Source organism: Pteronotus mesoamericanus, unplaced genomic scaffold, assembly GCF_021234165.1.
Source record: "Pteronotus mesoamericanus isolate MK-2021 breed Mesoamerican mustached bat unplaced genomic scaffold, CSHL_Meso_final contig_25, whole genome shotgun sequence".
NCBI classification, from domain to species: Eukaryota; Metazoa; Chordata; class Mammalia; order Chiroptera; family Mormoopidae; genus Pteronotus; species Pteronotus mesoamericanus.
This window is the reverse complement of record NW_026555105.1, coordinates 13,961,469-14,105,647: the sequence shown is the minus strand read 5'-3', so window position 1 is coordinate 14,105,647 and position 144,179 is coordinate 13,961,469.

The window sequence follows — 144,179 nt, the reverse complement described above, 5'->3', positions numbered from 1 at the left end:
ATTGTATGCTTTCGGCTATAAGAAATTTGTAGAAAATGCAAATCAATAAGAAAGAAAATAGATGAGTGTTTTCCTGGGGCTGAAGTTTGGAGTGAGGTCTGACTACAAATGGACACAATTGGGGATGTTCTGAAGGATGGAAATGTCCTAAAAATTGAATTGGGTGATGGGTGTGCAACTGTATCAATTTATTAAAAATCATTGAACAAAGCACTTAAATTGGCTGGTTTTCATGGTACGTAAATTATACCTCATTTTTTGTTGTTTGAGAAAACAGTGACTAAATGAGACCAAGAACCCCCATCAGGACCTGGTTAAAATAGCCAAAAATATCATTCTTCTTCAGAAATAATACTACAATAATGTTATTCATTTCCATTAAGCAATATATATTTGATCTCTATTCAACATGTGGTCAGCTGATCATTTTCTTTTCTTTCCTTCTGCATACTCTAGTTGTGCTTTTGACTTAATTGTACTCTATTAATTAGGTGTTTGCTGTTTTCTTGGGACCATGTCTTCAATTAGCCATGATCAGTTTGAATTTTATTCTTAACTCTTAGATAGTATTAAGACCAACATATTCTAAAGGTCTTATAGTTTATGTCAGTGACACAAAAGAAATACATTCTTGGCTCCATTTTACAAATTCATGACTAAAGGGATAGACTAGGGAAGACCAAAGATTGATTTGTAGAGATGCCAATTGCTCTATTCCTCTACCTGATAATGAGTCTCTACCCAGGAAGAATCAGCTAGTGTTAAATTTCATAATGACAAACAGAAATGTGCAGTATCGTTATCACTAAGCCAACACCATTAAAGGCCAGTGTTTATTGACACTTCAGGTGACTGGATGATGCCTCTCCAAGCCAAGCTAATGAGAAGAACCTCTCCATTACCTCTTATCGAGATTAACAGCATCCACAGCTACCCAATGAAGGTGGAAATTACTGGGCAAGCGCTGACATTAGCCAGATGCTGGCCTTAGTCATAATGCGTGCACTCACGAACAGATCTGTAGACTCAGAAATCCAGCTGATTGAGGTTTTTGTTTTAGCCCGTTGTTTGCAAAAAGCCTAAGCCCTTAAACATTTTGCTGTTCTCCACAGTCTAGTGCAGAAGTGATTGTTTTCATGTATATCTCTCCTGTCACTTTTCTTAGATACAAAAGAGATCAGAGCATATATTTAAAAGTCTTTTTGATTCTTGTGTTTCTTAGAATCCCACAGCAGTTGTTTTTTGCTGATGGGATTTGTTTACTGAGCTCCAATCATTCAAAGTCATTTCTACATACTACTAGCAACCATTGATTAATTACTTTTTTTCTTGAAATCAACTCAAATTTAAAAGGTTCTACCTCTGCCACACACACACACACAAAAAAAAGAAGAATAAAATTTTACTATTTGCGACATCATGGATGGACCTAGAGGGTATTATGCTAAGTGAAATAAGTCAATCGGAGAATGACAAATACCATATGATTTCACTTACATGTGGAATCAACCTAAAGAACAATCTAAATGAACAAATAAAACAGAAAAAGATTCATAGATACAGAGAACAGACTGATGTTTGCTAGAGGAGAGTAGGGTTGAGGGACTGGGTGAAAACGGTGAAGGAACTGAGAAGTACAGATTGGTAGTTATAAAATAGTTATGAGGATGTTCAGCAAAGGAAATATAGTCAATAATACTGTAATAACTATGTATGGTGCCAGTTGACTACTGGAAATATCAGGGGGAACATTGTGTAAAGTATGTGATTGCCTCACCAATATGCCATACACTTGAAACTAATACAAATAATATTGGATGCAAACTGTAATTGCAAAATTAAAAAAATAAAAATAAAGAAATAAAAGTTTCCATTTGTTCATAAAGAAAATATCATCTCACTACTGTTAATGAACGTTAAGATTACAAAACACATTAATGTAAACATGTAACTATTAGTTGCTATTTGTCTACCCAATATGTTTTATAACCTTTTGTATTAACAGAAATCTTCTATATTAACAAAAGTTTGTTTGTTTTTTAAAAAGTAGCAATGTGCCCAGACAGAAAACTACATTTCCCAACATCCTTAGCAGTTAGGTTGGCCACTTTGGTTCTGGCTCACAAGATTAAGACGAAGTTGTTCAAAGGGGATTCTCAGACAACCCTTTAAAAGTGGGTAAAACAGCTGATATGTTATGCTTCTGCCTGTCCTCTTTTTCACTCCCTGAGGGAAAATGGGCACAGCGTTAGAGATGCCTTGGCCATCTTGAATCATGAGGTTGAAAGCTACACTCAAATGATAACTAAGCAGAAACCTAGACAGAGTAGGGACTCCAGTTATTGTGCAAGAAAGAATGAACTCCCAACTTACTTAAACAACTTTTAAATCAGGTTTGCTCTTATTAGAAGCCAATGCAGTCCTGAGATATTTATCGCTGTTCTACTGAAATTGGTATGGACATAATACTTTGATAAACACTGTGCTAATTCAATGCAGTGTGTGTAAATTGTCTTTCCTGAGGACAAAGATCATTTTTATTTATCACTACCTCCCGTCAGCCAGAGCTAAGCTTGTAATGGCCCAAAGTGGCATTTCTCCCATCTGAATATGTATTATGTGTGGGCACTTTTACATTCTCTCTGTCACTGAAAGAGATTTAAATGGTTATGAGATGAATTCAAATTTGTTGAAATATAAATACTTACAAAATTAAAGGGGCAGCCCATAGTCAGCCTTGTAGCCTAAGGCTGCTTTTCTGCATGGGAATGTCGACATACAGGCGCCTTGGTTGTTCTAGGTTACAGCCACTGCTTCTCTCTGAGCTTTAAGGTAGGCCATGTCTTTAGTTACTTAACCTTTTAATTACTTTTGGAATAGGGATTTTAGAATCAATAAGCCAAAGAGTAATAATCTATATAGTCAAAGGTTCTGAGCAATCTATCTTTATCTTATTTTTTTTAATTCCAGGCAATGACTAGCAGAGAATGTAATGTTTTTGCTCAATGATAGGCAATAGAAATTCTTTGAAAAATACTACAAATAAGGATAATAGTAACAACAGCTACCATTTACTGAACTTGCTCTATATACTAAGTGTATATTCTTACTTAATCTTTAAGAAACCCCATGAGGTAGTTATTGTTATTATTGTTATTCATTATTATTATCTTTATTTTACATTTGAGGAAATTAAGTCTTAGAGAAATCAAATCCTTTGCCCAAGATCACATAGTGAGTAGCAGAAATGAGAAATAAAATTCTTTCCTGTGTAAACCTGAAACCAGAGCTTTTAACTTTTGCTATCCTTGATAGATCTAAGTGTAAAAATACCCTGACATCACTGTATGTTGGCTAATTTCTATTAATTATTTATGCTGAAAAATTATTATATTGATGAATATGTTTATTCATTTCTCATATTAATTTGAGAAAAGCCTTAATAAACCCTTGATAACATGAACCAATTAACTTACTGACCCCAGGTAAGTTATTTATTTGTATTTATTTAGTTTCATTAACACATATGGCCTTAACTATGTGTCAGGCACTGTCCTAAGGATTCTACAAGTATTACCCATTTAATTCAAATTTCAACTCAATGAACATACTCCATTTTATACAAGAGGAAACTGAGGTATTTCTAAAAGTTCAGCTCATGATCCATGTGGATTTAACTGATAAGTAAGCAACCACTTCTCAAAGACAGACCTGTGACCAAATGGTTTCTTCCCAGTTACTGGAAAACACACCCTTCTTGACAAAGGCCAGGGTCTCTTTGTGACAGTCAGGTAAACATCTCTATATTCAACCCCAACTATCAGCTCTCATTAGAAACAAGGCACAATAACAAAAGTCAGGTGGTCTAAACTGTGTTGACCATGACCTGAACTAGAACCTGGTCCTTGATCAGCTTTGGGAATTCAAGTGCCAGTGATTCAAGCACACATTCTTAGGAATATCAACAGCTCCTATGTGTTAAGAAGTTACACATTATTGCTGGCAGAGGAGAGGTAAAAATTACTTTCTTAGGGTCTTCCCAGTCTCTGTACACACTGGGATGGTAAACTTATCTACCATCCCTATGAACTCACTGGGTGGTAGGATGCTGTCTTACAGGGCAAACACATTTTTTAGTTATTATTAACATCTGCTTGGGTCCTCATATCTCTAACTACTGATGAGTTTCACTAGCAGGGCTGGCATTTTCCACTTGTATAAATTCGCTCTGTCCAGGTTACTTCAGGAATATGTTATTGTGACAGGTGGTGTTGGTTCTCTACCTTAGTTCCCGTTTACTAGACTCATGTCCTTATCTTTTATCTACTGGGCTGCTAGTGACTCACACTAACATCCTTTTCTGGAGAATATTTCTCTGTTGATGGGAACTGCTTTATTTTGCCAGTGCGGTGCCCGGGAACTTATACTCCTTTCTCTGCTTTCCTGGGAAGTTATACGTCCTTTCCCATTGCCAATAAATAACTAAGTATGGTACACAACAGTCTAGCCACCTATGTCTGGGGGTGGTCTGACTTAGTTTTTCACTGCTTTACAAGTTCCTCTTGTAAGCAGTCCCTCAACAAATCGCTTATACAAGGTTCTGAATCTATCAAGGCAAAAGGGCTGAACCAAACTTCTTAGGATTCTTGTCTTTAAGGACTGAGAGTTGTTACCCACCCCCATTTTTGGCTTACATGCACTCACCTAAAACGGCAGTCTTTTGACTGCCTCCTGATTGAACATCTTAATTGTTTTTCTTTTCCCTCATATCTCTTTCAAACAATAGAAACTGTTTTCATTAATCATAACTAGCTAACCCTGCTACTCTTGCAGAAGAAGGAAGGACAGAACTAAAAATCCCAGAAGAGAAAATATTCAGCATTCCCTGGAGAACTAGTGACCAGCAGAGATGGCATTTAATTCAACCAGGAGCTCCAGGAACTAATCCACAATATTTCACAGCAGGGGCCAACTTTATTTATTTAGGAAATAAAAAGATTTTAACTAGAAGTTACTAGCTATGTTTAAGAAGGAAGCTCAGATTGAAAGAAAATTGATTTCAGTGATGGATAATACATTCTCCCAGATATCCCCGAACATGATACTCATAATTCCTAAAGAACCCAGAAATACATGGGACAAAAGGAAGTGACATAAGTGCTCTCATTTAAAAACTGACCAAAAGGCTTCCTGTTTCTAACCATCCTGCAATCTAAAGATTGGGAACATTTACGTAAGCTTTTCTAACTCAAATGTTTTGCTGTTGCTTGGACATGAAATTTGTTTCCTATTATCTGTCAGCTTCACTCTACACTTCAGTTCATGAAAGAAACAGAGTGATCATTAGCAGTTAGTCTGTTTTAAGTGGAAACAGAAGATGAAATAAAAGGACGCTCTGGAAGGCATTTGCCACATATGTCTAAATGAAAGTAAGTTCCATCCTTGAAAAATCAAGGAAAGCATTTAGATGCTGATGTTCCCAGACTACTTTTTAATATAATGGAATATGATTTGCTCACGTGATTTTGAAATTTAGATAGTAAAAACTATGGGAAAGTCTGTCTCCTTTAGAAATTGTCAAAATAAAAAGCAAATTATATTACAAATTAATTCTAATCATTTTCAACACATATTTACCAAAGGTTCATGTAGGGCCAAAAAAAGATTAAAAAAAAAAATCAAAAGCCTTTGCAAGTGTGCCTCAGTTAGTTGGAGCATCATCCTGTACACCACAATGTGAGGGGTTCGATTCCTGGTCAGGGCACATACCTAGGTTGTGGGTACAATCCCCTGTGGAGGCACATAAGGGAGGCAATCAATTGATGTTTCTCTCTCTCTCTCTTTCTCTTTATCCCTTCCTATTTCTCTAAAATCAGTAAACTTTTTTAAAAAATTTTTAAAGCATCAAAAATGATAAACAGATACAAAGAGTAGCAAGCATGATGATACTTTTGGCTGGAGAATGGAAAGGCACCACAGAGGAAGCAGTAGACGATGCAGGCCATTCAGAATAGGTAGCATTTAAGGAGGTATAAATAGATGTTAAAAGAAAGCTGTCAGTGACAAGAAATAGCAGGGCCATATGTTCATAGGAAGGAAAGAGTAGATAATGTTCAAGGAAGAGAAAAAAGTTGTATCTGACACTTAGGATACTGGAGGGAAGTGTGGAGAGATCATCCTGAGAGGTATGTTGGAGCTATAGAAAGACAATTATGGGATTTAGTGGTTCAGTGAATGTCAGTATGTGTGGGTGTGTGTATGTTGGATTAGAATAAAGAGACACCCTCCCCCACCCCCGCCAGCTATCATCCTGTTCTCCGTCTATAAGTCTGTCTTTATTTTGCTTGTTAGTTCAGTTTGTTCATTGGATTCCATTATGAGTGAAGGGGAGGTGAGGGTTAGAGGGTGGAGAAATTGAGCTAAAAGGAAAAAAGACTCATGGACATGGACAACAGTGTGGTGATTGTTGGGGGACCAGGGTATAAGGGGACTAAATAGTAATGGAAAAAACACAATTGAAAAAAAAAAAAGAATAAAGAGGCCTTAAAGGTAGAACACCAGGCAGAGCGATATGGCAATGATCTCTGAACCAAGGAGGTGTGAGCACACAGGAGACAGCAGAAGTCAAGGGAAACAAGAACTGGAATGGAGAAGAAAAGATCAGCACTGCCAACCACTACAGAGAGAATGAGAAAAGGGATGGTCAAAGCAAAGTGACTGGAGTTGGCAAATAGGAAATCCTTTGGTCAGCCAAAGCTAGTACTTACTCTATATTATCAGAGTTTAAGTTCCTCCAAAAGCCAACCTCAACAGCAGGAAGTGAGTAGTAGTAGTTTGTTTGGGAGATGAGCTCAGAAAGCTCAAGGCAGAGAATGGGGACAGTGAAGCAAGGATGGGAAGAAAGTCAATAAAAGATACACCCGTGAGGCTCAATGGATTGACCACCGGCCTGCAAACCAAAAGGTCACTGGTTCAATTCCCAGTCAGGGCACATGCCTGGGTTGTGAGCCAGGTCCCCAGTAGGGGGCATGTGAAAGGCAACCACACATTCATGTTTCTGTCCCTCTCTCCCTCACTTCTCCTCTGTCTAACAATAAATAAAATCTTAAAAAAAAAGAAAGATATACCAGTGAAAAAGTGATACCTCTGGAAGGATCTGTAGAATGTATCTAGAATTGTTCCAGGGAAGGAGGTATTTACTCACTGACTCCAGCCCCTCGTAGGCTGGGTGTCGAACAACCTACAAGGAACATTAAATCCTTCCTGCTTGCTAACAACTGCCCTGTCTGGGTAGAGCAAACTCTGATGGTTTCTCTCAGGTAGAGAAGCAGAGAAATGTAAGCACTTAAATTATACAAGAAATCACTCACTGAAGCCTCAGGCAAACCTAGAAGTAGGAGAAAGGAATGGAACTACAAGAGCTAGGTACTTGTAAGTGACTTCCATCTTCAAGGTCACCTCATAGTCTAAGATGGCTACTGGAATTTGGCTATCATATCTATATTGTGGGCAAGAAAAAACACAAAAAGGAGCCACTTTTATGAATCCACTTCATCTAACCATCCTTATAAGTATCACATAACATCTCGTTCACCAAAACTTAGTCATGTGGCCAAATCTTGGTAAAAGGCAGTCTGGGAAATATAATATTTTAGCTGGGAACATTATTGTTCCACATAAAAATATGGTTTTGTTATTAAGGAGAGAAGGGTGAATAGATATTGGGAAGCAGCCAACAGTCCTTGCCATGCCATATAAAAAGTACATTTAAGTCAGAGTTTTAATTTCCTTCCTTTCTATTTATCAGTCCTGGGTCCCACCCACTAGATTTCTAGTTCCTTGAAGATGGGAACAGGGTGAGGTTTACTGTGTTATTATTCACTGTGACTCACACATTGAGGTTTATTTTTCCCTCAGCACAGTCTAGCCTACTTGATCCCTTTTGGCTTTTTAAGTAAGGAAATCAATATCATTACACCAATTAAAGGGAAGAGTGAAGATGTCCAATAGCCAGTCATAATGAAAAGTCAGGAATTCCCAAACCTCAATTTTGGGCTTCATCAAAGCAGCAGGTGGCCCTAGAGATGGAAATTGTGGGTTATTTGACATATTTAATTCTTCAAAATAGCAGACAAATGCACCACACAGAACCCTTTTAGAATAGAATTTCTTCTTTACTTCCCATCATACACTCCTTCACACACAGACCTACACCACTATCCTCTGGCCTTTAGTTGGGTCTGAAGGTATTTTAAAAAACATTTTCCCCTGACACTGGACACAACTCTCCAGTAGCAATGGACTTGGATTCTGTAGGCCAAGATTTGTGACTCCATTTTCTTGGTTACCAGCAAGCAAGCATTGACAAGCCATTTACCATCCCCAAGCTTTAGTCCATTCATTTTATTTTTTTTCCTTTTATTGAATTTATTGAGGTGACACTGGTTAACAAAATTATACAGACTTGAGGTGCACAATTCATTTTAAAAATAAGCATAATCATACCACAGAGGTTATGGAAGAGAAGAGATATTTGAAAAGCTCCTGCATAACTCTTAGCATAGTAGACAATCAGAATATGAGCTTTAATCTGAATCTCTTGTGCCCAAGACTACAGAGGACTCTGACTTGATTTTGGCTCCTTTGGCATTGGGGAATCACAGCTGCTACTCAGCACACCTGCGAGGAAACTCCCACGACTCCTGTGGGTCTGCCTCCCAGGCTCTCAGACATCTGGCCCTGACTTTCGCCAGAAGGCAAAGGAGGCCTCCAAATGACAGACCCCAGAGGGAGCATTTCTGAATGGTTCTTCCAAGCACAACGAATCAATTTCTTCTCGTTGAATATTCTGAGAATTAACAGAGAGCACATGCATATTTTAGAGTTGCTTCTTAATACAATTAGAGTTCATTAAGCCAGCAATTACAGTAATAGAAAGATTGGCAACCACTGTAAATCAAGTTTAAAAGAATTGATGGCTTGAATAGCTAAAAATTTATTTGTCCATCTCTAGTGGTAGACACGATGGGCTTGAGACCCTCCCTGGGGGTGAGGGAGACTGGGCATTACAGTGGGGTAAATTGACAAACCATAGGCACCATTTTTAGGCCCTGACAAGTAAGTCAGTCTTTACTCCCTATGGCTATTAACTGTACCAAACAAGAGATCTGGACACTGTTTTTAAGAAACCACTGTGAAAAAGGAGATGTGTATAGAGCGCTACAGTAGAAAGACGACTGTGTGGACGAGGAGATCTAATGTATAGGTAAGCCCCATACCATCTGAGCTCCCAAATATATTTTCACTAAACCTTTTATAAACCATTGAAGCCAATTACTCCCAACTATGTCTCCTTTTAATTAAAATCCTTGCCTGATTCATTTGCTCTTCAATATTTATGTCCAGATATCTAAATTCAAATGGTATCTGGCTAGAAGACCTCAGTATACATTTGGTTCTTAGTAGATAGTCATAAAGAAAATTATTTTAAAAAGGCAACAAAGACTAAAAAATAATGAAGATTAAAAAATAAAATGAAAAAGTAGTGTCAGAAAAATGAAAGATTAAGCAACATTTGTAAGGCAGGTATGTCTAGGTGAAAGAGGAAGGGAGGGAGGGAAGAAGGGAAGAAGAAAGAGAGAGAAAAAGAAAGAAAGAAATAGAGAGGGAAGGAGGGAGGTGGAGGGAGGGAGAGAGAAAAGGAAAGAAAGAGGGGAGAGAGAGAGGAAGAGGAGGGAGAGAGGATAGGAAGTCAGTAGGTCCCTTCACTGAATCAGTGCCTACAGGTGAAAATAGAGTCATAACTGACAAAGTGTTGAAATATAAGCAGAAAAAAGAATAATTTGTACAGTCATTGAGGCAGAAAAATACATTCATACTTCACTGAGCACTTCACTGTTCACCATACTTCACGGTTGCAACATTGGTCTTTCTGTCACCCCCTTAAATAGTTCTTCCATAATATGATCAGGGTGAGCTTTTGACATGTGAATTTGACCATGCAGCTCCCTTGCTTAGAATTCTTTGCTGGTTCTCTCTGTCCACCCAGTTGAGTCCCAGATTCCTGAGCAAGACATGGACTATACTTCTCTCTCCTGTCTCGCCTCCTGCAACTCTTAACCATTCACTGTCTGAAGAACCCCTCAAGAAACATGCTGTCCCATCCACCACAGATGCCCATCCTACCTTTCTATGCCCACCTAACTCTTACTTTTCATTCATAACTTCTTTGATTCTTTTGTATGCTCCAGACAGCCTTCCCCTTCTCAAGTAAGGATAAATCTCTGTATCCTGTGCTAACATATAACCAGAGCACACTTCTGTTGTGATGCTTCTTGTCTAAACTGACTTTTTCCATGCTCTTCCTTTGTTCTCCCACCAGGTTATGAGTGAACTCAGAGTTGCATCTGTTCTAGTATTTAACATGGTAACGAGTCCAGATGCCGTGCTGTGTAGGTGTGACATGGTGCTTGAAACGTGGAAAGTAACTGGACCATATATAAAGCACAGAAAGAGAACTCAGGGAGTGAGGCAGATAAAGTGTGGACTTTAATGTTATACCTGGTATTGTGAGGGCCACTTGTCTTTCCTGAGTCCCCAGAAATTTAGGAACTTCTTGGTGAGTACTTTCCACTGAGTCCCTTAATCTCTAAAGTTCCAGACCATTTAGAAGGAAAGGAATCAAGAACAAGGCCTTTTGTTTTCATCTTGATTGTATTGTTTTATCACCATTATAGATCAGAGAGACCAGTAAGGGATCACAACAAGTGGAAAGGCCTTGAGGCTAGAATGTGCCTGGAGGTCTCAGAAGGCCAGTGTGTCTGGAACAGAGAAGGCTAGGTAGGAGAAAAGTAGAAGATGCAGTCAGAATGCTAATAGGCAGCCAAACATGGGGCCTGGTGGCCAGTAAGAGCTTTGACATTTATTTTGGATGAGAAACAAAGCCTTTGAAAGGTTTTGATCAATGAAGTGAAGAGATATGATTTACAATTTTTCAAGATCGCTCTGGTGGTGTTGGGTGAGTAGGGACAAGGTTGTAGATAGATCAATTAGAAAATTTCTGCAGTTATCCAAGTAAGAGATACTGGCAGATCAAATTGGGAGCAACAAAAAGAAGGCAAGTGGTTGTATTATCAATATACAATACTTTAAATGTAGAGCTAATAGAATTTGCTGATGGATTGCATGTGACTGGTACTTAAAGGTAGACAAGCCATGAAAACAAGGAGTGACCGAGGAAAGAAGTAAAGAGCAGAGATGATGGAAGTGATGGAAATTCTGTGTCATTCTAAAAGCTGTGCAAAAAAAAAGAAAAAAAAAAAGGCACAGAGGCCTTGTCATTTCACAGGCTATGAAACTGACAAAACCAAAGACCCAAAGAGATGGCTGAAGCAGGGGAGACCTGTTTATGCATCACAACCCCTAATTCCCAATGCTTTGCCAAAGGACCCACACCAACGGTGAAACCTAAGGTGTCCAATGGATCAGGAAGTAAGGAGTCACCCTGAGGAGACATTTGAGATGGGGGTATGGCTGACCAACTGCAGTGTCTTAAGAATGTCTAGTACCTTGAGCTTTAAACAAGAAACAAAATTGCTATTTCCAAGATTTAGATTATATTGGTGAAAGGATTCTAATCAACTGGCCCATACTCCCCATTGGTACAGGAATGTGAACCTGGCAGCTACAGCTGATACGAGCTTAAGAAAACAGCAGCTAAGTCAGGGCCAGGACCCCAGGACCCCATGACCCCTTGTTCATCTCTGGCTTTCCAGCCTATGCTACTCTTCCCTAGTCCCGACATCGCTCATCAACACCACGTTTAAATAGCTGAATTCAAGCTCCAGACCACTTTGGTCTCCCTTGTGCCAAGGGAAGACAGTCCGCCTTCTACTCAGTCCCCCTCCAGCTCCAGCCTGAAGCTACAAGGCAATTGCACAGAGAATGATACCGGTTTCCTCTCCTTCAGACACAAGCCCAGTGAAGTGAATGCAGAGAACTAATTCCACTCTTTATATCACTCCACATGTTTGACCCCCTCATCTTTTTTTTTTTTTGTCTCAGGTGGGAACCTCCAGTTTCTGGTCATAGCCCTTTAGAACTTCACTCCCTGGGAAATTTTAGGTAAGTTCAAGCATGAGGGGGAAATTTAGTTTGGTATAAATGTAGCCATCATTTTTTGGGGGCGGGTAGGATGGGTAATTTAATATTCCCAGTTGTCTGATCGGCCGTTGAACCGACTGTGTTGTAACAAGAGCTCCTTCAAATCTATTGGCCAGGACACTGTGCACAAAAAAAGGGCTACATACTAAGCCTGACAAGTCAGGGGAGGCCTGCATGGTGGACCACACAAACTCAGAGACCTAAAGTAACTGAGAACCATATAGGATGGTCTGACATTAAAATCCCCTAACTAAAAGAGAGTCAAGTGGGTAGTCGTGCCCTGGGGCGGTATTTCTCTTGACAAAAGTCTGTCTTTACCTTAACTGAGCCTGTCTATTGTCTTATTGCAAATACGATGCTTTGGAATGTCAGAGTAGTCCCCTTTGCCCAGACCCTTCAGGACACAATCTTCACCAGAGCAGAGACCACAGAACCCCTCATTGTTATCTTGTTCTCCTGCGTCCTATCTCTATGTGCTGTAAATATTCATTCTTAACTATCCTACATCCACCGAAGTAAAAGGACGATGGATCTGCCCATTTACCCAATCTCAGAGAGGTCCCCACTTTGTTTTCTCCTGTCTTCCTAATCTATTACCAATGGATTTCATGTAACCGCCTTATGTCTTCCCCTTTGATTCTAATGTATAAAATAAGGTGCGAAACTGCCATTCTCTGTAGCATTTTTTCAATCCATTGAGATTTTGCTTCCCAGCAATTGTTGTCAGTTTGGCTGAAATAAATTCATAAAAATTCTCTTCAGGTTTGGGTGTTTCTTGTATTGACAAAATCAGAAAAAAAAATATATACATATACCATATATATGTATATTTGTTATGATGTATATATTCATGTACATAGTTTAACTAGTCATATAATTACTCTTTCCATCAAATGAGATGATCTAATCATATTTTAAATTATGAAATATGAGACTAATATAAAATTAGGTTTGTTATAGCAAGATATAACTAAAAGACAATAGGTTTCTAGATATTTTTATTGTTTTTCATAGCACTCTTACTTTTCTTTTGATGTTTTTTGACAGTGACTTTATTCAAGCTGTGTACTAATTTTATCATCCCTAGAAAATTTTATTTTGTTCTCACAACAACCCTGGGGCTTGGTAATAATATGATATACATTTTCTAGATGAGGAGACTGATGGTTGGTCAGAATTATACGTGTTAGGGTTGAAATTAAATCTTTATCTCCTTAAGACTGGATCCTGACTCTTACAGAGATCACTGTATATTATTATCTTACAGTAAGTGTATTTAAAGCATTGGTTTGGGCCTGAGCATAAATACAGCCCAATTATTTCTGCTCTTACTTTCAAACTAAATGTATTTAAATCCAGAGCTCTTCCCAAAGGAACAGTTCAGAGTCCAAATCTTCGATCAACTGTCTTGGAATGTGTTTCGAAAGGCAAAGAATCTGAAAACCCTGTTCTTTTCAAATATAGGAAGTGGTTCTGCTAGGTTCTTCTTTTACAGAACTTTGTGTCCCAGCAACCAGAACTCTTTGATTGCAACATGCAACAGACCGAGTGTCATCGGTCTTTCTAAGAGAAGACAATGAGGAATAGGTTATTCATTTTACTGAAGAATAGAAAATGTCCAAACATGGTTGTCTCACTATGAAAACTACTTGACAAATAGATAAGTGATATATTGATAATGAACCAGATTTCTGCTACAGTAGATTGGTTTTGCAATGAAGTGTTGGTCTAGATAAGTTTAGTTAACTTTTTCCCTGACCCATTTACCCAAAGTTGGGATTTGGGGATCGCGTCCTGGTGGAGATGCTTGTCTTAAAGATGGGTCACACACTCAGAGGCTCTGCCACCCTGCCATGCGTTAGCAGGGTGGTGAGGACTTCTTAAATCCTTCTGTTGCAGCCTTGCAGAGGGAAAGGCTTGTTCCTGAAATCCATGGTAAGAGAACTCAAAGGCCAACAACAAACCACAGACCACTGTTATTGCCACCCCCCTCATCACTGAGCTTACCAGAAAGACATTTTAGCTTAGACATGGGCACTGTGCCAACACCCATTTATTCACTTGGCAAACAGTTTGAAGCCTATTTTATCAAGTGCTAATCCTTTATATATTTTGGTTTTCCTGGGGCTCTTTCTGGGGAAACTGCCTGATTACTATATCTATAATCATCGTACTGTGACCTCTAATTCACTCCTCAACCGCTTTTTATCATTGCAATGAAAAATAAGCTTTGTGATTTACAGTTGCTTACACTGACATCTCATTGCTCTTCGGTAAATACCACCTCAACCTCGAGCTGGAAAGACAAGAACCTTAAATAAAAGGACAACATTTCCCATCCTTCAGAGTAGTTAGGTATAACCATGTGACTAATTTCTGGCCAAAGAGAGGTCAGCAGTGGTTTTCTGTTTTTTAGAATGCCTGGGGAGGCTGTAAAAAGCAAACAGACACCACTATAAGAGCTGCGTTGTTTCCTTCCTTCCATACCCCTTCTTCTGGTCTTTAGCAAATATGATTTCAAGATATCTAACAATCATCTTAGACAACAAGGTAACAAGAAGCCTAACTATAATAACAGTGCAGAAAGGTAGGATTCTGTATCCCAGATATTTAGATCTAGAATAGGCCCAGCTGTTGTAAAGTGAAAAAAGAAACAATACTTGTTACTTGGATCTGAGGTAAGGTAAGGAGTTTGAGTGAAAAAAAGTTATAAGAAAATGTTTTCGGTTTATAGAAAACATTCTGTATCATAATTATGGTCATTGTTATTGGGGTACATATATTTGGTAAAATTCATTTAACTGTATACTTAAGATAGGTGTATTTTATTTCATATAATTTGTACCCGAATATATCTTGTTAACAAGAAGCCTCATAGGAAATATTGTACTTAATTTTACAATAGTAGAACTTTTCTTCTTTAGAGCAAGAAAACAATGGCCTCAGTCGTTACTCTTTACTGTAATACTGGAGAATCTTTCAGTGGTAATAATAAATTGTAAATGATATTTAAGGCTCTAAAGAAAGATGTAAAATAATATTGTTCACAGGTTCAATTTTTTTGGTAAAATCAGGGTTTTGTTTAAAAATCATTTTCAGTATGTTTACAATACTAATTAAGACAAATGATAGTATATAAGATTGCAAAGATATTCAGTATCAGAATATAGATTGTTATTTTGTGCATAAAGAGAAGATAGTTCAGAAATCATATGAACATTTTGACATCTCGTGCGAAAAAGGTCAACTGATAAAGTGTAGTACCTACTTCTAGAAAAATATAAAAACAAAAAATATCAAACAAAACATATTTTAATAAAATAAAAATATATAAAAACCCTTAACTTGACCACATATCATTTGAAAGTCAGTAACATTCATCATATAATTTTAAATTTATCACCCATTGCTATTAAATTAAGTAAATTGTTATGCAGCAGTTATTTTGTGATCCTGAACATTCAATGAAATATAAAAAAATTAAAAACATAAATTTTTGTAGTGAAGGCATGACTCTAATTCTTTTGGGAAATAACTAAATTTTCTTAGACAAAGCCAAGGAAATTAACCTCAGAGCTCTTAAAACTAAAAATTCTGGTTTTAGATATCTAAACATTAACCAATGTGAAATATCAATTAGAAAAGAAATCCCATTTACAAGGAATCAACAATGCATACGGTGATATACAGAGAGAACAAATAAACAAGAAAATATTTGAAAATAATAGAAATGAAAAATACTCAAGATTAAAGAAAATAATTTAACTGTTCATGATTATATTCTCAATGTCATATACTCTGTGTTCAATGAATATCTGATGAGTGCATAAGTGTAAAAACAAATCAATATATGACAAAGGGACATTGAAAGTTTGTTGATAGTATATTAAGATTTTGGTAAACTACTTGGAAAAAATGTTTTTTAGTTAGGCATAACCAGATGAAAATAATGTTTATCTCTATTTTTGATATTTATAATATGTTTTTGATACTAAAAAGTTAATTATACTAATGAAAATACAGACTTTTGTAGTCATTTTTTATTAATGAATTAAATAGAATTCTGACATAACAAAAAAATCCTAAAAAATAATTAAAATACTTGATGTCATTTTCTTTTTTATTATTTTAATAAAAAAGCCTAATAGTGTTTCAACATGAAGTATGATCTTGGCTCTTGGTTTAGGAAAACCTTATTTTAGATTTTAATTATATTTTGGTTACAATTTTAGTAGTAGTATTTTCGTTATTGTTCATTACTAAATAATGAATTTTTTTCTTTTCATCATATGCCTTTTGACATCTCCTAATAGGATCTTTTTTATTCTATTTTTAGAAACCAAAGTGTAATTGTTTTTGTTTCCTGTTAGTGTTTAAAGCAGAATTATATCAGCTTCAATAAATTGATCGAAAAGCCCATCTTGTGAGGTTGAAATAATTTATATAATTTTAAAATTATCTGTTTATTTCAGGTTTAAAATCCTCTGTAAGAAAAAAGCAGCAGTGATTGTACTGAAATCAAATGCAACTGAATTAAGGCAACAAAAACATTAAAAAGAGAAAATATCAATTATTGTATAAAAATAACAAATATAACTGACAATGATGATGTAATAGTTACAAAATTTTATGTGCCAAATAATATAATATCAAACTATAAAACAAAACCTATAAGCAATCAAACGAGAAAGGAAATAAAATTATTCTAACAACTCTAAAATAAGAAATATCACATAGATGAAAATAATTTCACATATGAGAATATTTCTAACATTATTATTTATAACAGTGATAAGTTTAAAAGGCACAAAAGATGAGTCCTAAAATAATTATGATAAAATAACAATATAGGATACTATGCAATCTTTAAAAATCATGTTCTAAATAACATTTAGAGATATGAAAATATTGTCATATTTTTATTAGAGTCTGTGAGAGAGATTTTAAAGCTACAGAAAACTGTAGCTTTATTTATAGAAAACTATGAATAAAATGAACAGTATGAAACCACCCAGAAATGATAAAATATAACTGTTTCTCACATAGGTCTTAGTTTTACATGACTGGGTTAACTGCATATCTCTCTCTCTCTCTCTCTCTCTCTCTCTCTGTCTCTCTCTCTCTCTCCCACTCAACCCCATTTCCTTCTCCCTCTCCATTCTGACAAATAATCACTATTAAACATTTAGTGTATATGTTTCTAATACATATTATATATCAAATGTAACTCTAATACTGCATAGCGTTTCTTTGTTGTTTTTAATTCCCATTAAGGATAATATACTATATTATAATAGGATCAACTATTAATTTTTTTGTTTTTTAAAATCAAATGTCTGAGATACAGTCACATTGAAATATGATAGTTCTGACTGTAGCTCTAGATTTAAATATAGATGATATGCATTTTAATATCTTGTGCTTTGCCTTACACTGCACTAAATTACAGCCTTTTACTTTTATTCTTTTCTATTTAAAGTCACTCTTGCACATACCTGCTTGTGCTAGTGTTCCAGAACTTTCTAAGATGTGTATACTTAGCAACAAAACTGCAAGGCTCTAAGGTATATCTATTTTCAGTTTTATACGTACTGCCAAGTTGTTTTCCAAAATGGTTGTGCCAACTCACACAGCAGGGTATGAAAGGTCCCTTTCCTCGCAGTATGGTTAAATCTGGATTCGTCGCACTTTCTGAATTTTTTCTCATTCAGATGGGAGTAAAATGTATTCAGTGTTGTACTGTTTTTCATCTTACTCATTTTTAATAAATTTGTACATTTTCTAATATACTTTTGGCCCTAAAGCTCCCAATTTAACACACTACCCCTGTGAATTACAGGATATCACTCCTTTCTATTTTTTTAAAACAGTTCAAATATATTTTAGAAGTTCTTGGTATATGCTGGATAATAATTATTTTTCTTGTATGTGCTAGGAAAATATTTTCTCCCACATAATGGGGCTTCCTTTTGCTTTACTTTGTTTATAGTTTATTTTTCAGTTCATAAGTTTTCCATTTGGATACTGTCAAATGTCTCTATTTTTTCTTTTGTGGTTTATACTTTCCCTTTCATAGCTAAGAGGTTCTTCCTTACCTTGATATCTAAAGGCCTTCCCATCTAAAAGATTGAATCATTTTTTTTGTTTTTCACGTTTTAATTACTGTGAAAAAATATTTTTATTGACTATATATTATATATGGAGAACAATGAGCACAACCCAATGTACTGAATATATCATTATTTTTCCAATTTTGTAATATCACCTTACTCATATCAAAATTTGGATATGATCAATTCGCTTACTATAATTTTATAATGTTTGACAGGCAATAAAACCAGTTTCCTCTCTATTTTTTTCCTTATTTTACTATTTTTAAATTCAGAATTGCCTTCATTTTATGAATGTTATTTCATATAAACTTTAGAATTAGCATGTCATATTTTATAAAGAAAATTCTTGCTATGACTTGAGTTGGCATTGCACTGAACTCAGGGATAATTTAGGGGGCAACTTATATCTGGCATGATTTCTTTTTTAAATTATCCCTTGATCTTAGAAAGATCATTTTCAAAGATAGAATTCTTCCTACATGTATAATTAATTTATCGTGATTAAGAATACAATTTCAAGTTTTCCTTTTCTTACTGGTTATCGCTGCTATGTAAGAATTCTATTGATGTTAGAAACATGTGTTTTATGTCCAGGTACCTTTCTGGACTACCTTAACAATTGTAAGAAAATATACATACTCCTGGGTTTCCTATGTAGACAATTGTGTTATGCAAATAGTGGCAATTTAAAAAAATCTTTCTTTATGATTCTCTTTCTTTTGTTTTTCTTTAACATGAGCTAGGAATCATATTAACATGTTGAGCAGAACTGGTATGGTAGTCATTTATGTCTTTTTGCTGGCTTAATGGAAATGCTATAAATGTGTAGTATTACATGTGCTGAAATCTGAAGGTCAGCATACCTTACTAGGTTAAGAAAATTTTTATTTCTATTTTGTTAAACTACCCAAAATCATAAATGAAAGTTGATGGGTTTTTTTTCTTACTTTATTTCATTGATTCAAATAAATTCATTTCTGTTTTCCCTTTTATTTGACTCAAAACTTTGGAATATCCTTTAATGTTGACCCATCTTCACTTATCTTATATGTCTGAGATGTCCAAATCTGAGACAAATTTTACTTCTTTATATTTTTAAGTTATACTTAAAATTGTAAATAAAGTTTTGAATTTTGACCTGCTAAGACTTACATTGAGTTTTGCATGAATGTTTTTAAATCTCAATGACCTATATTCTTGCTTTGTTGAAACTTCTTTGCCTGCATCTGGTTGACGCTTTACTAATCCCTCAAAAACATTTGAGAACCTTTTCCTATTTTTTCATTTTCAGAAACAGTTTGTAAAAGAGAGGGTCTATATTTTTCTTTAATTGTAGAATATTCTTGGATCTATCAGCTTCAAAATTTCATACTACAGCTTTTATATTTTATTATTTATTTAATGTCATAATGTTAATCTTTCAATGATCTTTTTCTTCCTGATTAAATTTTAGAAATATATTTTTCTGTATTTTTATTTTATCTGTTTTCTTATTTAATGACATAAAGCTATTCTCTTATTTTTTAGCGTCTCTTGCTGCTATTTATTCCTCTCCCTGCCTTTTTTTTTTTCTGTTGCAAGTGATTTTTTTATATTTTATTATTTTGAATTTCCACAACTTTCTAATTCTCTTCTTTAATTATTTTTTTGTTTTTTTAATTTTTTTTAATTTATTTACTTTTAAAATACATTTGTCTCTGCCTCCCTCCCACCTCTTTCCCTTGCCCCCTCCCACCTTCCCTCCCTCAGCTCTTCCCCTTTGGTTTTGTCCATGAGTCCTTGCCCTATGTTCCTTGACTTTCCCCTTCCCTTCCCTTTCCCTGCCCCCCCTTCCCTCTTGTCTCTGTTGATTTCTTTCCCTGCCTTTTAATTTATTCCTCTCCCTTCCTTTTAATAGTTAATTGATCATTTTCTCTTATTTTTTCTGGTCCCCTTTGTTTGTTTTTCATGTGTCTTTTTTGTGAAACTGTAGTTTTATTGATTGTATGCAATACATATGTATATGTTAAATTTTTATTTATTTCTATTTTTCTATTTATTATTTCTTTCCTTCAGCTTTATTTTCTATTTACTTTTTAAAATTAAATTGTTGGTATTTTTAGTTAAATTCTTAATTCATTAAATCTGAAAGTTCTGATTTCTAAAGAATTCCACTGAAGATCTCTATTTCCCTTTCAATGTCAGTTTAACTGCATTCCACTGCATTTGATATACAATAATCTCACTTTTATTAATTCTTAAATTTTTCTCTAATGATGGCATTTGCTTTCTTTTCTTTTTACTTGTGATGCTTACCAGGCTCTGCAAAGTTAATGATGTTTTAATCTTTCAATTCTTTCAAAGCCCCTCATCAATTGATTCATGTCTATTCACTTAGCCTCTGAGTCCCCCAATGGCAGGATTTATCTTCTTTCAATGCCCTGCCTCAGGCCCCAGCATAGTCCCGGGCACACCCATTAAAACAAATGAAATACATGTCAATGCCTCAGATCTGTTCATAGATTGACTCATTCATAAATTCCCTCATTTATATAATAGATATTCCTTGAAGTTCTATAAAGGAGATAATGGGGAATGATCTAGGCACTTAGGTTTGTTGCACTCTGAATAGTGTTGGCATCGAGCCCTCTGGGACATGAGCTCATGTTTAATGGGGGAATCTAGATATAGGCCACTGCACAGATGACATTTTTTCTATAATTACTTTTCCTTAATTTCATTTTGTTATGTTGACTACGTGTTGGCAGAATCAGAGTTCATAGTATAAATTAATGGGGCAACACTCTGTTGGGGAGTTTGCAGAGAGGGACAGCGGGTCCTTTTAGCCTTGCCCTGTATTTGGATGTACGCAGACGTCTGTTTGACTTCAATCAGGGTCAACTTTTTGCTCTGCTGTCACTAGAATGATCTAGGGTGCTTTTCAAAACCCTGGTATGTGAGCACACACCCAGATTAAAAGAAGCAAAAATAGCAAGTCAGATGTGGTCCTGGGCATCAATATTTCCTCAAAGATTTCCAAGTGATTCTATAGTATACTCAGGGCTATAACAATGGAGACATATTTATTGTTTAAGTTATAGCTTAATGTATCTCTCTATTCCTATTGTCTACTCTATTGTCAGGTTTTATTTACCATTTCTCATGTGGTTTCTGAAGAATTCAAATGGGCTGGAATATGACAGTTGACTTCACAGAATATGCGGGCATAGGTAAAATGGTTTTCATTTTGTGTTAAAGTAAGCATGCCTGTTATAAAAGTACCTGTCTTTACACACGCCTGAGAGAAAGAGCTGGTCAATCCAGGTTCTTCTCCATATTTGAGAATAAAAAAGCAGTGCTGAAACTAGAAAGCCTCTATAGCAGATAGACAGGCGAAATCATTATGGTGGTTGCTTCATGAAGGTTCCAGAGACCTCAGAAACCGGAAGTAGCTCTTCAGTGCCTCCCCTCAGTACCTGGAATCCTGTAGCTATAGCCCAACAGTGAGGATCAGTATAAGAAATATAAGTTTTCATATCTCTGCTAATATTAGCACTTTAGAGCCTTGGTGGTTCATTCATGAGTACCCTGATGTGGGACCCAAGTGTGAGGCAAGCGCAGAGCTATCCTGTCTTTGTTACTTGGCCGTTGGACCTTAATAAATAAGCCTCTATTATGCAGAACATAAAATGAAATGGGCTAATAACATCTTGCCATACTAGTTCAGCTACAGCTACTGTTATCAATTGAAATAAGCTGCAGATTGTCCAAATTCTACAAAAGTATAACTGACCAGTATAGAAGTAGCAGCTAGTACACTCTGCCCGCCAGGGCCCCCCCGCCCCCCATACATCACTGCATGGATATTTTCTCTCTGTGGTGATCAGTCAACCTGTGGTATGAAGAGCCATCTTCTATCAACGAAGTCACTATCTGCTGTGTATCCTTTCTGCTATATCCTTAAATGACCTTAGTCTCTCCTCACAATAGACATTTCCAAGACCCAAAACCCTGTCACAGAGAGGGTGCATTTTATTGAGGTAATTAATACATTTTTGAAGAATCAAATCAGTGTTAACAAAGGCAAAGCTTCATCTGGAAAGAATCATTTGGAAGGTATTGGATTTCTTCCAAAAGATAAATCCTGTCTCCCTCCTGAATCGTATTTTGGGGGATCAAATAAGGTCAATTAAAAGTGGTATAATTCTATGTAAATAATTTGCTCTAGTATGATTTCAAGCCTTCAGTTGAACATTCTGTACTTTCTCTGAAAGAAAAATAACATTTTCCTATATAGATGTGGCAATTTGAGGAAATTCTCCCATGTAGTTAATGTAAACATATTTTATGTCATTGTTGAGTCTAGGACACTGGATTCCCCAAATTATCCCTCTTGTAGAAATTTATTTGTTAAGTAAACTGCAGTCCACACCACTTCCTTAGCCTTGCCCAAAGAAGCACATTGCCTGAATAATCAAGAGACTTACAAACTTGAAAGGAAGATTAAAGTTCATCTGACTGAATCAACCACCAACAGAAGCCACGCTTTCTGCTAGAATTTGTTTCACTTTAACTCTGTTTTTTGGCATTATTTCTGCATCCGGAGTTTTTATATTCTGTTTTTTTTTTTTTTTTCCCTCCAAATTGCAAGCAGACTTTGATCTTATATCAATGAATGTATTCCTAAGGGTAAGCAAAAACATGCCAGAAAGTACAGAAAAATATTACCAAAAATGGGTATCATTAGCACACAAAAGGGGAATTTTCACATCTGTAACTATTGTAACCCAGGGTTCTCAAATTTCATAGATTCAAGAGCTTTAATTTTATCCATTGTCAACCAAGGTTTATTTGCCTAGAAAGTTTTGAGGTTAGATTTTTAACCTTCTGCAACCATTCCATCTGCAATGAGTGGTAGTGATAGTAATTGTGGTGGGCTTAGGGAAATGGAGACTGTTGGACTTAGAGACGTGAGTTCTGAGGATGGGAAGCTTGATTGATATCTAGTTGGGGACTTCCAGTCCTGCTACAAAACGTAACTTCAGTTGACCAAGACTGTTTTAGTTCATCCTGAATAAAAGACCAGTCAGCCCTCCTTCTATGGAATGTCTGAGGGGTCTTATCCAAAGGCTAAGACAATTATCTATATGCCCAACAAAATTTTAAAAACTCCTTTCTCAGTTTATTTTGAGGCCTGTGTCTTGAACTTTGGATTTTAATAACAAGAGATAAACATACAACTCTGACAAAAATATTTCTTTCTAAAAGAAATTGCAAAAGATTTATATTCCTTATTTCACTGGTTATTAAAACTTCTATTTGTTTTGTTCTTTGAGTATAGAGTTATTTGAACTAAGAATAATGCATTAACTTAAAGGAGGCCAATTATCAATTTTTAAAACAGACCCAGTCTATAATTCACTAACTTTGATGATTGATACCTCCCCCCAAAACCTGCCTTAAAAATAACTGAGTCAAAAGGCTGGCATTATTATTAAAGGAAGGAGTATAATGTGTTTTTAGTAATTATGATTTCCTTAAAAAGACTATGCTTTTTAAAAAAATATGTATTTTTTTAGGATAGTAGATGAAAAACTATACACTCGATTTTCATCTCATTATTGTCAAAAGTTAGTATGTATGTGTGTGTGGGCATGTGTTCACCCTCAGTAACTATGGAAACAAACAAAATAAGTCCTAAAGTGGGGAAATCTTTGTTTTCCCAGCAGGGAAGGGAGAAGGAACTCACCCTAAATAAGGAAGTCACAAATGAAACAGTAAAAATGTTTTGAAGAAGACCAAAATTGAGTCAGAAAACTAAGTAACTGGAACATTATAAAGCATGTATAATCATAAATATAAATCATATAATTATAAAAACATATACAATCATGCCTATAATTTTCTAGGCTTTCCAAAAACCTTTTTCCTTCTTTGTTTTGTTTTTTCAGAAGCTTAGAACCCAATTTACAGCCCATTTATTATGATTGACAAGTCTGTATGATATATGGACCCCAGTGAGACTTCTAATTCCTAACCTATACATTCTATTTGTCTCAATTTATTGAGTTGATTATTGCATATCAACATGTCTTTCTAACTAACACTGACACAAATTCATTAAGGAAAAATGAAGATTATAAGTAAACAACTAACACATCATGTACCTTCATCAGTCTATCTAAATATAATGTGTAGGACTTTAATTACCCATAGATGAACATGCCTTCTCTGCACATATACTGCATATGCTGATAATATTACCTCACTCTTTCTTTCTAGTCTCAAGGAGGGTTACCGCATACTATTTTGATCTCGGGAAGGTATTTTATCTCCGAGGAAATGAATAACCCTTGGCTCCCCTGGAGGCCTACAACAAACTGAGACAGGCAGGGTCTCAGGGTGGCCTCCTCAGAATAGACACTGAGTGAAAAGTGTGAATGTAAGGAGTTCACCATGTAAGTCTATTGACCATGTTAGGGCCCAGGCCATAGGGGACCTCTGGGCGGTGGCTACCTTATACCTGAGAGAAGTCCTACCAGAAGACCAGCAAAGCTGCGCCCTTTTTCCACCAACACTCATCTCTTATTCATTGAGGGCTCTTACAAAGGGTGTTGACTCCCCAACACTTGCAGCCTGCCCTGTGTGGAAATAAGCCTACTTGCAAGTTCTCTTGATTTGCAGGCATGCGCAGGAGGAAGTCTTTGGTAGGAATAACGAAAGGCCAGGGAATTTGAGTGAGGCACCATCCATGACTGCTCTAGAGAGCAAGACAGAGAACTGGAGACAATGTATCTTCAAGAGAGCCCTTCCCATGGTCACCTTTTGTGTAATTCAGTAAGCAATGTTCATTTAGCTTTGGAGAACTGGCAGGAGAGCTGCGGTGCAAAGTGAGGACCACTGGAATCTTGTCTTAGACGTCAGTGCAAGGACGTCTTTCAGACACACCTTAGACCTGCCACTGTGGTATATTCCTGCTGCCTCTATGTAATCGTGTGACTTCTGGAGAGCCAGTTACTATCAACAGTCATGCCACCTATGGGACAAGGAGGAGCTTTAGGAATGCGCCCTCCCTGCAGTTCCTTCTTTCGGTACGCGCTACCAGACACAGGCAGCCCGATTCCACCTGGTTCTCATGCATTGTATGGAACACTTTGCATCTTTGCCCCAACTCTCTCTTGAGATGAACTTAGGGCTAACTTTTCTTAAGGCATTCTGTCCTGATGCTTTTATATTTCCAACAGTCAGCTTCTGTCAAACTTGTGGGAAATAAAGGATTTTACAGATGCTCAGAAAAGATCAGAGGCACAAACCTAGTTAAAAATTCCAAAATCAATGTTTAAAAAAAGGGATGAAAAACCCCAGGAAACCCCCGGGTTGTCTAAGAAGTCCTCAGTTCAAAGGTAATAATTCAGGGATGAATCTGAGGATCTGAGTGTCAATAGGATCTTGGTTTGATAGGGAAAGAACGATCTTTATTAGAGTGCCGTGGGACTATTTGACTTTATGACCGCTGTACAAGGTGAAACTATAAACTAGAGCTTTGGGGCCAACGGAAGAGTGTGCAGAGGAAAATCATTCATCCTGCTTCCCTCCGATGCCCACTCCTTAATCTTCTGGAGGATACAAAGCAAACTAGAGAATAAAGATGTCAGCAGTTTAACCAAAGGTTTTATTTTAATACACAACCGAACTGGTAGGGTCTAAAATGACCAGTTGAACAAGACCATTTTATATCTGTACATCTTGAGGCTATTTGCATGTGGTCCTCGGGGTTCTGTAGAAACAGTAAGGCTGGGGTACAGTTTTTATGAAATCGTCTGGGACCTGGGTTGTAAGTCTCACTCTTTTAAGCAAATGTACTTCTAAGAAAATATCTTCACCTATAGAATAAAGGTGTTTGTCTGCCTGATTTCATCTTGGGCCAGGTGGGGCATTCAGACCGTTACAGGATATTCGTGTTGGACGTACATATTCCGGGAATCTGATGAAACAGCTCTGAGTCTCAGGACCTTGCCTATTGACCACGTTAGTCCAGCTTGTAGAATGGGCCGCAGACTGTTTTTCAACCAAATTCTATTCGCCTATAGGTCTGGAACCCTGCCATGAACATCAGGCCCCCTGTCTTTGCCTTGTAGCTCTTTCTCTATGACCTAGGTTCTCCCCAACCTCCCAACCTCTGCCTAAACAGGAAACTTACCTAGACATCAACAGCAATATCTGGCTGACGCGGAGTTTTTCTGATATCAGATCATTCCTGTAAGCAATTCCCAGCACACCAGAGTCCTCCCTCTCACAGTCTACCCTAGGTGTTGAAATCTGTACACACCATGCCCTCACTCTCCAACTTGCCTGTATGGGACTGACCAGCTGCCCATTTGGAAAAACCCCTGCAAACCAGTGGCTTAGAATTCTTGATTGCCCATGTTGGCAACGATTCAGCATATCTGATGCTTCAGTACAACTTTTTTATACCAGAGCTTGCTGTGACGGGGAGAGCGAGCCCTATGATAGGCCCAGGTTAAGGATAGCCAATGCCTGGTATTAACACTTGTGACACTGCTCCTTGCTTCCAAACAAGGCTTTAGCAGATTTTTCTAATCAATTAGTGTGCACTTGTACATCTAGGCCAGACAGAGCCACAGGGTTCTCCTTACCTTATCCTTTTATACAGCGAGTACCAATAGATCGCAATTCAATGAAACCCGCATTCTGTCCCTGGTGGTAGCCTTACGCTAAAGCAAGCACTCATGTGGAGGGATAAAGTCCCTGGAGACATGAGAGAGGGAGAAAAAGTTAGCTGGACCACATGGAGGGCTCCTGAGGATGGAGACTGTTATTGTCGTGATGGTCCAAGGGCACTCGAAGTCTTGGTGTTGGCTACATTCAACTTGTTACTAATCCTCAGCAGACCAAGGTCAGAGAAAGTGGTGTGATACGTTGATCCAAATCGGAGAAGTCTCAGGATAGCAATATAAGGGGCCACAAGTGGATATGTGGGGAGGCAACTCATCCCTTCCTACCGAGTGTGGGATAACCACACTGGCAGGGATGCCTCTCCTTGCTACTCTTGTCGTGATGGCAAGCACAGCTTATGAAGAGCTCCATTCTCTTCAGAGAAGGCCTTTACTATCAGAAGTGACTCTCCTTCATTATGGAAAGGAGAAATGTTCTGGTGCTTAACCAAAAAACTGGATGGGTCTTACTGTCATTTGCAAGTTCACCAGATTTGCAATTTTGTAAATATAATGTCTACCTAATTACCCCAAGATCTTCTGCTCCTAGCTCTTTATAGCTGGGGTCACTAATGCCGCAACACCAGTAGACTGTATTCTTCAGATCGTGAGCCAATGTTGATCAATCAGGGCAGTCAGAAGCAATCACAATTGCAACATGTGCCTGGGTTTAGAACAAAGGCAATGTCTTACTTGGAAAAGAGAGACATTTACACTCCTCTCTCTATATTCATAACTTTACCCTTGGGATTGAGGAACACCCACCTTAATTCTGCCCCTTTCTCTACCCTTAATTATCACTCCTTCAGCCCAATAGGGAGAAGACACTTTGCCCTGAATGTTCAGAGCCTAAGATAGCATTTGGGCCATGTTTTCCAATAGATGGTAATACAGCACCTATAAGATCTGAAGGCAGGAAAAATCTTCAGCTTCGTGCTGCTACATGGTGAATGGACCTGAAGGCCCCACCTCATCATGCCCAGCCCTCTGCTCCACCTGGGGCTGCATAACGCTGACACCAACATGGATGCTTGGCCATTTAAGGCTTGCAAGGGGGAAGCAGGAGGCCCCATTTATGCCTCCTGACCTAAAGAAAGTTTGTAGATTCATCTTTTAACAAAGAAACTCTGTGTTTTAAGAGAAAGGAAGTTTCAGACATTTGCCTAGTTTTAAATAAACTGCAACTTTGTTCCTGTTTTGCTTTTGATCCTTGTCTGAGTATAGGCCCAATTGATGGGCTCCTTGCTCTACTCCTCATTGACTTGAGTGGCTGTTACCAGGATGGCAAGTTGTGGCTGAGGTTATTGAACCACTTCCAGCACTTTCTGCCTCACCCAGATGTAATTCTCAAAGAAAGAGTCTATCAGTCTCAATGTTTGCCAAGAACGATATATATATATATAGAGAGAGAGAGAGAGAGAGAGAGAGATAAAGAGAGAGAGAAAGGAAAGAAAGAAACCATCATATGTCATAGTAAATTTGTTTGATCAATGTAAAAGAATATGATTGATGAAAGACATATGCTATGAATACAGGAGAGGGAAGTATTGTTATAAGTGCCAAATATCTGTCATTTCATGCCTGGAATACAAGCTTCCATGGATTCAGCAGCAATATGGCCAGAACCAGATGTGTCCTGAAAGAATGTTCATTCCCTTTATTACTTAGAATATAGGGTGGTCATATGCCACTTTTTACTTACTGCAGATGGGTTTACATTTGTAATCCTCAGATGACAGCACCCTCTTTCATTCTCAAACATGTCCCAGTTTGGACAGCATATAATATCATCACCGTATGCAGTTAGCTCTACCACTTCATAAGTCTAAGTCCCAAAGTCTTGGTTTGGATGGTAAGACTCCCTAACGTAGGCTAACCCTGTTTATTCTTCTATGTCTCAAAAAAAGTAGCCCAAACCTGTCAAAAGCTGACAAAACTTTTCAAATATATTGATGTTAAACTTGGTATATACATATACAGAATAAAACTTCTACATTTTTTTCACAGTATAGGTCAATATTGTATAGCCTTGCAAGATTCTGAAATGTAAGAGTATTATGATTTTGGCACATGATATAGAATGAGAACACAAATAGCAGCTTCTCCAGATGTGTGTGTGACTCAGGACGTAACACTGAACTCCGAGGTTGTATATGGTAATGTCAAAATATCTGCAGAAACTTATGAAAGCAACATCCAACTCAGTGTGCACATGCACACACCCAAATATATGTTGCTTTAGCTAAACTATTAGGTCTAACATTTATACCCAATTTAACATTTATAATAAAACCAGTGCACATAGAATCTATTTCTGAAACAAGTTCAGCAATGTCTTCTCCGAAACTCCATTCTGAGGTCCGAGAATAAATGCCCTTTCATGTTGCAGCTGAAGCCCCAGCTAATTCTGCAAATGGTCCTGGAAAATTGCCTTCAGAACCAACACTCTCAGGGGAAGGTTTACTGGTAGATGGAGCAGGGATACAGGAGGAGGTTTTGAGACCTAGAATGAAGCAGAGGAGGAGGTGAAAGGGTAACTTGGAACAGGTGGTTTTAATTTTTCTTTGCCCAGTAGTCTTGTTCATTATTAACAGCAACAGTTTCCACTCGTGTAGAGAACAATTTTGTATTAGTGCATTCTAACTTGCAAAATTCATTGAGTCCAGGGTCTAAATCTCAGGCATTACTCTGTGGGGAAGTTATTCCCTTTAAGGAACAAAGATATTTTCTAAATTTTATTTTGGAAACTCTGACTCAACACATATCTGAGGACATATTACATAACACCTTCCACTTTTTGTGTTTTTTACCGTGCTCTCAAGAGCTCACCAAATCAAAATATATAAAGAGAAAGTAGGTACCATGATTAAGTTCAACAATTAACAAGTTGCTCTGATGTGAGGAAGATCTTATTCAACTGATGTAATCAGGAAATAACTGAAGAAGGAAAATTCATTTATTATTGACCCAAATAGATGGGCAGATTTTAGTGGGAAGGAAGAGGTGCTGCATTCTTGGAGAAATTCTCCTAGCATAAAACACAGATGTAGGGACTTTAAGAGGCCTGTACTGAGAGAATAAGGTTACTTTGCTGGGTTGAAATTATTGGGGAATATTTCTAAAGTACCAGAAAATGAGGACATGTTCAATGAATTTTAAGTCAATTATTTTTAACATAATTTGTCTGAAAGTCATATAAAATATTTTCTAATCACAATATAGCAATGATAGACAATCATGAGAATTTAAACAACTTGGCATTAAAATACTTTAAATATATCTCTCAAGAAAAAGAAGGCAAACATTGGAAAATGATGAAAGTGAGGGTGATACCAGTTCAAAGTTATGATCTGTACCCACAGCTGTTCTATCAGGCAGGGTCACATTTATATGTAGTTTTATTGAACAATGAAGGATATTTTTAAAAGACCTAAATATTAGTATTTAAAAACAACAAGCAATCTTAAAGAAAAGAAAGGCATATATAAAAGTGTAAAATAGAGAATTAAATTTTTAAAGCAACCTATATATATAACTATATATATATATATATATATATATATATATATATATCTCCATCCCTACCTAAGAAACTGAAAGAGAAAAAAACATTACTTTCATATACTGTAGTTGACAGTATGTGAAATTCTTAGAATGTTTCTCTCTTTAAAAGAATACATTGCTGAAGAAAGTGGGCAAAAAGCTTGCTCTATTTCAAAAGTATCATTATAATATAACTCCATTTGGAGTATTTTTTAGTTTTTATATCATTTTTTACTATTATTCTATTATAGTTGTCTCAATTTTTCCCCTTTGCTCTCCTCCACCCATCTCATCCCCACTCCCACAGTCAATTCCCACACCATCGTCCATGTCCATGGGTCATTCATACATGTTCTTTGTTTAGTCCCTTCCCCTTCTTTCCACCATTGTCCCCCTCCTCCATTCCCTTTGGTCACTTTCAGTCTGCTCCATGCTTCCGTCCCTGTGGATTTATTTTGTGTCTCGGTTTATTTTGTTCATTAGATTCCACTTATGGGTGAGATCATATGGTATGTGTCTTTCCCCGACTGGCTTGTTTCCCTTAGCATAACACTCTCCAGTTCCATCCATACTGTCAGAAAACATAGAAGTTCCTTCTTTCTTTCTGCTGTGTAGTATTCCATTGAGTAAATGTACCAGTTTTTTGATCCACTCATTTACTTATGGGCACTTAATATTTTTGCTGATATATCTCCTAGGACAAGGGAAATAAAGGAAGAAAATAAACAAATGGGACTACATCAAACTAAAAAGAAACCATGGCTAAAGAAACCATCAACAAAATGAAAAGGGAGCCCATTGTATGAGAGAATATATTTGCCAATGATACACAGATAAGGGTTTGATCTGAAAAATATAAGAAGAACTCATATGACTCAACACCAAGAAGACAAACAATCCAATCAAAAAATAGCAAAAGATCCGAATAGACACTTCTCCAAGGAGGCCATACAGATGGCCCACAGTCATATGAAAGGAGGCTCAACATCACTAACAATAAGAGAGATGCAAGTTAAAACCACATTGTGATATCACCTCACACCTGTCAGAATAATAAATCAATAAACAACAAGTGCTGATGACAATGTGGAGAAAAGGGAGCCCTAGTGCACTGTTGGTAGGAATGCAAATTGGTGCAGCCACTGTGAAAACACTATGAAATTTCCCTAAAAAAATAAAAATGGAACTGCTTTTTTACCCAGTGATTCCACTGCTGGGAATATACACTAAGAATCCTAGTCACCAATTCAAAAGAACCTATGCACCCCAATGTTCACAGAGGCTCTATTTACAATAGCGAAATGCAGGAAACAGCCTAAGTGCCCATCAGTAAGTGTGTTTTTAAAGGAACTTATTAATTTCAAATTACTAGTGCTAACTCAATTATATTTTAAAGACTGAATAGTCTCATAACCATTAAAGAATAAAGAAATCAATTTTAATATATGAATCAATTATTTACTTAATTAACATTAAAAGGAATAAAATGATTGTAAGATGAAACTATGGCCCACAAAGAAGAGTCTTGTATCTGGTGAGTAACAAATACAATTGTACATGTTGCATTTGATGTGTACATACCATTCATAAAGAAGAAATGTAATTGAAAAAAATCACAGTACAACCATAAAGATAAGAAACCTAGGACAAAATCTAATAAAAGATACACAAGAACTTCATTACAAATACTTATGAACTTTTTTTTAAGATACTGGAGAAGACTACGATGACTGAAGAGAGAGAATGAGTTGGTAACTAAAAAGGCTCAATAGTAGAAAAGCATCACTTCTAGTTCATCTATAGGTTGAAAAAATGTTTTAAATGTGGTTTTTATAAAGTAATTTGGCATTAAATATAAGGAGACAATCATATTTTGGAAATTATACTTGCACATCTATTACTATTATCTAGAATAATAATAAATAAACATGATATATGTACATGTCAGTCCATCATAACATTACTTACAATAACAAATATCAGAAAACAACTAATATATATATTAGGATATATATATATTAAGACCTTGTGTTCCAATTTAATCATGCTGTTGAATATGTAATGACTTGGAAAATAACGCAGATATGATTCAAATGGGAAAGCTAAATAAAACAAAAATATACACAATCCCAATTTTGTAAAAATCAAGAGTATGTATATGCATAGAAAACATTTGAGGAAAATTATTAAAGCATGTTAAGAATTTACCTCTAAGGACTACAATTAGTGTAGAGAAAAGTTTAGCTTCTATGTTTTCTAAATATGTTTATACAGATAATATTTATTTTTTAAAAATTCCTCACACATACCCTGGCCACTCTGGGTCAGATGAGTGGAGCATCATCACTTACACAGGAAGGCTGGGGGTTCATTTCCTGGTCAGGGCACATGCCTAGGTTGCAGGTTTGACCTACAGTCAGGGTGTGTATGGGAGGCAACCAATCAATGTTTCTTTCTCACATCTGTTTTTCTCTCTCTTTTTCTCTCAAATCAATAAGTATATTTAAAAAAATAAAATAGATTCTTCATACACAAAAAGGTATTAGTTTTATTTATACTACTGTAAAAATAAAAGACTTTTTTAGGAGGTCAACTTGCTTCAGTTTATATATGAATCATAATTTGAACTCATGTTTGTCTGAACACTACTCAGTATTTTTTCCACTATAAGCCAGTAATGTTTCTGCCCACCCACAGTCATTCTGTTTGCTTCTTGCCTTTGTCAGCTACTATGCTAATACAGATCAAACTCAAAGACACTGTGCAGGATAGAATAACTGCAGAGTTTATTGGGGGCCCTTCAGGATAAAAGTGTCTATCTTAGAGATACCTAGTGGAGGATAGGGCATTACAGAATACAGGCAGAAGGCAGGGTTCTATCTTTACCCAAGTCATTTTCCAATCAGCTTGCCTAGGATTCACACCTGCCAACCCCACCCCACCCCCAAGTACCTATTAGCCTGGCCTGAACTAGCTACCACATAACACTTAGGATTCTAAAATAAGAAGTTGAAAGGGTGAGAAGAGATATGAAAGATTATTAATATCTTCTATCTAGTTGAGGATTTCTTTTTGAACAAAACCAGCCATGAGGTATTCTCAAAAGTTACTGAACAGCCCTAGTTGCCAAATGCTGTATTTTCCATCCTTAAATATGCCTTAAATCTACACCTGGCTGTTGCTAGGTCATCGTTATCCCTCCTCACATATTCAGAGCTTGGGAAATGCACATGACACCTGGCTTTTCCCTCTTCTGAGCAAAGCAGACCGAATTCCTCTGCAAGATCCTTGTAGAATACAGGGTCCCACATTAACACTGGGCAGAATATTTTAATTTGGACTTTGAAGAGAGCAAAGTTCTCTTCACTCTGTCCTTCAGACTCTTGCATTCTGAGAAAAGCTTGGGAAGGAAAGGACCGTCGCTTTTGGGAAGCACTTTCCACCCAAGTGTGCCCTCTGGTTTAGATACCAGTGCAGATAGTGAACTTTGCATAAGCTTATGGGCTGTTCATTTGTGTGTTCATTCCTGAGGATAGACAGAAGTAGACAGGGAAAATCATTCTACCTGAGGAAAAAAATGTAAGTACTGGAAATTTTATTTAGAACATGACCTTGGGCCAATCACCATCTTCCTGTGTCCAAATGCGTTGGCTAACTAAACCAAATATTTTAAGATTAGCGAGTCCTACATGGCTATCAACTCAAATAGTATCGCTATATTCCAGCCTCTCTTCCTCCCCCTCTGCCACCTCAGCTTGCCTCGCAGTGGGTGTAATACTAACAACAAGATGGTTGTCACCATCCTCCCACTCACATTCATCCTTTCAGCTACCCCAAGAGAGAAGAATTCTCTTTTATCGTCCCTTCCGACAGAAGTTCCAGAAATTAATCTCATTAATAATAAAGAAATTTATGCCCCGTCTACAAAAGTATATGAAGAAGCTAGATAGGAAGAGAGGTGTTGTTGCCTTACGTATGCTATGGGAGGATATCCCTGAGATCCATAATACCTGGTTATCTAGAACATTCTGATATTGGACAGTAACAGCCTGGGGCTTCCGAATTCTCTATGCAGGGCTTCAGCTTTCTCATCTGTGAATTAAAGGGGTTAAATTATGTCATGCAACGGCCCAACCTCCATGTGTCTGTGACTCTGATTCTTTCAGAAGTCTTTATTTCTGGTGGTTTTGTGTTTCTGGGTAATGAGTACTCCCACAGCCCAGACCCTAAAAGCTGAAGCTCAAAGGCTGGAGCTTGTCCTCAGTTACCTTGGAAACCTGCAAGAAAAGCCAAAACTATATTGTATTTATTTTTTTTTATTTTTATTTTCAGTTGGATAAACTCTTAACCTTTAAGAGTAGGGTATTGATTTTCCTGGCCTGGCTGCTGAACTCTAGTAACACAAGACTCCCGGTCCCTGGGGAACTGCCATGCGTAGCATGTCTAAAATGTGGCTTGGAGCTGCAGAAATCCAAGCGGGGTCTTCCATTTTCAGCACAGACCAGGAAATTTCTAATGTTCTCCTGTATTCCTCTGCTCAGTACCAACCCCTCTCCCTACTCCCCACCAAAGACCATGCAAATGACACATAAATTGCCTGGGTCTGGTTGCCAACATTCTAAACACTTCAGAGGAAATGTGACCACTCTGGTGCCCAGCTTTGCTTTGAAAGGTCATGGGCAAATGCGAGCTATAAATGTCCTGGCATTAAAACTGGCCTGCTACCCCTGCCCAGAATACCCAGGACTCAGGCAGCTTCACTAAATCTGCGTTGGTTTAGTTTTCCTGGCTTTACAATGTTAGCCTTGGGCTGTAAGAGGGTATGGGAAGGGACGGTTAGAGGTTATATGTAGGGTAATCATATACTGTGCTGTCTGGGACAGCCATGGTTTTGTGTTCATGTTTCCTGATGCAGTTATAAACAGAACCAAACTTTATTCTCAAAAGTGTTCTGGGTTGAAAGTTAAATTATATGGTCACCCTAGACATAAAGGGCTTGCCCAATGTGGCACAGCTAATCAACTTCCAGTTGAAAATTGAGATCGCCCAATTTTACTACAGAGCTGTTTTTCCCCTGAGCCATGGGCCCCTCTCATGATAAAGCACTTCCCCATCCTTCAGACCACATCTTAGAGGCCTAAAGGCCCCATCTTCTCTCTACAAATGCTTTGGGTGTAGGGGAAGGGCTTTCCCAAGGTTGTAGTATTAGCACCTGAGAACCATTAGTTCTGCTGAAATGCAAATATACAAATTTTAGCATGTGCTAACAATTTCCCTACTGTGATTTTTATCTTTCACCAGGAAATGTGAATCCTGATTGACAAAGGAAGGTAACCTGAGGCTTTTGTTGAATGCAAGGGGCAAAAACAGATCTTGACTTTAGGATCTAACTTTTGGCAAAATGCAATCCTGCACGCATTCACATGTGCACACACATTCACATACCCCCCCCCACTTGTTTTATCTCAGCAGCTGTGTACATAGGAGTTGCCAGAGAGAAATAATTCATTAATCACCCTTAAGAAAATTAGCCAATAACTCAAACTCATTAGCTAGATCTGGATTAAGTCAAGAGGGCAATTCCTTGGATCTGGAGAAGGATTTGTAGAGGCAAAGTTAAAGCATGGTATTAAGGAAGCAAATTGACAGATTGGAGACTCTAAATTAATCCAACTAAGTTGCTACTTAGGGCTCTCTTCAGAGATACCACTGCCTACCAAGTAGGCCAAAGTACCAGCTATGACTCTCTTTTGTGTTCTGACACCAACTCCAACACGAGGAGTTGAAGGTCCCCTCTACCAACAAGCAATTCTCTAGAAACCAGTTGGGTGTCCTACAAGTTGACTCAATTCTGACATTCTTTACCAGGAGACGGCATCAGATTCCACAGGTTAAGGGTTCAGTCCTACAAGACTGCTCCCCCACCTTCAGATACCGGTCACAAGCCTGTGTGTCTGACTATAACTGGCTATAAATCAGAGGCTCCCAAGACTCCCTCCTCAAGTATGATCAATTTGCTAGAGTGGTCCACAGAACTCAGAGAAACATTGCACTTCCTGTATCCTTGGTTTATTATAAAAGAATACAACTGAGGAACTGCCAGACAGAACAGATGCATAGGGCAAAGGCAGGGTTAGGAGATGAAATTCCATGCCCTATCTGGATGTGCCATTCTCCCTGAACCTCCATGTGTTCACCAACCCAGAAGCTGTCGAAACCCTGTCTTTCTGGTTTTCATGCACGCCTCTTACTCAGTCATAGATAATTAAATCATTGGTCATTGGCAATTGATTCAACCCCCACTCTATAAGGGCTTTCCAAACATCACCTCGTTAAGGTAACAAAGGAAAACTTCATTGCTCTTGTCACAGGAAATTTAAGGGATTTTAGGATCTCTGTGCCAGGAATAGGTTGATGACCAAATATATACTTTTTATTATAAATCATAATATCAGAATCTCAGAGATATTTGGTTTGCAGGCACTGTCAAATTTCTAGCCCTGTCATGCCTTCTGTCCTGAGGGGTTTGAGGAAGAGTGGAGAGCTGAAATGATTTCCAAACCATCCCCAGCTAGGAAAGAAGGAAGGAAATCAAGTTAAGGAAAGGGGATTTGAGTTTCTAATGCATACCATTTATTCCTGTTAAATAGATAACTGAGTTAAAGGAGACAAGCAGCAACCCAAGATCCCAAGTGCTTAGTATCAGAACCAGAAGAGTGCACCCCATTCGGTGACAGCCCAGTCTCACCAATAGATCCTTCCTAGACTTTGTGGCAGGTCCAACCTTCTAGTGCCTAGGGGTGTCCTAATGTGGTAAAGAAGTGGAATAAAATGATACTGAATTTATTATCATCTCTTCTCTGTATTAATGGTATGCCTTTGGGCAAATCATTTCAGCATTGAGCCTCAGTTTCTCCATTTGTCAAATAGATACAAATTACTCCTTCCTCATAAAGTCATTGTCAAGTTTGAATGAAATTATAATGACAACGAACACTCCCAGTGCTTACTATGTGCCAGGCATTGTCATGTGAGTTTAACATGTAGTAATATGTGATCTTCATGATGTATCTTTAAAGTAGCTACCAATTTATCAAGGAGGAAAGTAGAACATAGGGATGTGAAGCTATTTAGTAACTGAGAGGAGATTCAAGCCTAGACCAACTGATTTTAGAGTCTATATTTTTCTCTTCTGCCTTTTCTTTGTGGCATACTGGCATTCAGAAGGAATTTAATAAATGCTGCTTCATTCACTGATTTTTTTTCATTCAATAAGAGAACTACAGGACAGAAAATATGCAGTCTTGGGCACTTAATATCTACCCCCAGTTTGAGCTCAAGATAAAGCAACTTTTTCCCTGGGCCATCATCCCTTCTTATCACCTGTGTTAGCAGGTAAGGCTGTCAATCTTCCTCTTGGAAATCAAGCATGGAGTTTAGCAAAGTTTCAGTGAACCAAAGAAAATACAAACTCATCAGATCTCATAGAGTCCTTTTGATGTATGTCTCAGGCACTAACAGACAGAGTCATGTGATAAGGCCTATCACAGGCTTGCAAATAATAGGGGCTCAAATCATATTTGTTTAAATGAAATAGAATTTACATGATCAACTCTAAGGGGATGTTGGTTCTGGGATTATCTCCTAGATGCTCTCAGATTAGGGGATGGAAAAATATTTACTCTGAAGGGGGTTCCTGCTGCTATGACCCCATTTCCAAACATCGCTGTGAAACTTTTGTAAATAGGTCCAGCACTTAACAAGTAACGACCTGAAATGACTGAAAGAGACATGAACTCTTTTTTTGAGGGGATGAGGTGAGGGAAGGATGTCTCTTTTATCTGGTTTTCAAAATACTGCATGAGATCATTCTTAGCCCTTCTTAGTGGACACATAAGTCTGCAAGCTCAGCCAATATCCCAGCCAGACAAATCCACTTGCAAACTGAGGCCAGCCGTCCTGAATTCAAGCATAGCCCATCGTGAGTATTTCTGCTGCATGGAGATAGATGTACTATATACATTATCTCATGAGAGCCTCACAATGATCCTGTCATTCAGGCTGTGCCATTATTTCCATTTTGCTGAGGAAAAATTGAATTGCATGAGAATTGAATGAATTGTTTAGGGGACACAGCGCAAGTTGTGCAGCTGGGCTGTGAGGGTAAATGAAACCCCCAGCATGTCTTTTTGTCTTTAAATGAGGTATATCCTTAAGTCAAGCATTGTCATTTCTATGCACTTGTATTTAAATGTGAAAGTCTTTTCTATAAGAAACAAATCAGAGATTATTCATTTATCACATTGCATTTCATCTTCCATGACATATTGGATTCAGAACTTCAACATAATAGGTTCTTTTTCTGCGCTGGGAAGGGAAATGGGAATGGAAAAGGGATAAAGAGAAGTAAAGAAACACAGAGTCATCGCTGAATTTCTAATTTTGTCTGAGCAGGACCTACTAAAGCAAGTACCCATTGTCAAGAAATCAGACTGACGCAGAGTATACTGTTACTGAGGTGAAGGAGGGGATTCCAAGGATTTAGGTATGTGTTTACCAGGTACAGTAACTACTAGCCACGCAGGTGTGGGCTTATAGTGTTGTTGTTATACATACCACAAGTACAGAATACACATTTATTTAAAGTGCGAATAGAACATTTACCAAAATGAGACAGTTGCTAAGCCATGGAGAAATTCTCAATAAATTTCAAAATATTGAAGTCACATCAAGTGTTAAAGAAATTAAGCTAGAAATCACTTAAAGAAGATAAAACATAAAAATATCCAAAATGTTTAGAAAGGGTTTTTTTTTTAAAAAAGTCAGGCAAAATTTACACTCAATACATTTTCCCCATTTTAGCATACATTTTGAGACTCTTGACAAATGCATACAAGCATGGAAAGGCCACCATAATCAAAACATAGAATAGTTTCATCACTCAAAGTCCCCCCACCAAGTGCTCTTTTGTAGATACCTCCCCCCGCAACCCTATCCTGTAGTACCCACTTACCTGATTTCTGTCCCTATGGTTTTGTGCTTCCAATCTGGCTTCACTGAGTCAGGCGTAATGCATTTGAGGTTCATCAACAGGGTTTAGTGTATCACTAGAATGTTCCTTTTAATAATCGAATAATATGTTAGTGCACAAATGGACCACAGCATGTTTATCCGTTCACTAATTGAAGGACATTTCCTGTATTTATTTCCAGTATTTGGCAATTATGAATAAAGTTGATATAAACATTTACATGTAGAATTGCTGGGACTTATGGTAAGTGTATGTTTAGCTTAATAGGAAGATGCCAAATATTCCAGTGTTGATGTGCAAATTTGCATTCCCACAGCAATGTATGAGAATTCCTTTTGCTCCACATCCTCACCTACCCAGGCAATTATTAGTTTTTTTAAGCATTTCCAAAAACTATGTGGTTGTGTTTCATTGTGGTTTTAAGTTTTATTTAACTAATTATTAATCTTTTATGTCATTTATTGGTTGCTATTATATCTTCCTTGGTGGAGTGTTTGTTAAAATGTTTTGCCTGTTTTTAAATTGGGTAGTTGTTCTTATTACAGAGTTTTGTGAGTCCTTTATATGGTCTGAATATCCTTTATTAAATATGTATTTTCCAATGTTTTCTCCCAGACTGTGGCTTGTAATCTCATTTTGATAACCAAACTGAGCAAAAGCTTTTAATTTTGATGAAGTCCACTCTATAAATTTTTAAACTTTTTATATTTTGTGATATCTGTGTCCTACCTAAGACATCATTGCCTACAACAAGGTTGCAAAGAATTTCTTTGCAATCTTAGAAAATCATACTCTAAATTTCTCTTCTCCATTGTTTATGCAATTATCAGCATGCATCTTCTACAAATGGTATAAAATACACCACTAACCTTTTTCTTCTGTCAGTCGTCTTTTGTGTGGGTGTAAATCCAAGTTTATTATTAAAACATTTCTTCTCCCTGAAGAACTTTTTAGCATTTCATTCGATGCAGTTTTTCTGATATTACAGGGGTTGGCAAAAATAGATTTACAGTTGTGATAAAAATAATACAAAAATTAATAAATAATCATCCAAGAATAAACTCTGTGTTTCATGCACTTACAACTATAAACCTATTTTGCCCACCTCTGTAGATTCTCTTGATTTTTGTTTATCTGAACAAGTCTTTATTGTTCCTTCATTACTGAACTGAGGTTGGGAGGGTGATGGGCTGGGTGTAGTAGTCTGGGTTGACTGTGTTTTTGCTTGTTTTTGTTTTGTTTTGTTTCAGCTCTTTATGGGTGTCACTTCATTTTCTTTCTGCTTGTATAGTTTCTGATTTTAAGTTGGCTTTAGTTCTTATATCTGTTTTCTGTATATAACAGATCCTGTTTTTAGTGTCTTTCTTTTTTTTTTTTTTTAATTAATTTATTTACTTTTTAAATACATTTGTCTCTGCCTTCCCCCCCTCTTTCCCTTGCCCCCTCCCACCTTCCCTCCCTCAGCTCTTCCCCTTTGGTTTTGTCCATGAGTCCTTGCTATATGTTCCTTGACTTTCCCCTTCCCTTCCCTTTCCCTGCCCCCCCTTCCCTCTTGTCTCTGTTGATTTCTTTCAAGATTTTCTCATGTTTGAATTTCAAAATGATGAATATGATGGTTTAAGGGTGTATATGCATGAGTGTACACATTGCACATGTGTTTCCTTACTTATCCTTCTTGGTGTTCTCTGAGCACCTTAAATTTCTGGATAAGGGTCTTTTCCTTATGTGATTCCAGTTACATCAATTACGTACATGTTTCACAGTAAGATACTGTTCCACAGTTTTGGGATAATTTATTCCTCTTTGGTTCTTGTTTCTCTTTGTGCTTTTATTTAGATAAATTGTTCAACAGCTGTTTATTATGTCCACATTCATTTATATCCAATTCTATGTTTATAATTTCTATTGACTATCTTCCAGCTCAGTGAAGCTTTTCTCGGCTGTGTCAAGTGTACCAATAAACTCATTAAAGACATTCTTCATTTCTGCTCCCATGTTTTTGATTTCTGGCATGAAAGTGTCCTTCACTCTTGCTCAAATTTCTCACCTATTCAAATATGGTGTCCATTTTTTGCACTAGAGACATTTTACTGTATTAATAATATTTATTTTATATTTCTAATTGTTCAAAATACCTGGGTGATATCTGAATCTGGTTCACTTGAGTGTCCATTGAATTAACTCTGTAAGTTAAGTATCATAAGAATTTCATAGATGCAGAAATCAAGTTAAAGGAAACTAGATGAATAGTTCAAAGTCACACAGCTGAGAACTGATACAATGAAGTCAAACAGATTTTAGGTTTTATCCTCTGTCCACTATGACATGATGCTCCATAATATGGGCACAGTAAGTGACTGCCAAACAAATGAGATGATTAAATTACCGGTGATCTCGAGCATACAAATTCTTCCCAAAGTCTTCCAAGAGAGGTATCTCAGATGATGTCAATTTTGGGACAAGCTCAGAGGAAGCCAATAGGGTCATATGCCTAAGTTCTGATGGTACTGAACTATTATATTTAGTAGGTGTCACCTTGACCAAGTAAAAAGCAGACTTGCTCATCTGGAGCAATCAGAGAACAGAACATTTGACATCAGTCATGTAGATTTGTATCTTACCCTGACTCTCCACTGGGAAAATGCCCTTTGTTTTTTTCACTGAATAATCTTTTATCGCTTACATAATAAGCCCTGTGATTTGTCTCTTTACTTACTAAAACAAACAAAACTTGCAGCCCTGTTCTATCCCACAGCCAGGGACCCACTGGCTCCAAGCCAGCATTGTGGCTCTGCAAGTCCAGGCAGTAGCATGAACTGGGATGGGAGTGTGGGGTTTGCCCAGCTCCAAGGGCACAGCTGTCCAGAATCCTCATGGACCAAACAACTTAGAGAAGGTCAATGTTCTTGCAAATACCTTCTTCTCATCCAGCCAGTGGACAGTACAACACACAAAAAGCCTCTCACATCAGGTCCGCAGGGCCTGGGGCACCCATTGAATCAGACCCATTAACTGCCAGGCAGGTAGAATAGGGAAGAACAGTCCGTTAGCCTCCGAGGTGTCTGCGGTATACACGAATTGCCCTAAGCAGGGCAAGTCTGCCTCTCCACAATAGCCACTGGGGCCACGCTCCGTGGCCTGAGTTCCAGCAAGAAACAGTCACAGGCCTCAGACTCTGCTTCTTCTATTCCGAAGACAATTCAAAAGAGGTTTCTGATATCAGAGGTCTCAAAGAAATCAATAAAGAAGTTTTCCAGTCTTTGACCTAATAAATATTATTCCTGAGGAAATAATTCAAAAGAAGAATATGCAAAGATGGTATTTATAACGATCTAAGTTTATAGCATTAGGGACATGGCATACCTATTTAATGGACTGTCATGTACCTATTAATATAAATCTGCACCATATTTAAAGTTCTATAAAAAAAGAAACTAGGAGTAAAAGTATCAAAGTTTTTAATATATGAGAATTTTTCAGAGAAATAAAGGTCACAAGCATTCATATTGACAGGATATATTAAGAGTCCAGTGTAGTAGGAAAGAAATGACTAAACCTAAGGTACATTACTGTAAAATTTTAAGCATTAAGAATAGAGAGGTAATCCAAAAACTTCCCAAGGTGTAGAATAGTCACCTACAAAGTAATAAGAATTAAACTGACCTCAAACTCTTCATCAGCAATATTGGGTGCTTCGTGCTATTTTAAGTTCTATGATAATGTTTTATAGAAGGAAATTTTACTATAGAGGTTTATCTAGAAATATAATGTATAAATAAATATTATATATGATATTTAATATGTGATATAATACATAATGCGTATGATATAATACATAGAAATACAGAGAGTCCAGCACAAATAACACCCCTTCCTTATTACAAAATCATAAGCATGTAATTCTGTAACATAAAAATATGACATTCAAGCACCTCATATAACATTTTAGGTGAAATGTTCAAATTAAAACTATAAATTATTACACCCATATTATTACCCTACAAATCACACTCAAACAGGCTTACTTCTGCCAGACCCTGTATATGCATAGATACTGTGTCTGTGGGTATATAGAGAGACAGGTTTAAAAATATAAAAATAAAAAACAAGAGATTATTAAATAAATGATATAAAATGTAATATATAGTGGTTCATCGTATTGTTTCATATGATGAGGAGTAAAACTTCCAATATAAGAGTACCTAAGATCTACAAAAACTCAAAAAGTCTTGCAAATTCTGTAACACAAGGCCTAATAATCTAACAATTATTGGGAAAGATTCCCCTCCAATAGATTTGTATCTCCAGCCAAATTATATATGATTATACACAAGGACCTAATGAAGAGATTTTTACATGTGACAAAAAAAATTAAGTTAATTTTAAGCTGCTGTTGGGATTTGAGTGGTGAAAATTAATTATACCTTTCACCTCTCCCCAAGTTAGTATCCAATTAAGAAATAGACACAAGAAGCTGAACGATATATTTAAAAATTGTCTTGATTTCTGATAGTACTGAACTGGATTTATGTATAGCCAATTGGGTCCCTTAATAAACTCTAGATGGATCTGAAACCTAGAGGGGAGGATCAATTACCTGAGGGGTCTGGTGGGCTGACAGTCTTATTAGAATCATAGCTTTGTCTCCTTAGGATGCAGAGAGGGTCTCCATATACACTTTCAAAGTTGCGCCTGGTCCCAGACCCAGGTGTGCTTATCTGTCCAGAATGCCAGCAGTCAGTATGGGGCAATTTGAAAGAGAAATCTCAGAAGGAGCTGAGCCACAGGTATTGGTAAATTCTCTTTCTACATAGTTCACCACAAAGTCAGACCTTTCCTGGAAACAAGGGCGTGTGTGGGAGAGAGAGAGGACAGTAGTATTTCTCCCATTCATATTCCTTCTCTCCTGGTGCAGTGATGCTCCAAATGTGGTCCTGGAACTCAGAGCATCAGCATTGCCAAAGATCATGGCAAAAATGCAAATTCTCAGGCCCCAGCCCAGACATAACAAATCAGAAACTCTGAGGGTTCAACCCAGCAATATGTGTTTCCAGAAGCCCTCTTGTTTGGTGCTGATAACAATTATGTGTGAGAACCACTGTGCTGAAGCTTGTAATGGAAGTTCAGTGTGTGTGTGTGTGTGTGTGTGTGTGTGTACTTACATCTATAAATGGAGGGTAACCGAATCTACCCTGTTGATTTTTCTAAGGATTAGAAATAACACTGAGCATAAGACCTGGCAGCTACTAGGCCCTTCATAAGTAGTAGTTTCTATTTATAGTTATTACTGTTATTTAGTCACTTATTTAATAAATATTTATTAAGCACTTACACTGTACCAGATTCTAGTAAAGCCTCTAAAAATGAAGTGCTGAAGGAAAACAGACACAGTTATTTTCCTTAGAAGCTGCTGGTCCTGTAGAAGAGATGAATATTAATAAAATAACCACAAATAAACACAAAATATATCTATAATAAGTGCTATAAATGGCAAGAATACAAATTTATTAATGTGGGTGACAGAGTGTTTGGTTTAATCTCGGAGGAGGGAGTCAGGTAGCATAGATTTCCTGAGAAGCTGTCATTTGAACTCATGTCTGAAGGAAAAATAGAAGTTGAATAAGCACAGGGAAAACAAATAAAAAAGTCCCCAAACAGCGACAACACTTTGTGCAAAATTCCTGTGGCATATAGGAACATCAAGGAACCAGAAATGATCAACAGTTACTGATGCAGAAAGCAAAAGAGAGTGTAGTTCAAAATTAATTTGGAGAGGCATATCCCCAAGGAACGGCGGGATAATGTCATTCCCCAGAGATCCTCTGGATGTGATTCAGCAAAGAGCCAGGTGAATACCAGGTCACCTCCCTTGGTCACCTCCACCAGCCACACCTGGTGGGCTGCAGCATCTGACTCCCCAACCTGGACGAGGGAGCACAGAGCTGATGGCACAGAGCACATGCTCACTACTTGTGCAGAATAAACCAGAATGAAGGGAGGAGGGACTGGGGAGGATCAGAGTATCCAGGATGCCCCCAGAAACCAGGAAGAGGAAAGTCCTAGAGAAAGGAACGAGGCAGAGAGGCAGGAACATACTGCTCTCTTGGGAAAGGAGCAAGTTCTGTCCTCTCTGCCCTCGGTAAAGGCAACGAGTTGTCCAAACTTTCTTGAGTGGCCTTCCCCGACACTAGCAGGCACACAGCAGTGGGGGCCCACCTGTTCAAGTCCTAAGCTCTGACTTCCAAATGTTCCTGTCTGGGGCCCATTGCCTCAGTACCATGCCTCACTATGGGAAGAGCTGAGCGATGGCTTAAGAAGCCACTTCTCACAGTCAGGAGGAACAAGAGAGGCCCTCTTAACTCAAGGGAGAGAGAGAGGCAATTAACATTCACCCTTTATGACATATCAGATGCTGAGCAGCCTTAAAATTTCTTTAGTGTTAAATGGGGAATAACTATAAAATGGGGGGAAAGATTAATTTGGAGAGAAAGGTAAGGGACAAAAATACAAAAAATATGCTTTTCTCTGCTGCTGTTGTTAGTAGCGATGTGTGTTTGCGTTTATTTGAGAAATATATTGCATTCCAAATTTCTGTTCCTGCTTTGAGAAATTTTTGTTCCTGCTTTGGAGAGATTACTCTCCAGCCACATACACCATGAAGATACACTGAGGGCCATGAGACAGCCCTTGTCACACCCCGAGGGCATTCTGACTGTGACATGGTGGGAAGCTTAACCTATTTGTGGAGCGTAGGAGTGTCCCCAGTGTGGTGGAGTCTATAGTTATGAGGTCATGTACCTTTCTCATTTCCTGTCTCCTGTAAAATTCCATAGCGCACTTGCAGGTTGAATTAGCAAAGCTCTTTGCTACACATTCTTTAGCTGTGGCCATGTCCTGAAAAACTCTTGTATCTGGAAAAGGGACAGATTAAACCCTTAGTGTTTTCCATAGAAGTTCTGAAGATATTTATGTATTTGGCCCCTGGTCCTTCTGGCATCTGCCATGACTGGTACTGTCTGGCATATTTTTTCCTTCGATCATTTTTATTGCCAGTGTCCATGATTGCTGGAAGACTTTCCAGGATCCTGCATGCATATGGCTTTTGACGGAAAAATGTCTCCCTTGGCACGTCCTCGTAGGAACCACATATATCAAAACCCAGCTCCCAGACCACCCTTCCAGCCAAACATTCATAAATGTCCAGGAGGGAAAGAAGTTATGCAGGAAGACTATATCTCTTAATAAAATCTTGAAAGAGTTTCCATTTCATTTCTCATAAATCCTCTGTAAGTGAGTGTCGTACAATACTTTCTTAAGAGGCAAATTGCCTCCAAATCTTTTCCTGGATCGAGGCTACAAGGCCATTTGTACCTGTCCAACACATCATAATCCATCTTTGGCTTGACAGTAGGAGACACGATTTTTTATTTCATTTATTATATTATTATTCAAGCTCATTTTTAATAAATAGGCTTTCGCTGAACACAGCTTCTTTTTAATATGAAAGTCTAATAAAGTTTAGCATAAATGTCACAACTTCTTCCTATAGCAGAACTTGCTTCAGAAGTCTCTGTACTATATCTTTGCCCTCTAGAAAGTGGTAGAAATTTGAGGGAGCTGGCATTGTGGATCAGTGTGTAAACTCTGCAATTAAACAGACCAGGACAGATTCAAATACCTCTATGTGACCGAGAGCTAATAACTCTTCTTCTCTAGGCATGCTTTTTTATTGAATTTTTTGGGTGACATTGGTCAATAAAATTATATAAGTTTCAGGTGTACAATTCTATAATACATCATCTGTATATTGTATCATGTGTTCACCACGCAAAGTCAAGTCTCCTTTTATCACTATTTATACCCCCTTTACCCTCTTCTACCTGACCCACTCCCCTTCCCCTCTGGTAATCACCGTATTGTTGTCTGTGTCTATAAGGTTGTTTTTTCATTTGTTTGGTTTTTTGCTTAACCCCTTAACCTTTTTTACTCAGCCCCTAAATTCCCCTCCTTCTGACAGCTGCCAGTCTGTTCTCTGTATCTCTGAGTCTTTTATTTTATTAACTATTGTATGTTGTTCATTAGAAACACTTTTGTTTTCTCATCTATAGAATGGGGATAATGAGAAATCACTGTATTTATTTTAAAAATAAGAATTTATTTTAAAAAATGACCTAAAAGCTTAATGCAGTGCCGGTACATCATATATATGCATTAAGTAATATTTTATTATTTCCTTATACCATCAAATGTAATAACAGCCTCAAGTCCTTCTATCTAATTCTAGTAATAGTTGCTATTTTTTGAGCACCTACTATATGCTATGAACTGCCACATACTTGATGTAAATTATCTCATTAGAGATTTTCAATGCTCTGTAAGCGAGGTGTTATTATCATTACCATATCACAGATGAGGAAACTGAGAGGCAGAGACATGAGTCGACCCTTACAGAGGTCACATGGCTAGTAAGCAGTGGAATTAATGCCTGTCTCTATCCTGATGCTCTATTGGCCCCCTCAAGGGCATGCAGCATATCTCAGACATCGGAGTGAAGGCTTGGTCACTAGAGGGTCATTTCATGACCCACTGAAACATTGGGAAGTGCCTAGAATTTTGACTCTGTCCAGTCTGCACTGAACTGAGAGGTGCCAGAGAGGTGCACAGCCTTGTTCAATGGTTGTAAATGTTCTGACTGCTGATTTCTTTATTTGTAAATGGAGTGAGGAATGCTAACAGGCTCTCAGGGACCTCTCGGGGAGGCTATACTGTGCTGTGGTTTGAGCACGCAAGCCCTGGAATCTGACTGCCTAACACTCACCCAGGACCACACTTCACTAGCTATATGACCTTGGGGAAATTACTGGATCTTTCCTAGCCTCAGTTACTTCAGCAGTGCCCTTACTCTTATCAATACTAGAGAACTAATGGCATTGTTGTAATAACTTCAGCAGAATAAGTAGGACTCAAATGGAGGTCAAGCACATAGTTCTGCCTATTTTGCTAATGTGAGAAATTCCTCATTATACCACAGTTACATGTTGTCTGTTTCAGGGAATTTAATTTAAATGGCCGTGGTATGTTGTTAGATACAGTGGTCCTAAATGACAATTATGAAGCCACCCAAAGCTCCTGCATCATGCACGGCAGCCTCAGTGACAAAGTAGGAGGGCTAGGGGGTGGTGATGCAGAAGAACTGGCTTTTGGGTCCAAGGGTTCCAGCACAGCCCCCAAGGGAAGCCATTACACTTCCTTGGAGAAACAAGAGCCTTGTATTTATTCTCTACTCAAGCAGGGTCTGCAAACTTTTTCTGTAAAGAGCCAGATAGTATTTATAATTAAGGGTTGTGGACCAAGAAGTAATGTCTTCAACTCTTCCAACAACTGGAACACCAAATGGCCACCACACAGCCTAACACAAACAGGCAGCAGGCGGATTTGGTCTGTGGGTATAGTTTGACAACGCTGTCCTAGGGTGTAGTGGTGGAGAGCATGTGTTCTGGAGCCAAACCACATGGGGTTGTGTTTACATTTGTCACTTTGTAGCCAGGTGACCTTGGGGAAATTATTTAAACTCCCTTTGCCTTGGTTTCCTTCTGTGTATAAAGGGAATAAAGATTCCATGGGATGCTGGGGGTTAAATGAGTGAACATGTGTCAGGCACTTAGAGCAGTGGGTTCCATGCAGTAAATGATATTTGTCTTTATTGTTACTATTACCCTCCAGTTTTTCTCATTTCTCTCAGTTTTGCAAAACACATCCACCATCAGGGTTTCTCTCTCTGTCTTTTCATTTTTTTCCTGTGTCCGAACCACCTGGGACAAAGTTGAACCACCTGTTACAAATGCAGATTCCTGGACCTTTTCGTAGACTTGCAGAATTGTGTCTTCTGGAGGTGGGTCCTGGGAATAAGCACTCAATGTACTTACTTCGCTGATGGTCACTCCGCACATAAAGTTTAGGGTCCACTGCCCTCAGAGTTCCCCACTTCCTCCTTCTGATCAAGGTTCTAAGTTGGAAAACAAATAGAAAGAGGGCGGTCCGTCACTGAGTTAACATGAACTCCAATCCACCAGCAGCCTTGCTCAAGGCTCAGACCCCAGTGGCTGAATACGCACTTCTCAATTTCCTCCGAGACGAGGAGGGCAAGTAGTAACTGATGACTGGGAAAACCAAGTGCTGTCCCTGTCCAGACTGTGCGGTTGAACCCAGGGGAGCTAATTCCATGCAGAAAATGAACTCAGTTGAACCTTGTGGATTTGGAACTCAGCGTGGAAAGGCTGACCTTATAGTGTCCCAGGCCTCCTTCCAGAGCAGTGGGTTTGGGAGACACACAAGCACCTCTGGGCTTCCTGAACTTCCATGATGAAAACCAAGTACCCAGCATCCAGCTGCTCCGGGGGCAAAATCTCTCAGGGTTACTTTTCCTGAGGGCAACAATTTTTTTTTTAATTTTTTTATATTTATTTATTTTTAGAGAGAGTGGAAGGGAGGAAGAGAGGGAGAAAAATATCAATGTGCAAGAAAACATCAATGGGCTGCCTCTCATAGGCCCCAGTCCACAACCCAGGCATGTGCCCTGACTGGAAATTGAACTGGCAACCCTTTGGTTCACAGGCCAATGCTCAATCCACTGAGCCACACCTGCCGGGGCTGGTTTTTTAATTTATGCAATAAAAGTAAACATGTGGGAGTATATGACTAGTGTTTTAAGGTAAAAACTTTATTTTATTTTATTTTTTAATTTTATAAAAAGGGGAAAGGAGGGAAAAGAGAGGAAGAATAACATCGATGTGAGAAACATCAATCGGTTGCTTCTCATACACAACCTGACCGGGAATCAAGCCAGTCATCCTTTGCTTTGCAGGATGGCGCCCAACAACTGAGCCACACTGGCCAGGGCTTAAGGTAAAAACTTTAAATAGTACCAATTTGTATATGATAAAATATAAAAGCACTCTTCCACACTCAATCCCTCTCACCAAAAATAACCATAATTATTATTTTCTTCTGTGTCCTTCCAGAAATGTCTTAAGCACATACAGAGAAACTTGCTGGATGTGTTTGCTAGAAACACATTTTGTTTGCACTAATAGTATCATACAATATTTACTCTAGGCAACTAACTCTTTTGAGTTAAGTTATATCCTGGGCCAAAGTCCACTTTTAATTCCAAAAATCCATTTCTGACACTTCTATCCTTTCTAATACACTCACCTCTTTCTTCCTTCCATTCTGTAATGTCATACTCTGTATTACTTAGAAATTAGACTAATGGATATGCTATCATCATCCAAATAAGGACAAATGCCTACAGATAGAGAGATATTTCTTAAAATGCAACGCATGCATAGACATAACTCTGTAAATCAATCTGATGTTTCCCTGGGCTCTATCAGCAAACTCACCCATAGTGCTACCCACACCTTCTTTCCCTGTTGCTCTGGGGACAGCTTCCAGAATAATTGATGTGACTATCAAACCAAAAGGTGAGAATGTGCTAGGTTAAAGATATACCAGGCCCTGGCTGGCCGGTATGGCTCAGTGAATTGAGCACTGGCCTGTGGTCCAAAAGGTCACTGGTTTGATTCCCAGACAGGGTACATTCCTGGGAGGCAGGCTAAGTCCCCAGTTGGTGGACATGCGAGTAGCAACTGATCAAGGTATCTCCCGCACTTCAATGTTTCTGTCCCTCTCTCCCTCCCTTCCCATCTCTCTAAAATAAATAAAATCTTCAAAAAAAACATATACCCAAGCACTCGGTCTCCTAGAGGTCTCCCAACTCACCTCTGGCAACTCATAATGATGTTTGAAAAGCTTTTAGGTAGCAAAATATCGATTTGCTCAGAAAGCTGGCTCCCTCCTACAAGTCACTGTTCATTTTCGAAGTCAGAAAGGTAAACATCTCCAGTGGATAATATGAGGACTTCCAGAGGACTGAAGACAAGCAAGCAAGTAGTATCTGAAATTATAAGAAAAGAGAAAATGCAGATTTTCTCAACGATAGACCAGAAGCCCTAATAGACTGTATCAGAAGGATTTGTCAGTGAGCAGGTGAAATGGAGCCTTGTGACCACTTAGTACAAGAGGAACCAGCATGCAGTCACCAAGACAGTGCCATCCTCAGTACCCCAATAGCCACATTTGCTGTTTGAGTGCAGCTACCAGACTCGCAGACCAGGAAAATGTCATAAATATAGGGGATCAGAAAATCAGCAGAGGGTTTTACAAAATCATCCATGCCTGTAGATGGTATTTCATTTAGCTTTGTGTTCAGATGTCTGACTGGCCATAGGTCATCAGTGGTGCACCTCCAGATTTGCTGTGATACTTAAGGGATCTTGTGGATGACATACCCTCAGGGAGGAGACTACTGAGAATTCTACTCCTAGAAGAAGGCAACCGTCTTTAGGCAGGCTGAGACAGTGGGCTACTTAGTACAAGATACATGCTTTGGAGCTGATAGGAACAAGCAAAAATAAACCATGGCCATTGTCAATGATGGAAAGACACAAATAAATGGCAAAGGGAAAAGGACAGAAGGGGAGAGAGCCCTTCTCTGCCTGCCTGGCCTTGGGGCAGAGGCCATTCCCCTTAGGGCCTTTGATCTCCCAGCATCATTAGTTTGTGTGAACTTTATAGAGAAGAAAGGAAAACCTCCAGATGCTGTAGAGGAAACATCTTATATACTCTTTAGGAAGAAACCTGTTCAACAAAAGGGAACAAATAGAGTTCTGATCAATTTTCAAAAGTCCTTCACAAAGAACAGAAGAACAAGTGGGACTTCAGTACGACCTGAAAGCTTGACCTCTTGCCTCTCCAAAAATAATGATCTCTGAGTGAATGAGCAAGTGAGTGAGAGTCATTCATTCAATCTACTCTTATGAGATACTGTCTACCCCAGACCTAGCACAGTGACTTGTGCTGGGCAGACAGAAATGAACATGACACCCCTTGTCTTTAAGGATCTTGTAGCCAACAGTATGTTTCCCAAGGAATGATACACAGATTACCTAAATCAGAATCATCTAAATTCTTGTGTTAAAAATGCACATTTTTGAAACCCACCCTACACTTGCTAAATGTACATTTTAGCAAGTCCCTGGGTCATGGTGTTGAACAGAAAGCTTAACAACCACTGCTCTGGAGGAGAGGTGTAAGAATCTGGCTCTAAGTAGGGGAGCAAATATGTATGTGTGGTGGTGGCAGTGAAGATATGTGTGTACATGGTAAGACCACAAGGACATGCTGTGAGAATCTATGCATGAGCACATGTGAATGCATGTGGCACAGGGATGGGTGCCTGGGAGAAAGCATATTTATTCATTGTGCTCAATTACCTAATCAGAAGAGAACAAAGGACCAGACTCTGAGTTTCTGAAACTAAAAACAGCTCATGCTCCATCCAGACCAAGCTTAAGGATTTGAGGTATGAAGCGTCCTGCCTTCCCCAAGTAGTCCATGATCCATGGGGTAGAAAATAAGTGAACAATTTTATACTGTCAATGTGATGTAGCAACAGCACCTTTCCAAGGCCAGGGATCTGGACTTGTATTCAGGCTGTAATGCTCACTCCCTGCATCACCTTGCTGGAGAATCATGATTGCAGAGCCTTGATGTTCCTCTCCGAAGAATGAGGTAGCAGCACCAATCCTGCAGAGTATTGTAATTCTGGCATTGTGACGTGTGGTGCAGCCCTAATGATAAGGTGCTCAAGACTTAAAAAAGCACCAGGTAGCATGGCTTGAGGAGTGAGATTCAGCAGATGGAAGGAATGCCCTCTAATCAGCACTGCTCTGGGGGTGTTGGCCATAAACTTGGGAATTCCCAGTGAAAGTGGCTGCATCTGTCCTCCTTCCTCTGATGAAAGCCTGACCTTTTCCTGTCCCTTGCAGCAAGAGCCAGCCATCAATTTATGGACTCGCTGAAGAGATGCCATGCTCCCCGTTAGCAGAGTGAGCAATGGAGATGTCTGCCTGATCCACCAGCAAAACTTTGACTTTGGGCATCTGTCATCTCCCAATGTCAGGATCCCATAATTCTGAGACCCTAGATTTCTCCAGTCTCCCAGTGTCGTATTGATTGCCAGCCTCATGATGACATGCCCGGGGTATTGCTCTTGTCCATTTGTACCACTAAGAATAGCTCTGAGGTGTCGATCAGAGGTTGCCAGCAGAAGGTCATGCACACAAACATGGGTTGACATCCAACCTTCTCCCCAGTGAATGCACCACACCAGGCTGGAGGGTATGTGGTCCTCACCACAGGACCTTTCCCAAATGCACCCCTGAACAGGATGGGGGCAGCACTCAGCTCGACTTACCATGTTCCAACGGCTTCCTACCTACCAGGCTGCCATATGTTCAAGATCATTCTACTGCCAGATGTATGTCAAAGTTTTCCTTTTTAAAATGTAATTTTCCCCAGAATTTATTGGCATCCTACAATGCTGCTTCTTGGCTGCAGAAGCAGCTTTTCTGCCATTTGAGCCCAAAATAGAAACCACACACAACCTTGACGGTAATCATGACCAAGGAGAGAGAACGCATGTCTATTTATAAGGCACCTGAAGGTGAGATCTTCTTTTGTGCTACTACTGCTCTGAAGATGAGGTCAACAAAGCTGGGACTATCAGCCTTATTGACTGTGTAACTTCATTTAAAAATTGATACAATCACGGATAAGTACCAAAATATTAGATATCGTGGATAAACTTTGTTGCTTTCAGTTTTGAAAAAGTTGAGATGTTCATAAGTTAAAGTTTTGTTTAGAAGTCCTATATTTTGTTCTTTGCCTTATCCCTCATTTCCTGCCCTTCATGTCATATGCAGGGTGAGATCTTAGCATCTCATGACTTCATGTGGCTGTAGTACTCAGACGTGTTCAGATGGGTGAGTATGCTGCTTAAAGAGATGGTAAAACTCTCAAGAATTTTATTCAACAAAAGCACCAACATATGTTTTTGACATCCAAGACATACTTCTTGGAATGGAAATCACATTCATGTTTAAAACTTCTTACTCATTTTCATTTGAAGAGTTTGGACAAATAATCGATATTTTTGTTTTCCTTTTCAAATCCTGGAAGTTGGGATGGCAGCCTTCCTAGAGCCAAAAGATAATAACACTCAGCTCAGCTCTGAGAACAAGAGTGTCCATGTATCATCCCGGGATACTGACCTTCACCTCCACATCACTGCTCCCCAAAGCCACTCTCTCCTTTGCCTGCAGTTACCCATCTAAGGCCACTGCATTTCTCGGTTGCTCCTTTGTTACATGGTTCATATGTTCGAGTGGTTTTATATGGAAAACATTCTATTTAAATCTGCAAATTAAAAACAAATAGATACTGCTAGGGAAAATTCACTACTTGGGGATTTATCAATGCCACACTCAAGTGTATTTAAGGTGGAACATACACACAGTAACATTTTGGGACTTAAGATAAGGTCTACCCCATTCCCACTTAGGCTGTCTCTGCTGAGGATTTTGCTGGGGACTCATTTGGGGGCCTTAGGGCAGAGTCAGGCTGCCAGCTGGTGTTGAAATGAAGTTTTCCCTCTGGAGTAATCAATTATTGTTTCCCAAGACGAGCTGTGGAATGCAGCCAGCACAGTGGGATGAAGAACCTTGGAGCTGGAACTCTTCCCCAGATGCACAGGTCATCCCATGCACGTGTGGTGGCCATAAACCAGAGGCAGGGAGAAGAAAGGGTGACTATTGAAAGCAGGTCTGATGTAAAGGAGAGTTGTAAAACAGATAACAGTGATATTGCTGTAAGTTGTGATTTCTTTAACATCAGCTGGGTGATCATAGACAGATTTCCAGGGACCAGGAGAAGGAATGGATCTTAGATATAACCTGTTCCAGTTCCCTAATTAATAGGCAATAGCTTTGATGGAGAAGCTGTTATGTATAAAGCACTGCACCACTGTAAAAAAAGGAAAAAATAACAACCCGAACTTTTCCCCTCTTTCCTCAAGGAAAGACCTTTCCAGGTCTTGAGTAACATTTTAAGAAAATATAGCATATTAACAAATAATAATAAAACAAGATAATATATAAAGATGATAATCATTTTTTTCTTTTTTTTTTCCTTTGAGCACTTATACATGTGTCAAGCACCTTATGCACATGATTCCCATTAACTACCTTTTTTTAAAACTGCAATTACTTTTTAAAATATTATAAAAAAATAGGTAGGTGCTATTATGATTCCCACTTTACAGATGAAGAAACTGAGGTTCAGGGCAGTGCTGGCACTAATGGAGTGACAAGAACTTGCCTTGGGTGTGACATTAAAGGAGAACCCTCCCCCCCAAAAAAATAACAAAAACAGAACAAAAAAGTACCGCAGTAATCAAGATTTGAAAAAAACCAGAGGTAAAAAATTCACAATGAACAAAATATCAAATTTTTAAATCAAGACCGATGAGTATGGCTGAATTTTCCCTTTGCCCAACTCGGGCTCCAGCCTGGTGTGGTTCTGGCTCAGAGCATTGGTTAGAAGACTTTCCAGAACTCATGAGGCAGTAAATAAGGCATATGGCCTAAGAGATTTGATTTTCCAGCATGAACTTTCAACCACTGCTCTCCAAGTGGGAAGGTCAAGGGTCTAGTCTTGCTGATATGAGTCCTAGGCAGGAGCTATCAGGGGAAACCTCTTTAGCCCAGATCTACAAGTGAGTTAAGATAGAGCAGATGTGCATTGTCAAGAGTAAAGTGGCAGCAGGCCAAGTCCCATCCACTAGAGAGGGAGATCCAGCTGGGCTTGGGGAAACTGATTGTGAAATACTGAGATTGAAGGGCCTTCGTCAGGAGCCGGAGAATATCAGCTGAGCATGCAAATGGAAGGCAGGACTGGATACATCCCTGAGTTAGGAAATGGTGTTTACGAACTCCAAGAAAACTGATGTGTCCACGAGCAAGCAGACCCATGATGGAGTCACCAAGCATCTTGAACCACAGACCTGTGGCTCAAGATCACTCCAGGTTGGCAATCTAAAAAACCAGGACTTGTAACTTAACAACCATCCCATGCTTTCCTGTCTCCAAAGAAAGGGTGATGGCCTTATTCACTTACACAATTCTACCCACACACCTGCCCTCCCAAATATTTGACCCCTGGAATGGGGCAGGGTAGGCTGATAGCTCCTTGGGGACAGGGTGGACCCTGGCTTATGGACACAGAAAGATTCCTTTCTGCTGAACCTCTGGAAGCCTGATAAGAGCATTACACAAATTCATCCTACCCTACATTGCCTTTGGCTTTGCACAGCCTTAATCACTCGTAGGTGTTCAGTCAATTGGGCTTGTCTTCGGAGTGGCAAATGTTAGTGCTCAGAATGAAAGGACAGACCCAGAAAGGGCTTCAGTTGGGGAGCAAGGATAGGAGATGGATTTCCAATTGAGGAAATATGGAATTTCACTTACAAACTCACGGAATGCAAAAGCTGTTGGAATTCCATGCCAGAGGGCACCCCCGGGAGCCCTTCCCAACTGTCCTCACATTACTGCCTGTTACGGTAATATCCAGATTAATGCAAGAGACGTTTCCCCAGATACTCAAGTAATCTACAAAACATGTTATTCTGATTTCAGGGGGGATTCACCTAACAGGCCCGGAGACGTGGGGCTCTAATCTTCTGCTTTTCTCACCAGTCCCCTGACCTTCACAAAATAAGTGACTTCAATGGGGAATACGCCCTTTTATTTTGTATCACCAGACTTCACAGCCCTCAAAACTACACAAAGCACTGGGGCCTCTCTCCCTCTGGGCCTACCTCCCACACGAAACACTTAGGCATGGAGCCAGCCAACGTGGCTTGGCTAGTGGCACCTTGAAATGGAAGTAAATCCCTAATCTTCTGATTTATTGTTTCCTTTTCTTCAAAGAGAGGGGAAGGCAGCAATGCTTGAAGTATTTAGGCAGTTAGTCACTGTACAAATCCATCTCTTGTCTCACCCCCAATTCAGGGGAATAATATTTTTTTCCCTGGGTTACATAAGGCATGATAGAAAGCATTTCAGAACCCTCTCTGCCTGAGGACCGATTTCTTGCCGTAAATCTCTAGAAAATCTTTCACAGTTTCTAAAATGAGTGCCCAGGCTTTGGCAATAGTTTTCGCAGTGTGAGCGAGCTCGAGTTCACTCATGTGTTAACCTTGCCATCGCTTCCTCTCTTTTCATCATCTCTCTGTCTTCAGTTCCAACGCAGTTTCATTCAAATCACAGGTGCGGCCGTCTGTGTTTGTGTAAGTAGAGCTATGGTTAAGACCTGGGGATTTTTGATAATAAAGCTCAATGCTAAGGCAAAAATTTAAAAAATGTCATGGGAATGAGATGAAATTGAACGTGAACTAGACAATTTTACAATTAGCTGAAGGACTGAGATCATTACCAACTAGAATTTCCTAAACGCACGTAGTCCTGGTAGATTACAAGGCAGCTGTAATGACATTAACCCCTTATAGTTTTTCTCCATATCTGTGTTGGTGTATCAGTAGATGCTGTCACTAAATGAAGCAGAGATGCACACAGGAACCAAAGATCAGTTGGCACATCTGTAGCTTAGCCCTGCTTATGGTTGTATAATATAGGGGGTGATCATTTGATAAAGCTAAGGTGGTTTTTGTTTGGGAGGTAAATTCCTGATAGCTCCTGGCTTTCATCCGATGTTCTGGGCACAAGGACCATGATCCATCTTTTCTAAATTGTCCCTTAAACAATTCTTTACTCATATGCCTAATTTTAAATTCATCTATTTCCCATCAATTCACCTCTTGACTTATCTTTGTCCTCTGGATCTCAAAACCCAAGGCCACAATTCGTAGCTGGAAGATCACAGATAAAGCCGTTTTCAACCCCCCATCTCTTATTATGACTGACTTTCAATTGCCATTTTGGCTGTCTGCTTCTGAACTTTTCTCAGATCTTCTTCTTGCTTCTGGGAATGCCAGTTCTTGTCACAAAAGATCCAGTTGCCCTTAATCTATGGCTGTTCAATTTATAAGTGTCCATGTGTATTAATAAACAATATAAAGTTTAGCAGAATCACTATACACACGCACACATACACTGACTCTTAATCATAAACAGAACATATCTGGACAATGATTGACTGAGACATATTTGCCTTTGTAAATCCGGAGGGGTAGTTCCCATGTTTGTGAGTTAATGTCTTCTAATCCTGGCAGTGAAGCACTCTAATACCTAATTCTAGGCATATGGTTCATTTTTGCCTCTAAGTCTGGGACTCATCAAATTCCAAAGCTATTGAGACCCTGGGTTACCATTTGTACTTTATTAAAGTTCAAGTTCATCTTGAACATCTCTTTTCTGCTCTGACTTTGAAATAAGCCACCTAAGAGATTGTGGTGGCCTACCACCTGGCCTCTAACCCTGATGGACATTTTAGGATTCCAGAAACACTGCTGTCCTTCCATCCTCCCTCCCTCCCTCACTCCCTCCATTTCTACTTCCCTTCTTCTCCCTCCCTGTTTTCCTTACTCTATGTGTGTGTGGTAACATGCTATGTTTATTGAATAAAAAGAAGAAAGGAAGGGATGGAGGGAGGGAGAAAGAAGAAGGAAGGAAGAAAGGAAGGAAGGAAGAAGGAAAGGAGGAAGGGAGGAAGGAAGGGAGAAAAGAATTTATCAAAGCAAAATAATAGTTCCCTCTGATCTCACATTTATGAGGAATCAGTATGGACCTAGGAACCTTGTACTAACAGTGAAACATGCTCAAAATTTCACTAACAGAAAATGAAATTTTCCCAGGAGCTGAGAATTATAGAAAGATGACTTAGCATTTATTACTCAATGGAGAGAGTTCTGAAGTGGGGGCAGATTTCAACTGAACTGAGTGAAAGAAAGCTCTCTTTCCGCTTAGGCTCTTTGTGAAGCCATAGGATGGTATTTCTTTTTTTAAAAAAATTTTATTGTATTTCTTTTCCATTCCCGTTTAGTTCCCTTATACCCTCTTTTCCACCACTTGTCCCAATGGAAGCCAATCCTCTTCCCAGCAGTTTTAAGCCCAGTGGTTTTTGTAGGAAAATGAAAGAGAAGAGTCAGGGATGGATGGGTGTGCTGACTAATCTATATAACCAGTGTCCCTGGAGGGGCGGAGGTTGAAACCATTTATTTATAATTAGAGACGCAATGGGCTGTGTGACTTGAAATTTCATGATTCAACGTTCTTAGTGAAAATGCTCAATAATAATTGAGAAAACAATCAAAAGCTTGAGCAAGAAATATTTGAATTTATATCAGATATCGTCTCCTCAAGCAAGACCAGCACAGCTCCTCTGGTAAGTTACCACTTTGAAGACTAAAATGTAATTTGCAAATTCTCCCCTCAAGGCACCCTGAGGGTTGGTACTGTTTAGGGCAAGAAGCTCCCAGGCCAGGATGGGCCAGACAGAAGCAGGTCTGACTTCTCTGGACTTTCAGCCAGGATTGACCTGTGAAGAATGTGCCCCTTGAAATTCCAGAGTCTGGAAACAAATATAACTGATGTTATCTGTAGCAACAAGAATTAGAGACCAACTCAATGTTTACCATTGGAAAGCCTCTTTAGACCTTGGGTCCAGAATTTTAATTGAAAACAAGAAACATGAAAGCATGCTTACAATATGATGTTAAATGGGGGAGGGATGAAACAGAATGTGAACCTCCTGATTTCAAATATAGATGCAAGGGGAGAGGACTAGGGTGGAATTAGCAAATATGTACATAATTAATTTACATTTAAGCCATTTAAGACATCACAGGGAAACGTTTTTGCCCAGTATCATTTAATGATGCTGTTTTGTTGATTTTACATTTTTCAAGTGGATCGAAGAACCATCCATTGTATAGAATTGAGTTATCATCAGTAGATTGGTTTTGAGAGAGCTGGGTGTAATCTTCAGCCAATTCTCATTTTTAAAAAATCTGTTATGAAGAATAAGTTAACAATGTACAGCAATTAGCATAGTGCCTGGCACACTGTGGACCACCTTGTCATTTCGTCGTCATTATCATTAGTACTCCTCTCAAGTAGAGTTCAAGGTGACCGTATCCTTTCAAATTCTCTACCTGATTAGGCTTCCCCAGTGGTGGTCAGTTTTGATGTCAGGTAATCTCCCCATTTCATTATTAAAATTCCACTCTGGTTTTCAAAAGCCTACCTGAGTGAATTTTGACAAAACTGGTCAGTGTCACCTACAGAATGACATTGCAAATTTATTAGAAATAAGAGAAATATGCTAAGAGAGTCTGCATTTCATGAGATACCCACCTTTGCCAGCACTATATATGTTAAAAATATCTAACAGACTTTTCTGTGTTTGCTGACATCTGAGATGTCTGTTATTCTGAACATGAGAGTTCATCAGAGTTTAGGGTCCATCAGATCTCCCAGCCCTCATTTGACATCTCTTACAAGGGATTTTGCTCTGACAGGAAAGTCCTCGGTGGGAGGTCCAAATTCCCTGGTACATATCTTCCCTACACCCCAGGGCCTTTCACTCTAAAGACCAGCTAGTCAATCAAATTAAATATTTTGTTCTCTCTGAGCTTCTCTACAGGCCAAGCATTTCACCAAAGACTACTGAGAGCCAGGAGTCAGGGCACAGTCTATTGTTAGAACGGAGTTTCCTGTTGCTGGGACAGCCTCAGAGGACACCAGGTCCATTCAAAAAGCACAGTACCCGGCCATTCCCAAGCCTTCCTGTGATTAAGGTACATTGCACTTGGAACGCTAAAAAAAGCATTGTCAGCCCCCTGACTCTGGTACTCTATAGTGGAATCTGCTGCGTGAACTTCAAAATAGAAGCATCACCCACCTTTCATTAAGTCAGCGTGCCTTTATGGATCATTACCATGTTTTACTGACACCGAGACATAACTGTCGTGTTGGTTTGTTTCACATTTAAACACCTCTGAATCCAGGTGTTCAGGGAAGTCAGGCAGTCAATGAACATACTTATTATTGCCTGTGAATAACCATCAACATATTTTTTTTTTACCGTCAACATTTTCATGAATGTCAGTGGCTTGGAGGAAAATCCCAAGGACAAGAGTTGAGCTTTTTTTTAAGAAACATTTTTTTTTTCACCAATACGCTTGAAAGCCCAGAAGGCAATAATGTGTGGGGGGAAAACAAAAGGCCCAAGCAACGGAGATTCTGAGTGAGTCGGAGAGTGATTCATGGGACTCAGACTCAAGTGTAAAACACTTTAAGAAGACCAGAACCAACTTACTGTGCAATTATTCCCCTTTCCATATGGGCACAGGCATGGTATATGGCAAAGATCTATATCTAAATAAGTCTAAATGCATATTTAAAATAAATAATAATTATGTCTTTAAAGTAAGAATAGCCTAGTTTAAAAATAAGAAAATCTCTTTCTAGAATAAAGTGTATTTTATCATATTCTTATGGAAAATAATGTGTGTTCAAGTTTAAGGGCTACACAAGTCAATGGTATGAAAAAAACAATGTGTACATTACACTTGGCTAATTATCCAGAAGACATTAGATTAACCAATACAGTGGTCTTCCTGTAAGTATTCTTACACCTGAACAGGCAGGGCTGACGAGGATCCATGGTTGGATGAATCTTCTACCTGATTGAACAACAACCTCCTCCGAAAAGAATTTTGGAGCAACACAATTTGAATAGGCCACTAACAAAAACGCACTCAAAATACACTGACACAAAAAGAAAAATAAAGAAATAAGAAAAAAAATCACATATATTGCACATGTGATAGAAATTGTGCTAGGCATTGTGTATGCATTAGCTCATTCAATCCTAACAAGAAATCTGTGAGGCAGATATCCATATCCACAAATTACAGATGAAAAAAGTTGACCAGAAGAGTTTTCTACTTGCTCCAAATTACACAACTGGTAAAGTACAAATATGGGGTTTGAACTCCAAATACTATGTTCTTTATTATATATTCTTAATACAAAGTATTGAATTATCCCGTAATCAATCTACGCCACGAATCATCCCACACACAAACACACAAACTAAATTGCTAAACCCACAAACTAAGAGCAAGTAATGAAATGTTTATATAAGTCAAAAGAAATATTGAGTCAAGTAATCACATATTTCATCAGAGAATGCATTAAAACATAAAATGATTGATGATGATGTAAAAGAAAGTGATCAGCAGACCTTGGGATCTTGACATTGTGTGATACATGAGCCAAACTTGTTATGGAAAGTCCTGAAATTGTTTAACCTGTGTGAGGGAAGGGTGGGAGGTCATGCTTTTCAGGTTGGTGACAAATTTTTCTATTTAAGAGGAAAAAAAAACCACTTCCCTATATGTTGTACTCCCCTCTCCAACACTAGCTCAAGATTCATGGGGTGGGAAACACTTTTAAAGTGTTCACTTAATGTCAATGAAGAATGCATTCTTATTATAAGGTTTCAGAACTTAAAATAGGCTTTATATAGAATTGCCTACCTTTTAAATACCTGGTACAGTCACTGTGTCATGAGAAGCTGATCTCAACCACAATTTTGGCCTCAATAAGAAATAGAAAAAGTGAACAGAGAAAAAACTCGATAGGTAATATTATTTTTAAAAACTATTAAAAACACTCGGCCATGAGAAGCTTCAGTGAGGAAAATTTAAACTAATAAAAATAAAATTATTAATACACAGTGCAGATGAGAATGCGTCGTGAAGCTTGAGTGTGCATATTTTATGTGAAGGAATATAAACCAAATTCTTCATAAATGTTGTTAGAATTGAAACCTAGGCTTTCTAGTCCCATGTCATCTCCATTGCAACATACTGCCTCTCTACAGCATCAGAAAACCTTTGTTTGCAAAGTACATAGCCAATACTCGGCTGTGTTAAGTACAAAGAGTATAACAAACTCAGGCTTGGTTCAGACTCGTGTGAACCAAGAGGGAATGTCAAGTACATGAGAGAGGAAAAGCAACAGGTTTCTAGGTAGATGCACTTAATTGAAGCTGCCTGGGAAACATCTCTATAGACTAGAGAGACTCCTGGCACCGGGATATCATTCTATGGCTTCAGATGTAAACAAACCGGTGCAGATGCTCTAGGGAGGTTGTCAAGAACCAGGCAGAGGATCGGGGTTTGGCTAAGAGGGCTTGGCCACAAGAAGCTCAGAAGGGAAACGGAATGCTGACCAGAGAACTTATTTGGAAGTCCAATTTCAGGGTTTGGCAAAAAAAAAAAACAAAACGAATATTGTAGAAAAGAGCTCAGATAAGCCCACATGTTGGCTTCCAGGCCAGCAGCAGAGTGACTCACTCTCAACCTCTACGTGCCTTTGCAAAGATAAGCACCCTGTTGATCTGAGGTTATAGTAAGGGCTTCAGTTGTTCCAAGTAAGAAACATGTTGTTGGACTACTCTGGATTAAATTATCTCAGACCTTATCTCTTTACTTTATGTACTCCTCTGCTCTGTTCTCAGCTGACCTCTGATGTATTGGTAAAGACAATACAAGCCTCCGCCACATGCTTTGGTGAAGAAAATGCTAACTTCCATTGCCTTTGAATTCCTACCACTGATACACTAGTATCTGGAGTTTCATCTTTTCTTTGGGTTATTGCTAATTTCCAAAGATCTTCTTATCTACCTCTTATCTATCTATTATTTTGCCTTTCTTTCTTCCTATTAAACTTATCTCTGCTTGCAATCATGTCTGAGAGAATGACCCCTGTAGCCAACATATGATTTTCACATGAGAAATAATTTATCACACGAGAAGAAATGGATAGCTAGGTTTTCAAAATAGAAAAGGAGAAAGTTTGAAAACCCGGAATCTAGGGTGAAAGAAAGGAAAGAGAGAGCAACAGTTGTATTATTGGGGTTCTATGGAGGAGTTGCAGGAATAGTGAAAAAATAGCACTGTCCCTGTCCTTTTTGGGATAGCCAGGCACTGTGCCAACTGCTTTATATGTGGCATTTTGTGGACAACTCCCTCATGTAGTTTTGGTTTTCACCATTTTAAAGATGAGGGAACAGATAATCTGAGAGCCAAAGACTAGTTCCTCTGTCAGTGAGAAACAGAGGTAAGGTTCTGAGTTCTGTTTCTGCTGCTCCATGGCTCTTTCTCTGTCCGCTCTGCTGGCTTCTCTCCAAAATATCCCCAAAGTCTCATCCTGACTCCTGGAATCACAAACAACAGCTCTAAAAAAATTTTTTATTCCCTCTACCCTAATCCTCCCATTTTACAGATGGGAAGCCAAACAAATAGTACAAGTGGCACACTGAGCAAAGCCCTAAACTGGGCAAGAAACAAAGTTTTTTCCCTTGACTTCCACTCAAGTCTTCTTATTGGGTCTCAAGGGAAGAGTCAAGACCATCACTGAGGGAGACTTGCAAGCCCTGCCCAGGTTTGTCACGGCATCCTCTGACTAAGTCACATCTTCACGTCATCATCTGCATAACTATGACATGCAGAGTTGACTTTAGGAACTGTGCATTCAGATATTTTCTAGAAAGTTATCTCTTTTTACCACCTTCTTTAACACTGCACTTATTTGTAGAAAAATGTCATTTTCTATTTTTTTTTTTTTTGTCTTTCTAAACTGTTGGATACAGATTGAACTTACACAAAGCAAACAGTAACAACACTACCCAAAGAAGCCATTTGGCTCATTTTGCTCCTGTTGTCTCCTTGCTTTTAAGTTTGTGTTCTCTCTAACCTATCAGTATTATTAAACTTTAAAAAAAGTGTTTTCTTTCAAGTTTAAAAGTTTGCTCATGAGTGCTCTGAATATGTTTCCTGGGAAAAATTTAAATAAAAATCATCGTTCAGATGTCCCTCCTATCAATCATGTCTATGCAACAGCAGTCGAGTAGACATAATTGTAATCATGTGCCCTGTACTTGAAGAATGCAAAGAGCAAAGAAAAACAACATAGATTGTTGAAATAAGAGGCCAAGAGTGTCCAGCATTTCCAAAGGCTGTTTCTGTCCATCCATTTCTAGAGAAATCTCAATGACTATTCCTTCAACAATGTTTCAAATTACACAACACCCACATCCCTAGTAATCATCCCCTCCCATCACCATAAGCATACCCACATGATCCCACTCATAGTTCACTTTACCAACTCTATTTTCATACCAGACACCCATCCTGGCAGAAGGATCAGGCTGAATCAACAGGGGTTGAAGTAGTGGCAAAACCAATCCAGTGCCAGATCTGAACTGCATCCAGGCGTAATGCTGGGCTGATTTGCAGTGACCACATGGAATTTGAAAGTTTGTTCCCAGTAACATCTCCCCACATAGACTTTACCCATACAAAATGTAAGGTTCATGAGAAGAAATTAACAAAAAGTAAAAAAAATAAAAATAAAAAAATAAAAAAGCTAAGGAGCAGATGGGTTTCATGGAATTCCAATCATGAGTCCCTGCCCCAGGTTGAGAAAGCTGACATCTAGCCATCTAAAAAAACAAGCTCAAAAATCTGTGCTAATTTGAGGATTCTATCACCTACCACAGTGGGCAAGGCTACAAAATCTACCTTCTCTGACTACTAAGTCATTTTCTGGGTAAGCATTTCGCCCACCTACAAAAACAAAACAAAACAAAAAAACACCTCACATTCTTTCTCTCCATCTCCTCCATACACCCAAGAACTTCAAAAGCACCAAGGAGCTGAAACCGCTTTGTCCTTGTTTAAGCTGCACTCCCTTCCTAAAGGCAGACAAGTGCTGTGTTCTATTTGAGTACAAATTTGAGAGGTTCCTGTTAGATTTGCGTGGGGACCCATTTTCATATTTAATGATACTGGCTGCAAGATGATTTCAAAAATCCAAAGCTATTCTCTAACAAGACCAAGTATCGGCTACAGCAAACCACCTTGTCCAAGGTCTCTCTTCCCAGAGTAGCTGACATCAAGCAACTGGGCAAGGACAGAGAATGAAGACTTCATTCACTGGTTCAACACACTGATGAACAGTCACACTCTAGCTCTCTTCTGAGTTGTCCAAGGCTTTGGCAAGTCTACTCCTCCCTCTACCCAATCCTGCTTTCTTTCTCTTCTACCACAGGTGTTACTCTCTAATAAGCATCTTGCATCCTAGCCTCTATCTTCACGTTGACATCTGGATGACCCAGTGGCTGATGCCTACACAACCCTTTATCTCTCTCTCTTTATCCAGATCCAGCCTAGACTCTATGACTCAGCCAGGCTCTGATGAACATAGAGACAACACAGACGTGGGTCATTATCATATTCAGCTGCAGCTGGTGCTACTCAGCCTCCAGGGTCCCAAGTCCCTGGGCACAGGCTTCTATCCCAGAAGGTGAATGCCTGCTTTTCACCCAGGTTTCCAGTGACTCTGCCCTACTGAATCCCCAGCCTAAAATCAGGTTTTCTCATAACCAATTCCCCAATATTTACTCCAAGGTGGTGTTTATAATGCTCATTATCTTTTATCAGGGGGTCTCAAACTCAAACAGCTGTTGAGAACTGTCTAATAAAACTAATAATTAAAGCTGGTCCTATACAAGACAACAGATACTAAGCTGTTTGTTTTGCAATTAAACAAAACAACTTCCTGTTTGTGTTGCCTGACAAAATTCTGTATGTGTGAAACCAAACCCATCCCAAGGACCATCACCGCATTGCCTCTTTGATGTTTACCAAGTGGCTATATACTAAGACACTATGACAGTCTGAACCCTTAACTAAGTGGATCTTCACATTTCCTTCACCTTGTAAGTGAACTGGTCTTCTAATGGTAGATGTTTTTTGAATATGCTTTAAGTATCTACCTCCTCTTGGAATACCTAGCCTAGGCCTTCCTCTTCTGTCCTGTGAGAGAAAGATATCAAATCTATAAGGGATTTCCCAGTAAATGGCTTGTGGTAGCCTAATGATCAAAAAAGAACAGTCCAAGACATAAAAATGGAAAAAAAAACCCACAAAAAACAAAAACCCTGGTCCAGATTCTCTTTGCTGCATATTTCATGAAAACCCAAATAAAAGCTACCCCTTTTTTTCTGCAATATGGAAATTCTTAAGCAATATACACATCACATGTTGAGTTCTGGGTTGTTCTCTATAACTCACTAATTTATTTTTACGGATAGAAAATAACTGATGGTTGTTACATTCCCTGGTCACCCGTCTCTATTTTCAAGTCTTCCAACAACTATTAACAGATGATTCATTAATTTGATCATTTCATTTATTTAACAAATATTCACAGCTAACTTATGTCTTCCAATTGAGTTCTCTTAACAAAGCTACCCACAATATGATTCCCACACCACCCCCTCCCAGAAAAATTCCACATCAGACTCAACAGGTCTTTAACTTTCAAATGCTCTTCACCATGTCTCTTCCATTTCAGTTAGAAGGACCACATTCACTTAGTTGCTCAAGCCAAGTACTGGGTACTCATCCTTGATTGCTTCCTCTCCTTCATTATTCCTGTCTATCCACTCATTTATCCATCCCCATATCTTTCAATTATAACATTCAAATCTCTCTTAAATTTGTGTTCTTTTCTCCAGCTTCAGTCACCACTGCAGGCCAATCCACAATCTCTCTCACTACAGCAATGAAATCAATTCTGAAAACTTCGTTTCCTCTCTGGTCCTCCTAAATCTATCTCCCACTGAGTAAGCAGACAGAATGATTAACTTCAATCCTAAATCAATTTATGTAACTTTTTGTTTAATTTAGTTTAATAGTGTCTAGGAGCTCTTGAAGCAAAATCCAAATTCTGTGGGGCGGTCTACGTCATCTTGAGTGATCTAACCCTGCCTAATCTTTCCTGTCACTTCCTGTCCCCTTCATTCTGTCCTCTGCAGCCACAAGACCTTCTGGTTTCTCCAGCCAGCCAAGCACTTTCCAGCTTCAGTGCCTTCGCGTTTGCTGTTCCCTCTACCTGGGATGTCCTTTCCCTGGATTTTTCTTATTCTTCAGATACTAACTTCAGTACCACCTCCTCAGGGCGCTTTCCCCAATGCAGAGTATCTAAAACAGGCCACTTGTCTGTGCACTCTGTTATCCTTCATTATAACACCTGTTATTTTATTATATAGAATTTCTTCTAATTCATGATTATGAGCTTGTTTGCATATTCAGTCTCTGTCTAGACTAGATGGAGTTCCAGAAGGCAGCATTTTCCTTATTCAACATATAGTCTGAGGGCCTAGGACAGTGTCTTTCCCATAACTGTTAGAATGAATGAACCTTCTTCCTCTTCAGACCCCCTTCCCCCCTCCCTTAAGGCCCCCATTAAACTGCATGGTGTCACCATCATATTCACTCATCTTTCCCGGTCAGTGCAATTCCATCTTCCATTCCTGCTATCATGCGCTTCTCTCCATCCCCGATGTTACCTCCTTAATTTAGACCCTTGTCATCCCCACTTAGACAACCTTCATACTCTCTGAGCAGGTCTCCCTGGCTCCACTTTCTGCCTCTCTATCCTCCATACCTTGTCAGGGTGACCTTTCCAATATGCAAATCACTTCCGGGCGTAAGCCTTTCAATGGCTCCCTGTTGTCGACAGGATAAAGTTCAGACTTCTTAGCCTGACATGCAAGGCACTCTCAGATTTGACCCTGACTTCCTTCTGGTTTCACCTCTTAGTCTTCCCTGAAAACTCCCATCTTCACAGTCTGAACAGTCTTTCCCTGCCTCCCACCATCGGTCCATTCTACCTCCTAAGTACCTCCCTAATTCATTCATTTCTCTGCACCTTCAGTTACCAGTCTCACTTATTCCAGTCTGGATGACCACATCCTTCTCTTTAATTGCACATTGCCCTGACCAATCCATTTTCAAAACAGCAGCAAGTGAGCTTTTACACACCCAGTTTAATCATGGAAAACCTTTCCTTGTCTCCTCCTTGCGTAAAATCCATCCATTGACAGAGGTTAACAGGTTCTATGCGAACTGATACCTGGGTATTTCTCTAACCTCTTCCCACACCCCCTTCCAACACAGACTCAGACTCACTGTCCTTCCTCTTCCTGCCCCAGGGACTTTACTCCTCCTTTCCTCATCCGCCTAAACACTGGGAGATGCTTTTTCTCTATGGCTGCCCTGTTCATCTAACAGCTCAGCTTTCTTCCTAGTCTAGGCCAAGATGCTCTGAATGCTCAAAGCTCACTGTGTATTTCTTCTAAGGTCTTATCCACCCACAGAAGTTTGAGATATGGGAGAAAGAGCAGGATCCCAGAAAAGATACAATGAATTTCAGACAGTAAGTCTGGGAAAAGAGTAAGAGGATTGGGTCACTGGATGTGCTATGTCAGAGACTGTTTTTTTGGGGGGGGGTTTTTGTTGGTTTTTTTTTTTTTTAGCTGTGAGGTCTCTCTTTTCAGTGAAAGGTGTACAGAAGTTTTAAAATCATTGTTATATATTTTTCCATAATTTCTAGGGAGTTCATATAGCAGAAGGAGGCTGCAGTATAGAAGGAGGCTTCACATAAAAGAAAGAGTGCTCCATCCAATGTCTGGAAAGAATCAAAATCATGAAATTTCGTTTATTTGTTTAGGTTTTGTTTTTTTTTTGTTTTTTATTTGTTTTTTCCTGTTAAAAATTTGAGTTTATTGTAACAGTCAGGACGGATTTGGGAATCCAAATAAAGAAGCTTACATTCTCTTAATAGGTAAAAGAAGATGTTTAGGTGTTGTTTTTTAAAGTTTTCAGTACATCTTCATCTTTTGAGGGGGGCAGAGCTGTTAAGCAAATGGATTTTTCATCAGCTCCCCTAACTTACTCATTCATTCATTCATTTGTTCATTCATTCATTCATCCATTCATACATACATTCAGCAAACACTGGCTGGATACTGCATCCTTTCCTGGGGGCGAGGAGGTGAAAATGATTGTAGGACTCTGACTGTGGGGCAGGGAGGAAAGAAAAACTGCATTTGCATCCTGAGATTCTGAGAGATCGGAAAGCAGATAAAGGTCAAGTCTTTTAAATCAAGAGCAATAGAAAACAAAGACGAGATGACTTATATTTGCCTCTCCTGCACCTGCCCCAGGGAGAGTGGGGCAGGTATAGAAGAAGCAAAGCCACAGTTCTGGAGTCAGTCATTCCACAGGAGAGAGCCCCTTGCAATGACTTCAGCCAAGTCAGGGGTTGGAAAAGCATCCCTTAGAGGGTTTGGCAGGTTGCTGTAAACAAATGAATGAGATCAAGGCCTACTGGGCAGTGTCACTGGGCTGCAGATGCATATTGTATTCTTCACAGAATTAAAGTGGATAACCAAGGCTCCTGGGGAGTGGGGCCCTTGCTGTGGGAGGATATAAACAAGTGTCCTAGAAGTGGGGTTTCTGAGCAATTCTAGCTTTGACAAAAGACTAGAAGAGCAGACAGGGACATGGGAAGATTCCCAGCCCCGTGGACTCAACCTGCAGGACACTTGTAGCAGGAATGCCTAAAACTCACCCTAAATTGAAGTGAATGATGACTGTGGATTAGACACTCAGCTCTGAGCAAATCTGGCTCCAGTGGAGATGAAGTGAGGCTACAGGTGCAAGGGCAGGGGAAATGGAGTGGACACTGCGCATGTCCCACTGCCCCCTCACTGTCCTGTCTTCCTGCAGAGCCCCCGGGGGGAACATCATGTCTGTGAATCAGGGCCTACTGCCTCCATTTGTTAAGACCTGCCTTGTGTCCTTTTTAAATATCACTGTTAATACCCCTTTGTGGCACTGTCTTGGTCCTTTACCCTTTCATCCAGATATTATTAAAAACTCGTGTCAAAACGGAATTCTCCAAAGACCTTGTAAAAGTCAGCTGTGAGGCTGTGCTGTCCAAGAGCTCGGCCCCAGCACAGTGACAAGCCACCTCCCAGGCTGTGATTTCTGCAACGAACACTTACTTTTCACCCCCATAATGGGGAACCTGGAGGTAGCTCCCATCCCACTGCACACTTTCTGGACTTGAAACCATTCTTAGCATGCCATTTTTTTCAACTCTCTATAAGCTTAAAAAGACTTATTTCATCTTTTTATACACACACTCCCTCCAGTCTCAACCTCACCACATTCCCCCCAACACACACACACATATACATACAATAGTCTTTCTTTTGTTACAGACATTTCTAGAACATGAGGTATATGCCCTGCTCTGGAACTCCAATGAGTGACCCCTTTAAGAATCATGAAGATATTTTGATGCACAGATCAGAGCATTTTGAAGGAACAGTTTTAATTCATCAGTTTTGATGGGGAAGCAAACTATATAAAATGGTGTCATATAGGTAGGTGATGTGTTGTAGTGCCATGAATTTAATCCACAGTACCCAGGCACCAAAGATAATTACATTTTTTAAATTAAATTAAATCAAGCTTCAATATGGTTAAAAGAAAAATCAATCTGTGTTCAATAGTGACCCTTCCATCTCCCCGAGGTCATGAAGAGGTAATTATTGTTATTATTATTACATTATAATTAATTAAATATGGTAAACATGTAGCACTTGCTAAGTTTCAGGCACTATTTTTGGTGTTTTATCTCTACAAACTCACCATCACCTTACTCACCTTACGAGGTAAGTACTATTATTTTTATCCATTTATAGATATTGAGGCACAAGAGATCTTTAGCCCAAGTGCACAGAGTAAACAGAGAAGCTGGCATTTGAACCCAGGGGACTTGTTTGAGAATCCATGCTCTTAACAGCTATGGAAAACAGAAAATCTTAGCACTTAGAAGTTATCTAGGAACAAGGAGAAGGATCTTATTGTTAATCCAAGGTATCTGTCATTGTTAGTTTTAGTCTCCTGCTTCATGGGGTGGACACTGCACCTGAATTCTCTGCCATCTTTTGGACCTTCGTCCTTCATGGGGTCCTCCCTTGACCACGGGCCCAGCCACAGAGTCTTGGTTAGAGACTGTGGGTCATGATGTCCAGCTACCTCTGTATCCCACTGAGATCCTCCATCCAGGGTACTGTGTGAATACAGGGCATGAGCTCTCATGAAAATCCTCAATAACCAACTTTTCCCTAAGTCACATACCAACTTAGAGCCTCATTCTGATTTTAGAAGTGTGGATAAGCCTCAAAGTGAGAAGTAAAGGTCAGGACTGGGGTAAAACTTAGCAACAAGGTAAAAGCTCAGAGTCAAGTTTTATTTTTTAAAATGTTGATTATGTATCAAATTTTGTCAAAATTCCCCTGCTTCAAAATGGGGATATACAAATACCACATGCTCAGGGGTAGTGTGATGAATAGGAAGAGCTGGAGACCAAAAAAAAAAAAAAAAGAATCTTGGAATCTTCAAGAAAGACCTGATGGCAGTAAGAAAAGTCCTGTAGGAATAGTCTGAACTGTTCCAATTACACTGACCTCCAGGCTTCCTGTTAGCTCCCACTGGCTTTGGCCTTGAATTCCTTGCTGAAGTTTTATTTTCCCACTTCCCAGCTGAGTTCTGGGCCTTTACCTCATCCCCACCTCTGCAACAGGGAATGTTGCTTGGGTGTTTGTCCCAAGATAATTGCAAAATTCACAGAAGCTAGAAAATAACCCCTCTTACTTGGCCCGTCTATTACATGAGCGGCTAAACTCAGTGTTGGGTTGCAGATCTCTGTTGCATTCTTAGCAGAAGTAGCATGACGTTCACGTTCTGCCCCATCACCCGGCCTGACTCTGGTTTCCTGCTCCATTATTTGCCAGATTTTCCAAATCAAACCTCAGCTTTCCTAGACTTAGGCAGAGAGTGAGTTAAGATAATGTCTACAGAGCACCTTCTGCAATCCTGGCTCAGAGGTGGCTTAATGGTAATGCTCATTAAACTTAAGTTCCAGGGACTCTCATGTGTAGCTGCCCCTTGCAAGGCCATGGGAGAGCACTTAGCAAGTTTTATTGGTAATTTTGTATTGTATTTCCTAGAGAGTTCCAAAAATTAGCTTAAGCTCAGGTCCTACAAAAATGAATCCCCTTCTACTTTGGACCATTTTTGTTCTTAACAAATGTGTCCATTTATCTTGTGTTCTCTTATATCTCTCTCCCTTTCACCCTATTATCCTTCTTTGCCCTTCTAGAGTCAAATTTTACCAGTTCTCCCCATTTTATGTCTTTCCTAGGCCCGGTTTATATATATGAGTAAGGCAGAATAATGGGCCCTCAAAGATGTGCCCTGCCAAGGGGCTTTGCAGATGTGATTAAGGTTATGAACCTTAAAATGGGAGATTATCTTAGATTATCTAAGTAGACACAATCTAATTACATAAATTCTTAAAAGCACTAAAACTTTCCTGGCTGCAAAGAGAGATGTACCATTGTGGGCTTTGAAAATGTTGGAAGTGGCCATGAGCCAAGACATGTGGACAAGCCTCTAGCAGATGGATAGGCAAGGAGACAAATTTTCTTCTGAAGCTTCCAGAAGGTATATAGCCCTGATAACACCTCGATATTAGACCTCTGACTTTCAAAGCCATAAAATAATAAAGTTATGTTTCCAGTAGCCATGTTGGTGGTGCTCTACTCTGGAAGTTATTGAAAATGAAAACAGTGTAAATACCTATTTTTCTCTTTACTCTTGCAGTGCCTTGTCCCTTGTGATTGATCTGTGATATCTCTTATTTTGCTCATTTGTCTCCTAATAATTTATTTTCTTTTGGAGTCACACAGGGTGGGAATAGGACTTCCTCCTTTGTGCCACCCCCTTCACATAGTCACATGAGTCCTCCACTGAGATGAATTTGTTCAAATTCCAATTTAATTATATTTAGGATCCTTATATATTGAAAATGCATTACCATGAGACAGCTATTTTTTAAGAGGCTACACCCTGAAGGCAGTGGGAAGCTCACGGCTTCATTTTCATTTTTTTCCCCACCCATGTGACCTTTGCAAACATCACCAACCTTTCTGAGCCATGTTTCCTCTCCCAGAGCAGATGGCTCACAGGGTATTCCTCACTGTTTTCTTGATTGTAAGTTCTATGAAGATACCATCCTCCCAGTGAAAATGGACATTTCATAGACCCCTAAATTTAAAATCTGTTTTATCTTGCTTATGTCATGCTTTGTAATTCCGTCTTATGTGTATTTGTAAGGCTCATGCAGATGCTAATGTTAAGCGATGAGGTCGCTATTTATTCAGTAAAGTGTATTTTCCTAGAAACTCTGAAAAGGATCTAATTAAAGTTTGACACCTCACAGTGATGGTTACCTGAGGGTTAGATAACGATACCAGTGTCACCACATTGCTGCAAATGAAGTGGGATAACTCACGGAAATTATGGCGCCAGCACATAGGAAGCTTTCTATGATCGAGTCCCAAGTCAAGGAGTAAGCATGTCATTTTTTCTTTTGTCAGAAACGTGAGTGTATTTGAATAGTTATAAACTCACCCCCTGGCCTTTGCATTTCCAAACTGAATTATCTGAATTCTCTTAGTGGATCCTCTAAATGAGAGTCTATATGCAAAAGTGCTTTGGGAAGGTAACCAGTGCTAGATGTTACTGTAAATTCAATTTTCTAATTATGTATTCATCTTTGTAAATTTTCTATTCCCAGAATAAAAGCACCCTGTTAGTAGACAGTGGTAAGAAATGATATGACCTGTTGGGAAGAAGATCTAAGTTTTTATTTTTTATTTTTTTGGTCAGGTTCTGCCCCCATGACATCTGAAGTTTACTCCTGGGACGCCAGGAAAGCCTTACAGAAAGGTTGAAGTGAACTTGCTCTATTTTTGTCTTCCTAGATGAAAAGGAGATAAACAACAGTAAGTTTTGAGTTTGTCTTTTCCTATTTTACTTTGAGGCATCAGTCATTATTGAAGAGTTAATGGTGGGCTATTGTGGATTTTGACATCAGGGCAGAACTGAGATCAAACCCCAGGCCTTTACCTATGTCTTGAATGATAATAGGAACACTGACTAACCCCTTTGAAGCAAAAGTTTTTTTTAGTATAGAATGGGAATGATAATCATAGGATCTGGAAGGGTGTCGTGAGAGTGAAATGATTTCTGTGAGAGAGGGTAATGTGCTGCGCGCACAGAAGTGCTCCGTGGGTATCATTTTTTTTTTAATTTGGACCACTCTAATCAGATTATTCAAACCAATTAATTATTTTCAAAGCATTATGGAGAGAGCAGTGAAGAGGGCACAGTTCTCCCAACCACGAGCAAGCTCAATGTCTAGCAGGGGAAATAAATGATCCACCGACCATGATGATCTGGTTCCATAAATGCTCGATTGCTGTGATCAGAGAAATCTCACGTGCCAAGGGACCACGTACAAGAGGAAAGACATCTCAATTGCATATGAGGAGTCAGAGAAGGATCTCTGGAGGAAATGACATCTTAATCAAGACCTGGGCGATATGTCTGAGTTACGTAGATAAGAGACTGAGGGGTTGAGAAGTTTTGGATCCCAGGCAGAGGGATTGGATGTGGATATCAAGGACACAGACATGACAAATCATGGTGTTTTCAGAAAATCCAAGACCTTTATGTAAGACAGGGGGTGAGTGGAAAACACTAGGGTGTGAGTGGGTGGGTGCTTTGAGGAAGTTACTGAAGGGAAAGGATGCAGAAGTAGGGAGATCATAAAAAACCTTGTAATGATAGTTAGATTTGGAGGATTTAACCTAATGGAAAGCAGTGTATGATTTTATACAGGAGTCCAGCAGAAGTAACTCCTGCTTGAGTGTGGTCAGCAGGGTAATAATATGGATATTATAATTTATAGTTTTAATTTGAACATTTCACCTAAAATGTCATACAGTGTGCTTGAGTGTAATATTGTTACATTACAGAATGATATGCTTATGATTGTGTAATAAAAGATTTTGTAATGAAAAAGGGGCATTATTTGTGCCATACCCTGTATATGAGAGCAACATGATTAGACTTTCTCTTTAAAAGGACACCTTGGCTGCCCTGAAGGGAAGCTCTGAAATGAAAAGAAACCCCTCCCCTACAATCGCTCTGCAGCTGGTCTCAGCCCTCAGCTCATGCAAAATCAAACTCCTGGCTGGGTCTGAAACACTTCTCTTCACTGACTGTGGAGAAAGCAGGACTGACTACCCACTCTGCCACTAAATTGGGCAGGAGTGGGTAGCCATTGTTCAGGAAAAGCTTTCTGGAAAAGATCACAGACTGGTAATTGGCAGGGATTGACAGCACTGTACCCGCCCCACTGGCCTAGAGGGTCAGAGTTTCCTTAAGACCTAAGTGGCTTGTTCATGGCTGAAATAGATGGTCTTTTAACTGGAACAGGGGAGAATCTAGCTAGACATAGAAAAAAAAAATAACAACTGAACACAATAAAACCAGAAGTGGACAAGTCCTCTACAAACTGGGATCTGATGTTGGAGCATCGGCCCCCCTGCCCTGCGGAGGGCTCCTGGCTCTTTCAGTGAAGTGGGCAAAGCTGGGTTCGCCCTGGGGAGCCTGAGAGATGCAGAGACAAGAGGGCAGGAGAGGGAAGCAAAGGGCAGGGCAGACTGTGCAGCGCTGTGAATCCACAGGAACAGTGCAAAGTGTAAATCGTGGATGCCAAATGGGTTTTGTAGGTAGAGCCTTTTGCTTTCATCCCAGGATTTCAAAGCCCCTCACAGCCATTAATTAGTTGTAAGCAATTCAGCCCTGTCAACTTTTCACACCTAATCAAGGGCTGATATATATCACCCCAAGGGATCTAATCGATAACTCCTCTGCACTCTCTTTCTCGCTTTATCCTTCTCCCAGGCCAGTTTTTATTTCAAGCCCACCACCGCTGTTTTTGTGGGGGTTTTTTCTCCTACAGTGTTTGATGCCCTTGCTCTCACCTCACTGTTCGTTTTCTCTCTTCTCTTCCAAGCATTCCTTTCCTTCTCAGTTCCCAGGATAGTGTTGGGGGAATTTGCAAACGGAGGGATTTGGGGCCAGGGCGTAGAAGTCTGTGAGTCCTGGGCTTTCACAGTGAAAGGCCCAAGTGAAGATGAGTTCAAGGTCATGCTTTTCCACTTCTCAAGGGAGATTTGGTCTGTGAGTAATTTGTCTGTGACTGCTACTCAGAAGGCAGATAAACCATTGCCAGGTGTTCGCCTAGGTGGAGCTGCTCCTCCCCATCTCTCGGGCAGGTCCCTGATTATGAAGGAAGGTAAAAATACAGCTCTGTGTCTTTAAATTAACTCAAGTCCTTCTCATGCTCTCAATAAAGTCAGAGCTCTATTCCATGGGAATAAATCACTTGGAACAAGAATGATAAATCTACTCTACATGTTTCATCACTCTGATCTCCACACCCATGTAGACATCAATAATCAATAACCAAGTACCATTCATTCCTCCCCGGACCCATGACCCTGAAACCAACCCCAAACCCAGAATTCTTCTCAAAAAGAAATAAGAACCTTCTCTGCTTTTGGTCCGGGCCCTCATAACTACTGCCCACCCATTCCCTTTCCCTTTTCTATTTTGCCTATTCCCTTTATTTTGTTTTTAGGTTTAAATTTTATTATTTGTATATCTTTTACTATAGTATGTAATACCTTTTAATATAATGTTTAATGCTTACAGTTTTATGCATTATGTAGTCTATGTATAGAAAGGATATCTATTAACTTACTAACTGAAAATAAGAAATAAAATATTAACAAGATTGACATCTGTCAAAGTGTTTCTCTCCATCTCACACCACTGCTCCCATCCATGAATTAACTACCATCCTGAATTTTGTGTTGATTATACTCTTATTGTTATATATGTATATATAATCGTATCATATAAGTTTGTATTCTTAAACAATATATATATTTTAAGTTTGCTTGGCTTCCAAACCTTCAGGAATATATACATTATTTTAGATATAGCAATGGTCTGTATATTTTTAGGGATATAAACTTGCAAGGATGTCGAAACTTTTGGTGTCTGTGGGCCACACTGGAAGAAGAGTTGCCTTGGGCCACACATTAAATACATTGAGACAGGTAATCACAAAAAAAAATCTCATAATGTTTTAAGTAAATTTATGATTTTGTGTTGGGCCGCATTCAGTCACCCTGGGCTGCATGCAGCCCGTGGGCCACAGGTTGGACACCCCTGAATTATAAAGTATTCCCTTATGTAAATGAAACTCAATTTTTTCCAGGTGCTATTAGTATTATTGGGCATTTTCAATCATACCTGCTGTGATATTGTGATTTATAGTAAGAAAAATATATATTTGGTTTTTGCCCATGATTCCTGGTTCACAGTTCACAAAATCCTTGGAATTTCCTGAGGAGACCAATCAAGTTGTCTTTTACCCTGTTAATAGGATGACTTCTGGAAGGCTGTTGCCAGGAGAAGCAAACATTTGATTAGAGTGTTGAAACTTTCAGTCCCACTGCACCACAACCCACTTCTGCCCTCCCTCCACAAACCTCCAGGGAGGGGAAGAGGGGCTGGAACCTGAATCAATTGTCAATGGTCAATGATTTAACCCATCATGTCTAAGTAATGAAGTCTCTATAAAAACCCCAGAGGACAGAGCTTCTGGACTGGTAAACACACGGAGGCTCAGAAAGAGAGGCACACCTGGCAAAGTCATGGAAGCTCCGCGCCCCAGCCACCTACTTTGCCCTATGTATCTCTTCCATCTCCCTGAGTTATAAACTGGTGATCTAGTCAGTAAAATGTTTCTCCACATTCTGTGAGAAGCTCTAACAAATTAATCAAACCCAAGGAGGGGGTCACGGGAACCTCTAATCTACAGCTGGTCAGTCAGAAGCACAAGTGACAACCTGAGATTGTGACTAGCATCGGAAGTTGGGGGGAAGGGGTGTAGGGCAGGCTGGAATGAACCATTAACCTGTGGAATTTGATTCCACCTCAGACTGAAAGTGTCAGAATTGAGTTGAATTCTAGGACCCCTAGCTGGTATCCCAAGAATTGCTTGGTGGTGTGAGGGAAATTCCTCAACACATGTTGGAATGGAGTTCAAAAACCTAAAAGACCTGCTGTGAAAATTCTCAAACATTTTTCATGGTTCCAACATACAGGGTTATTTTTAAGGTTCATGCTTTAGGGTAGAATTCTTGGGTTCTAGAATTTGCGAAGTTTCAAATTTACCGAATTTTTGCTCTTTTCATGTTTTTTTCCCTTTGTTCTATGTTTTTCTATACTGGTTTAGAATTCATATACTTTATTTCTAAGGTTTTAATGGTTACTCTTGGAGTTTTAGCATATATTTAACCATATAAATATTAAAGTTAACCAGTATATTAAATTATTGTAACTAACTAAGGATCTTGGAACTCTTATAGTTCAGCTATTGCCCTCTCTAGTTAAATACTACTCTTGTCCACTATTTAAACCTTGTCCTCTTAAGCCCAGGAATTAAACATTATTTTATTATTTCCAGTTGCTATTAAATAAATATTTTATTATTGTCATGTGGAGATAATGATTGTCTATATTTACATGCATATTTATCATTTAGTTTGTTCACTATTACATCTTCCTTCAAAGACAGTCTTTTGGAATTTTTTTCCCTAAAGTACATTCTTTATCAAGCCCCTTATTCAGTGTATCAGCAGTAAACGCCCTCAGTTATTTGTAAATGTGTGTATTCTAAACACAAAAATCAAGGCAGAGGTTGATATTTAAACAAAAGAATAAGGTACAATGAAAATAATGCAATTTAAAATAAGATGGGGGTTAGGTTTAAGTTTGTTCTTTTTTTTTGGCTTTGGATAAGTTAATTATTCAGTACTATTCGTTAATGTATGTGTGAAATAAATATAAGGTATATATTTGCTGATTGCTTGGTTCTGTCCTAAGTGATCATGATTAAAAACAGGAAGTATGGTTTCTGACTACAGTGAGCTCAGTCTAGAAGGAAATATAATAACAGTCAGATAGAGAAAAGATAATTTTGTAAATGGAGGAATAAGGATATTTATTTATAATTTCTACAAAAACATCCATGGAGACATCCATCTGGGTTTGGTTTGCAGAGAGACTGGTGAGACTTGGCTTCCTGAAGGCTACATGAGTAGGAGTAGGAAAGGTATTCCTGGGAGAGGAAGAAAGAGGGAAGAAAAAGAAAAGAGAAAGAAAAGTCTCAGTAACAAAAATTAGAAAGACATGCATAGTTAATTAATAACATGAAAATGGAGCATAAGTTTGAGTAGGAGGCTGCTAGGGAGGAGGTTGGAGGTTTAAGCATGGACAGGTCAGGAAGGGTCACCGATGCTGTGCCAAAGTGTTTGGACTTTACCTCCTGGGTCAGGAAGGCTCATTACGGAGGTGAAATGGTAATGGCAAGGTCATATTTGTGTTTCAGATGGCTGACTCCAGCAAGTGTGAAGAGGCCAAACTGGGGCGGGGGGTGGGGTGGGTAGAGAAAGACTGGTTTCCCATCTGGCTCTGAAACCATTTTATAACCCAGGCAAGAGCTGAGAGATGCTTTAAATGAAACAGTGATATTATTGATGGACAAGAAGAGTACAGACTAAAAAAAAATAAGATAAATTCTAGAGGATTTACTGTTAAAACTATATGAGCAATGAATAAAGGGGAAAAGAGGGAGTGAAGAATAATCCATTGATTTCTAGCTCTGATTTTGGGTAGATGGTGTAGCCACTAACTCACCAACTAGGTAAATTTAGAAAGAAATGCAACTTTAAAGCAAAGGAATAGAGTTTGGTTTGGGACATCTTGGATTTTAGATGCCAGTGGATATTAAAGATGAAAACCTTGAAAATATGGTCTCCAGGACTTCAGTTTTCTGACACCAGGAGCCATAGCATTAACCAATCCAAGGGCACAGCTGTAACATGTGAGTGTAAGAGATTATTGGAATTGTAAATTATTGGTGGCATACTATGCTCTACGGTGGAGGCCTAAGGCAAGGCTTATACTCTCTGAACTCTTAGAACCAATAGAGGGGAGAAGGAGGTATTTTGTCAGCCAACACAGTTGTAACATTTTTTCTAGCAGAGTTTCTTGTCTCTGAAAATTGAATCTCATTTGGCTTGCATGGCCCAGTTTAAGGTTACTTCTATTACCTGCACTGGGGTCTGAGGCGGTACAAACTTTATCAGACAATTGGACAGACAGAAACTTTACCTGCAACCATGATAATCAGGGTTCATGTTGAGCCTTTACCCATCAGCTTGGGAATTGTGTGGTTAATAAAACATGGTCAAGGAAATGTTTTAAATGCTTGCTTTGACATTCCTGCAATACCCATATTCAATCCCTTGTCATCAGAACAACTCTAGCCATTCTCCCTGAGATATAGAATATATTCAGTTAATCAATAAATACATCCCCCAACTCATGAGCACATTGGAAGTTCCCCAGGATGCTTTTTTGTTATATTGTCTGTATGCTTATCAGACTCTACCTGAAATCCTTCTTTCATCCAGAGTTTCTTCCCATCCAGTTATTCAAGGCTTAGAAAAAGAGGACTCTCTCTCTTTCCTCAGGTGCAGGAACCCAAGTTAATAGTCCTTGGATCTTCACTGTCATTGAAGTGTCACCTCTAAGAAAATCTCTGAGTGTCCAAGGTCACCCCTAGAAACATTTTTCCGGCACCAGATACGTCTCTCATCCTGTACCTTTGGGGAAATGCAATATGAATTGGGAATTTTGATGCCCCAACTGATGTTTTATCTGACCAGCTTCCAAGCAAGGATTTATCCACTTAAATATTGTGCTTTGATAAAAGTTCTGCTGAGGATCTGTGACTATTAGAGGTTTTTTTACATGGTACTTCATAAGCCATTACATAAAACACTAATTATCCAATATTTCTACCAGCAGGGTCTCTTGTACTAATTAAATTAACACTGAAAACTGCTAACAACATTGATTAAGAGTCCAAAGCACTGTATAACAGTAACAATTAGAACAAAAAATTACATCTCCTCCTCTTTTATCCCAGGAGATTAATTATCATCCTGTCCTAATAACCAAGGCTCTCACCGGAGACTAAAGGCGTTTGTGATTTGTCCGCACTTTGGCTCCTATCAGAGAGCCTCATTTGGGGATGGCTGTCTCCAGTTTCAAACTTGGCTTTTTATCTGGTTGAACTTGTTCAAACCCCAGCCCTGCCGCTCAGCAGATGATTAATCCTGAGCAAAGTATGGCCTTCAAGGGGGCTCAGTCTCCTTTTCTGTAGTATGTTGATAAAAATCGTTCCCATCATAAGGACTGTGACAATCACTACATAAGGGAAGTTCTGTAAAAGAGTTAGTTCTGAGCCTGGCACATGACAAGATTTTCATATGAAACCTCCTTTCCAGTTCTCTTTCCACCAGAGGCTTCAAGAACTTCCTTCTAGTCCAGACTTTTCTAAACTGATCTGTCCCCTGCAAGTCCTAAATCCTCCCCTCTCCTCCACTTCTGCCCCCAACTCCCCCCCCCAGGCCCCCCTACCTCAGATTCCCAGCCCACAGCACCCACATCTGCGCCCTCTCTCACTCGGGCTCAGCCTCCCTTTCCAAGCTTCTCTGCTCACCCCTCCCGCATGCTCAGGGCCTAGAACCTAAGCCCTTCATCTAATGGACCTTCTTACTCAGCCTCAATATTTGCTTTCCGATACATTGGATTTATAGAGTGTTTGCCTGAATTAAAACGAGAAATTTTAGAGCAAACTGAGGCTTCTCAGCTGCTAAGCTCCATCATGTACTTTAAATAAAGAAAGAGGGGGAGTGTGTGTGGAGGGGCGCCTGATGCATCCACCTACCCCCGGAATTACCGTTTCATCCCAGGCTGCTCCCCTTCCAACCCAGCTGGTGCCTCCCTGGCCCCGCTCGCCTCCCCCAGCTAAGTTAACAAAGCAGTTACCGCTCATCCGCAGAGCTCCCTCTAATCGACTCGCAGTGAAATAATATTTGCTTTCCATGCCTACTTTGAATCCCACTCACTTTGTTAAGAGATTGCCTCTGGCTGTCTCCTCTGGCCTAATCTAATAGTTTCTAGTTTGTACAAGCAAAGTGTTTTCAACCACCTATATAAATAGCTTAAGCAGAGGAGGACACCCGTGCAGCCCCAGTGCCAGGCTATAGGACATGACAGATCCCAAAATGACACCACTGCTGAGTCCGTGGGAGAGCCCCCCGAGCCGAGTGGGAGCAATTACCATATTGTATCAGGCTGAAAGGACAGTCAGTTTTCCTATGGAAAGGCTGGTGGGAAAAGACATTCTTGTGTGGTGTCTCGAATGCAGAGGACCCTCCAAAGTGTCTCCCCCGCCCACCCGTGCCTCTCGGTGTTCCCCGCACCCACGGAGCGGGGCGGCCAGAGCACAGTGGAGCAAGGCGAAAGGACCTGAATCAAGCTATTTTTTTTTTCCTGTAAAATATTTAATGCAATCAACTTTAAATACTTTAAGAACAATTGTGGTAAAATGCACATAATATAAAATTCTCCGTCTTAGCCATTTTTTGGTGTACAGTTCAGTAACAATGTTAATATAATTCACATTGTGTGCGACCAGTTTCCAGAACTTTTTCACCTTGCAGAACTGAAACTCTATACCCATTAAACAGCAACGTCTCATTCCCTTCTCTCCCCGGCGTCTGTCAGCCACCATTCTAACTTCTGTTTCTGTGAATTTGACCGCTCTAGGTACTTTTCGTAAGTGGAATCAAATGGTATTGGTCTCTTTGTGCCTGGCTTATTTCACTTAGCATAATGCCTTCAAGGTCCATACATTTTGTATCGTGTGTCAAAACTTTCTTCCTTCTTAATGCTGAATAATATTTCATTCTACGTACACACCATGTTTTGTTTATCCATTCACCTATTGGACACTTGGGTTACTTTTATATTTTGGCTGTTACGAAGAATGATGCTGTGAACATAAATGTACAAAAATCTCTTTGAGACCTTGCTTTCAGTTTTTCTGGATGATACTCAGAAGTGGAATTTCTGGACCATATGATAATTCTATTTTTAATTTTTTGAGGAATTGCCATACTGTTTTCCATAGCAGCTACGCCATCCATTCCTGCCAACAGTGTGTAAGGATTTCAATTTATTCACTTCTTACCAACCCTTATTTTATGGTTGTTTGTTTTTATAGTAGCCATCCTCCTGGGTATGATCAAGATATATTAAATAAAAACCAAAAGCAGGTCAGTTTGGAGATGAGGTTCCTGATGGAAATGAAGAGACATTTCTCCCTGTGGATTGAGTTGTCTTCTAAGACAGGGGTTGGCAAATTGCAGCCACAACAGCTTATTCTAGTAAGTAAAGTTTTATTGGAATACAGCCATGCTCATTTTCTTGCCTACTATATCAATAGCTATGTTCACACAACCAGAGTAGAGTAGAGAAGTTACAACAGAGACTGTACGTGGCCCACAAAGCCTAAAATATTTAACATCTTGTCCTTTGCAGGAAAAGTTTGCCAACCCCTGTTCCGCAACTGGGGTATGTCCTGAACCCCTTATCAAAACTGCCATGTGTGGAGAGTGGGAGGGTGGGAGAACTTCACTGGACCCAGCCGAGGATCGATTGAAGGGGCAGCAAAGGTTTCTTGGTGAGCTGGAGCTTGGGCTGGGCTGGGGAAAGTATCAGGATTGGATGGGCAGAGAGAAGAAGGACTGGCCCTTCGGGGTTTTGGGGCGATGGTCTGGGTCAACAGGCAGGGGCAGCAGCTCTTGGTGTGGGACTGTAGAACTATAGAGAGCTTAGAGAGGGTATGTCTGGGACATGATGGGGCAAGGCCACAGACACACAGTGGGGTCTGGTCATGGGGAGCAAGTGGGGGAGCATCGGGCATTTGGCTTTGGCCTTGAGAGTGATAGTGTCCTGGCAGTTTTTACAACCTGGGAATTGGATGTGGCCCCATTTTTACTTTGGTCACCTTCCTTTTTGAAACTCAAGAGAAAGTGGTTCAAACTTCCAACCATAATTGGATGAAAGGTCCAGTGTCCCTTCCAGATCCTTAAACATCCTTGGGTTCAGTTAGGGGTGACTTTTCCAAGCATTTGGACACTCAGTTTCTGCCTCCATTAAATAAGTTTAGTTTGTGTACAGGGGAGAGGGAAGTGTAGGTTTACATTTGCGAATACATGAAACTCAGTGTATTTTTATATTACTATTGATTAATTATTGTATTATTTTCCATATGAACAACTGTAAACCTACCTTTGCCCCACCCTGTGTAATCTTGCACTCTACACGTTTAATCCATTTTTTTCACACAGCAGTACGCCGCTTGGGACATTGCAACTCCCTCAATCCTTTCATTCTCTCCGAATACCATGTGCCCAACACATGGCTGAAAAATAATGACAGTACAACAATAACATTAATAAAAATAATAACAGTAATTGTATTGCCAGGAGCTGTTCCAAAGTTTTCATATATTAACTCACTTTCAACAAACTGATGTTTGTTGTGCTTATCTAAATAGCACTGAAAAATCACTTAACATTGAATATTAGACAAGTTGGTCACATTTCCAATAGGAACTTAGCATGCTGCATTCCTGGTATTTCTCCTAGATCTTTTTTCTGCTGTTACATTTGCCCCTTTCCTTTGCCCTACCTCAGAAATTCACCAAATCCTGTAATTTTCTCATCAAGAGGATCTGAACTCTTTTTGTAAATCACAGTTCCCTCTCAGCATCTTGCCTGGGGTCTTACTTTCCATATCTAAACTGAGACCTCTCAATCTCCCAATACCCGTTCAAAGGGAAGCTCGGGGACCAGTTGGATGATGACAAATATGGCCCTCTCCTCCTTACATAATAAGAGCAAGGCTTTAGGGAGATGCATTTTCCAGGTTATGTGATAGGCTTTAGAAGCTAAAAGCAGGGACTCCACGACTTCTGTGCTATCAATGAGATGCAAGTTTTAGGTTTCTGCCAAATGGAGGGAGGAGTCAGAGAGAATGAGAAGAATCCAATAGGTATTGACTACACACTGTGTGTCCCAGTCACTGTGCTTTGTATGACCATTCTGTCTTAAAAAACACCTCATGGGGTCGGTACTATTAATCAAGTATTACAGGTGAATAAACTAAGGATCACAGGGGTTGAGAGATTTACCCAAAGTCACACATGTAGTTAGCAAAAGACTAGGGATTTCAATCTTTGCTCTTTCTCCTGTATCATGCTCCTTTATCTAGGTACACAAGAAAGAGGTTGCTTAAAGGCTTAAAGGGTGAGACTTAATTTGCTGTGGCTGTCCCTTGTGACCGTTCAATTGCAAACACCAAGATCTCTTATTCTCCATGTCTGACTCATTTTCAATCACTCTCACTCCCACAGAAGTGAGTATATCAACCCTCAAATGGGACTTAATTGCAACATCTGGTTGTTTCTAATTTCCCTCTTAAAAATCAATAAATGGTTAGTGATGCTGTTAATAAAGTGAAAGCAGATTTCTTCCTATTATGAAAATTGATATTTGTAGCATTTATCATACACACCAAAAGAAAAAAAAATCCTTGTGTTTGTGAAAGCTTAAATACTTGGGTATAAATATCTGCAATCAAAAGAGAGGGCACTATGAATAATGCAGTAGAGTTCTTGCACAAGGGTCAGAAAGTCCTGAGGTCAACTTGTAACTGCACCTCTTTCTACTTCAAAGGATTTTTTTTGGAGATTAGCTGAATTAGGTCATTAAAAGCACAATGTCTGCTCCTAGGAAGTAGGAGATGCTGCACCAGGGTTAGTCAAAGATGCAGGTGAACTGGTCTCCTACTGTGACATCTCACTCCTTGGGTGCCCAGGTTGTCTCTCCCCTTCCATGCACTCCCATTCTGCTCCTGCCCTAAGTTACACCCCCTCCTACCCCACCTCAGCCGCCAGGCTAGCAGCCATCCTTAGGCCCTGATCTTTCCTCCCCAGGTTGTTGGCTCTCCCCCAACTCAGAGCAAGACTTTAGGAAAATAAGTTACTTTCTCTCTACTTTAATATTCCTCCCTTTTCCTATTTGTTACTTCATTGACAGTTACAGCCCAGAAATGATTTTATAAATCTCCACATGTAACTTCTGATCTCCTGAAACAACTCCTGACTCAATGTGAAAGGTTTTAATTCCAATCATGAGTAAAGAAACATCTTTGGGGGGATGATTTTTATAACCTAGCTTTAGAGAAATGCATGACTTGTAATGATATGTCAGATATCAAGTCCACAACCAATGTCAGATGATTTTGAAGAGCCAAGTTCTCCCTTATTATGGAAAGCCTCTCAGCCACACCTGGAGAACCTTGCATGGTGTCAGAATTGGATCATCCAGCAGGATCCTTTCAGAATGACCAGATCTAGGAGGAAACGGGGCAAGAAGAGCCAGGTGAGGTCAGAAACCACAGCTCTTGGTGTTGCTGGTAGAAATAGGGATCTTCCACAGAATCACAAGAAAAGAATTCTGGTGACCCATGCATGGGAAGATGAGGTGTAGTAGTAAGATTTACTGGAGTAGAAATAAAAGACTGCTCCCAGGTTCCCCATGTCTCATCTCTGTGCTGCTGCGGAAGACGTCCAGCCTGTCTTTATCTAGCCCAGAAGAAAGGCCAGAGTCCAGAAATTCTGTGTCATTGCTTCAGTCTATGCCAATGCTTAGTCCTGTTCAGTCTCTGTCCCCATATGGCTAGCTTAGTCCCTGTTCCCAGCTGTGCTCCAGCCGGCTCTGCATTGCCGTACCCAAGCCAGCACTTGGGCCCACACTTGGAGCCCATGCTTGGACCCACGCCACTGCCACACCCATGTGGCTGCTATGGAGAGAGAACATGAGTGAGCACATGCTCACAGAGGCCTTTGTTAAGCTTTGATTATATTATCTCAGGCTTGGGAAAAAACAGGCACTCTTTTATACTACCCAATTTCTTTCCCAGTCCTTCATGAACTGTGTCAGGCCCCCCTCCTAACCAGTTGGATCCTTTTCCCAAGATGGATTCCCCCTTCTTATGTTCATCATCTTGGCTTCCACTGCACATGCCTCAGCAGAGGAATTTCTCCTCTTCTCCCACTAAAAATACTGGCACTGGGCAGGCTGTTTCCTGGGGATATTCTTTCCATCCACTTCCAGAATTAATTCCCAAGGGTCACGGATGCAGCTGTCCCCTGGAGGAGCTGTGAATCTTATAGCTTCCTAATCAATCAGGCTTAATGTCCAATTCAGCTCCCTAGTAGATGGGGCTTAATATCTGATTCCATTCGCACCCTTCCTTTATTAATAACTAGCTAACAACCTACACTAACACTGGGATCATGCAACATCCTGGAGAAGTAAGTAACACACAGTACTGGCCCCAGAGGAGAAAGCAAGGATGAGACAGCTTTTACGTTTCTTTTCTTCTATGGTTAGAGTGAAATATAACATGCTCCCTCAGAGGTCCTGTAACTTACCTTGCAATTCAGACAATGAGCCCCCAGGAAACTTGATGTCCAGGGAAGGACTCAATTTTTGCTTTTCTTCAGAGCCTCAGACAGGGGCAGACCAAATCTTCTTTCCTGGTCTGCTTCTCCACAAAGAGATGATCTCTGAGTTAGCATCTAGGCTCCAGTTGGACCAAAGTTAGGAGACACCTGCCTTCTCCCCACTTGGAATCTACTGTTTCATATGTGTGGGGAAAGAAAATAGAAAAATATCACCCAGATGCTGCAAAGCAGGAGATTGAATTTACTGAGCTCCAGGGATGCATCTGTGATGTTGTGATGAAGCAAGAAATACATATTTTGTCTTTATGCCCAGTTCTGGCACAAAGCTCCTAAAACTCTCATAATTTCCTATGTCAGGGTGAAAGAAGCATTTTTTGTTATAATATTTGGTTTTAGTCTCTGGTTCCTAACACCAGAGCTTCTAAGACCCTTGGAATCTCCAGGGTGATGAGTATTTTTTTGTGTGTTAATGGGATGACAGGTGGCTGTAGGTCCCTTGCTTCTGGATGGGAACTGTCCCCAGAAAGACCAAGTCATAATTAAAGGATTGAAATTTTCAGCCCGAACTCTTGAGCTCCAGGGAGTGAGAAAGGGCTAAGGATTGAGTTCATTGCCAATGCCCAATGATTTAAGCAATTATGTCTGTGTAATAGAACCTCCATAAACACCCTAAACAATGAGATTTGAGAGCTTCTGGATTGGTGGACACATCAAGGTTCTGGGAAGGTGGTGCTTCAAGAGAAGTCATGGAAGGTCCCTATCTCTCCCTCAATACCTTGCCCTATGCATCTCTTCTATTTGGTCCCTGAGTTGTATCCTTTAAAACTGGTAATAGTAAACTATTTTTCTGAGTTCTGTGAGCTGTTCTAGCACATAGATGAACCAAAAATGGAGGGTGGTAGGAACCCTGTCTCCCTGACTTTAGAGCTGGTCAGTCAGAAGTACATGTGGCCAAGACTTGCATTTGGCATCTGAAGTAGGGACGGTCTGTGGGACTGAGCCCTTACTCTGTGGTGCCTGTGCTAACTCTGCATGGTTAGTGTCAGAACTGGATTAAATTGTAGGACACCCAGTTGATGTCTGGAGAATTGGTTGGGGTGAGAAAAAAAAACCCCACACATTTGGTGTCAGAAGCAGTGTTATTTAAAAAAAAAATAGATAGTAGTATTAATAGAAAAGGAGGTAGATTCTAGAAAAACAACACACAGGATTAGCTATCCCATTTCCCCAGAGGCACTGGCCACAAATTCCCAGCATTTAAGAGGATTTCCTTGCCATATATCTTGGTTTCTAGAGGTGAAAAGATCATGTCAAATTGCCAGATGCCTTTGTCAAGGAAAGAGAGAAAAAGAGGTGGGCTCCTGAGGATAAGCTTGGATAAGCTAAGCCTTGGGAGTGGGAGGGGTCACATGCAAATGAAATGCAAATGAGAATGGATTCCCAAGAAAGAAGGCACCATGAGAACCTGCTGTGCACTAGTTGGAGTGGGCCCAGACATCTGTGCTTCCCTCCAATTCCATACTTGTTGGAAGAAATGCCAACGAGACTGTTTCCAGGAGTATCTGTGTCCTCCTGATTGCTCCTTGCCCAGTAGGTCACATGGGCAGAATTCTGCTGTGTGTGGAATAGGAAAAAGAGAGGGTTTTCTTTTCTCTGGAAAAAAGCAGTTCTTGGTGGTTTGTTCAAAGGATTGTTGTCAAGGGACTCTTTTAACTTGCTAACAAGTGGGGTCCACTAGGGACCAATTCTTGCATGCCACCCATGAGCTTCTGGATATACTCTATGCTCCAAGAATTGAGGTTTTATTGCAACCATTTAGCCTTCTGTGTTCTGAGAATAGGGCAAAGAAGTAACGGAGTAACAATTTCAAGTATTGAAGGAAGAAGATAGTTCAATAGAGGAGGTGATCCATGATGTGGGTATTGAACGATGAGTGAGTATTAGCTAAACTAGAGGAGTAGCTGAGTATTTTAGATGAAGCAGAGACATTGAGAAATGACATAAATACACTATAGGCATCACTGGAATTCAATCTTACTGGAGACCAGTGGCCCTAGAGGCACCAGAGAGATGAGGCTCGAGAAGTCAGCATGAGCCAGGTTATGCAGGGCCTTGTAATCCAAGGAAAAGAGTGTAGATATTATATCAGAACAGTGAGGAGCCACTGACAGTTTTAGTAGAAGAACATGGTCAAGACACTCTATCTGTGACTGGGGGCAGGGGGCAGGGCACATGTCTGGGAGCCAGAAGGGCATTTAGGAGAGTATTGCTAGGTTCCAGATGAAATACAGTATGGGCCAGGACCGAGGGAGTAACTGAGAGGTTGGAGAGGAGGAGACAGGCAAAAAAAGATGCAAGAAAGATGGAAAAGACAAGGATAAACGATGGTTTGGGTATGTTGCTGAAGAAGAGAGAGAGCTGATAGTGACTTCCAAGATGGCTAACTTGTGAGGCAAGAGGAACAGACAAGGAAAGACCATGGGTGCTGGTAAAGAGGGGAAAATCAAAAGGTCATCGTTCCAGTCTTCCTCCTCTGCTCCCGCTCTTCTTCCACCTCTGCCTCTTTCCACACCACCCTCCCTGCAGGGCTGCATCCTGTGTGAGGGGCTCTGAGCATTGGTGCTTTTATAACTAATGATGCTGAGTGAAAGGCAGCTGCCTGCTGCGAACGTTCCAGCCGTGGCTGCAAAGGCTGATGGGATTCCCCAAAAGAGAGAAGCTTCAGTGAAAGGAGGAAATTCTGCATGGGGTCTGTGGGACTTTCAGAATTTTCTGGCCCAGAAGTCTCTCTGTCAAGCCTTGGCATGTGATCAGTCAACTGAAAACACAGAAGTCTGAAGGCTTCCAGAAATCACAAGGAACAGCTCCAGAGAAGCCTTCTGGGTTGTCAGGGGTTTCTTCCTTGGTAATGGGACATAGTTCATTCTAAGGCACAGACCCAGAAATTGACTATGAGGGACAAGAATGAAGAGAAGGAAAATTCCTCCCCATCACAATCCTGAGGACATGGGCATGCAAGGAATGACGTTTCCCTCTATGGTCCCTTAAGGTTTCAGAATTACTGTGCTGACGGCAATCTGCTACTGCCACCCCTGTCCCCAGACTCTTTTGATAGAAAGAAATAAAGTCACAGGGCACCTTGGAGTAAGCAGAGTATTTTTTTTTTTTTTTGCTTTATTTCAGACTCACTCTGTGACCTTAAGCAATGCTTCTTCTCTCTGAGTCTCAGTTTCTTTTTTGTATCTGCAAAATTGGGTGGTGGTAGTGATCTTTATTTCACAGGACAAAATTCAAATGAAATGAAAATAGAGGGCCTAGCAAAAAAATAGATGCTCAGCAATTAATAACTCAGTTATTATCCGATATATAGTTACTGAGTACCTACTATGTGCCAGACACTGTGCTTGGTGCTTAGAAAAAAAACAAAATATTCCCATCTAAGTGAAGCTTACATTCCAGTGTGTGTATGCAGGAGAGGAGGGAAGGCAAACAATGTTTAATAAAAAAATAAGTTGGTTATCTAGTTTGTTAGAAGATGGTAAGTGCTATGAAATGATGGAAAAGCAGAGTGGGGCAAAGGAAGGAATGGCAGGAGTAACCTTGAAAAAGTAATTTTATTTTTCTAAGGGTTTTGCTTCAACTATAAATCAGATACTATAATACCTACCCACCCTGGTATTGCGTAGCATAAATGAATACAAATTACTTAGAACTGTATCTAGACCTTGATAGATGTTCAAGAATAATAGTTTATATCATCATCATCATCATCATCATCATCACATTGCCGGATTAGTGGATCTAGTCAGGCTTTCCTGAGAAGGGGACAGTGGAGCAAAGATGGGAAGGAGATAAAGGAATGAGTCATCGGTGTCTGGGGGAGAGCATGCTAGGTGTGGGCCCTAAGGCAGGAGCAGGGGTACCACAGAGGATGTGCCATTGGCCATCTTACACCTGACTCCATCAAGGAAAATGGAAGGGACTAAGACAACCAGTCCCTCTAGAAGAAGCTGCGAAAGAGGAAGAAGCAATTGGAAGTGGGCAACACTGGGAGAACTGAGTGTTAGAGAACTTGCCTGTCACCACAACAACAACAAAAAAAGGGAGAAGCGGCAACCCCTCACCCTGTGAACAGAACATCGGAATTTGTAGCCCAACTGGCTGTGGTGCGGCCTGCCTTCATGTTGATGTACTCGGGTTTCTGCTTGGGTGTGTGTAACTGAATGTTTCTAGGGTGCCTCTCACTGTATGAGGTTCTACGAGTGCACGCACATTTGTGTATCCTCCCTGTCGAGGTGCATCTTTGTATATAGCTGTGTCTATTTGCTTGTTACTATGTACCAGTAGTGTGTATCCTTGTTTGGTTGTGGGAATGTGCCTGTGTCTCTGGCACGTGTGTGTGTGTGTGTGTTTGGATGTGTGTGTTTATATATTTAGAGGAGTGTGTGTATAGCGATTTGGAGCAGGACAATTCTCCTTATTGAAGAGATGTGTGCAATGGAGGGAGAAAAGACAGAATCAACTTGCTTTATTTCATATCCATATGTGACCTTCAACAATGACCCTCTCCAGTGGGTTCTTCCTGCTCTATCCCACCGTCCTCTCAGAAATGCAGTACTTGTTAAATGCCTAAATATGCTCCAGTCTCAGACTTGCCAGAAATTTAAGCAGTCATATTGTGTGGCCTTAATGGGATATTAGGGTAATGAAGTCACTCCTTCATCTATATATCAAATTATTAAGTATTTATAATGCTAGACCCCATGCTAAGTGCTGGGAATGCAAAGAAAATGGGCCGTTGAAGGTTATAGGTTTTGGAAACAGGTTGGAGTTTGAGTTTCAGCTAATGTCTTTTACTGGCTACATGACCTGAGCAAGTTATTTTATTTTTCTAAGGATTTTGCTTCATATGCAAGTCAGATACAATAATACCTACCTAATAGAGCAATTATGAGAAATAATGAATGCAAATATCCACAATGTAGCTAGACCCCAAGAGATACTCAAAAGTAAGTCAATACCATGTTCATTGGCATCATCACCATCATTTTCATTATTACTGATTGTGGTTTCTTCCCTCACCTGGCACACTATTAAGTGGAGCTACCTTTGAACTCCCCTATTTTCTGACCCCCAATCTTTGCATGACCTGTTTCCTAGCTTCACTGAGGTTGTAATTCATAAAACTGTCCTCAGAAGGGTTTGCCTGACCACCTACCAGCCTGCCTTATTTTTCTTCCTGCACATACCATTACCTCAAATTATACTTTTTTTTTATTGCTTCTTTGTTTATTCGCCTGTCTTCTCCAGACAATGTAAGTTCCACAGGAGAATAGTGGCTTTATTTTGTTCATTTGCTCTGGAATCAGGTGAAAACTTTATCTTCTGTGTCTAGGACAATGCCTGGTACTAAGAAGGCATTCAGTGAGCATGTGTAAAATCAATATGTCAATGAATACATGAATGAATGAATGAATGAATGAACTAACGAACAAACGAACATGATCTATGCCACTACAGAGACGAACTTGGCTGAAACAAAATATTTAGTGGGGAAAGCTTCTCAGAGCAGACACTGTTGGACAGTATTTTTCATCTAAAGGTATACCGGGCAAAGGAAAGAGCATGAGCAAAATCAATGGTTGTGACTATACCTCATGAAACAACCCCCCATGGCCACCCTTGTGCCTAACTATCCTGGCAGATTGCTGCTGAAACTCTACATTTGGCCTGGGAGTGCATAGAAAAGAAGAAAGCCCCAATCTATGATTCTGTGCAATCAGCCCTCTTCAGCCTTCCAGACACATAAGACCAGCACTCATTTGCATATAAATGGTCATAATTTTTTAATCATAGATAAATGCCATTCTGTTTGCTTGTCCTTGTGCCTCCCTTGATGGAGAAACAAGAATGACTTATGATTCATGTGTAACAGCAATTAAAACACATATATACTCAATACTTCCTTGTTTCTTGCAATCTATCTCAATTTCTCTCTCTCTTTCTCCCACCCAGACATGGCAAATGGCAGAGAAAATGTTGTCGTGGTTGAAACGTAGTGGTTATAAGTAAGGGCTCTGGATTCAAATGATTTGCTTTCAAATCCTAGGTCCTTCACTTACTTTCTTTGCAGTTTTGGACAAGTCACTTCACCTCTCTGTACCAGCTTGATTATTTGTGATATGACAAAATATAAAATAACATTGGTTTGTTGCAAGGATGAAAAGAAGTGCCATACCTAAAGTACTAACAAAGCAAGCCCTCAAAATGGAAACTATATTATTCTATTTTTATTACCAAATTGTATGGAGATATATATATGGAACTCAATTCCAGTCAGCAAGAGAAATTAAAGGTCTTACTTTGATCAGAGAAAAGAGTGAAATGAAGCTACCATATTGGAATGTTGATAAAGATTGGACTTCATTGAGCAAGCCCATATTTCATCCATGGAGCAATCTTTGTTTGGGAAACAGACTGGCTATAACTCAAGAGAAGGCCTAGTCCCTGCATGTAACTAAAACTTGACCCTAAGAACTAAAACAGCACTAGAGAAATCAACCATCAGTGAACAGACATCTATTGGATATTTGTTTTAAAGACTACTGTGTTGGTATTTGTTTCAGTTTTCTTCTCTTGCCCCGAGATAATCTGTGGGGAAACAAAGAGTGGGTGCAGATGGGGGTGAAACAGACACTTACTGGGTCCTTCCTACAGATGCTATTCTTGCTTTATCTCATCTCATCTCATTCTCATACAACTCTATGAGGCAAGAGTTATTATTCTAATTTGCAGATCAAGAATTTGAGGCTTAACAAGGTTAAGTAATTTGCTCACAGCTGATGAGGGAGAGCCCAGGTTTAAAGTGAAGCTGCCAGAATACTTCCATTTGTAGCATGCTTCCTATCCTTCGCGACAGCATGGATAAATGGAGAGTGTTATGCTAAGTGAAATAAGCCAGCAGTGAAAGACAAATACCATATAATCTCACCTATAAGTGGAACCTAATCAACAAAACAAACAAGCAAGGACAATATAACAAGCAACATTAAAAGAAAAAAGAAACCAACAGTAACAGAGAGGGAAAGAGGGAAGGAGGTGATGGGGAAAAGAAGGGGAAGGGTCAAATCAAGGAACATATATAAAGGACTCATGAACAAAGCCAAAGTGGGGGAGTATTGAGGGTGGGAGGTGGGGGTGGGTGGGACAGGGGAAAGTGGTGGAGGGAAAATGGAGACAAATGTATTTGAACAATAAAAAAAACTTTTTTTAAGTGTGGTGGTATTATTTGTGAGACCCAGTTTAAGGACATTTTTTTTTGCCAGAAATTATTTCCTGAGAATCTAGAAGCATTTGACTATCTATCAGCCTCCTGATGGTATGAGGCCCACTAGCACCAAGAACTCCACATGTCCAAACTAAACCCAACATCTCCCCACTCCCCCATTCCTACCAATCTACCCTCTTACCACAGATCTGCTCCTTGGACCTTTTATCAAATTGTCTGTCACCACAAGTCCCCTTAGAATCCTCCCATCACTCACCTCCCAACATCCCATAGGGCACTAAGTCTTATCTACTCTCCCTCTGAAGGTTTGTTAAATTTGCTCCTACTCCAGCTGCACCATGCAGCCTGGTATCTCTCGCCTGAATCAGATAGACACCACCTTCTCCCTAGTGTACTTGCCCTGGGTACCAGCCCCTCCTGTTCATCCTTTTCAATCTACCAGAGTTATTGTCAAATAAAAATAAATGTAATCATGCCACTTCCCTGCTCAAGAACCTTTGATGACGTCCCAGTGCCAGGGGTGTCCAACCTTTTGGCGTCTCTGGGCTACACTGGAAGAAGAAGAGTTGTCTTGGGCCACACATTAAATACACAAACACTAACGAAAACTGATGAGCAAAAAAATAAGTTGTAAGTAAATTTACGATTTTAGGTTGGGCCTCATTCTTAGCCATCCTGGGCAGCATGGGGCCTGTGGACTACAGGCTGAACTACATGTGAAAGATCAAACACCATATAGCAAGGCATCTACAATGTATCTCAACATTATACTCTCTTTTTGTTTCATCTCCTACCCACTATCACAGGAATTTCTAATGATTTTTCTAAAATACAATGCCTTCTCATTCTCCCATATTTTCCCATTTAAACAAACTCTTTCTTCAGTATCTTATCTTTTGACTCCAAGTTACCTTCCAGCCCCACATTAAATGTTCTGTATAATCCCTCTGCTCAGTACTTCACACATTCTCCCATCTTTGCCTTCACACCATGATAATTCTTACACACACCTCCCTCCTTCAGGATAGCATAGGCCATGGCTTACTAGAGATAAACATATTTTCTTATTCTTTCATTTCTTTAGCACCCAGCCTGAGAATTTTTAGTCAGTGAGATTCATAATGCAGACACCACTTTGCATGTTCACATTAAACCTACCATAAACATATTTCCACCAAGCTATGCAGTCTTTCTAATTATCTTTTCAATTGCTGCATAATATTTCCTCCTGTTGATGTGCCATAATTAGTTAAACATTCAATTCAGGTCATTAAATTCAACAAACATATGCCAAGTACTGAAAACGGGCCAGGTACTAAGTTAGAGGTTAGATGCTGGAGACACCGGGAGGAGGGAGATATGGCCTGTGTCCCCCAAGAACTCCCCATAGTAGTAAAGACAGGTAATGGGTCTTCTAAGAGAGGTATGTCATGGGTGGGTTCTGATTACCAAGTAAAGGAGAACAATTTTGTTTTGTGAAGAGGTTGGGGGCAGTAAAAGACATAGGTGACATTTTGTCAGTGCTTTAAATGTTGTCTGGAAACCAAAGAGAAAAGTAAAAAAAAAAAAAAAAAAAAATTAAAATAAATATTTAAGTAACAGCTTGTAAGGGATGGAGTTAGGATTTCGACACAAATGGTCTGGTCCTAAGACCCCACTGCCGCCTCTTTCCTGCCGGTGAACTCCTACTCCTCCAAATATGCTTGGCTTCGGCCAGCTCTACCCTCTTTGTTCATCTCGGTTCTCTTTTTGTTCAGCAATCATGCGTCACAAAACTGGGTTGTGCTAACAGATTTTCTCCAACCCATATTTTGCTTCAATCTGATAACTGCAATTTTGCAAAGTCTGGTTGTTTTTTTTTTCCCAGATTAAAAAAAATGGGTTCAGTAATACGATGCTGTCTCATCCTTTGTTCCTGTTTTCTGTAAGACTTGCTATGTTACTAAGAAGACACCCTTCTAGAGCAAACCCCTTGGCAAATATTAGGTCCTCAAAAGATGTTGAATGAATAAATGATCAACCAAAGGCTAAAAGCATCAGTTGGCTGGGTGGAAAGTAGAGAAGAATTAGTAGAAAGGGAAGGGCAGTGTCAGGTTACATTATTGCATTTGCAGAAGTTAAAAAAAAAAGGTATCTTTTTTTGCAGAAGTTAAAAAAATTAGTATCTTGATGCCATGCCAGAGGCATTGCTGTTTATGGAATCAGCAGAGACACGTTTATCAGGAGCTATGAATCAACCCTATCCTTTGACTCACTCATTAATCTAAGAAATTCAGTTAAAAAAAGGAAAACAACAGAAATTGTATGCACCATTTTCTATATTAGTAAAAGTCTGGAAACAATCTAAAATGTCCACAATAGGGAGTGGTTAAATAAATTACAATATGTGAACTGAAAGGAGTATTATGAAGTCATTAAAATGGTAATTAGAAAGATTATGTAGCCACATGGAAAAACATTTACTATATAATATTAAGTGAGAAAAAAAGCAGAATACAAAATTAAATCTAGGCCATCACTGCAATTATGCAAAAATGTGTGCACATGAATCAAGACACCAGGGGAAGAGGCACACATGTGACCGGTTGTTTTCACTGCTATATTTTCTTTTAAAAATGTCCTTCCATTGATATAATGTGTATTCTTTCACCCAGCCTATGCTGTCTAACCTCTAGGGGGAGCTCAAGTCTTCCCCTACACAGGCCTCCTCTATCCACCCCGGGGAAGATAGAGAATATCTCCAACAAGAGTCAGAGGTCTCCAGCGAGGAGGTGTTAAAGGCAGGGCTTCTGATAGATGACTTAAAGGGATAATGAACCGAACTGAGCTGAAGCAAACCTTCCCTGGGCCCTTTTTTCTCTTTGTCTTTTCTGTTCACAAATAATCTTGGTCCCTCTTTTGGAATGATTGCTCTTTTGGCTTTTTCCCCTTCTGGGCATATACTTATTTCTCTTGCTTCTCTCCTTTGGCCACTATAGTAAGAAGGATTCAGATGTCTTTCATCTGGGAAGTAAAAACCATCCATAAACCCCTTAGTGAAAAAGCAGAAATTACCTTGTAGATATCTTTGTACAGCAGGAAAGATGTACGTGTCTGTGGTCCCATAATTTCTAGCTTAAGAAACTAAGTCTCCATAAGTCAATACTAGTTAAATAATGTAGGGTACATCTTTACAATTAAATACTAGGAAGTTATTTTAAAAAATAAAACATGCGTATGGGTTGATAAAGTTTTCCAAAATATGATGTTCATTAGGGGAACAAAGCAAGACACAGAATCATGTGTATCTCTGTGTGTGTCTGTGTGTGTGTATAAATTATCCATTTGATCATGAGAAACCTTAGCATGTACTGGAGTGAATAAGCACTGAACATGTAAGAATAGGTAAGAAACTGATAGTAATAGTTACCTAGGAGGGATAGAACTTAAGGAAGAACAGAGACCTTTACTTTTACTTCACATTCTTTTGTACTATTTTATTTATTTGCAATGTCCACATATTAGTTTCTTATTTATCTTTTCAAAGTGGGATTAGGGTAGGACTTAAGGATAAGGAGGCTGAAATAGGTAACTTAGAATCAACGTATTCTATGTAACTATGTTATGTACATATACTAAGGAGCTGTCACATTTCTCAAATATATTCCAGCTCACTAGACAAGAAACCAGGTAGGGATTTGGGTCCAAAGCTAGAACACGCAAACCTGCCACACCACTACTACTGTTACTACTGCAAGGGCTAATATTTTTATTAATAATGGTAATAAATGGAATAGCAATAAATAAATATTAGACAATACAAATATTCAATAATAATGCAATAATAAGTGTATATAAAGCAAAAGATCAAAATAAAAGTAAATATTTGATGTTCAATACATAAAGAAAACTATGAAATATTATACTTTTATAAAATTAGGACAGGAAGTTTCACAAACAATTTCATTTTAACCAAGTCACACTTAACCAGGACAAAGGGAATGGAAAGTCCATTTAAAATAAGACAAGTCTAGTCCCTGCTTGTGGTTTCATTTGGCTTTCTAACAAGCTGTGACTAAATGAGCTTTAGCTGGCTTAGAGATTCAAAATTTGCCTCTCTCAAGTGTCCCTTTCTTCTTAGATTTTTGAACCTTTCTTTGCTTCTGCCTTCCTTGAGGTTTTAAAACCCAGGGACTTTGCTGATTTAAATTATTGCTTCTGGCTGGGGGCGGTGTGGATAGGGAGTGAGGAGTGACTGTGGCAGCCACAGGCAGAGGGACAAGTGCAGATTTGTTTGCTACAGTCAAGGCCAGAGCCCTGATGGGCCTTGCCCTAAAGCAGAGCCTGGCCTAATCTCCTTTCCATATGCAGCCTCATGTGTCTTCTCAGGCTTTCTGAGGGAGAAGGCCTCCCTTCATTGAGGCCCCAATGCCCTTCCTCCCGCAGAGCTCCATCCTTAGAAAAGATGGAAATATGAAAGGCACCTCTTAGGCCAAACAGGGACACTATGAATGAAGCACTCACAGCCAAAAAAAGTCACACCTTCACACCGGACCCTCTCCTGGCACACATGACCCAGTAGTTGCTCCTCAATGTCACCCTCTGGGGAAGAACATGGCATGGAACCAAAGCTAATCCAGGGATTTATCATTCCTCCCTTGCCTCTAGATTCCTTTCCTGCCCAAGCCTGTGACAGAGTCCATAGAGATGGAACTCAGATTAGAGGAAGCTGGCTCCCATGTCCGGGTGTGTAAATCCACACATCATCACTACTCAGTGGTTCCCAGGGCTCCTGCCACAGGTTCATTGACACATGGTTCAGTGTGGAGTGATTGATGCTTGATGTTCTTCACTGTAGAGTTGGTATGGGTCTAATTGTCCCCCCCCCAAAAAAAGTTGCTTCTAGCTAACATCCAAGGTCTTTATCTTTCAACATCTCTTGTTCGGAATTCAGAGCATCTTTCCCCATAAAAACACTATTACAAATGGATGGCTGGAACCACAGTATAACCCAGAAAATCATTGTGCATTGCCATATCATATAAATGCATAGCTATGTGTAAACTGCAAGGCTTTGACCTAATAGCCACCTTCAAGAGTCTAATAATCTGTGTGATCTGGAACAAAATATTGAATTTCAATGTGTTTTTTGCTGCAAAAAAATGGAGTTAGTAACATTGATCCTTTGAGGCCACTGAGGAAATGAACAAATCGAAGTGCATGGAAGTTCCTAAGCCAGTATTTTGTGGATATATCCAGGCTAGTTTCCCCTACTTCGGTATCTTCCAAGAATTCCTCAGGTACTGGAACATCAGAAATAATCCTAAATTTAGCTAATTGAGAGCTTCTTAAATCATCAACAAAGTGTCAGCATTAAGAAGCAGGTTTTTTTTGTATTTGAACCAATTTGCCGTAAGTAATGTTTTGCAAGCACCTAGTGCCAACTAACTTGTCACTGAGATTATCCTAGATGAGAGTCTGCAAATCTCCATTTATAAAATAAAACTTACAGCTAACTTATTTTGGAAGGGAACTCCATTTGCCTTCAACTAAGTAAATGTAATTGCTATATTTCCATTACTACCATTCTGTAATTCCATAGGCAAAAGACACTATGCTAATTTAATACCTACCTATGTATATGGGAAGAACCAGATAGAATACTTGCTCCACATATTTCTAGCTCTGTGATCTTGGGCAATTTATGCAATATCTCCAAGCATCAATTTCCACATATGACAAATAGGGTAATCATACTTTCTACAGTTTTTTTGGAAGATTAAGTTACATGCAATATATACACGCTTGACCCAGATGGCAATATTATTGTTGTTGTTACTGGCTTTTAAAATTATCTATTACTTTTTGAACTTTTTTTCTATATTTACTCAACATGAAGAATGTGACTCCTACTTTTATTTGATTATTGTCCTTTGCTATCTATACCAACATTAATAGAATAATAAACCTCTAAACATTTAAGGCAGATAATTAAAAACAATGCAATATCCAGCCTAGATCATTGAATGTAGTAGGCTTAAAGAACATTTGCTAATGAGTTGAATAAATGATTGCATCTAATCATCCAGTTAATATTTTGAATGCTCTCTATAACATCTTTGGCAAATGGTCATCAAACCTATATTTGGACACCTCCAATCTCCAGGAACTTAAAACTACCTTAATTTCATCTATAATAGGTTTAACAGATATGTGACTTGTGAAGATATTTCTAACCCTAAAGCCATGGCAGATTGAAATCATCCATAAGAGGACCAAGATGGGCTTCAGGATCCTTAGCTCAGCTAGATTACCAACAATACAGAATCCTCTTCCAAATCCTGAATATTAGAGAACTCTGCTTTACACTGAGCTCTCTCTCTCTCTCTCTCTCTTGATCTTTCTCTTTATGTCTCTGAATAGGAACACAGAAAGGGTTTGATGGGCCTCAAAATTATGAAACTATCCCCTTGAAATAGTCACGGTTCAGTGTTCAAGCACAAATCCAAAGGGTTTCACTTGAATTTGTTTTGGATTGAACACCCCCCGCTGAGAGTTATAAAATTCCAGAGGTCATGTTTTATGGCTTTGCTTCAGGTTCATAAGGATTTGTTGTAAAAGGTGAAACAAAATCATGAGCTTGAACCTTATCAGAAACTAGGGGCACTAAGTGTTTTAGGAGTTTGAAAGATGAGCACTGTAACTATCTATAGGATCATATTCTCAGAAAGAAGTTATATTTACTTGATTCTGCTACAACACAAAAGGCCTTTTTATGGAAAAGAAAAAGGAAATTGTGCTTAAATTCTTGGTCTATATCAACCCATTCATTCTACTCTAGATGCCTCAACCTTGTTGTCTAACAAAGAGAAATAATACATTATAATCATTACTCCATTGGCCTCTTCTGAGTTGTTTAAGGAGCTAGTCAGTGGTTAGAAGCACTTTTTCAGCTACTCAAAGCACTTCCCATCCAGCAGCTGGGACATGGCTCTACAAAAATTCTGTATTTGTTTCCTATGCATGTGTAACAAATCAGTCCAAACTTAGTGGCCTCAAGCAATGCAAATGTACTATCTTACAGCTCTGAGCACCTCATGTCTGAGATGGGTCTCACTGGGGTAGAAGCAAGGTGTTAGCAGTGCCATGTTCCTTCTGGTGGCTCGGGAGAGAATTCATTTCCTAGCCTATTCCAGCTTCTAGAGAACACCTGTATTCCTCAGCTCATGGCCCCTTCCTTCACCATCAAGGCCAACAGCATAGCCTCTTCTCTGTGTGAGCTCCTTCCACTCATAGAGACCCTTGCACGATTGCATTGGGCTCACCTGGATAGTCCAGTGTAATTTTTCACCTCCAGGTCCTTAATGTAATCACATTTGCAAAAAGCTCTCTTGCTAAATTGGGTAATATATTCCCAGGCTTCAGAAATGAAGACATCATTGAGGGGCCAGGATTCTTTGTATCAGGAATGCTGAAACAAAATTATGAGCTGGCTCTAGATCTAGAAGATGAGGGGGACAAAAAGTAAAGGAGAGGGCCCTTGGCGTGGATAGAGAGTCTGCTTTTTGCCTGGTTTATTACTTTGTCATTATGGAATCCAAGGGAATAGAGGGCAATGGGTCCCATTTTCAAGACATGAAGACCGAGACTCAGAGTTTGCATGGTATTTCCAAGACACAGTTATTCTGAGGAGATCAAAATCCACTCAGCTCTTTCCAACAGCACCATGCCACTGGGTTTACCACAAGTATCAGATGTCAGATGTGTTTAGCGAAGTTTTATGATTCAGACATGGGGCTGTGCACAAATATTAACTTACAGTTGGTGACTTCTCAAAGCTAAAAGTTGACATTTTGATGTTATTCCTCAAAGGTGAGACCTACTTCGTGAAATCGTTTTTCTCTTTAGTGGGAAGTGAAAACATTCCTGTATTTTTGGCTGCACCAAAAGAAATGCTGTTTTCAAAGAGTAAGTAGTTTTCACCTGTGAATACTATATTACATTTCAGTGCTTTAGAGGAGGTTTTAAGGAATATCCAAAAACATCACAAGGTAAAACGTTTCTATATGGAAAATTAGTTTTAAATCTTTTAAATAAAAGGTTAGGCAGGGGTGAGAGAAGCAGTGTAGAATTAAATAACTGGTATCCTATTCCCCTGCCTTGTATTCCTGAGCCAAATTGTATTGAATTTTTGAAGAAAGAGGCTTGGCATCTCCACAAAATTTGGAAGAAAGGAAAAAAACATCTCATAGAAATGCTGCAAGAATAAATCAGGCTTTGGGACGCCTGGCCAGAGAGAGCAACCCTCTCCACCCCAAATTAGCCTAAGAGGTTTTCTTTGAAATAAAGTGGACCTTTGAAATTTTGAATTATTAGAGTAATTCAAATTACATATTTAAAATTCTGAGTAAGGCCAGCAATACTTTGTCTTTTTTTTTTTCTTCCATTTTTCTATCATACGATATGGTCTTCTAACTGGTTCTGGGAAGGGGCGTGATGGACATTTTAGAGACTTATTTTGCTTTAAAATCTTTACCTTTTGTTTCCATGCCAAACTTAGATTTGAGCACGTGAGAAAGGCATTTCACTTCAGAAAGTTATTGCTGATTTTACAAATAAGTCAGTACTTCACTGATTTCAGTAATGATGCTAAAATCCTAATTACCACCTGGCCCCTCTGCACTATTAACCAGAACATTCAGTTTATCCGAGGGCCAAAATCAAATCTCAGAAATACAGGATACATTTTTAGGGGAACTATGATAGTTTAGAATAAACATAAGAAGGCATCAGGAAGTAATTCTGAGGGGATTATGGTCTCGACCTGTAAAGGAAAGGAGCGGGGGGATAATTACAATTTTTTAAGTATCTTCTAATTGCCCTTATCATTACGTGAGCCTCACAATCGTGCTTTGACATAGGTACAGTCACCCTTTCAGCAAATAAAGATTCAGAAAGCAAATTAAGTGACTTTTCCACAGACACCTTATTAGATCTTCTAAGTCAACTAGGTCTCTGACAATAGGTGTTTTCACTGCCTCAAATACGAGTAAGTTCACCCTATTCTAGTAAAAGAGAAGTGAGGTTAAAGTCCACAAAAGAACAGAGCGTTTACCAAGCTCCCTTACTTGTTAACACTGAACTATTCTATTTGAGTCGGAAGTATTTCCAGGCTGGGCAGGAAGACGACGATCCTAATGTTCAGAGAGGCACATCAGGTCCCATTTACTGGGACTCAGTGTTTAGTTGATAGCTGAATTGTTCTAACTTACAAATCCCATCTATTTTTTGCACATGCAAGCCATGAGTCCTCTAATACTATCAGATACTCCTTCTCGGCATTTGAACTAATATGTTCAAATTAGTTGAACATACGTGATGTTCAACTTAGTTGATAGCGAGAGCATCAACTAAGAGATTATTTCAATCCAGAGCTGGGGTTCAGCTTTGTGCATGCTGATAAAAACAGAGGAAAATGCACAGCCCAGAATCAGATACCAAGATCTTGCTGCATTATGTATATATAATGATTAATAATATATATACACTATTTTATCTGTGTATAATATATAAACTTTATATTATTTACTATATAGTTATTATACATATATTTTACACAAATATACAAACATAATTTATAAATACATACATAAAATAGTGTATATGTATACATTATTACTTAGTTATATAAACCAGTTAGCCTATACACTATATAAAAATGTATAATTGTATACATGTATATATAACTACTTAGTTACATGAACCATTTAGACTATATAAAGGTGAGATTATTATACATATATAGCATATATTTTTTATATACATGCTGCCCTACATATATAAATATATATAATATGATATATATATATATATATATAAAATAACCTTCATATGGGGTAGTTGGTGTGATGTCCTCCCACAAAACTTGCTCCATGACAATAACTCTGTCGCCTGGTTATGAGATGGGACTAATAATGCCTATTTCACAGAGTCATTATGAAGATTAAATAACACGGTATATTTCAGATAAGTTTTGCTTGCTGATTCCTACTGCTCGTTCTGATTCGGGTCAAGGATCGCCTCTCCCAGCTGCTCCTCACGGTTCCTGCCCACTCCCTGGCCCTGCCAAATTGGGCTAGGCACCCTTTTGGTGTATTCTTCTTCTCATGGCGTATTCTACGTCACACCAATTCTCTCAGACTGTGAGCTCTTTGAAAACAGGAATATCATGGGATTAATCCCCAGACCTTCAGCAACCATTCCAGTCCTTAACACACAGCCTGTGCTGAGTGAACAAATGCAAAATGCCCCACATGGATCCTAGAACAGAATATTCATGCCATCTTAGTTTATGTTCAGAAAGTAGTAATAATACAGTGAGCATTAACTATTAAAAAGAAATGTTTTAGTTACTTCAAGTTATGGAAGGTTTTAAAATGATTAAAACAGTGGGTGTGAAGAATCTTATGTTTCACTTTTATAATGGCTTGTTATTTTTGAAATTCATGGCTTGGATAGTAAAAGAAATAAAGAGAATTTGACTTCCAGGACTTTCTTTGCTCTACCACAGCATGGCCCAATGCAGATTCATTTCAGACAGCTCTCCTTTTCAAGAGTTTTCATGACTCCCCCAAGAAGAAAAATATAAAGGTTATTTTTTTCCTATTGTCACTGCTTACTAGTCTTGGGGAAACATTAAACATTATTTTTGGAAATCCAAATGGGAAGTTTTGGCACATGAAGTCAATGTCCATTGTCCAAAAGGGCTGAGGCCAGATGAGACCTAGGATTGTAATCAAATCAGGAATCTATGCCCTTGAATATTCTCGGCAAAGGGCAAATCCGGGAACACCCTCATAACAATCCTATCATTTCACTGAAAAATCGCTTTTACCTTTTATGATATATCTTTTGACTTTCCTTCCCTAGGAAGATATCCAAATCTTCCAAAGGAGTCTGATGGTCCCACAGGATATAGCCTCACCTGACTTTCCAGAAAGTTCCATAGACTCACTCTTTAACAGACATCCCAAGCAGATCAGGTAACTGACAGGCACAGAATGTAGTTCAGTTACCTTTTTCCATTTGCAAGTCTAGGGGGCCCACGTTCATGGAAAAATTTCTGCCATTTGGCAGTGAGGAAGCACACATGTTACTTTCACGATGCAGTTCTAAAGCCTTGAAGGGCTTAAAGGCAGTGGTTCTCAATTTTGGCTTGACATCAATAACGATGTCATCTAGGGAGATTTGAAAAATATTAATGCCACCTTGGAGATTCCTGTGCAATCGGCCCAGCCGCCTAGGCATCTGGACTTTTAAAAGCTCTCCAGGTGCCTCTAATCAGCAGCCAAGGTTGAGAACCGCTGCTCAGAGGTCTATAGCTGTGGTTCTCATCCCTGTGTCCACGTTGGAATCTGGGAAACTTTGAAAGCATCCCAGTCCTCACCCCATCACCCCAAATCAGTGGTTCTTAATCTTCATCATACATCAGAATCACCTGGAGGTCTTTTTAAAGCACAGATTGCTGGTTACACCCCCTGAATTGTTGAGTCAGTAGAGCTAGGATGGAGCCTGCCAGGTGGCATTTCTGACAAGCTTCCCTATGGTGTTCTTGCTGCTTGTCCTGGAACCCACTTGAGAACCACTGCCATAGATACTACCACTCTTTTGGTTCAAGGAACTTTACATCTCTAGTTCTATTTGGAATGTTTTGTAAAATTCCCCTATAAAGCCATCCGATCTAGGGCTTTTGTTTCTTAGGAGTGTTTTGATTACTGCTCCAATTTCACTAGGTGTAATCTGCCTTTTCAGATTCTCTGATTCTTCCTGATTTTGTTTTGGAAGATTGTATGTTTCTAGGAATTTATCCATTTCATCCAAGATGTCCAGTTTGTTGCCATGTAGTTGTTTATAATATTTTCCTACAATCCTTTGTATTCCTTTGGTGTCAGTTGTTATTTTTCCTCTTTCATTTCTTATTTTATTTTTTGGGGTCCTTTCTCTTCTTTTCACAATGAGTCTGGTTAATGGTCTGTTAATCTTGTTTATCTTTTCAAAGAACCAGCTCTTGGATTCATTGATCTTTTGTATCACTTTTTTAGACTCTATTTCATTTATTTCTGCTCTGATCTTTATTATTTCTTCTTCTACTCGCTTTGGGCTTTGTTTGTTGTTCTTTTTCAAGTTCCTTTAACTGTGAAGATAGATTGTTTATTTGAGCTTTTTCTTATTTTTTTTGTTTTTGGTTTGGTTTTTTTGTTTTTGTTTTTGTTTTGTTTTTTTTTTGAGGTAGCCCTGTAATACTATGAATTTCCCTCTTAGGATTGCTTTCACCCTGTCATTTTAGAATGTTTTGATTTCTTCCTTGGTTTCATTATTAACCCATTCATTATTTAATAACATGTTATTTAGCTTCCATGTCTTTGTGAGTTTTTCAGTGTTATTCTTGTGATTGATTTCTATTTTATAGCATTGTGGTCAGAGAAGATGCAGCAGTCAAATTGGTGCTCCCTTGTAGGTAACTACCTGCTTTTCTCTTGTGGATTTTAGGATTCTCTCCTTGTCTTTAAGCCTTGTCATTTTAATTATGACATGTCTTGGTATAGGCCTCTTTCAGTCCAACTTATTTGGGATTCTCTGAGCTTCCTGGACTCATGTGTCCTTTTCCTTCACCAGATTAGGGAAATTTTCTTTTATAATTTCTTCAAATAGGCTCTTGATCCCTTGCTTGCTCTCTTCTCCTGATATTCCCATGATGTGGATGTTGTTCCACTTCATGTTCAAAATGTTTCTTAAACTCTTCCCATTTTTAAAATTCCGTTTCTTTTTGCTGCTCTGCCTGGATGGTTTTTTCTACCTTGTCTTCCAAATCACTGATTCTATCCTCTGCTTCATCTAACCTACTGTTTATTCCTTTCAATGTATTATTTATTTCAAATGGTCATTCTTTATTTCTGACTGGTCCTTTTTTATGGTTTCTATGTCTTTTTTCATGCTGTTGATTACCCTTATGTTCATTACTCTAAACTCTCTACCTGAGAAATTGCTTGCCTCCATTTTGTCTAGTTCTTCTGGAGAATTCTCTTGTTCTTTCTTTTGAGATCTGTTTCTTTGTCTTCCCATTTTGGCTGCTTCTTTGTGTTTTTCTACCTTATTTACCAAACTAATCAGTGATACAGCCTTAAGCTGTAATCAACAGCCCTGCTTAAGCACAACAGGGTGGGAAAGAGTAATTCCTGTGAGTAGGGTTATTGCTTCTCCTCAGGCTGATGCCACATGGAGAGGACTGCTCTGCCTGAGAAACATGGCTTCTGCAGTATGGAGAATGGCTCAGCACAGGGGTCCTAGTTGCTGTTCCTTCAGTTCTTGCCCCAGAGCCACCAACCCCAGACTCCTCTCAAGCATCTCTAGTCCACTCTGCCTGACATGGAACCCAGGGTAAGCGCCTGCAAACAAAATTTTGTGCATTGGCCTTTTAAGAGGCTCTCTGCATCTTCAGCCATCTCTCCCTGGCAGACAGAAACCCTGTTGTTTTTCACAGCTAGTTGCTCCCTTGGTTCCTTTCTGGCTCTGGTGCTGTAGGCTGGGGAGCCCAGCTTGGGGTTTAGACCCCATGCTTCTCTGGAGGAACCCCCTGGCTGCTGAAATATCCCTCCAGAACTTCAGCTGCCACCTGTGGGAGCCCAGGAAACCATCCCTCTCATGCCTCCTCTGCACTCCCTCCCAGTCTCATTGTGATGAAATGGCTTCTTTTGTCTGTCCTTGATAATAAGGCTTCTCTCCAGCTAATGTTCAGTTGGTTATTCAGGCTGCTTTCTCTACAATTTAGTTGTAATTCCAGGTTGGTCCTGGGAGGAGGTTAGTGTAGTGTAAGTGTTCCACTTACTCCTCTACCATCTTGGATCTCCCACTTTATATTTCTAAACTATCTGAAAAATATCTGAAATCCATACCTAAGTGCTATCTCTTAGTCATTTTCAATTAATCAACCCAGCATTGTTATGAAGATTTTCCATGACTGCAGCCTGGGTGGTTTCTTATCATCTCTCCTTCATGACCTTCCAGAGCAATATAGTAGAGAGTGGAAGGTGCACAAGGCAAAACTAGTTTCAACTCCTGGCTATGCCACTTAGTAGCAAGTATCTATGGGTACATCATTAGCCTTAGGGTGATCAACTCATCTTTGTTTTCTTGGGACTTTACTGGTTTTAGCACTGAAAGTCCCACATTCCAGGATATCAATCCAGGGACAAGGATGGTCGGCCACCCTATTCAGTCTCCAGTTTTTAACCAGCTGTAAGGAAAATCAAGCTGAACTTGAAGAGTCTCTTCGTGCATTTAAGATAGTACATATAAACGGCCTTGTATTTTGGTCCATAAAAGCCATGTATTACTTCAAGTGTTACTTTTAACCATTTATATTACCTAGAAAATCATCTACTTTGAAATAGCATAGCTTTCAGAAGTATCAGTCTAGATAAAGTGCTTTTAATTCCTTTAATATTTGTGTCTATGACTTATCTAAATACTAGAACTGAAAGTTTAGTACATGAATTCATGTTCTTTATTAATTTAAATACTTGAATATAAGAATTTTCTTCAGATAATAGCTTTGGCTGTTGTCGAAAAGTTTCGATAACTTCTGTTATTATGAATACTTGCTATGGAAAGTGCTGTGATAATCAATTTTTAAATGTTCTCTGAGCAATAAAGAAGATATTTGTTTTCACAGCACAGTAATATAGATACATAATATATATGTATATGATACATATCAACTTATAAAAGAATATATGTATATTAACCTGTAAGTAATGTTCTGTTTGTACATGCTGCTATTTGTTGCAAATTTTACTATTGTTAGAGAGTTTTGCAAAATTTTTCAACTATTATACAAAACAAAAAATAATCCTTTTTTTAATAAAAAAATCATAAACAGATCCACAAACAACAGGTGCTGGCGAGGCTGTGGAGAAAAGGGAACCCTAGTCCACTGTTGGTGGGAATGCAGACTGGTGCAGCCACTATGGAAAGCAGTGTGGAATTTCCTCAGAAAGCTGAAAATGGAACTGCCTTTTGATCCAGCAATTCCCCTGCTGGGACTATACCCTGAGAACACCAAAACGCCAGTACAAAAGAACCTATGCACTCCAATGTTCATAGCAGCACAATTTACAATAGCCAAGTCTTGGAAGCAACCTAAATGCCCATCAGTAGATGATTGGATCAAAAAATTATGGTACATACACACAATGGAGTACTACGCAGCAGAAAGAAAAAAAGAAGTACTAAACTTTGCAACAGCATGGATGGAACTGGAGAGCATCATGCTAAGCGAAATAAGCCAGGGGGCGAAAGACAAATACCATATGATCTCACCTATAAGCGGAACCTAACCAACAATGCAAAGATGCAAGGAAAATATGACCAGCAACACTGAAAGGAAAAGAAATCAACAGAGACAAGAGAGAAGGGGGGCAAGGAAAGGGAAGGGAAGGGGAAAGTCAAGGAACATATAGCAAGGACTCATGGACAAAACCAAAGGGGAAGAGCTGAGGGAGGGAAGGTGGGAGGGGGCAAGGGAAAGAGGTGGGGGGGAGGCAGAGACAAATGTATTTAAAAAGTAAATAAATTAAAAAAAAAAGAAAAACAGAACTTAGAAACAAACAAACAAAAAAAATCTCCCATTAAAAAAAAAAAAATGACTTCTGTTATCTGTAGAAACACTTGATTTTTTAAATTTTAATTTGCATCTGCCTGGCATGATAAAATCAAACATTTTATATTTTATTATTTTAGATATCTTAATTAATAATTTAAAAAATTATTTTTTATTTTTAAAAATTTGTGCATACTAAATTTAATAAATAGTTGGAAATATATAATACAAAGACAAGAATTAAAAAACTGTGATATTAACACATTGATACAGTTTCTACTTGGATAAATTCTAAATATACTTAATAACCTCCTTCCCTCCTTTTCAGTTAATGTGACAAGAACAAGTCAGTATATTAAATACATTTCTTAAATTTGTTTTATTATTATTTTAATATTAGTATATTAAAAAACTATTTTAATGACTTCAGAACATTTTATGTTATAGATGCCTACATTTTAACACAAAATTTCATAGATATTATTTTTAATTTTTGACTTTTTATTTATTTTAGGATTTTATATAATGCTGCAGTGAATATTTTTAGATAGTTATATCTATGTACATATATGATTGTTCTTTTGGAATAAGTGTCTAAAATGAAAAATGACTGGGTTAACATTATATGTAATGTTAATTCCATATATAGAACATACTGGAAAATTACTCTATTGAGATATCTTTATTTTAGCTATGTTTCTTTTAAATAGCAAATAATTGGCAGTTTTATATTGACCAAAGTTGAAAAGCTTTTTAGAAAGAAGTAATTTGCTTTGTGAATATTGTTCTAATTAGAATTTTTCAGTTTTTTTAATGTTATTTGGTTTTGTTTATCTTAGCTTTAGTTTTATCTATTTTGCATTTTGTATTTTTTCCTTTGTAGTTCTTTTTCCATTTGCTAACTAAACACTAAACCCCATTGTCCCCTAGTAACTCAGAAAGTATATTATTTCAATCATTTATACATTAAACTGGTTGTCAGTGTTCTAATTTCTAGATGTAATGAACAAATAAGTAATTGTCAATTCTCCCTGTAAGACAGAGATATTAATCTACCCTCATTTTTCCACACTTACACCCAAATAACTTGCAGAATATTCCTAGAAATTATGGGATTCTGGACCAGGTAATTATGCTATATTTATGTTTACATTACTAACTTATCTATTCATATGTTTGTGAAAAGTTCTGCATTTATCCAATCTCTTTGATTGCCAGGATACTGTTTAAAATGTGTGGATAAAAAAGTTGTACATTCGCACAGTGGAATACTACTCAGCTATAAAAAAGAAGGAAATCTTATCTTTTGCAACAGAATGGATGGATCTGGAGAGTATTATGCTAAGTGAAATAAGCCAGTCAGTGAAAGACAAATACCATATGATTTCATTTATATGTGGAATCTGATGAACAAAACAAACTAACAAACAAAACAGAAACAGACTAATAGCTAGAGAGATCAAACTGAGAGCTGTCAGAGGGGTTGGCGGGGGCGGAGAGGGGGGCTGAGTGGAAAAAACCTCAGACACAGACAATTGCATGGTGATTACCAGAGGGAAAGGGGGTGAGGGAAGGGAGATCTTAGAGGGTAGAGGGGCAATAAATGGTGATGTTCATCATTGGGTGGTGAACATGCAATACAATATACAGATCAATTGTGCACCTGAAACTTGTATAGGTTCATTAACTAATGCCAACCTAATAAATTCAAAATTTAAAAAATAAATAAATAAAATGTTATATGAATGGTTTCTTTTCTGAAACTTACATACTAACATTTGTCTTTCAGCCATTGCTGAAAATAAAAGGCAGCCCAAAGGAACATGTGATCTGGTTCCTTGATCGCAATCCTTTGTCCCCAAAACCGTAGACTTTTTTTGTGTGTTTCTCATAAATAATACTCAGAAGCACTTTAAATTCTGCAATATGCTTTATAAGACATGTGTTTGTTGTTCTTTTCTGTAAGAAATCATACAGTAATAGTTTTTACCCTCCAAATAGTAGGTTTTTACAACTTATTCATTTTGGCCAGGTTTTATTGAGATCATGGATTTTACCGATTAAAAGTCCTGGTACTTTTAACCCACAGACTCAGCTGTTTTATTATGTGTCTTTAGAAATACTACATATCAATGCATTTCCTTAACATGTATCACATTCTGTTCACTGCAGTAAATTATCAACAAGCCTAGCTTCTCAGCTAGAGTGTGGAAGAACCTGTGACCGTATCTCATTTCAAGGTTTTTGGTGTCATGGAAGATAACCTGAACCTTTCATGTGTAGCTCTTAGGGACTTTATGAGCAACATAATACAGGACTGAACAGATCGTGGGTAGAGTTCAGCAGAACCTCCAGCTCTCTAATCCTTTCCTTCTCCCAAAAAGGACAGTGCCACACGGCACCATCCCCAGCTCTCAGTCCATACTAAGAGCCAGAGGGCTGCCATCCCAGTTCTCAAAGTGTAGTCATGAACCACTTGCTATAGAATTATTTTGGGTGATTCTTAAAAACTCAAGTTTCTTAAGCCCAATCACCCAACCAGATGAGTCAGAATCATCTGAGGGCGTGGTCCAGGAATCTGCATTTTTACTAGTGACCCAGACAAATCTTGGACACATGGAAGTTTGAGTATCTCCAGTTCATATTTCTTTTTTCTAGAAGGGTATGTGAAGATTACATGTATGAATTAAAGATAATCCCCCCTCTAGTAGTACATATAAGTAGCATATTCAGTGGCCATGTTGTACCCTGATTACTTATCTGAATTAAAATTAGGCAGATATTTGGGGGATGGCTGAATGGAAACTATGAGCACTTTGTTTCTTTAGTGGCTTTTAAAGATATTCTGTGTCTTCTTAATGAACCTCTATGAATGACCTCAGTCCTGAGGAGAATTAGGCTACTTCAAACCCACCACTTTCCTTACTTATCCTGAAGACTAAGTAACTATTAGAGCAGACATTAAGCCCTAACCACCACTAGCTATACCAGATGACTCAACTCAGGTTATAATTAGGGGAAGAAAAAGCCAGAGGGAGACTGGTGGGATTAGGGCAGGGCAGCTAGCTGGCAGGAAGAATGTTCCAGGTCTTTCCCCGGAGGGATAACTGGCTCTCCTCAGAGGTCAGCCCTGGTCAGTCTCCACAGTCACAGCCACTCCCTGATTATCCTTCTTAAGCCAATTGGACCCTTCCGTATCCAGAAATGCCTGAGATTTAGAAGGCGAAAAAAGAAATAGATTCAGATATTACAGTAGAGTTTGAGGCTGGATGCCCAGAACTGTCCTGTGGATAACATTAAAAGGAGAGTGATAGACCCGGGCTTTCTAGTGTTTGAGGAGCTTCAGGAAGGATAAATGACTTTTGGAGCTAGAAGTAGCCCTCGGATAAGAAGCCTCCATATATACCAGGAAGAATTATGGAGCCAGGAAATGAGCAGAGTCTAATTCCTAGGACAGTTTCACCTTAAATAATATTAACTCATCTAAGATAGGAAGGCTGAGGGGAGGGAGAGAATTGCAAAGGAGAAAGTCTTGGAAAATCCTTACCAAAGCTAAAGGCTTTCCATCCTCTGAACCCTGATCACTTGTCTGGCTCCAGCTTCCTCTCAGCTCTCTGCTACGACCATGCTTCCTTAAAGACCCGGGCCGTGCCATATTCCTTCCCGCACCAGGCTCTTTGCATGTGCTGTACCCTTGGCTGGAACTATTGTGTCCTCTACTCCCTTCCCACTAAAGGTGCAATTCTGACACCATTTTGCTGGAGAAGCCAAGCCTAGTCCTCAGATTACAATGTCTTTTGTTGCATTGGTTATAGTTTCCTTCCATGAAGCATAGAGCACTAAGCACCGAAAGAACTTTGCGTTTGTGTCTATGATTAGTTGAAGAGCCAGCTTCCCAACCAGCATGCAAGCATGATGGGGACAGAACTTGAGCCCTCAGATTTTACTTACCATTGTTTCCACTCTGCTTAGAGGAAGTCTAGTATTTCTGGAATGCGTGCATAAATGGTGAACGCCAGGCTCACTAACATCAAAGGACAGAATGTGTCCTTTTTCTTTAATATTCACTTTCATATACCTGTATGTCTGTGAGACCCAATCAAGATTTTGGTTTGCATGCATCAGGGAATAAAATTAAGTTCGTCATTTAACCAAAAAGGCTTCCTTATCCTCAGATGTTTATTCAAAACCAGAATAGTACCTCACCATCGGGGGAATGCAATGGGAACAATACACTCCCCATATAAGCTATCCTGGACTGTCCTTGCAAAGGGGTCTGTGCCCTTCAACAGCAACACCTTAAGGGAGGAGCCAGGGTGTGATGGACGATGGTAAAAACACAAGAGCCTCTGCCCAGAGTCAAGCCCAAAACACAAGGCCTTCCTTTGTAAACTTGTCTTCATGATCTTGTGTCAACTACTCCTTGACCCAGAATCACCCAGTTAAACAAACCAGGGATTACCCACAAACTCACACAAAACCAAACCTGCCAGGCCTTTTATCATATCTGAGAGACTCTCTACCTGTACACATTCATTTGGGCCTCAATAAAATAGCAGAGAAAAATCTCCCTTCCAAAATTCTCAAGATGCAAAGATTAACTCAGTTTTCCCTTCCAAATGACACTTTCCAAATCATATGACCAAAATTTCCTTTGCAGAGGCCCATTGAATTGCAAACGAAACTAACCAATGGCCCATGTTACTCATAAGCTATTCTAACCTCAAATGCTTGCCCCAGAAATCATGGCTGGACAAATTTAAAATACCCAAACCTGGATTAAGCCTGCAAGCTTCAATTGACTTCAATCCAAGCCCAGCTCCCTAGTTTTATCATGTATGACATTACATCACTACATTGCAATGAAACGTATAATCAAAAAGCCAGACTCCACTTTCCTCTGGGGTTTTGGAAGAGCAATTCCTTTTTAGGGGTAAAAAGATGAGCTGTGACCTTGTTATTTATGTTATTGGTCAAGTATCAACCCAGACATTCATCCTTTCAAAGAGAGGTCAAGCCAGTGCCTGTTCTGTTGATGTAACCCCCTCCACCCAAATAAACACTTGTGCAGGGTCATTTTGCATGAAGGTATCTCAGTGAACCAATTCCACTCTCTCACATTTGTCCCTATTGGAAAGTTCAGGCAGGAAGAGACATTGGGTTTCAGGGTCTGTGAAGCTAGATGAAGAGTCAGGGTTTGGGAACAGGAGAACTCAGTTGCACAGGTGCTAGGCAGGGTTGTGAGAAATTATTTTCAGGGCACATCATTTAGGAACAGAGTAGGAAGTCCAGATTAGAAAATGGACACAGAGAAACTTCGAGGGCAGCACAGCAGAACTCAAGGGGGAGGGAACAGGGAGACTATATTGTGGGCAGACCCAGCTGGTCTCAGGAGAGAGGTGAAGAGCAACGGCCCCAGAGAGATCCACAGCTCTTTTGATTGCGAATGAGCCAGCCCCTTCCAGACGCCCAGCTCAGGGCCAGGGCAGAGATGTGTGCCTGGGCAGGTCTGAGGCCACAGGCCTGAGCATGTACACCCACGTGCATGGAAGAGAGGACTCCAGGGCAGGGAGCCAGGCTCCCAATGCAAGCTCAGGCAACAACTGCTTCCTACCTCCAAATGAGCATCATAAAGCCAAGCAAAAAACCTGTCATCCCAATAATCCTTCATGATTCACAAGGAGAGAAGGAGTTTTAAAAATCGAATATGAAGAGGCCTTTTTAAAATATGCAAATCATTCCCCTGGCACACAGTTAATAATTTATAATAATCTTTATTTGCTAATAATTTGAATAGTATGGACTGCAGTATGCTGGAAAGCATACTGATACTCTAGGAGCTGTAGATGTATTCATCTAAGAGTTTTCTTTTACCTCTCAGAAAAGGAGCAACCCCATTAAAGGATGATAAAGCAGGCTGCCCAGGCTCACACTTCTTCAGTTCAACAGGAACAAGTCTAGTTTAGTCCAGGTTAATTATTAGAGGCGCAGCTAAGTTCTGCAAGATGTTGTGGGGCTGCTAGGACCACAAGGATGAAATTGACCTAGTCCTTCAGGTGTCTTGGGAAAACCATGGCCCAGTGACTCAGGCAGAACATCTGTGACCTCTGGTTGAGACAAAGCGGGCATCTTTTCTCACATTGAGACAGAGACACAATGAACTAAGGTACAGAGTTAACGCTATTGAGTATTCACCACATATGCTGTGTGCTAAGTGCTGTACATCTATTGCCTTATTTAGTTTTTATCTTCATTGAGTAGGTAATCTAATTATCCCCAATTAGATTACCTACTCAATGAAGATAAAAACTAAATAAGGCAATAGATATATATATAAGGAAACTGAGGCATGAAGGAGTAAGTGGATATATTAGATTTCTACTGCTGCTATAACAAATTACCACAAACTTGGTGGCTTCAACCAACACAAGGTCATTGCCACAGTTTTGTAGGTCAGAGGTTTGACTCAGGTCTCACTGGGCTGAATCAAGGTGTCCTGACCACCTGCTTTCCTCTCCCACTTTTCAAGACTCTGGTGATTACACTGGATCCACGTGGATAACCCAGAGCAATCTCCATATCTCAAGGTCAGCTGTTCAGCAACCGTAACTCCACCTGCAACCTTAACTTCCCTTTTCTTTAAAACATAAGACAGTCTCAGGGTCCAGGAATTAGAATGTGGGTATGGTTGCAGGGCCATGATTCTTCCCAATACAGTGAAACAGGTAAGATTTGAGTCCAACAAACCTGGCTCCAGAACCCATGCTCTTAATCAGAAGACAGCACCAACTGCTTTGGATATGACTGTTTTACTCAGCATCAGCACCCACACACATACACACGAGAAAAATTATATTTCCAACTTATTGTAGCACTTTGAGGTGGGTAGAATAAATATTATTTATTTCACAGCTATGTGAAATGAAACACAGAGAGAAGGGTGCTACCCCCAGGGGACACCATGAGGAAGAACATGTCTCAGGACACACCTTCTGTGCCTCTAGATCCTCCATTGCAGGATGAGGATGTCCTGAGCCAAGAGAGAGCAAAAAGGGAGCTCAGGCTTGGGCAGTGGGGGATTCTGAGGCCCAAGATTCTAGAGGGAAGCACTGAAGCAAACTTGCTTTCTCTAAGATTTGATTTTCCTCTTACCCTTCATGATGAAGGGTCAGGAGAAGGCTGTAACCCCACTCAGAGTGATCATGAACATTTTTCTTGTGTGAGCATCTCTGATAGGAGGTCCATACTCATGGTCTTCAGTCTTCATGTAGGTGGTCAGCTACTTGAAGGTAGAGGAGAAAGGAAAGACTTGAATAGGGACTTTCCATGCCTGAGAACTAAGATGAGATCCTGAATATATCCCACAGATCCTGCATGTTCTGGTCCCTGCCAACCTCTCCACCTCCATGTTAGATTGTATTCCCCTTTTCTCTTTCCTTTCTAGATACACAAATCTTTCCGATCTCAACCCATGTGAGCATCCTTTTTTATACACTCACCTGGAAGCAAGTTATTTTCATTCATTAGTATGGTTTCTTAGTTGCCTTCTCTCTATCACGCTAGACCAAGGGTTGGCAAACTATGGCTCACAGACCAATTCTTGCCCTCTGCCCATCTTGTAAATAAATTTTTATTGGAACACAACCATGTTCATTCATTTGCATAGTGTTTATGGCTACTTTTGCACTACAACAGCAGAGTTGAGTAGTTACAACAAAGACTGCATTATCTGCAAAGCTTAAAGTATTTACTCTCTAGTCCTTTACAGAAAAAGTTTCCCAACCCCTGTACAATATAATAAAAGGACCATGTCTATGTCTGCTTTCACTCACCATTTTTGTCACTGGTGCCTAACAGAAGGCCTAAGCCATAAAATAGTCAAGAACTGTATTTGAAATAATGAATGAATGAGTAAAATTGTAACATACCAGTCTACCTATACAAAAATTTCATTTCAGTCTCCCACCTACCACTGCAGAGTTTAATGTTGTCATCTCTATTCAGAAATTCAACTTTGCAGAGGTTTAAAATCTCAACAAAAATTACACACACACACACACACACACACACACACACGCACATACACACACACACAGGGCAGTAGGAATAGGTACAGGCATCCAAGTCAGCTCTCTCATGACAGCAGGTACAAAAGGCAACATACATAAAGATCTGGTGGTGGATAAGACTATGATGCCATCTATGTTATCTCAATGCAAAGGCAGGCTCATTCTAGTAACTTCTATGTATTTGATACTATTCTAGGGACTTTACATACTTTGAGAAAAACTACTATTTATTTTTCCTTATATATATCAAGGACCAAAAGAACCTATCTTTTTTCTTTCCTTTATTCTGAAAAAAAAAGAAAAGAAAAAAACCCCATACTCTAGCTGCCTAGTACAACATTGAAGGGCTTTTTCTAAACCACTGGGAGGATGTATCAAGAAAAGGTCCAGTCCTGTACCCGTATAGTCAATGGAAGACGATGCGTGCCTACAGCAGTGTGCCATGGGGAAGCATAATTAGTATATGCAGGGCACTGAAAATAATAGCATACAGTGTACAGACCAATCCAAGAAACAGGGAGGCTCTTGGATATATCACCAGCCTGTGGTTAGGAATGCAGAGTTTGGGGCTAACCTTTGATGAGGTAAGATCAAGAAGACATAGCACACATAATTGCAGTCATGTTTTATGGAATGTGGGAATTATATTTTACCTTGGATCTTAAAACACTCATAAATCAACATAGGGCTTTCTTGAGCAAGGTAGCACTCTCAACCTCTTTATGTTCATCCTTTCTTCAGGCCAGCAGGTACCAAGAACTAAAGTTTAAGTCATATGAGTGACTTATGGTCTAGTTTCCTAGAGATAAAACCTGGAGAACATGTGGTTTATATGGCTTTTTTTGAAATGGATATTTATGGAATCTCTGACTTAAGCAGTTTAATCAAATGTCTCAACTCCCACAGAAGTTCATATTTGTAATCCTTACACATGGTCAAGCGAGTGACTCATCAATGTGTTTAGCTGAATTAATTTAAACTATGATGTAATTTACTTATTATTTTACCAATAATTACATGTCAAGCACTATTTTAGACACTTGACATACTTTGGGGGAAGCTAATAGTTTTGGCTTCCTTATATGTTGAGTTTAAAGTACCTGTGAATTTCCAGATAAATTATTTTTGTGTTTTTTTCATTGTTGTTCAATAAATTTTTTTTAGAAAATATTAATTGAGCATTTAATATAAACAAGGCCTTATGATAAGTACTGAATAAACAGTCCTTGTACTGCAGACCATGCAGTCTAGTTGGAGAGAGAGAGACACAAAAATAATTGTAATAACATGTGATGAGCCACTCTACAATAAAATAATAATGACAATGGCAATAATAATAATTGATATAAATTTATTCAGCATTTTCTGTAAGATAGACACTTTATATAATGAGCTCATTATATTCAACTTATAACCCTATGAGGTACATATTCATATCCCCAATTTACAGATGGGGAAACTGAGGCTTTAATGGGATAAGCAACTTGAGGAAGACCTTGCAAGTATGCAATAACAGGGCTTAGACTGATCTGACCCCAAACCTTGTGTTCCCTTATTATGATCCTCTATTACCCACCTTCTCCATTTCCTATCAAAAATTCAAAGATATGTATACAGTGCAATAGGCACACAAAGGATATTAGAGCTAGAATGGGAAGAATGGAAAGTCTTCACAGAAAAGTGAGATTTAAGTCAGGTCTTAAAAACCAGCTGGCATGTGCTAAGCCGTGAAAGACAGGTACTAAGTGGCAATGGAACAGTGTGGTAAAGGTTTGGGGCCAAGAAAGTTTCTAGTGTTTTAGGCAACAAATAGGTTAGCACAGCTGGAAGACAGGGTATATTGAAAGAAATGGAGAGAGATATGACCAGAGAGATACACTGAATCCAGGTCAGCTTTGTCCCTGAGGTCCACCCATGTGAAAGTACTGGGACTACTTCATAGGGAAGACCCGTTGACTCTTCCTAAGCTGTGGAATAACAATGGTTAATAACATTTATGGTATGGAGTCACTCCCTTACAGTGCCAGCTGTAGGTACAAGGGAGGTGCTCAGTAGTTGTTGGACAAACTAATAAATATAAATATTTTAAAATAATCCATTGGGCCACAATGTGGAAGGTACACTGAAGAAGCAACAGATTAGTGGCAAATTATAAGCCAGGAGCTTATTGGAAAAATATGAAAGAAAGGTGAGTTACAGTAAAGAAATTGATGCAGGAGAGAAACTGGAAGTAGAATTGACAAAATGACCACGTGGGCTCAAACAGAGGCAGTAGGTGAGAATAACGTCTGGAATTTCTATGTGCATTTCAGATGTTGATGGGGAACACAGAAGGAGGAGTAGAGTCGGGAAATTTGAGGTGCCTGTGGAACATCACTACACAGATTGGGGGCCTAATATAAGTGGCAGAGAAGGCAAATTCAAAGTAGCTGCCAACAGGTCACTGCCTTTCATGGAGGCTTGGAGAGCCTGGTGGCAGGGAGGGTCCTTCATGAAAGGTAGTCCCCTGGCTCAGCGATCACACAGCATGAACAACTGTGATGTGAAGACAGACAGAAAGCTGGTATCCGAGAGCCTGAAGAAGAGGTGAACTAAAAATCAGCAACCTGACCGTTGCAACCACGTAGTTATGCTCAGTGGGCACTTCAGGCAAAGCCACGGCAGATTTCGTAGCCTTTTCCTGTGGAAAATTTATGAAGCCCAGATTGGGGAAAATGTTCTGATAGTTTGAAGGCTGGCATTTGAAGTTGGAATGCTGTCTCAAAGTAGCACGTAACGGCACAATTCAATAACTCTGACCATTGTGGAAAAATGCCATGTGCCAACAGCGATTTTCCATAATTTTGTTCAGAAAATCTGAAAGAAATGCAGAAAATGGATTCGCAGCCCTGGCAGCAGGCAGAGAAACAGTAGCAGAGGGCTGCAGGCCAGTAATTGATGTTTCAAATATCACTGAGTGCTTTGCCTGTAATTTTAGGGGAGAATGATAATAATTAAAAGCACAAACTTACAAGTCATTTCTGAGGAGGGAAAATGCTGAATGCACTTAAAGTGAGGGGCGTAGGGGTTGTTGAAATGTTTAAATTTTTCCAGAGAGCTTTCAGATATGCAATGATTAGATTTATGTTCATAGAGCGACTCTCTCCCCAAATGTCTCAAAGTAACAAAAATGAAAGATTATTAACCCCTGGGGTTCTCTGGGAGCCAGTCATAAAGCTGTGCCCATATGACAGACATTGCCAAACATTCAGATCTCACCTGATGGTACCAATTTCTTTAATAAACAGAATACTCTTTAATAGGATGAAGTTAAGCCTTTCTCCCTTCCCCCAATTATGGAATCAGTTGTTATAATGGTTCATAGTAAATTAAATTAGGGACTTTGCCACGAGGCTGATTTGATCGGAGTCTGCATTCATCCTAATTACTAGCTCTGTAACCGTAGGCACCTTATTTGACTTCTCTGAGATTCCATTTCTTCATCTGGGAAATGGGTATCGTAATAGTCCTTACTTCTCCTAGAGTCGGTACTGAGGATTACCTAAGATAGTAAAACAATCAGCACAGTTACCCATTTGTGACTGGCATTCAACAAATACTACCAATTATGAATAATATTGTTGCTGCTAAAAGGACAAAGGCACACCATTTTTGTATAAGTATTTATTTTTGCTGACTGAACATAAGAATGTAATTCTTCAACTACAATTTGGTTAAATCTTTTTGATGCCATGTCAAAAAACTGAGACTAAATTGCCTCGCACCCTTATCCTGAAAGGACTCTCGTTAGGTTACCAAACTCTGGGCTTCAGTTTTCCATGTCTCTAACTATTTCCTAAGACAGACCCTGGCGTACAGTCCGTATGCCATAAGTGCATGTGGACATACATTTGTGTGGATTGACAAATAGTTTATCCCTCCATTGTGGTAAGGGACAGGGGACTCCAGGACCTTACCAGCTTCTGATGACTAAACTTCTGCTTCTGGCAACACCACTAACTGTGGCATCTGGGCATTTTCATGTGCAAACGCTCTCTTCCTTCCACATTGACCGGGGGTGACCTTTTGTAACTTGGGTTGACAGATGAGATAACAAGCTTTGTCTGAAAAAGACAAAGCTATGGGTTGACTGAGTACCGTGATTAACAGATGAAGTGAGCACACTGAGCAAACGCTGTAATTGTAGTGACCCGCCATTAGCACTGCAGTAAATATAGTCATTTTGTATTTTTTCTTTCGCACCATCAACCTTCTTCTGGCCTAACAGAGTAAATTTTGTTCCCCAGACCATGTTTACTTGCTTCTCCAGGTTTCCACAAACGTGACCTCACTTGCTGGTGCAGGATTCTGAATGTGGACTAGCAATCAGCCAGGGGTGAGAGGGAGGGCTTTTCTCCCCAATCCCATCCAGCACAAAACAGGACCATTTATGCCCCTCGAAAATAATTTACAGCAGGAGGACACACTACCTAGAGGCAGACGAGTATGTTAGGCTGGCGGCTTGCATCGGCCTGAGTGGCGACTCTGTCCGGCCCAGCATGGCTTAGAGACAGAACAGGAAGTTGTCATGAAAGCATAATAGTTTCTCACCTCCTCCCTAAACAATATGTTGACAATCTAGTCCAGCTGTATTTTTGTACAAGAAACACCTCTATCTAAATGTAAGACGAAACTTTCTAAAGTACCTACGGCATTTTGCTAAAACTAAAAGTCTAAATTCCTAAGACTCTAGATTTTGAATTGGGGAGAAAAATTTGTAGTTTTTCTTTTTTTCTTATTTTTTTTTTTTTTTGCTGCAAACTGTGTGCCTTGAAAAACAATATTTATCATGAGGCTGAATAGCAAATTGAAGAAATGTAAAGACAAGCCAAATAGCAGTGAGACAAAGTAAGATAATTATTTATTTTTAATTTTCCAAGCCAGGTTCTGTTGAATTTTAATCATAATTTAGTGTCAAGATGAAGGTGACTGAGTACCTTCAAAGAGTTAAGAATGTCAGTGTAAGTAGTTAAAAATATAAATATATAAAGCTGCAAGGGACTCTCAGCAGGAGGGGATTCCCTAGTCAGTCTACCCTGATGACCTAGGATGGCCAGGAACAGCCAGATTGGACTCATATCCCTGGGCCTAGAGGGCGTTTACATTTAAGAGTCAGAATCATAAAGTTATTGTCTAAGCCCCTCCTTTAAATGGAGAGGGGTTCACCCCAAACCCCATGTACTCAGGCTGAGGGGTTTAAACAACTCCTGATTCTAAAAGATAGCAACTCAGGGAATGAAAGGACTAAAGTGACGTTTAGATAAAGGTGCCCCAAAATGGTTGGGTACCAGAATTACCTGCTGATGTAAAACAGATAATTAGGATCCATCAAAGGCCAACTAGATATGAATTTCTTCTTCCCACTGAATTGCCTTTGAACCTTTGTCAGAATCAGTAGTCCACATATGTGTGGGTCTATTACTAGACTTTTCAGTCTGTATTTACCTATCTTCACACACTGCCACATTGTCTTAATTATTATAGCTTTATAATAATATATGTAGCCTTGAAATTATACTGTGTTAATCCTACAACTTGATTCTTTTTTTCCAAGTTGCTTTGCATATTCTAGGTTCTTGGTATTTCTGTATAAATTTGGGAATCATTCTGTGAACAAATAATAAAGGAACAATTAAAATAACATATCGTTGTCACAATAAGATTAATACATATTCAGAAAATTGGCAATATCAAGTATTGGCAACTGTGAAAGGAATTGAGTATTCATAGACTATTTTTCTTCATCTTAAAGCAGTCCCTTTAGCATATTTTGCAGTGCTGGTTTGGTGGAGGTGTATTCTTTTAACCTTCTTTTGCCTGGGAAACTACTTATTTCACCTTCCATTTTAATTGAGAGCCTTGCTGAATAGAGCAGTCTTGGTTGCAGGACTTTGCTTTTCATTACTTGGAATATTTCTTGCCATTCCCTTCTGGCTTGCATTGATTCTGTTGAGAAGTCAGCTGCAAGCTGTATCGGGGCTCCCTTATATGTTACTACCTGTTCCTCTCTTGCTTCCTTTAGGATTCTCTGTTTGTCTTTGATATTTGCCATTTTAATGATGATGTGTCTTTGAATGGGCCTCATTGGGTTCTTGAATGGGACCCTTTGTGCTTTCTGGACTTGTGTAACATTTTATCTCCTCAGATTAGGGAAGTTTTCCATCATTACTCTTTCAAACAGTTCTCTATCCCTTGTTCCTCTTCGTGTCCTTCTGGTATCCCTATTATATGGATATTAATTACGTTTCAGGTTGTCCTGTGTTTCCCTAAATGCCTCTTCATTATTTTTGAGTCTTTTTTCATTCTCTTGCTCTTTCTGGGAGCTTTTTTCTACCTTATCCTCCAGCTTGCAGATTCGATCCTTGGCTTCATCCAGCCTGCTTTTGATTCTTTCTACTGTGTTCTTCAATTCAGAAATTGTATTCTTCTATTTCTCTTGTATCTTATTGATAGTTTCTATGTCCTTTTTCATGCTGATAATATTTGCAGTAAGTTCCTCATAGTTTCCCTGTAGTTTTTGGTAATTCTCTCTGAGCTCACTGAGCTCATTGAGCTTCCTTAGAATCATTGTTTGGAACTCAATATCTGATAGTTTACTTGCCTCTATTTCATTTAGTTCTTTCTGATGATTCCTCCTTTCCCTTCAACTAGGGGATATTTCTTTGTCTTCTTATTATTTGTGAGACTCTTCTTTTTTTCTTCTCCTTCTTAAGTTGATCTGTCCTGGTTTCCTGACTTTGTGGTATGAACTTCTATGGTAGGAGACCACTGTTTTTTCTTTCTGGATCTGCTTCTGATGATGTCAGATGTCATCCCTGTCTGACCTTAGGCAGTCTATTCAAGACTTCCAGGAATCTACTGTCTGTGGCTCTCTCTTTCAGCTGTTAATCAAGTCACTCTGCACTCAGCAGGCCTGCTTAGACAGCTCAGGGCTGGGCGGAGTCCCTCCTGGGTTTGGGGCTATTGGGTCCTCTGACGCTGCTGCCTCTCAGGGGAGCAGTTTCTGCCTGAGCAAGATGGCTGCTGCCACATGGGGGATGAGTCACCACTGGGATCCTGCCGGCTACTCTCTCAGTTCTCCCCCAGAGCCTCCATTCCCAGTCTCTCCTCAGGTGTCTCCAGCCCACTCTGTCTCCCCCTTTGCCAGAGACCAGGGTAAGCGGCTGCCAATAAAAATGTATGCGTTGGCCCTTTAAATGGCCCTTTGGGTCTCCAGCCATCTGTCTCTGGCAGAGAGCACCTGCTGCTTTCGCAGCTGGCTGTTATCTGTGTACATTTGGGCTCTGGTGCTGTAGGGTGGAGATCCCCGCTTTTGGTTTAGACTCTGCTCTTCCTGCTCTTTTCAATATCCTTCCGGTGTTGCCACCTGTGGGCACCCCACCTGCCTTCTTGAATCTCAACTGTACTCCTTACCAATTAGGTTGCACTAAAGCTGATTCTGCTGTCTCCAAGGTTATAAGCCACCTCTGTCGCTATTGTTCAGTTGTTTGTTCCAGGTGATTTCTTTACAGTTTAGTTGTAATTCCAGATTGGTCCTGGGAGGAGGTCAGTGTGACTTCCACCCACTCCTCTGCCATCTTGATTCTTCCCGGAAGTATGATTTTTTTATAGGCAGGATATAGTGGATCACCCTTTATTTTTTATGCAATTTGACAATACCTGCCTTTTACTTGCTATATTTAAAGGATTAACATTTAATTGTATTGTTGATATGATTAGATTTTCTTTTTTGTTTGTAATTTTTATTTATTTATTTATTTTTAAATTTATAAATCATGTTTATTCTATTATAGTTGTCTCAGTTTTTACCGCTTTAGCCCCCTCCACCCACCCCATCTCACCCCCCACTCCCACAGTCAATTCCCACTCTGTTCTCCATATCCATGGGTCATTCTAGATTTTCTTATCTTTCTTTTATTCCTGCTTTCTTCAACTAAAAAGAAGGATTAAGAAGTAAAAAATGACTGTTACAAAATAATCACAAGAATTTACAGCAGAGCAAAGGGAATGTAGTTAATAATATAATAACTATATATGGTGTCAGACTGGTACTAGACTTATTGGGGGAAATCACTTTGTAAATTATATAAATGTCTAATTACTATGTTGTACACATGAAATTAAAATAAAATAATACTGAATGCTAATTGTAGTTGAAAAAATAAAATAATTTTTTAAAAAGAAAAGAATTAATTGAATTTTTTAAAGGAGTTTATTTGAGTTGAACTGACAAGTTTTTCCAGGAAAAATATATTTAATGCTCCAGAGAATAACAGTTTTGTAGCTTCTTTTATGCATTTGAGATTAAGGAGAGACTATAAGAAAGGTTACAGGAGGGTGAAAGAATGCAAGGTGAGGATTGGATTAACAAGATAATGTGCTCTTTTGAGGGTGATGATGGCTTATTTCAAAGGTTAACATTTTTGCACAGAAAAAATGAACAGGGCTTGCTTAAGGCAAAAATAAACCTTTTAATAAAAACGTATATGCCTGTGGTGTAACTACCTATCATGACTTGCCCAGTTAGGAATTTATGATCAGATCACTCTGTGAGTTTAATTTTCATTAAACTCCCTTTTTAAATCCACAGTTCCCCCTTTTGGTCACAAATCAATACAAAGGATGCATTGATGACCAGACTTTTGGTTAGAGAGTGTGGTCTCCCAGTAGTAGGAAGGCTCATTTCAAGGAAGTCTCAGCAGCGACTTGTTAACCATTGGGATAGGGCAATGCTGTAATCATGGGATCTGAGTTGAGGGCAAATTTTTCCAAAACAGAAAGGGCAGATAAATAAAATATAGTCAGGTACTATGGTCCTTATTGTGAAAAAAAAACACTCTGGATAATTTCTATTCTGTGAACTATGATGATTTGAGTTTCACCTCCCGTTTCATTCTGTATTTAGCATCTAGTATAACATGAATATTTTTTTAATGATTCCATTTTATCTTCTTTGGATTACCATTATCTATAATCTTTTGTTCTGTTAATTAGTGGTTACTTTAGGGTTTATGGTGTACATCTTAAATTTGTCACAGTCAACCTTTAAGAGAATAATGTGCATATATAGCTTAATTCTTCTTATATTAAATTTCTGCCCTCTCATACTTAGGAATACAGTTATCATACCTTTTAATTTTACATTTGTAATAAGCATATTACATTATTATTCATTATTATTTTTTAAACAGTGATCTTTTAAGAAATTTAAGTTATAAAAAAATTTTGTGTATTTACCCATGTGTTTACTCTTTCCAATGTCCTTCATTCTGTTGCATAGATTCATATTTATGTGGCATCAGTTTTCTTTGTCTTGAAGAACTTCCTTTAACCTCTCTTGCAGTGAAGATCTGCTGATTATAAAGTATTTTAGCTTTTGTTTGTCTGAAAAAAGAGTATTTTGTTTTTATTTTAAAAGATATTTTCATTGGATATAAAATTTTAGATTGACTTTTTTTTCTTTCAGTGCCCTAAATATGTTGCTTTACTGTTCTCTTCTTTCTTTTTTGTATCTGATATGAAATCTGTTCTCATCATTATGTTTATTTCTCTGAACACAGTGTATATATTTTTCTCTATGGCTGCTTTAAAGATTTCCTTTTGATAGCTGGTGTTGAGCAAATTAATTATAATGTGACTTGGTATCATTTTCTTCATGTTTCTTATGTCTGGGTTTTTTGAGGTTTTTTAAAAATTTAGTTCATAATTTCATCAAATTTGGATAAATTTTTGTCGATTATATCTTTAAATATTCTGTCTTTCTTTCCTTTGGAAACTCCAATTATATATACATTAATCCAGTTAGAGTTGCCCTAAGCTCACTGATTCTTTCTTCATTTTTGTCTGTAGTTTGGGATTATGTGAGGTTTTTTTGAGTTTCTATTGCTATGTCTTCAACTTCACTAATATTTTCTTCTGCAATGTCTGGTCTACCATTAATCTCAGTTAGTGTATTTTTCATCTGAAACAATGTTGTTTTTATCTACAAAACTTCTATATGGATCTTTTAAAATATCTTCTACATCTTCTCTTCTTGAATATCTGGAAAACAGTTTTATATAATAACTGTTTGCTGCAATAATCGAGAGGTCTCATCCTTTATAGAGCACTACCGTCCATTGTCTGATACCGAGTGACTTGCAAATTGTTGCTTAATATATTCTGTCCAATCTTTTATTGTTTTTGTCTGTTACAGGTAGATGGATAAATCTAGTTTTTGTTACTTCATCTTTTTTGCATATGGAAATATACAGCATTGTTTTTATCTCTATTTCACAGATAGGCTAAAAGCTCAGATAGATTTCTCAAAGACCACACATTGTCAATGAGTGGCAAAGCTAATATTAGAAGTACCTTATGTTGAGGAAAGGAAGTTGTAGGCTGTATATTATCAACAACTAAGGAAATTACAGGAGGATATTACCATGTACACACACTGGCCTTATATATCTACAGCATCAAAATGGCTCTTAAACATTAGCTACAACTTCCCCTTATGTTTCTACTTTCAAAGAATCCAAATTCAGACAGTCTGTATTTGAATTCTGTCTTTACTACTTACTAGTTCTCTGATCTTAAGCACATGAAAGCTTCAATTTACCCATCTGTAAAATGGAGATAATAATAGTAACGGCTCTGCCAAGTATGGCTGATATGAAGGTCACATGAGATGGTCCACGCAAAGCCCTTGGTAGAGTGGTTAATATTATTTTTCCATGTATGAGTTATCCTAGATGTTAAGTCCAGCATGTGCTCAATAAAATTTAGCTCTAACCCCAATGCAAATAAAGTTCTTTCTTCTCTTTGTTCTTCTTGACGTCAAGAAGTTAGCTTTTTTCCTCTCTAGATCCCTAAGAGTTGCACTGAAATATGAATTAGATAGCTCTTCCAGAAGCTCACTGGTCTATCTGGTCCATCTGGTCCACATTTGGGAAGTTGTGGCATGCTTCTTTTTTTTGTTGGTCAAGTTTCTATGTTCCCCCCGCCCCCCGCTTAAAATCTTTATTGGTCACTTCTCACAATGTCTACCTAATTGGTTTCTCTAAATGAAATGCCCAGATTTTTAATCATGTCTATCTATTCTTACTCAACAGCTTTGACTTGTTCTAATCCAGTCTTTTACTACCCATCGCCCTGGAGCCACACAAATGACACTCTTCTAGCAGACTTTCATGTGAGTCACCTCTTAGTTGCTCACTGCCAGTGTTCACATATGAAAACTAGACTTGTGTTATCATTGTCCCCACTCCAGCCACTGGAATTATAGCCAAATTCACATATGACTTTGTTTCTGTGTTTTGTGTGTGTGTGTCAGTCCCTGGCCTTCACTTTGGGAGAAAAAAAAATTATTCTTGACACTCCACATATATTTGGTACATGCTATGCCTTCTTTAAGAACTTGGAGGAGCCCTGGTTGGTGTGGCTCAGCAGACTGAGCCCCAGCCTATGAACCAAAAAGTCACCAGTTCGACTCCCAGTCAGGGCACATGCCTGTGTTGTGGGCAAGGTCCTCAGTTGGGGGGGTAGGAGAAGGGTGTACACCACACATTGATATTTCTCTCTCGCTCTTTCTCCCTCCCTTCTAAAAATAAATAAATAAATAAAATATTTTTAAAAAAAAACTTGGAGGAGAGTGAGCAATAGAGATAAAATAAAGGATGTCTGTCCATTTATCTGAGACATACTCTTTGGACAAAAGCCTTCAATGTTAAGGAAAGCAAGATCCATGTGTTAGGGGTTAAAGGTTTCCCCAGTGCACAAAGGCACCTTTGGTAATTTCACAACCATCACTGAGAAATCACACCCTGATTTCACATGTCTCTCTTACCATTCACTAGGACACTGGGGCATGTCTTGATTATATTCGCAGAGAGCAAAGACTTGCATACAAAACTGCAAACAACTCAGCAAACTCACTAAAATTACTTATATTTCAGTAGATGATTCTAAGCAGAAAGGAAGAAAAATTTATTTAGCAAAACCAGAAATATCCAACAGACAGTGGAGTGGAAATTGAACAAAATCTTACATAAAAATATCATTTGGGTCCGATCTGAATTTAGAAATAAGGACTGTCACAATACAATACAAATGTACCTGGTGCAACATCTGTCACCTAACTCTGGCAATCAGACACTTTATAGAATTAGATAATGCAGTTACAGAGAGATCTAATAGCAGAGGGACAGGAAAATTAAAAGACTTAAAGTCCAGTCAGCACAGTAGTGTATCAAATGAGATTTACAAGCAAATTGGTAGGATGACAACAAGGCCCACATGACTCAAAATGCATGTTTAAAAAGTGGCTATTTTGAAACGATATAAGCTAGCATCAGAAGGAAAAAAGAAGATTCAGATCCCACATCTATGTGAAGAGCACATACAATGTGCCCACCATTGCTCCAATCACTTCCACACACTCTATTGCATTTTATCTTCAGAGAGCTCACCAATATAGACACCACCATCTTACCCTTACAGGGGGTAAAATGGTACCTGGAGAATGAAAGGGAATATTCCAAAGCCCCATGTCAGATGGCTAGCATCAGAGGCAAGATTCAAGGCAAATCTTCTAACCTGTGATTCTTAAATTTTGATGCTCATAGGGCTTGCATACACACACACACACACACACACACACACACACACACCCTTGGGAAGCTCATAAAAACTACATTTTCAGTGACCCATACCTGTATATTTTGGTTCAGTGAATCTGGGGTGATCTGAGGTAGGAGTGTGGAGGAGGTTAGAAGGATTTGGAGCTGATTAAAGAAAAAATAAAACCAAGAAGCAGTAACACACAGGAACTTTGTTGGGCAGCACTTGGATGGGGTTGCAAGAGAGGGGAAGTCCCCCATAGTACAAGACCATCCAGAGGCTCCAAGGGAACCACCATCCAGGAGCGGGGAGAGCAAGAGAACTCCTGGCAAAGGGGGACCTGAGAGGGGCTAAGTTCCTAGGTGATGTCTCTCAGCAGCGTGACGGCTGCCCCTGAGTCAGAGAACTCATAAGAACAGCCGTAGCTGAGAGCCTTATAACTACAAGGTTATATCTTATCTTGCCAATGGATAATGGCTACCAGGAGAGGTTTCCAGGGGTATGCAAAGCAGACAGATCCTAAATGGCTAAAAATTTGCTTGTTTGGGTTATTTTAAAATAATTGGATATGTAAAACTTCGGGTTTGGTGCTAGTCAGCTTTTGAGCTAACAGGTCTTAGCCTGTAGCGAAGAACTAACAACCTACGAGACCCTATAAAGAGGCCATCTTTGACTCATTTATACAAAAGAGTGGGACCTGCCCCATTCGAGATAAGTGTGTTTAGCATGTTACAGACACTTTTTTTAGGAGGAAAAAAATGCTTCAAACGCCATGTTTGGGCTCTCTGCACTGCATCACAGCCATCTGAAACATGGATAAATGTGTCCATTGACGACTTCCAAAAACATGGTCTCTGGAGAAACCAAGTAGAAGGCAGTCAGCATGAAGAGCCAGTATCACAATGGGCAACTTTTGGTTGGGCCTGGAGATCTGGGTGAGGGTGGCGAACATGCTCTCATTGTCTTAATGAGGACAAATTCTCTCCATGCAAGCTCAACTTCTGCAATCCTTCTTTATGATCAACACGAGAACAGGGCAGCTTTGGCCAATGAACTTCCCAACCTGGTTAGGAGCAAACAGTGAAGTACACATCACATGAGAATTATTTGATGAGTCAAACCACAGAGGTGGGCAAAAGTAGGTTTACAGGTGCCAATAAGTGAACCACAGAGTTTATTCTTGTATTATTATTTATTAAGTATTGTCCACTCCTGCATAAGATCACTGATAACAGGATCTGGGTTTGTTTGAGGCATAGTCATGTACCGAGAGTATAAAATAATGTCTTTCAAAGGAAGGTTGTTAGTAGATGAGCATTGACTGAATGAAGAACATAGAAATATCTAAGTTAGTGGACTCTGTATATTCAACTTGGTGCACTGAGAAATCTGCCTGGAGCCATGTCACTCCAATCATTTCTCCCATCCTTCCTGCCCCATGGGGACTTCAGACTCTGTCCTCACCACCAAGCTGAGTCACAAACAAAGGCTGTCACGGAGTTATGGCATTGAAGAGTGTGCTTACCAAGCTAATAGCAGGTTCTCTTTAGGGGGATGGGGTGGAGAGGGGAATTGCAGGGAGGAGAAGAGACAGAAAAACACTAATTGGAAAAAAAGGCTTGAGGGGCAGAGTCCTCCTTACAGGTAGGGTGAAGAAGGACATTCTGCTTTTTCCTTAAAATGTTTCCTTTCCTTCCCTGTCCCCACCACATTCTTTGTGACTAAATCAGAACTTTCCAACCTTTTTAAAGTCGGTTTCCAAGTGCCCAAGAATCACCTGATGGGGAGCAAGTTTTTGGCCTCGACACTAAATGAACCTCAACCCCAACCTCAGATTTCTCAATCCCTGGCTCCTCCCAAGCACACTCAGATTTCAGCTCTCATGAAAGTACTCCAAATCACAGCATGCTGGCCAGCCACTAGGACTTGCTGGTGAGGTTATGGTCCTACTCCTCTGTACCCCAGCCCCCAGGGATTGAACAAAATGCAATAAAAATTCTAAATTTTAGTTGCCAGTAGTGTGTTTCACAATAAATAAGCAAATAATATAAAAATAGAATTTTTTGAAAATGGAATCTGTACGTTTTGCTTCCTTTTTCCTAAATGTGCCCTTTTGCAAGGTTCATCCTTGTCTTAATTGCCCCTCGCTGCTAGAAAGAGGCGACATATTTAACTATAACGTGCATAGGTGATTGTAAGACAATGTGGTTGCTTGCTGCTCCTTATATCACCCACTGCGTTTCTTACACAGGTAACATTGCAAATGCCTTTTCTCTGCCAGGAAGCCCTGTTTGCCTCCTTCTATCATCTGGATAATTTCTGGTCATCCTTGAGATATTACCCCTTGGACCCTTGCTTTTCAAGGTATAATCCATGGGCCAGGAGTACCAGTACCTGGGAACATGTCAGAAACACAGAATCTTAGGCCTCACACCCAACATTTGAAATCAGAGTCTGATTTTTAATAAATCCTTGGATGCTTTAGAGTTTGGGAACTACAGTCCCAAAAGGTAAGTGGCAACTCACCTGTGGATTCTATTTAATTCCTTGCGTTCATTTCTTACTCTATTATAGTGACTTGAGGAAACTCTCCCCCATTCTAGAGCTGTCTTTTTCAAATGGCCTGCATGTAATTAGCTGTATTAATTGCAACTCATAACTGGATAGCAGGATCAATTTATTAGGTCATAATCATATTTTTTTAATGAAATAAAATAGGTTAAACCACTCCAGAATAAAATGGAAATGTCACTCAGGTAAGTATTGCTTCCTACAACTTTTGAAACAATGTTTATCTATGTGTTTGTTTATGTAGACTAGATTGTCCATATCTATTTACTGTGGGTCATGCTCATGAAAGCTTCATCCCCACTAAAGCCTAAGTGTCTTGAATTCAGGGACTATTTGATCCATTCACTGTATGTATAACACTTAACCCAGTGATTATACAGAATAGATGCGTTCAATGTGGGATGTTGCATGAGAGGCTATAGATCATTATAAGTGGCATTAACTCTCAGTAAAGATAACGACTGATGAGAGACAGCTAAAGATGGAAAGGAAGGAAGGGCCTGAAGAGTCTGGGAAGTAAGAGAAGGGGAAAGGGATTTGCCGACAGATCTGATTCCCTTTTTTGAGGCAAGTCTGAGTCTAGTATCTGCACAGGATTCATGCTAACAAGATTATGTGTGTATAATCTTATAAATATGTACATATGTATGTGTGTGTGCATATGTACATATATACACATATGTATATATATAAAAGCCACAAGATTATGTGGCTTGTAAGGCATCCCAGCCTCCTTCTGACTGTAGGAACATCCCTGAGTATGTCCTAAAAGGTGCAAAAAAGCAGCCGTTGCCCTGAGCCATACTAACCATAAGTAGATGTTTGAAAAGAGAAGGAAATGAAAAACCATATGAGGAAGATTCAGGTTGAATCCCAGGCAGAATCTAACATTGTAAGATGGCAAAACAAAGCTCAGTGAAGAGCTTCCTGAAGACCAGAATCAGATATGTACCCATTCCACAGTTACTGATGTGGCATCTACAAGCCCAGATACTGCACTGGGTGCTAGGGATACAGAAGTGAGCAAATGGACAAAATGGCACTGTTCTCATGGAGGTGACATTCCAGGGAAGGGAGGAAGAAATAAGCAAATAAAAAACCCCTCATATTTGTATTTATCTTTGTATTGTGTTTGCATGATACTATCCAAAACTCTGCATTTTGCTTACATTATGTATGTAGGCAATATGATGATTGCAGGTAGCAATGCTGGAATAATTGATGGAAGTTGAGAGATAGTAATGTATCCACCTTCTCTTTTAGCCTCTCACCTGTGAGCCAGGAAAATCAGGATGAAGTGAGAGCTACCCTGAGAATATAATCAATTCAAGATTGATTCATATTTTTTAAAGACTTAATTCATTTAAAAATTTTACTTCATTTCTGTTTAGATATGATATAAAAGAAGGGTAGCATTATAAGGAGCTTTTGCATGGTCAAGTCCACTGGTGTTAGCACTCTGTTCTGCATAGCCCTGCGACTTCAGTAACTGGAGACAGCCATTCCCTCACCACCACTTCCACTCAACCAGGACATAGCTACTTAACATCTGCTGTACTTACAGAGGTGCCATGGTAGGTTGTGTTGGGGACGGTTGTCCCTCCCCTGAATAACTTTGACAAGGCTTTCCAACACTTTCAGCTTTCAGATAGAGAAACTGAGATTCATCAAGATTCGTTGACTTGATCGAGGTCACATATTAAGGAAACACTGGGTGTAGACTTAGGAATCATGCTTGGTTTTCCTGACCTTGGTCAATTACAAAATAATAGACTTTCTACAAATGTCTTACTCCAGAAAGAAGTTTTCCAGGCTTTGTTTCCCTTAGTAGGCAGAAGAGCATAACCCAGGCCATGAATCACTGGCCTTATTGACTCTGAATTACAATTCCTTGGCTGGTGATGGAAGATACACCTCACTAGACACTTTTTCATAAGAGATAACTAATACAGATTTAACTCTTTAGAAATGTCATTCACCTATCTCCTCCCTTGATGCATACCCTCTGCTCTCAACCCTGGTTTATTCAAATCAGGACATATATATTATCTTGTTTGCTTGCGTTCTCCAAGAATTTCTAAAACTTTGAACGTAAAGTGTCCATTCAAGTCCACTACTTTGAACTCCTTCTTCACCCTGTTTCCAGCCACAAGGATTATGTTCCATCTGTATTTTTATTTTACTCTGACAACTCCAGGGAGGACTTACCCTCTTTTGTATTCAAAGTTACTCGGATGCCAGTCCCTTCTCTTGTGGGCTTTTCTTTGGGCCAACTCCATTCTCATAAACAGACGCCTGGGCACACATTTCCATATACCAGTCCCTGGAGGTCCCATGCAGCTGCAAGAAGGTCTTCATGGCAAATATCTGTTGACCGTCTCCCTGCTGTCTTCCTCTCCCTCCAGGGTCTTTTCTTAGTGACCTGTGCATCTTTGTTACCCATCGAATGGAGATGATCTATTTCCCAAAGGGTCTGATTCTTGTGTTTGCACTTACTCTTTTTTTCCCCCTCACTCAAAGCATTTTAAATGCATATGAACAGATGGAACTGTTTTTAAACACACTGTCAGAGTTTTCCCTCACAGACACATGTCCTCACATTCTGGTAAACCAGTCAGATGACCTGAGTAAGCTATCAACAGGATTTCTGACAGCCATTTTCCAACCCATCAAGAGCTAAGATGACTACAGTATGGTCTGTCTCAGAGGCACATCATTTGTTTTGTTTTGTTTTGTTTCTTTCTCCAGCAGAACATCTTAGCTGAAGCCATTGCGCTGCCTCCTCTAATGCCAGCCCACAGGAAAGTTTCTCCTCCCCGCACCTATCCGTCAATTCTATGTGACCACGCTGGTGATGGCCGCTCATCATTTCCCAGCCACTCAGGCTAAACCTCTCTTAAAGTCTTGTCTCCAAATAACGTCATCTGCCCTTCTGGGATCAGAACTAGAAACATCACATGTCCCCAAAGCAGCATCAATATCCGTATTTACTTTAGAATATATTTTGATAAGCACCCGAGTGCTTTAGCTGGAACCAAAGGGTATTTTTGTGAGGTAGCAGATTGTGGGGAAGTTTTATGTTTCAACATACTCCAGGGAAAAGAAAATGACTTTCCTGGAAGGAAAGAAAAGGAAAGAAAAAAGAAAAGAAAAGAGAAAAGAAACAAGAGAAAATAAAGACTAAGATCGAGTGCATGCCATAGAAAGACAAGCCGAGGGAATCCCAACAGCATAGACTTTTCTGGGGGGGGGGGGGGGGGAGTGGCACCTCTCATATCCCCCACAAAATGCCCAGACTCCAGGGAAACTGTGCTGATGGTGCTGAAAACAATGCTTGTTTTGTGATTGGGAATGAACCACCCTTTTTCTGTGGGAGGCCGAACCCACGGAGTGTAAAGTTCTGCTTTTCTGAGTGGAGCAAGCTCCCCAAAATGAGTGTGAGAAGAACAGGAACAGCTGAAAATTCCAGCCCACAGCTTCAAGTTTTCCGAACCCTGTTTGCTTTGGCCTGCCTCTGCCATTCCTTTCTCTTTTTTTCAGAAGTGTGAAATGGGTTGGTTGCTGGTATTTGTTCTGTGGTCTCTGCTAACTCTCCCATCTGTATAAACTCAGCTCTGCCAACCGAACAGTTTAGAAAACTTTCTCTTCAGCTGCCTCGAAGGGACTCGAAGGTCCTATTAAGTGGCACTTGGAAGGCCTGCAAATGTGTGATGCTGGCTGTGATTGAGGGCCTGGGGCTTAACCGTGCTGCTCTCTCTAGGACCGGCCCTGTCTCTAGGACTAGTAGCTAAGCAGGATGAGGATGAAGTGAATCCATGTGTGCATCGGGCTGTGCCTTCCTGGGAGCAGGCAAGGGATGGAGGGGCCGATCGTGGGTTCACAAACCTGAGCAGCTGGAGATGGGGCATTGCTCCTAGTGGTTTCTCCCTTTCTCGTGTGAAAATATTTGTTTGGAGATGAAGAGAATCATAGGAGGATCTCTAGGTCCATGTTTTCCCATTTTCCCTCTATATTTATCAGTATCCGGGTTGACCATTCTTCCAGAAGCAACAGGTTAGCAGCGTGCCAATATTTTTATTTCTATTCTCACTATAACAACTTAGCCTATTTAATTAATTGTTTTTCCCTAGGTGCCGTTACCCAGCAAAAATATTGTCAAATAAGACAATTTGTCTTGGGGTCAGAGACTAAAAATGAGTCGAGGTGATGGCTTTTGCCAAGCTCAACAAGTAACACTGTGAAGTGTAAACAGCTATTAATGAAAAGAGTAGCCACAGTTAAATAAACCATGAGGTAGAGAACACAGGTGCCAAGGGAAGAGCTATTCGCTGGCATGTCTGCCCTAATGGATGAAAGCTGAACTCAGCCCAGCAGGGTCTTCAGGGGAGGGAAGCTGAAATTGAAGAGCAAAATAAATAACCATTATAAAGAAATGGTTTGAACTAGTGCCCCGTTGTCCAGCATGGCATTGAAAAAGATCTTCACTACATCACCAGAAAAGTCCACAGGTTCTTCATTGGACTCCCCAAGCCAGAGATGGCAAACTCTGTCCCAGGGTTGCTTGGGAAAACTGGCCCTCATTTACTAGATGTTAGGATAACCTTAGTTTCACTAGTCTACTGTAGCATAGACACTAAAATTTCAAGACCCTGTCCCCTCCTTTATATCCCTAAACTGGATAATTTATTAATCTGCTCATTATGGGGCAATATTAAACTCTATAAAATGTATCTACAGTTGTTGGATATTTTTACGTTTTCATACATGTGTCCATGATTGTGTTAAATAAAATTACCTTAGTGGAATATACCATGAGTTATTAGGAACAAAGTGAATCGTCAAAAGATGGCAACTAAAAATTTAAAAAGGATGTGGCCCTGCAGTGATCTGGGCCCAGGGCAATATAAGAAAGAAAAAATATAATTGCATATCCTAAGGCCACCCTTATACTGTAGTCAGTAATTCCAAAGGAGTGGACAGTAACTTTAAGCACAAAGAGTATTCTTTTCATGAGAAAGCCCTCCCAACCTTAAATTTCTTAGGCACAGACACCTGAGGTTATTTAAACTTGGGGACTCATGTAGCAGAAATTGACCTCGATGGAGTCAAGGAGATGAAAATTATCAGGAAATATTCCCATAAGTCCAAGAGAAGCTTTTAATGTATGTTCCAGAGCACACAATTTCTTTTTCAAGGCAAGGCCATCACCATGAGGTAAGCCTCATCATTTGGTTTTTATTCTCTCTGGTCAACTTACTCTAGTTCCTAGAGACAGGAGATTCTGTCTCCAGTGTCCAGAATAATTAATCGTATGTAGTGAGTACTTAATAGATTGGGGTAATGACGTGGGTTCACATCTTGCCTCTGCCATTCCCTACCCATCGTACTTTACCCTCGCTGAGCCTTAGTTTTCTCTTCCTTTAAATGGAGAGATCTACTTTGTAGGATGGTTATAAAAATCAAATGGCTCTGCATGTTGAATGCTTACAGAAGTACCTGGCATATAGTAAAGATCTGTAAATGATATTTGACATAATGGTTATGATGATAAGGATGACATAATCTGTTGGTTGCTAACCATTAGCTATTCACTCTTCTTTCATGCCAGCAGAACCACCACTTGAAAAAATTAAACATGGAAACCCTATTCCCCTTTGCTTCATATTAATCTGCATGTGACCCAGTTCTGGTCAATGAAATATAAAGAGTTTCTGCTGAAACTTTCTTAATCTAGTTCAAGGCACTGAGCTAGACTTTAACCTGTACAAGCTAGACTTTAACCTTAATCCTTTTTTTTTTCTGGAGTGCGGCCCTTCCAAATCCCAAAACAAATGATGGTGGTGCCTTATAAGAACTCCCCATCCTTGACAGGCTCAGGACTCCAAATTGTGCTCCTGTAATTCCATGCGGCTATAAAGTCTCAGCTCAGTTTTCCAGCTCCTCAACTACTTAGGTAGCTTAGAGAGCTGCACTTCTCTGAGGTTCCTTCTTCTCTAGAATATTAACATTGTAATTCTTCAATTTTAAAAAATGGTTCTGTTTAGCTGTACTAGTTGTTCTCGGGCAGAGGTTAGCCTGCATGTTGTATCCCAGTGAAAGCAGAGTCAACTTTTAATATTCTTGAGATTATGTGAAGACATGCTTATAATATTTATACACTCAAAGATGTCTGATAAGTGAGCTAATATCAAGCAGAAAGCTGAAGAGTAGTAGTTTCTGGGTGGGAAAACAACAAGAAAAGGTAATAGAAGGAAAGAAGAAAGAAAAGCAAACAAGAAGATGAAACGAGAAAAAAAAAAAAACAAAGGCCTCATGGTGTAGGTATTCTTATTATCTCTATTTTATAATGAGGACCAACATTAAAAGAGACTTGCTCAAAATTCATGCAGATCACATATATTACAGTCACTTTTGAACTTGGGACTTTCTGAGTCCAGCCTCTGTTTGGCTCTTTCCTCAACATACTTATCCGGTTGTACACTTTTGTCCTCTCTCAGTCTTTTAATTTGTGAATCCTGTGAACCAATCTGAGCTTTTTGATCCAACTGAAAATCTTGGCTATTGAACTCGACCTTAAAATTTCTGTCTACTTTCTCCTGACAATACAGAACCTTCTTGTTCCACCAATAGTGATCAATCCATGCTAACTAACCTCAGCTCTGATCCCTATACTGTCCTCCTCGATTGTTATCTCCTACAGTGGGAATGAATATGAGGATTTTAAATGATGATAAAAAGGTAGCCATACAGATCATCGATTAAGTGGAATAGGCAATATCTGCCTCTCTTCCTTCCCCTTTCCTTCCACTTTCCATTCCTTCTTTTTTCTTCTTGTTTTTCTTGTTCTCACTCTTTTTCTTCTTGTTCTTGCCCTTCTCCTTCTCCATCTCCTCCTCTTCTTCCTCTGCTTCTCTTCCTCCTCTTCCTCCCCTTCTCCTTCTCCTCTTCCTCCCCCTTCTCCTTTTCCTCTTCCTCCCCCTTCTCCTTCTCTTTCTTCTTTCTGTCTCTCTCTCTCCTTAACAAACATTGGCTCAACAAATGCTGTGTGCTAATGGTATTGCTAAGTACTGGGTATACAAAGTGGAGAAAGTGCTGTAATTTCTATTCACCTGAAGCTTACAGGTGACTAGACTCAGGTTGAGGCTATGTTTCCAAGTCATTGCCCCGGAGAGGGGCAGGTCCATAGAAAACCAATGAAGAAGAGAAAAGGCCTAAGTCACAAATGAAGCTCTCTGTTGGTGCTAAAGCCAGCCTACAGTTCTCAGATTCCCTAGAGAGGTGTCTGTACCAATGCAAGAGAAACAATTGCTCCATGACCCCTCATCGCCTTTGAGTAACAATGTCACTTTGGGCTGAATTGACCTAGTTTCTCAGACCCCATTCCAGCTCTCCACTTCCCTTGGCCACAGCCCAGACGGCACAGAGATACGACAGCTGAACAGAAGCCCTGCCAGTGAGAGGAATTTGCCCTTCAGCATGCCTGGCTGGTGATAGAAAGCCAGAACATTTGACCTGAGGAAGACATCTATCCAAGTCCTTAAAAGTGTATGCCCTAATTTTTTTTTTAATTCTGTAAACAAGTTAGAGCCAAACTGATCAGATGACTGAGAATTGCGTGTCTTTAAATGCGTGGATGGAACCAAATGAAACAGTATCTTCCCCTGGCCTCTCATCTCCCTGAATTTCCTCAGTGGCTGGGTCCAGCTGACAATGAGGGTACCCGTGAAGACAAGTTATTTGCGGTTATATATACAATTCCCCGGCTTGACTCTTAGGGCCAAGGTGCTTCCATTTGTTTTGAAGAAGAAACATTGCCTCTTGGTTGTTTTCTTTTCTTTCATTAACTCACAATAAAGCCACGTGCAATATAATTACATCTTAGTGACTTCATCTCATTTGATGCTATCTTTGGATTCAGAACCATCCATGTTTGAAAATAAAACAGATCTGTCCCTTTAATGCAGGCAAGACCTCCATTGCTAGAAGGGAAATTTCAGGAGAAGGAGAATGTGAATTTGTGAGAGAGTTCTTTCCTGGAAGAGCAGGACTCTGGAAATAAATCTAGGTTGGAAGGAGGGTGGGGCAGGCAGAGCTTGTGAAGTAGAGAAGCTAGCTTCCTCAATTTGAACCAAAATTCACTCCTTTTTAACTTTTGTCCATTTGTGGTAATTGTCCTCTTTGGAATAATGCCGAACAAGTTTCTCCGTAACAATCTTTCAACTAATTAAACACAGAGCTCATGCCCTCTTCTCCTTTCTGTTCCATTCTTTCAACTATTTCTGATACGGCATTTTGGCAGGAGGAAACAGGGATGGAAAAAAAAAAGTATGTGAATAAGTACTCAGTGTACACTTCAGTAAATGGCAAATCTCTCTCTGACCTGTAAGCCAACATTCTGACACCAGATCCGACTACACACTAGGAGTGGCATGTCAACAGGCAACATTCCAAGCTTTCTGCTTGTGAGGGGAAGCAAGAATAACAGGCCAAAATAGCTTTGCCCATATTAATTAAGAAATATTTTCCCTTCATTGATTCTCACATGGAACTGACATTTCTTTGGTCACTCGTTAGAATTATTAAAAGTTTTATAGTTTAAGCTCTTAACGAATCTTTCCTTGAGATGTGTTTGGAATTACTTTAGTACCTAAAAGATAACTCGGCGAATGTGCTTTAGAGCCTTGTGGTCTTTTTTATTTATTTTTATTTCCTGAAATAAAAATAAACAACTTCTCTTAACAAATGTCTCTGTTTTCTGAAACTGTGGAACCAGGGAAAAACCAGACCTCAAAAATGGGCTCCAAATCAGACCCACGTTAATATCTTTTATTGAATTTCTGGGATAGAGCTCAGAGCATAAGTCCTGGCATTTTTCAGCTTGTACTAGCTCTAATTATAATGGCACACCTCCACCTGTCTTCTCTGACTTGTTGAGCCTGAGACAAACCAGATGAGGGTAAGGGGTAGATCAACTACATGTACCCACTATTAGGTGGGTTCTGGGGTTAAATTTGTAATTAATCTTGTAGTCTTAGAACTGTAGTTCTGTGGTCATAAAAGGTAAGATTAATACATTTGCAAATATTACTACTTAATTACATCAACAGCAAA